This window comes from Hibiscus syriacus, unplaced genomic scaffold (genome assembly GCF_006381635.1).
Source record: "Hibiscus syriacus cultivar Baekdansim isolate YM2019G1 unplaced genomic scaffold, ASM638163v2 tig00112491_pilon, whole genome shotgun sequence".
NCBI classification, from domain to species: Eukaryota; Viridiplantae; Streptophyta; class Magnoliopsida; order Malvales; family Malvaceae; genus Hibiscus; species Hibiscus syriacus.
In genome coordinates, this window is record NW_024063344.1 from 1,867,271 (window position 1) to 2,011,449 (window position 144,179).

General features: G+C 34.4%; 4 protein-coding genes, 1 non-coding gene and 6 pseudogenes across 7 annotated transcripts in view; 4 read left to right on the forward strand and 7 right to left on the reverse strand.

The window, feature by feature from the left end:
• Positions 1-14,720: 14,720 nt before the first annotated feature.
• Positions 14,721-16,284, forward strand: LOC120180197 (7-deoxyloganetin glucosyltransferase-like). The gene is made up of 2 exons (XM_039185576.1): positions 14,721-15,255; positions 15,333-16,284. The coding sequence occupies exons 1-2, from the start codon at positions 14,739-14,741 to the stop codon at positions 16,268-16,270; spliced, it is 1,455 nt and encodes a 484-aa protein (XP_039041507.1). The 5' UTR covers positions 14,721-14,738; the 3' UTR covers positions 16,271-16,284.
• Positions 16,285-21,038: 4,754 nt separating this feature from the next.
• TRNAM-CAU lies at positions 21,039-21,124 on the forward strand. The gene is given in 2 exon segments: positions 21,039-21,076; positions 21,089-21,124. It is a non-coding gene; the product is annotated as a tRNA-Met (tRNA).
• A 21,055-nt stretch (positions 21,125-42,179) lies between these two features.
• On the forward strand, positions 42,180-47,682 carry LOC120180127 (annotated as a pseudogene).
• A 343-nt stretch (positions 47,683-48,025) lies between these two features.
• On the reverse strand, positions 48,026-50,441 carry LOC120180129 (annotated as a pseudogene).
• Positions 50,442-55,450: 5,009 nt separating this feature from the next.
• Positions 55,451-58,627, forward strand: LOC120180295 (annotated as a pseudogene).
• An 84-nt stretch (positions 58,628-58,711) lies between these two features.
• Positions 58,712-60,378, reverse strand: LOC120180308 (2-hydroxy-6-oxononadienedioate/2-hydroxy-6-oxononatrienedioate hydrolase). Its single transcript, XM_039185661.1, has 5 exons — positions 59,681-60,378; positions 59,467-59,551; positions 59,409-59,416; positions 59,305-59,372; positions 58,712-59,217 (listed from the first exon to the last, which is right to left on the reverse strand). The coding sequence occupies exons 1-5, from the start codon at positions 60,308-60,310 to the stop codon at positions 59,010-59,012; spliced, it is 999 nt and encodes a 332-aa protein (XP_039041592.1). The 5' UTR covers positions 60,311-60,378; the 3' UTR covers positions 58,712-59,009.
• A 3,675-nt stretch (positions 60,379-64,053) lies between these two features.
• On the reverse strand, positions 64,054-67,048 carry LOC120180313 (annotated as a pseudogene).
• Positions 67,049-92,646: 25,598 nt separating this feature from the next.
• Positions 92,647-113,084, reverse strand: LOC120180150 (annotated as a pseudogene).
• A 13,326-nt stretch (positions 113,085-126,410) lies between these two features.
• Positions 126,411-128,198, reverse strand: LOC120180296 (annotated as a pseudogene).
• Positions 128,199-130,482: 2,284 nt separating this feature from the next.
• On the reverse strand, positions 130,483-131,220 carry LOC120180153. Of its 2 annotated transcripts, none has more exons than XM_039185539.1 (2): positions 130,876-131,220; positions 130,483-130,789 (listed from the first exon to the last, which is right to left on the reverse strand). In XM_039185539.1, exons 1-2 carry the CDS (start codon positions 131,017-131,019, stop codon positions 130,592-130,594), a joined length of 342 nt encoding a protein of 113 aa, XP_039041470.1. In that variant the 5' UTR covers positions 131,020-131,220; the 3' UTR covers positions 130,483-130,591. The 2 variants fall into 2 exon arrangements, with proteins under 2 accessions (XP_039041470.1, XP_039041469.1); XM_039185538.1 differs by having other exon boundaries at positions 130,483-130,795; positions 130,876-131,214.
• Positions 131,221-136,227: 5,007 nt separating this feature from the next.
• The window catches only part of LOC120180151, a 15,246-nt gene continuing 7,294 nt past the window's right edge, over positions 136,228-144,179 (reverse strand). The window contains exons 2-3 of one of the 2 annotated variants that reach the window (XM_039185537.1): positions 137,019-137,280; positions 136,228-136,874 (exon numbers count right to left, since the gene is read on the reverse strand). In XM_039185537.1, the coding sequence (XP_039041468.1) occupies positions 136,440-136,874; positions 137,019-137,243 (660 nt within the window). In that variant the 5' untranslated portion in view covers positions 137,244-137,280 and the 3' untranslated portion in view covers positions 136,228-136,439. Of the gene's footprint in view, positions 136,875-137,018; positions 137,374-144,179 lie in introns of those variants that run through there. The other variant, XM_039185536.1, reaches the window with a different exon arrangement.

Consider the following 144,179-nt stretch of genomic DNA (forward strand, 5'->3'; position numbering starts at 1 on the left):
GAATATTTTAATTCATATGTGCTTAAGCATCGCACTTAGACACCTCGAATGCCGCCAAAGCAGTAGCATCCGATGAGCTCGTGCAGAGCATCCAGGCTGTCTGAGACCGGATGAGCTTGCTTTTGTTCCCATACTTGCAAACATGGTCACCCCGAAAGCTTTGAATTCCTCAACACCTGCACGAGTGATGCTTTGAAACTCTAATAAATTAATTAACACTCAATCGTTGATGCTCATCCATTACGTAGACAGGCGAAAAAGTAACATCAAAGCCATGGCCCAACAATCAAGCGATTATGGCATTCAATGAGAAATAAATGTGGAATTATTTGGAGCGTGAGGCCTTTCCATCTATCTATTTGATGATTTTGATAAATTGTCTAGTGAAGTGAATAGGAGGCGCATGGGATGGGGAAGGCTCTGCTCTATTTCTTATATGTATAGTTCACTTTGACCAACTAAATATTCCGGGATATTCCTATGATGTGACAATACAGCAGTTTTGTCTGTGGATAATGGATTTAAAAGATGAATCTACCTCACTCACATCTCCACTCCATACATGGGTTTAAATATTCTTTCTGCCCAAACTTGTTAAAAAAATATGACCATGTTCAATCTATTTAATAACATCAAATCTATAATTATTAACTATTATTGTGGTTTTGTCTTCATCTCCATCAAAACAAACCATTGTTTTACCAAGCCGCCAGTTTTCCTTAAGCTAGGTAAATAATGTCAAGTTTTTCTACAAATCAACATAGCATGAAAAACAGAAATTATTTTAAATCAAGTTTGAGCTAAAGTACTTAGTAATTCGAGTATCCAGACAGATACAGTCATTGAGAGCTGTTAACCCTAGCTTTCAAGTATATCAAACATCATGAACTGTAATGAATCACATGCTCAACTGTATTAGCTAGGCAGTTTTAATTCACCAAGAAAGCAGATTTCTAACTAAATAACCTATGAGGCAGGTATTTAAAAACTCCATTATGAAGAAACTATATTATTTTCATATTATTTTGGTTATAGGAACACATATTTCCCGTCACTTGATAATTATTTGACAAAAACTATTATGGGAAGATTTTAAATTTGACTTGTAACGCGGTTTATTCGATACAAAAGCTTATTACGGTTAATAATGTTATGTTTGAATTCTAAAATAGTTTGAATATTAAAATTGATTTGAATTCCGACTTAACAAATTCATTATAAACACCCTTACACGTGAGCAAATCATAATACACATCATTTAGACATACATTCATCAATTAAACATTCAAAAACTAAATCATAATTGATCAACAACACGTGACATCAATCAAAACTCAAACAAAATATGTATAACATAAGATTTATAACAAACTATCAATGTAACTAAATTGGTCACATGAATATAATGCAAATTTGAATTTATTAGCCTTCAGTTTAAATCCAAATTCACTTAGCAACTAAATATATATATACGAATTAGCTCTTAGATACTTTAAAAGCTTCGTGCCAACAGCCAAAACTCGAATAACACATACAATAATTATACTTCGATGGAACATATTTAATAGTTTACATATTAACGGAACATGTTCGATAGTTTGCAATTCAACAAACACATTCACATTCAATAGTTTAGGTACTAATGGAACATAATCCAATAATTCAGATACCGATGAAACACAATTTCATAGTTTGAGTACCAATAAAACATAATCTAATTGTCCAAGTACCAATAGAACACTCCCGGTAGTTTCTACTTCAACGGCAAGTAACCAACTATATACTCGACCACATTATCAGGACAATTTAACTCGATAAACAATTACAGTCACATAAATATAATTCATTAAACACATAACATATTTAGTCATGGTTTTCACTGTTTAGACATTTCAAATAACGTGTCAAATAATAATTTTGGTATTTTCATACATGCCTCGGTTTTACATCTAATGATATAGACATTTTTCAATTCACATACATTAATTTTAATAATTAGCGGATCAATAACATATTAATTGTCCGTTTTGATGCTAATTATACATATCACGAACATAAAAACGGGTTAATTTATTAGTCGAAGCCAATGAGAATTATGTCTCATGATTTTACAATATATTTCTAATTAATTTTAATTTCAATGAAAAAATTTCGGATGACTAAATAGGTTTATTTATTAGTCGAAACCAATGAGATTTAAGTCTCAAGTATTTAATAAATAAAATAATCAAAATAATTGAACATCAATTTCAGACAGATTTGAGTATCAAAATGTTTGATAGTCAAACAGGCCCCCGAATGTATGGCACAACACAAATAGGCTGCTCTAGAAAACCATCAAGATTAAGACCAGACATTAGTACTTCCTACACTTTATCACTTTCTTCTCTACTCAAGAGAATCAATCTCTTTATATTTGTTGTTTACAGAAAAAGAAAGTTTCAGATAATAAATTCTCTGTTAAAAAGACTAAACCATGTTTAGTTTATTTAATAAAATAAAATCTAAAATTATTAATAACCATTATGGCTAAACACTGATCAAATCAGATCTAGCTTTATATGTCTAACCACCAGTTATTTTTTCTCAAGCCAAGACATGAATTTATCAAGTTCTTTTATACAATAATCAACACAACACCAAATGTGAAAAACAAAAGGAATTTATTTTAAATAAAATACTCTGTCAGAAATAAATCAAAGGTAAAAGTTTTAGAAATTTAAGCATCAAGACAGATGCTGCACTACCTACAACTTCAAAGTCTGTTGTGAGTTATCGAATATTAAAAACAATGATGAAACTCTTGCACAACTTCACTCGGTGGCCACTTCTAATTCGCCAAGAAACAGGAACGGACCAAGATCAAATAAGAACTTACTATATATTTAATCTAAAAAATTAAAGGGAATAAAAGTCTAATTTTGTTTAAATTAAGAACCTAAAATCTATTAAACCAATAATTTTGAAAGGGACAAGATGTTGAAAGTCCAAGATGACAACATTGAAAGTCCAAGATGGCAGCATAGATTGATGAAAATTTTCGGTGCCTAACTTAGCCAAAATTTCAACAATAAGTTGGCAGTATGAAAATGTTGATTTTTGGAAATGATACAATCTCACATTTAGTCATTGTACTTTAGGGTATTTTTAAGATTAGTTATTTAGCTTCAACTATAATATTCTAGCTCATTTAGCTTCAAAATCATCCCAAACATTCTAGTTTTCTTTCAATACTAGAGAGAATTTAGAGAGTTTCTTGAGAGTTGTTTTCTCCTTTTTATCAAGAGATAATTATCATTGTTTTCTCCTTGGTCGATCGAGAGAAGTTGTAATTCTTATTTTTCTCATAGTGAAATTCTTCTACCGTTGCCTGTGGTTTTTACCCTATATTATTTAGGGGTTTTCCACGTAAATTTTGTGTCTCTTTTATTTTCATTTTTATTTTATCAAATTATCAGTTGCGATTTTGCTCTATATGATAGCCGTCTTCCGCAACAATTGGTATCCGAGCCAGATTAGAGTGTGTAATATATGCTTATTGTCTTTGTGGTTGCCACCAAAAGGTGGATCCTCCAACATAAGAAAGTAAGAAGTTATTACCCATTCTTTGAAGGTTCCAGAGGATTATTCACGATAGTGAAATAGTGTGAGCTATCTGTAAAAGAAGTTATGGCAACGAAATTTGATATTGAAAAATTCAATGGGAGAAATTTCTCATTGTGGAAATTGAAGATGAAGGCCATCCTGAGGAAAGACGGTTGTCTAGCAGCTATCAGTGAAATGCCAGTGGATTTTATAAATGACAACAAATGGATCGAAATGGATGGGAATGCTATGACAAACTTTCATCTAGCATTAGCAGATGAAGTATTGTCAAACATCGAGGAGAAGAAGACAGCTAAGGAGATATAAGACCATCTCACCAAATTGTATGAGGCTACATCGCTGCACAATAAAATTTTCCTTAAGAGCAAATTGTACACTCTTCGTATGTCAGAATCTACTTCAGTGACGGAGCACTTAAACACACTGAACACGTTATTTTCTCATCTTACATCCTTAAGATGTACAATAGGAGAACAAGAACGTGTTGAACTTCTACTTCAAAGTCTACCTGATTCGTATGATCAACTCATCATCAACTTGACAAACAGTAATGTCACCAGTCTAGTCTTCGATGACGTTACAGCTGTTGTTCTCCAAGAAGAAAATCGGTGCAAGAACAAGGAAGACAGACAAGTAAATCTGCAACAAGCAGAAGCGTTGACAATGATGAGAGGGAGATCAACAGAACGTGGCCAAAGCAGCAATCACAAACATGATAGATCGAAGTCGAGGAGCAAGAAGAATTTAAAGTGCTATAACTGTGGAAAGAAGGGTCACTTGAAGAAGGATTGTTGGAGTCTAAATAAAAACTCCAATCCACAAGGTAATATCGCAAACACTTCAGATGATGGAGATGCTCTATGTTGTGAAGCGTCAACCACCGTGGAAGGCAGAAAAAGATTTGCAGATATATGGCTCATTGATTCAAGAGCAACGTATCACATGACCTCAAGAAGAGAATGGTTCCATCAGTATGAATCTGTCTCAGGATGATCTGTGTATAGTTGCAATGATCATGCCTTAGAGATCATTGGCGTGAGAACCATCAAATTGAAGATGTATGATGGAACAATTAAAGTTGTTCGAGATGTACGGCACGTGAAAGGCCTGAAGAAAAATTTATTATCCTACGAATTGTTGGATAATAATGCAAGCAATATTGAAACACGAAAAGGAATCATGAAGGTGTTCCGTGGAGCGTTTGTGGTGCTGAAAGGCGAAAAGATAGCTGCAAACTTGTACATGCTGAAGGGAGAGACTTTGCTAGAAGCAGAAGCCTCTGTTGCCTCATGTAGTTCAAATTCTGCAATGCTATGGCATCAAAACTTGGACACATGTCAGAACAAGGAATGAAAGTCCTTGTGGAGCAAAACCTACTTCTAGGCTTAACAAAGGTAACACTTCTTTTGTGTGACCATTGCATAACAAGTAAGCAGCACCAGTTGAAATTTAACAAAACAAATTCTAGAGGTAAAAGTGTTCTAGAATTGGTTCACTCTGACGTATGGCAAGCACCAGTTACATCCCTAGGTGGAACAAAATACTTTGTCTCATTTATTGATGACTACTCTAGGAGATGTTGGGTGTACCCTATCAAGAAGAAGTCATATGTGTTTTCAACTTTCAAAAACTTCAAGACGCGGGTGGAACTTGATTATGGAAATAAGATCAAGTGTTTCAGAAACAAATAATGGAGGAAAATACACAAGCGAAGAATTTGATGACTTTTGCAGGAAAGAAGACATCAAAAGACAGTTCACAGTGGCGAACACTCCTCAACAAAATAGAGTGACAGAGCGGATGAACAGAACCTTGTTAGAAAGAACAAGAGCAATGTTAAGGGATGCAGGCCTAGAAAAATCATTCTGGGCAGAAGCAGTCAATATCGCATGTTATTTGGTAAATCGAGCTCCATCAACTACAATAGAGCTGAAGACACAAATGGAGATGTAGACTGGAAAACCAGCTGATTATTCAAACCTTCATGTATTTGGAAGTATTGTGTATGTGATGTACAACTCCCAAGAAATCTCAAAGCTGGATCCAAAATCCAGGAAATGCAAATTCTTGGGGTATGTTGATGGAGTCAAGGGGTATCGCTTTTGGGATCCCACTGCCCGCAAAGTGATCATCAACAGGGATGTTATCTTAGTAGAAGATAAAATACAAAGAAAAAAAGGCGATGATAGCACTGAAAAGTCAGAGACTACACAGATACATGTGGAAAATGAGTTTGAACAAGGAGATTCTTCAGAAGCAGAACCAACACATGATGAACAAGAACCAGAGAGTTCTGAAACTACAATAACTCGTCAATCAAATCATGTGAGAAGACGTCCCAATTGGCACTCAGATTATGTTATAGAAGGTAATATTGCATACTGCCTTTTAACAGATGACGGTGAGCCATCAACATTTCAGGAGGCAATAAATAGCTCAGATGTTTCACTGTAGATGATGGCGATGCAAGAAGAAATTGAAGCCCTTCATAAAAATAATACATGAGACCTTGTGCCACTACCACAAGGAAGGAAGCCAATTAGTAACAAATGGGTCTACAAATCAAGCGAAATGGTGACGATCAAGTGGAGAGGTATCGTGCAAGATTGGTGGTCAAAGGATATGCTCAAAAAGAAGGTATTGATTTCAATGAAATATTTTCTCCTGTCGTTCGACTAACAACAGTTCGAGTAGTTTTGGCAATGTGTGCTACATTGAATTTACATCTAGAGCAGCTAGATGTTAAAACAACTTTTCTTCATGGAAATCTTGAAGAAAAGATTTACATGCTCCAGCCTGAAGGTTTTGAAGAAGAAGAAAAGAAGAACTTGGTTTGTAGGTTGAACAAATCTCTGTATAGTCTGAAGCAGGCGCCGAGGTGTTGGTATAAGAGATTTGATTCCTTCATTATGTGTCTTGGATACAACAGACTTAATGCAGACCCTTGTGCTTATTTCAAGAGGTCTAATGATAACGATTTTGTTATATTGCTGTTGTATGTGGATGACATATTGGTTGCAGGACCTAACAAAGATCATATTGAAGAATTAAAGGCACATCTGGCTAGGGAATTTGAAATGAAGGACTTGGGATCAGCAAACAAGATTTTAGGGATGCAAATTCACCGAGACAGAAGTAATAGGAAGATTTGGCTTTCACAAAAGAATTACTTAAAGAAGATTTTGTCACGATTCAACATGCAAGATTGTAAGCCAATTTCTACCTCTCTTCCTATTAACTTCAAATTATCCTCCAGTATGAGTCCTAGCTGTGAAGAAGAGAGGATGGAGATGTCTCAAGTACCGTATGCATCGGCAGTGGGAAGTTTAATGTTCGTTATGATATGCACAAGACCAGACATTGCACAAGCAGTGGGAGTGGTTAGTCGGTACATGGCGAATCCAGGCAAAGAGCATTGAAATAAAGTAAAGAGGATCCTGAGATACATCAAAGGGACCTCAAATGTTGCATTATGTTACGGAGGATCAAACGTACTAATCAAAAGGTATGTAGATTATGACTATGCAGGGGATTTGGATAAAAGCAAATCTACTACAAGATATGTGTTTAAAGTTGCTGGTGGAGCTGTAAGCTGGGTTTCAAAATTGTAGTCAGTTGTGGCTACATCCACAACAGAGGCAGAATATGTAGCAGCTACACAAGCCAGTAAAGAAGCAATTTGGTTGAAGATGCTATTGGAAGAGCTTGGGCACAATCAAGATTATGTCTCTCTATTTTGTGACAGTCAAAGCGCCTTGCATCTAGCAAAGAATCCAACATTTCATTCAAGGACAAAGCACATACGAGTTCAGTATTATTTCATTCGTGAAAAGGTGGAAGAATGGACGGTAGATATGCAGAAGATCTATACCAAAGACAACATAGCAGATTTCATGACGAAGGCAATCAATGCTGATAAATTTACATGGTGTCGATCCTCTTGTGGCCTGTCAGAGACATAAGCAATATGAAGGTACAAGGTAGAAAAATGGTGTGAAGATATGTTTGTTCGAATCAAATCTTCAAGTGGGAGATTGTTGAAAGTCCAAGATGACAGCATTGAAAGTCCAAGATGGCAACATAGATTGATGAAAACTTTCGGTGCCTAACTTAGCCAAAATTTCAACAATAAGTTGGCAGCATGAAAATGTTGATTTTTTGGAAATGGTACAATCTCATATTTAGTCATTTTACTTTAGGGTATTTTCAAGATTAGTCCTTTAGTTTCAACTATAAATACCCTAGCTCATTTAGCTTCAAAATCATCCCAAAGCATTTTAGCTTTCTTCCAATACTAGAGAGAATTTAGAGAGTTTCTTGAGAGTTGTTTTCTCCTTTTTATCAAGAGAGAATTATTATTGTTTTCTCCTTGGTCGATCGAGAGAAGTTGTAATTCTTATTTTCTCATAGTGAAATTCTTCTACCGTTGCCCGTGGTTTTTACCCTATATTATTTAGGGGTTTTCCACGTAAATTTTGTGTCTCTTTTATCTTCATTTTTATTTTCTCAAATTATCAGTTGCGATTTTACTCTATCCGATAGCCGTCTTCCGCAACACAAGAGCCCCTCCCACTCTCTCTCTATATATTTGTCCCCGCCAAGAAAGACTCTCTCAAAGGTGCGTTCTAACTAGTAAACTTTGTTAATAATTTTTGACAAAAATAATTGAATCAAGTAATAATTTATTTAATTTGATAACATAAAATTAATATTAAGTGTAATTTAATATTATAATTTTACTACTTTACACATTATTTTTTATATTTTTTTATTAAAACTTAATTACTAAAATATATTTAAAAAATTATAATCATTTTGAGACGGATTATCCCTAAACCTAAAATTGATCCAACCCAATCAGTGTTAAAAATTAGACCTACCAACTTGAAATTGAAATTTCAAACGAAATAAAAATAGATCCTACCGGATCGGATGAAAACTCATCATGTACAGTTTTTTTCCTTCCAGATAACAACAAATCTAAAATCATTAACAACCATTGTGGCTTTGTCTTCACATTAATCGAAGTAAATCATTGCTTTATCAAGCGACCAATTTTCCTTAAGCTAGGGCAAAAGTTTGTCAAGTTCTTGTACAAAGCACAAAAAAACAAAAAGGCGAAAATTATTTAAAATCAAATATTCAAGCACGAACAAACCTGAGCAAAAGTTTTAACAATCTAAGTATCAAGACAGATTCAATTATTGAGAGCTATGAACTCTGCAACTTTCAAGTATTCCATGAACTATAAAACATTATGAACTACAATGAACCTCAAGCTCAACTATACTAGCTAGGCAGTTCTAATTCACCAAGAAAGGAGATTAACAACTAAATAACCTATGATATAGGTGTTCAAAAGCTCCATTCCTAAGAAACCATGTTATTTTGGTTCTAGAAACACATCTTATCACTTGATAATCATTTTGTAAAAATAATTTGAGGAGATATTTTAAATAGGAGTTATAAGAATACAAGATGAATCAGAATCTGGGTTTATACTTGTAATCTTTTAACGAAGTTGCCTGCACTGCCTTATCCATTTACTTGGCCGTAGAGGGTGATGAGTGTTCTGTGAGAAGAAAATGGAAACGGTGTTTAGAAAAACCATGTGATGAGTGAAACCTGTCCAATGGTCCCAATCTGACACAGCTCCTCCGCCCCCTTCCTCTCTCTCAATCAATTCAATATCTGCCATAGCTTTACTCGGTTACTGGTTACTGTTTCTTTTGTGTACTACATCAAATTTTGACTAGTGACTAAAATATAAATTTTGAAAGTTTAAGGATTAAAGTATAAATTTTGTAAAAGTTTAGAGACCAAAAGGTAATTTCAAAAGTTATAGATTTTAACTCGTAAATGAACTGTTTGGCCTAAAACAAAGATTTTTGTGGGAATCATATTTTCGGTACGTGATTTATGTTAAAAGCTATAAAGCGATAAAGTTTGGTATTGAAATCGGATAATCGGATCGAACCAGAATTTTATGAAAATTTGAATAATGTTAGAAAATGGTTGGAAATATTATTTACATATTTTAGATAAGAGAATTTGGCTCAAAACAATGTAATTTTTCAGATTTGACCAAACAGTGGAATTTAGTTACTAAAATACAATTTTTGAAAATTACCTGACTAGAAAATTGAAAAAAATCAGGGACCTAAGTGAAAATTTTTGCAAAAATAATTTTTATTTCATAAATGGATAGTTTACTCTTGAAAGTGAGGCTTTATTGAAATCGGATTCTTGATCTAGAAATTGTGTTAAAAACTACAAAGTGTTAAAGTTCGGTAAAAATTTGGTAAATCGGATCGAATAAAAAATTTTAGAAATTTGAAATATGATAAATTAGGATTAAAAATATTACTTCCACATTTTATAATGATGGAAATAATATGGATCTTTGGATTTGAGAATTTATTTTCATGTTCAATTTGGACCGTTAGATGAAAAATAACAATATTGAAATTTTTGGAAAATGGCATTGGCAAAGTTGTAAAGGGTCAAATATTTGTCCATCTTTGACTTTGGAAGTGATAAGGTTTGTGTGGTTTGGTATTAAGGTATATATCATTAAGGGTAAAATGAATATTTCTCATTAAACGAATATTGTATTCATTTAAGCTTAAATAAAGTCTAAATTAACATGAAATTAACCAAAATTTCATGAAACCAAGCCATTTTTCAGCCAACATTTCGTGCTCCTTCATACCAAGGTAAGAGAAATTTTATTTTCCATTTTTGAGCAATTTTCTTTGGTTTTTGGATCATGCCATGAAATAGAAAATTGTTCTATTCGAAAAAAGCTATCATTTGGTACCATTATTGCTTGCTAATTTGATTTGTGTTCAAAGATCCCAAGTTCTAGGGTTTATGCTCATATTAGGGTTTATGGAATTGATGAATGATTTTGACGTTTTGGAGGTTGTAGAATCATTTCCAAGCATGATTGATGATTAAAATCACTTGTACATGGTTATATGAACAAATAAAGTTTCGACCAAATCCTACATTTAGGGGAAAGATGTGTTTTGATGAAATTAAGTTGGGGCTTTGATTGTAGAGATTTTATAAGGTTGAATCGAAGTTGATTTCATGTTTCAATCGAATAAAAATCGAGTAAAATCATGAAAACCCTAATTTTAAACATACAAAGCATTCAACCTTGATTATAGAGTATGAAAAAAATTATAGAAAATTATGTAGGGATTGGAAATGATTTAGGAAGTATTCTACAAGCCTTAGAAAAAATTGGGGATCATTTTGTAATTTTTGAAAAGTTAGGGGACCAAATTAGAAATTTTGGAAATGTTTTGGATTGTTATGTAATTGATCAATAGTTGATATACTATTCTTTAAATTAATGTTTGAGTGTTGGAATTGAAGTTAGGATGTGAAATTGGATTATTTTGGAAAGCTTGTAAAAGTTGAAGTTTAAATCACAAATATGGAAAGGTTGTGAGCTTAAGTGAAAATGTTATGTGAAGTTGGGATAAAAAGGAATTTGAGTGTTCAATTAGAAGTATTAATGTAAATATTTATGTTGTGACATGGAAATTATATAGAATGAGGATCTAAAATTTTGTTAGGAATTTATTTTTCAAAGTATGTCTATGTTAGTAAGATTATAACATTTGGTTGGAATTTGTATATGTTAGGTAATGATGTTCGTTTTGATTGAGTGTTTGAAATCAATATCAAATATTATTAAAGCTAAGGAAAAGCTTAAGGATGAAATGAGTAATTCTAAGGAAGATTGAAAGCTAAGGAGATCAGGTGAGTGCATTTAACTTGTATTTATGTTATCGAAACAAACATTGGCTTGAGATGAGCCAATGTCGGAGTTAATTTAAGAAGTGACTCCTAGTGCATGAGAGGTGTACTTCAAGCCTATATGTTTGATTGTTAAGCTTATAGATTTAGTGAATAAGTTAAGGATGCAAGTTGGTAAAATCTGCTTAGACATTATGTTTTGAACATAAAGTTTAGAAAATCACCAGAAATTCTAAACAAATAATTGAAGAATTAATCTTATATAATTGGATTTGTATATCAGTCTAGTTTCTTTTAGAACAAACGGAAACTGATTTTTATAGGTATACAAAAATATATGAATTTTTAATAAGTGATAGGTCAGAAAATAGGGCAGTAGATTCTGCCCGAAACAGCTTATGTCAGTTAACTTTGAAAATTCACTATAAATTGTACAGGTGGAACTAGACAGAGTGTTTTATATGGTTAGATTTTTATTTGAGTCTAGTTTTCATTGGTGCAAACAGAATAATTTTTCAGTATATAAATTAATACAGAATAATATTTGTTTGAAGGTAGTGCAAACTGCTAGAATATGAAATTTTGATAAATTGTGTATTGAAAGTAGTGGAAGGCAAAGGATTTAAATCTAAAGTTTATTTAGGCTTATATTTTGATTAAAAATATATATAAATAAAGTGTTAAAGTGAGTACAATTTTTTATTTGATTATTATAGTCGATGGCGATTTGCGATAAGTTAACATCATTTTATTTTTCAATATGATTTATAAATTTTTAGTATGAAATATTGTTATAAAATTTTTCATCAAGTTCTATGAATGATTTTGGGTATGAAATGCCCAAGTATGTTATTTATGATGATGAATTCTAAATGTTTACAGTTATCAGATGATTTTAAGTTATCAGATATTTACAGATATCAAATATTTTATAGTTATCAGAGACATATTAATAAATGATTCTATGATGATATATATAAGCCCATTGTATGTTGCATTGAGAGTCATAGGTATATTTGGCATGTCATTTAGTGAGTACTTTTCAGTTATCACTTATCAGTTTTCGAAACAAATATTGGCTTGCGATGAGCCAGTGTCAGAGTTACGTTAAGAAGTGACTCCTAGTGCATGAGAGGTGTACTTCAAGCCTATATGTTTAATTGTTAAGCTTATAGATTTAGTGAATAAGCTAAGGATGCAAGTTGGTGAAATATGCTTAGACATTATGTTTTGAACAGAAAGTTTAGAAAATCACCATAAATTCTAAAAAATTAATTGAAGAATGAATCTTATATCATTGGATTTTTATATCAGTCTAGTTTCATTTAGAACAAACAGAAATTGATTTCGATGTGTATACAAAAATAAATGAATTTTTAATAGGTGATAGGTCAAAAAACAGGGCAGCAGATTCTGCTCGAAGTAACTTCTGTCAGTTAACTTTGAAAATTCACTATAAATTGTACAGGTGGAACTATATGGAGTTCTTTATATGTTTAGATTTTTATTTGAGTCTAGTTTTCATTGGTACAAACATAATAATTTTTCATTACATAAATTAATATATAATAATATTTGTTTGAATATAGTGCAAACTGCTAGAATATGAAATTTTGATAAATTGTGTATTGAAAGTAGTGGAAGACAAATGATTTAAATCTAAAGCTTATTGAGGCTTATATTTTGATTAAAATATATATAAATAAAGTGTTAAACTATGTGCAGTTTGTTTATTTGATTATTATAGTCGATGATGACTTGCGATAAATTAACCTCATTTTATTTTTCAGTATGATTTATAAATTTTTAGTATGGAATATTGCTATAAATTTTTTCATCAAGTTCTATGAATGATTTTGGGTATGAAATGTCCAAGTATGATATTTATGATGATGAATTCTAAATGTTTACAGTTATCAGATGATTTTCAATTATCAGATATTTACAGATATCAAATATTTTACAATTATCAGACACATATTAATAAATGATTCTATGATGATACATATAAGCCAATTGTATGTTGCATTGAGAGGTATAGGTACATTTGGCATGCCATTTAGTGAGTACTTTTCAGTTTTCAGTTATCACTTATCAGTTATTAGTTCAGCTTTGGTACATTCGTGTCCCAATGTTCAGCACCGTTGGTGCTCAGGTTATGATTGCACTAAAGGGCATCATGTTGCAGTTTCATTTATGATTAGGTACTGTGTTGTGCGTAGTGTGCACCTTATATTCTCTTACATATACATTGAGCTATGACAGTAAGTGTTAAAGTTATGACAATATATAAAAGACAAGAACATAGAATAGAAAAGAAAGTTAGGAAATACATTTGAATTGAAAGAACAAAAGTTATTTATGATATTTGATGATGACTTACATGATTTTTGATAAAATAAATCATGAGATGATGATTTTCAGGTTTTCAGAAGGAAAAATAGTTTGACTAACATGGGTGGAAGTTTAATGTTTTATTTAAATTATAGTTTATTTACTATATTTTATGAAATTTATGGTTTTGTATCACTTTAGTTATATTGCTGCCTCATTAAGTTTTACTTAGTGTGTGATGATTTTTATGCATAGGTTCGAATAATATATAGGTCGTGAAGTGAGGTGCTTGCCAGCATCTTATGCAAAATCAAACCTACTGACAGTATCAGTAAGACATCCTAACTTTGACTTATTAGAGGCATGTACATTATATTTGTTGGGTTGCTTTATCAAATTTATTTTAAAAGGGTTTATAATAGTAATTAGGGTTATTTTCTTTAGTTTTGTCTAACTTTAGTATTAATCGTATTTATGGGTGAATAATATAAATGTTATATTTTAAGTGGTTTAACACCAAGTAATATTAGGCAGTTGTATTTGTATATTAAAAACATTGAACTGCCTAATTACTGATTGAAATCAAATTAGTTTTCAATGATTAAATAATATTTTATAAATTTATATGATTAAGAGAAAAAAAGTAAAGTTAAAAAGAAAATTATTAAATGAAACAAAAATTTTAAACAATTAAGTTGAACAAATATTACGAAACATATATGACTATGGTGTTACATTTTGGTGGCGGGGTTTATATTTCAAATGTCGGTGTGTTAGTTGTATCATGTTTTCTTTCAGTGTGTTCTTATTCATTTGACATATCTCCGCTGAAATTGAAATTTATTTTACCAATTTAATGTTCACAGGCAGGCTAGGCTAGTTGCATTAGAAACAAAATGCTTTTTCCATTCCCACACTCAGCTTCAATAAGGCTATAAAAGGGATCCTGAATCTCTCCCCGGCCAGAAAAAGCATATCATTCTCATATCCGCCTGTTTCCTAAATTCTAAGTTGAAATATCGAAAATGGATTCTTTGGGTTTAACGGATAAGCCCCATGTGGTTTGTGTTCCTCACCCCACTCAAGGCCATATCAATCCCATGATGCAGCTAGCTATGATTCTTCACCACAGGGGCTTCCATGTCACCTTTGTCAACACTGAGTTTAACCACAAACGACTACTTAAGTCCCGAGGACCGCATGCTCTTGACGGTCTCCCTTCTTTTCATTTCCATACCATTCCCGACGGCCTTCCGCCGACGGATGCCGATGCCACCCAAGACATTCCTTCCCTCTGCGAGTCCACCGGTAAAACATGCTTACCCTACTTTAAACAACTCCTCCACAAGCTAAACGACTCCACCACATCCGACGTCCCCTCTGTTTCTTGCATTGTTTCGGATGGCGTTATGAGCTTCACTCTTGATGCAGCTGAAGAACTTGGCGTCCCTAACGTTCTGTTTTGGACCCCGAGCGCTTGCGGCTTCCTTGGTTATGTTTATTATCGCCAACTAATGGAAAAGGGTTATACGCCTCTCAAAGGTAATTGTAAAGATTTCTTTTAGCTTAAAAAAATTTCCATTGACGTTTATTAATTATTGTTAATCTTGATTTTGCAGATGAAAGCTATTTAACGAACGGATATTTGGATACCGTCATAGATTGGATACTAGCAATGGAAGGCATCCGGTTAAGGGATATACCTTCTTTCATAAGAACAACTGACCCGGATTCCATTATGCTTCATTTCTTAGCCGTTGAAACTGAAAGAACTCGGAAGGCCTCAGCTATAATAATTAATACATTTGATGATTTGGAGCACGATGTCTTGGACGCGCTCAACTCAATGCTACCACCCGTTTACTCCGTGGGGCCTCTGCATCTTGTTTTGAACCATCATGTGCATGACAATGAATTGAAACAGATAGGATCCAATCTTTGGAAGGAAGAACCCCAGTGTCTCCAATGGCTAGACTCGAAAGAGCCCAACTCTGTTGTTTACGTGAATTTTGGGAGCATCACCGTTATGACAGCTGATCACTTGACTGAATTTGCTTGGGGGCTAGCAAACAGCAAACGACCCTTTTTTTGGGTCATCAGACCCGACCTTGTGGGTGGTGAGTCGGCAATTGTGCCGGCAAAGTTCGTAGAGGAGACCAAAGATAGAGGACTATTGGCCACATGGTGCCCTCAAGAACAAGTTCTAGGCCACCCTTCTATTGGAGGATTCTTAACACATAGCGGATGGAATTCCACGATTGAAAGTATATCCGCCGGCGTTCCGATGATATGTTGGCCGTTTTTCGCTGAGCAACCGACAAATTGTTGGTGTTCATGCAGTAAATGGGGAGTGGGCATGGAAATCGACAGTGATGTTAAGAGGGATGAAGTTGAGAGCCTTGTTAGAGAGTTAATCAAAGGAGGAAAGGGCAAAGAAATGAAGAAGAAAGCTCTGGAATGGAAAACAAAAGCAAAGGAGTCCATAGCCAATCCCGATGGGTCATCTTACAGGAACCTAGACAAAATGATCCAGGTTCTACTGTCACCCAGAGTTTAAGACTCCAAGGCCACTGCCACTTTAGTTTTTACTTTTATATAAATTATGCAGCGTTTTCCTAAGAATTAGTTTAAGCTCTACAAGTGTTTAGTTCAATATTTATTTAAAATATTAAGCATTACATTTTGTTTAATTTAAGAATGTCCATTGTAATCTTGATGGTGTTACATTGTTTTTGTTAGAACGAACCAATATAATATTATTGAGGGTGATAAATTTACTATAAAAAAAACGATTATGTCTAATATTGAGCAAAATCGACCATGAGGTGATTTTTTTTTTGAAATAGTGTCGGTTGGAGATCATTTTCTATAGTAGCGTTTTATCTATTTTACATCGGAGAAGATGTTAGAACTACAGTGTATTTTTTTATATTTTTTTTATAAAAAACGTCGTGTCATTCAATCATCTTCTAAAAAAATATTATTTCATCCAATCATTTTTCGGTTGTATTGTAACTTTCTCACTTGAAAAAAAAATCACTGCCGTACCTAAACAATTTTATCTGTAATATTTTTATTCACGTAATTTATTTTATTTAAGAAATTTAAATAAAATGTAAGAAAATAGAGATTTTTATGATACATATTTAAAAAGATATATATGATGACATGGAATATTGTTGTCCTCGTGAATAATTTTATTAATTTTTAAAAATAAAAATAAGGTAAAAGATAGAGTTTTTAAATAATAATGTTATATTTGTTAAAATACACAATGACGTGGAATATTATTATCCACATTAATAATTTTATTAATTTTTTTAAATAAAATGTAAGGGAAAATATGGATTTTAATCTTTAGTGGTATCAGTTTCGATAGAGTTTTTTTTTTATACGCCATGCCAATTTTGCACGTGCCGAATTTTTCTTGTGTTGTCAAGATCAACGATTTCAACGGCTGATATTCATTTCTTTGTCGGAGGTAATCATAGCAAGACGACTCAATAGCGCGGCACTGTCCATGTCAACACCGAAGCTTAGATTTGTCGTTATCACAGCAGTTGTCAGTGGCAACCCCTCGTTTGTTCCTTCAAAAATTTAGTACTTTAATTTAATTACTTTATTTTTCTTTTCATTCAATTGAAATTTTATATTTTTGACCCTTCTCACGTATTCATAATTTAATTTAAGAAATTTAAACACAAAATTTTTTAACTTTGATATGACCTTTAATTTTTATTTCTACATTTTTGACTTGGTACAATTGATCAGCACTGTTTCAAGTTTATGATGAGAATAACGCTGAGTTTTGAGAACCGATAGTGTAAAGTGCATTTGAATATGCATATCTACAGTCAGAATTTCATTGTTGGTTAATGATTTTTAGATAGAAATCTATATTAAGAGAGGGATGCCCCCCTCCTCCCCCACTTTTCATTAATTTGGTGGAATCTTTTGAGTGTTATTTTATAAAAGGTTGTGGAGATAGGGCTGTCCAAAAGCATTGGAACCATTGTGAAAATTTCTTGGTATTCCCATTTTCAATATACAAATGAGTACATTTTTTTGTTTGGGGGGGGGGGGGCAGAAGGGAGATGCAACTATGTGACGTTCAAAGAGTTTTGAATGCTTGAGCCCATTTGTGGTCGAAAGATTGAATTATGATAATATGAGAGTGAAATAAGGCTATGAGAAGAACATAAAAACTAATCAAAGATTGTACAGTTTAAACATTTTGGCAGGCATAATGAGTTATTCTTCCCTTTCGGGTTGTTATACTTTCAGAAATTATGGCCCCAGCTTCTGTTTCTGTGGAGGGAGGCTGATGAGTCTGAGAATCTGAGACCAAAATCAGTAACAAAATTTATGACGAGCATACATATTTACAAGTGAAAACAGAAACAGGTACATTCTTTTTCTCAAAAGAAATGAATTTGAAACCCCAATATAACTCAGTTCCATCATATATGTGAAGCCTAAACAATGCTGGTAGTAAAAAAATTGAAGGGATAGAGTGTGACAAGAATTATTTACCTGCAAAAGAGGGAAAGGGGTGCCAAGTGAGATGGAAGGGTGGGGGAGGATAGTTGGAGAAGGACCCCTCCATTTGGTAGGATAGTAAAGATATGACCGTCCTACGATACATTGAGCCTAGGATGCAGAAAATGTTCCCCTGGATGCTTGCAAAGAGTAGCCAAAATAGTATGGTGACCCCATTATGGTAGATGCTGATCCATACAGTTGATGATAGTATTGTGCCTGTTGGATTTGTGGATTATACAGAGTTTGCATTGCTTTATACTTGTATATTAATGCTAATTTTCAGTTGAATTATGATACGAAATCGGCAGAGAAATAGGTTTCCTCGATTACTAGGTGTACTCGTATTCAGGAATGTAAGTGGGAAACCTGGAAATATGGAATTCATCAAAAAGAATTAGTAGCAATATGAGCAAATGACTGAACTTAAAGATCAACAAAGAACCAAAAAAAAAATGGTTTCCCTTGGAAGCAAATTGCAAGAAGCAGCATTCATATATAATAAGGAATTAGTGATAGCTAGCGTATAAAATCCAAGGGACTACTTGCAACACTACCTTAAGGTTCCGCCATGGTAGAGGTAGAAAGAATTTTCGGTGGAGTGGTGAAATGTATAGAGATCGAAAAGAATATCAATGCTGAAAGCACTTTGTTGGACTTACAATGGCACTGAGAGGCGAAAGCTCGACTGATGTAGAAGATATGATCGTAGTACATGAGGTAAATGTAACAAAAATATAAAACAGAGGGAACAAGAGTTGGATTTCATCATTACAACAAATCTCTATGTTTATTTGTACCCTTGATTTCCATGCTTTAACCCTTTTATTTTTGAAGTTAATGTTTTTTACCTTTGCCTTTAACATCTGCTAGCAAAACTCAAACTTAAAGCTCAGAGAGCGAATGAAGTCGCTGATAAAATGGTAATGAAAACCCTATATTACTTTCTTTTTTGAACACTCGGTGTCAAGCCAGTATGTGACACGTACATTGTATCATACTATCATTGACTGCATTGGTATTGTATGGTTCCCATTCTTTTTACCTTATTAGTTTTATCCTAGTGACGACAATTTTCTAGTCAAATGCATGATCATTTTACTATGTACAGTGATATGCCAACTGCATCGAGAAAACAAAAACTAGGCATGATGTAAGTATGTTAACACTAAAAATCAAGATTAAATTTTTTAAAGGTATGCATGTATGATGTACCACATCTTCTAACTAGAGCATGGAACAACCAATGGCTTGATTTGATCGAAAACAACATGGAGTGCTTGTTATGTGTTTGGCATGTAATATTACAAGCCTACAATTTGGTAAGTCTAAATGTTGGTCAAAATTAATAAGTATCAGAGTTCAATTTTACCATTAAAGATTAAAAGATGACAATTATTTTAGTCAAAGATGGATATAAAATTAAATGCACAAAAGAATTCAAGTTGACAAGTGACTACGATGGACACCAAGTGTTATAAGTTAATTCAGGTTGACAAGTCGGTAAGTGGTCAATTTTTACACATGAAAAAAATTATCTTTAGTCCTTTAACTATTAGGTTATTTGTAAGTTGGACATACCAATATTTTTATCAGTGATGATAACAGTTTCAAGAATCTCTCCCAACTGCTCAAAATACCTTCGCATTTCCTTGGTCGGAGCCTCTCAAGCTAGTCCCCCAACAAACACTTTAGTAAATGTTGTGTCACCAAAAAGTGATTGATAATGTGGGTAAGCCATTGCATCTAAACAAACAAAGCAACAAATGGGTAGCTTTCCTTTGGAGAAAACTCTCTTTTTGGATTCATCACATATTATGGTTGACAATAATGGATCAGAAAACCGAATCCTCTACGATTCCACCTCATTTCCCTTACTTTTTGTTCGACTGTGTTTGTCTCTATATCCATTCCCCAGTCCCCCCCCAAACCACTTGCTTCTTTTGATTTTGGGTAAACTACATGTTAGTACCTAGACTATTAATTTTGTTTCATTTTAGTATCTAAACTTTCACTTGTTTCAAAATTATACATAATATTTACTTTTTGATTCATTTCAGTATCCTGACGTTAAAAACTTAACGAACTGCACGTGGCATTTTTTATGGGTAAATTATATCATTCATCACTTAACTATCTTCTCACTCCTATTTTGTCACTAAAGTTTAAAAATTTTCAATTTAACTATTCAACTTTCAAATTGCTCATGTTTTAATTACTCCAATTTATTTTATTAATAACTTTTGTGACATGAAATTTTTATTATTATTTTATTAATATATAATTAAAAAAATAAAAGTTAGAGTGATTAAATTAGGAATAATTTGAAAGTTAAATAATTAAATTTAGAAAAAAAATGAACTTCAACAATCAAAATTAGAGTGAGAAAATATTTGAGTGATAAATTATGTAATTTACCCATAAAACAGTCTACAATTTTTTTATTTTATAGAAGTGGTAAAATGTTTAAACGTTTATTTCGATAACCATGAATGAGATCAAAACATTCAAAGGAACTGCGGTTTGCCTTCGATTTTCACTGAAAACAAATATGATAACTTTACACTTTCCAACATCTGGTGTGGTGGCGCATTGGTTACCGCGTAGATCTCATAGCTTCTGTAATCCTGAGGTCCAGCTTCTCTCACCCCTGTTTTTCCCCCCCAAATGTAGGCACAATGCTTGCGCTATTCGTTGTCATGCATGCCTTTAAGTTTATTTGGCTGAATTGGAATCAGACACCATGCAATTAGTCCAAATAATTTTCTTTGTCTTAATCAACATCTGGGGTGGTGGCGCAGTTGGCTAGCGCGTAGGTCTCATAGCTTTCTGAGTGATCCTGAGGTCGAGAGTTCGAGCCTCTCTCACCCCAACTCAAACTTTTTACCAAAAATTTGACAATGCTTACGCCACTCGGCGTCATGAATGCGGCATGCCTGTACTTTTCTCCCAAGTTGGATTGGATGGGCTTATTCTTTATGTTTCTTCGGCTGAATTGGGATCAGACACCGTGCAATATGCTCTGCAATATAATTTTTTTGGTCTGTTTCAATGTCCAAACGTGGACCCATCTAAGTTGCCATGTGAATGTGAGCGACAAATTTCATCCATTGGTTTTCTTTCTTGTGCTCAACCGACTTCAATCTTGACTTTCACAAAAAAAAATATTCCCCAACTTCACTGAATCAATGTTTTGACTTCAATCTTGGTGTACAATACACAAATGTTGGTGTTTTAATGTTATTCAATATTTTTTTATTCATTACATTTTTATTAAAATAGTATCAAAGACCTTTGATACTTGTTTTCCTTCGCTGTCATCACCTGGCCGTCCTCGTGTCACATAAGATTGGGTCCGATGCATGTCCAAATTTATGTGGTTGTGCAATGTTATAACAATCATTACTTGATTTCATAGTCATTCTTATGATCACCTCACCTCAACTTTAATAGAACAACATTCAATTTCCTTTAGACCCTGTAGTACTAAAAACATTTATGCGACATTTGTCTTAACAAAATATTTAACTCAATTATTTAAAATTTAAATCAATTAATCATGTTTAATATAAATTTATAAAACTATATATTTAAAATGTTAATTTACCTCCTTATTTTTTGAAATCTGACATGTAACATTTTTAAATAAAATCATGTCGGCTCTCAAGATTTTGCGGCCATGAACTGGCAATGTGTTAAATTCATAAGTTTTGGCAAGTTGATGTTTGTCCAAATGGAAATGTCGTGATCATGATGGAAGCCGCAAAGCTCTGAGTGGGGCTGATTCAATAAATACAATGAATCGGGTTAATTCAAATCCAAAGAAGTTTATGGAATTCATCTGATTGGTTAATTTCTTCTGCGAGGATGACAAGGGTAATTTCTTAACAACGGTGGTCAGCCTGTCAGGGGAATTAACCATTTTCATATGTACATCTCACATGCGGAAATTTCAATGATTATAAGAAACAGGAGACGCGTGAAAATTACGACTTAATGCTAATCATAGATATAGGTTGCCCATTTTTTAGACATAATATATATAGTGAGCGGTTTCCAGTATGGTTTTCAGAACCGGACCGGTTAGCGAACCGGTCATATTACCGGTTTACTGGTTCAGTCGGTCGAATCGGTTCGACCGGTCGGAAGAACCGGACGACGTCATAATTATTTAAAAAATTAAATAAAAATACCAAAAATATTTAATAAAAAATAATTTTTTATATCACAAGTCATATTCAAAGCAAGTCATAACATAACCATAAAATCAAGTGAAACAAAATGATTCAAATTAACTACAACATAATATTTAAGGTAAAACATATTAAATAATAAATAAAATTATATAACTATAATTAAAAAATAAATTTGGGGTTAAAAAATCATAACAAAATGATATTGTTTGGTTTAATATTTTTTTTAAAAAACAATCTCACATGGCTAAGAAACATAAAAGAGCATCCCAAAAGTCTAAAGAGTACAAATATGAGAACAAAACAATCTCACATTGCTAAGAAACATAGAAGAGCATCCCAAAAATCTAAAGAGTAAAAATATGAGAACAAAACAATCTTACATTGCTAAGAAACATAGAAGAGCATCCCAAAAGTCTAAAGAGTAAAAATATGAGAACAAAACAATCTCATATTGCTAAGAAACATAGATGCGCATCACAACTAACTTCTATAAATAATAGAGGTAATTTGGCATTCAAAATCATGGAGTATTTTGGTGAGCATTGAGTGAACTATTCTTTCACTTCAATCAAGCTCGAATTTTAGGCTTCAATCGAGCTTCTAAATTTTTTTTGAGTTCAAGCCTTTTTGAGTTCAAGTTTCAATATTATATTTCGAGTTTGAGTTGAACTTGATAATTTTTAGCTTGTGAGTTTGAGTTGAGCTTACTTTTAAAGTTTTCAAGTTCGAGTCGAGCTCAGCAATATTCGAGTTCGACATGGCTCGTTTAACAAACGACATTGTTTGGTTTAATTTTTTTTAAAAAAAATAAAAATCCCAGTTTTTCTCGGTTTTCAGCCAGTCCGGTTCGAACAGTTCAACGGTTCTGGCCGGTTCACTAATAGTGATTTAACCGGTTTAGATTGAACTGGACTAAACAACGATTCTCGATTGAACCGCCGGTCCAATCCGATTTTTAAAACAGAGGTTTCCAGTTTTCAAAAATTATTATCAATATTAGATCATGATATTTACTTTTTTATTACTTATGAAAACTGCTGATCTAATTATAAAACTTTTATTTAAATAATTTAGTTAATAACATCTTCAAAATTTGATTAATTTACACAACCTTAAAATTTCAATCATTGTGACGCATGACTTCAAATGTCAAATTCAGTGAGCATGCATGGCTCTGCAGGCATACCCAAATACGGCAGTAGCAGCCAACAACCACGTGGCTGCAGCAGTAGTCCATTACTTATACTAAAGGTTGCGCGTGACGTTCAGCACCTGGGTCCAGCCCATCTGCCATTGCAGGTCGAAATTACTAATGTTCGAAGGTGGAGACGTAAAAAATAAACATCACAATGCAAGCTTATAAGTGAAGTTTAGCAATTAAACAATCCCGGAAAGGAAAGAGAACCCCTACACCATTATTATATTAATTATTAATTAAAACATTAAATGATCCTTAAACTTGATTCGATATGTCCGTGAAAACGTGTCAACGTAATTTTTTACGATTCCCTACTATAAAATCAACCGTGTAAAAAGGAAGGGAATATTTAATTGTTTTATAGGTGTAAAGGCTTTGAATTCGCGTCCAGAGACTTGGAAAGTAGTTATTGGTAAACACGGTGGTCCTGATTTCATTCAACGCTAATTTCGGCCTCTAATTGTGGGGAAGGAATAATTAGCTTTTGAATAAGAAAAAATATTATTATTTTAGGGTCAACACAGTGGTTTTGCCATTTAATGTGAGAAGGATCACCGACGTCGTTTTTATGGGAAATGTATTTGACTTAGTTTGACCTTTTAGATTACTACCGTCAAGAGGGGATCATATTTTATCCTCCAAGTAGTAAATTATTTAAAGTTAGAAATATAATAAGAACAAATTTGCATATTCAATTATTCATATAGTAGGCGCGTTAATTGTAATCATATTAATGTAGTTAAATTATCAAAGAATGTTAATTTACATATATTTTTAACAATCACATTGAGCAATTTATTTATTTTTTAAATACCTCCAGCTTTCTAGTTGTGAATATGAATTTGAATATATATAGAATTAATTTTGAGTATGATTAATTTCGAATTTTTAGATTCTTAATTAATGTTAAGCTTAAAATTTAAACACTTCTTATTTCTTTTAGATAATGCAATATGATTACGTATTTAATTCTTTTAATAATTAAATGATAAAGTGTACGTATAGGGATGACAAACGGGTATTATTTTGTGGATTTCGCTCCGCATCCGTTCCAATTGAAGCGGGGATGGGTATAATTTTAGCGGGTAGTAGGCGGGTGTGGATTTATAAAGTGGTACCCGTCGTGGGTGGTGGACGGGTAATGGGTTTGAGACATAACCCGCCCCGCATCCGCCCGCCCAGTTAAATATCTATTAAATTTTGGACCATTATGAATTTAGGTGTAATTTTAGAGACTAATTTATAAATTTTAATATTGTATAATATATAACATATAATTTAACCAAATATTAAGGATATTTGGTCTTTAATCTGGTCTTTAATTAGGAAAATATTCGGCTCTTTGATTAAACCCATAATCCCACTAACCATGTCACTTTCCATGTTCTTTAGCCCATGATGCCCATCCAAACACAAATTAGTCGTACTATAAGCATTAACATCAAAAGCAACAGTTTTCATGTTCTTTAGCCCCTCAAAACCCATATTAGGCGCACTATGAGCATTAACATCGAAAGCAACACAACAATCCAGCTCTGCGACTACATGCTCCCTACAATCTGTCTCCATAACATTCATAGAGCCACTCCTCTGACAAATTGAAGCATGCACTGCTACCCCATCACGAACTGTCTGGGAACCAACTCCAACATCCCATTAGTTTGCTGTCAGGCGGGTTTAGATGGGTATGTCGCTAGTGGGTAGTGGGTGTGGGGATGAATTTGAAAATGTACCCGCGTGGGCGGGTGTGGATTTGAAAATTTGTACCCATCATAGGTGGTAGACTGAAAAATATTAGGTGGGTATGGGGATGGGGTATGGGGGTATCCGCACCCGACCCCCCGTTTGTCATCCCTATGTACGTATATTTAGATATTTTGTTATATTATTGTTTCTAAAAATATTATGATTAATAGTGTTTAATCAGTACATTTATAGATTTAAAATATAAATTATATTTATTTATTTTGTGAATACTTTGTTATGTATAAATTAAAATACGGCTATATATTTTTATTAAAATATATAATAAAATAATTAAAACATTTTATAATAAATTTTATAAACGAAGTCAAAGGTGCATAACTGTTCATATAACTAAAATTGTATGATAATAAATATCTATTAAATAATTATATACGTGTAACATTTTTTATCAACTTTTCTTTATTTATCTTCATCTCGTGTACGATTGTTAAAAGCTATACATTTAATATAACGAATAATTATATTCTAATTTTATTATAAAATAATGTAAATTATCTTTCTTTAATGTATTTGTTCTTAAATAATTTTAAAAATGATTAAATCCAAATTTTCCAAGTTATTTTGCTTTAAAGAATCACAAATCTCTGTACGGAAAATATAACAAAAAAGTATGTAAGATCTTTGGCCTCGCATGTGACCGTAGCGGCGCCTTCATAACTGACACGTCAATATTTTATCTCACCGACAGAAAAACGCGGCAGTCCGGGCCCCACCGTTTGTTCTCCGACCTTTTATTTCTTAATGAAAAAAATGTCTAAATTGTAATTGCTCAAAATCTACTGTATTTTCTCTTGATACACAAAATCTATTGTGCTCGGGGAACATAACTGTCTCGAACATTTTTAGACTTCTAGCAAAAATTCAAATATAGGTCCTATGAAATTGAAGTATATTCTATTATTTAAATAAATAATTTAATAATATATTAATTAATTATAGGAAATTCATTAAATTTTGTTAAATATATTATTTTTATTATTTTACTAAGAAAACACATTAAATACAATTAAGTGAGAAAAAAATATATGCAAGTACGATAAGGAACTTTATTTTGAACAAAAAATAAAGAATAGTTAACTAGAGAGATAGAGAGAAGGATGCAAAAATTGAAAATTTTATAGAATAGAAAAAAATATGAGTCCTCAGATATAAAGGTGGAAAATGAGGTCATTTTATAAAATTTTAAAAAATAGGGTTCTCAATTATAAAATCAGAAAGTATGGACTATTTTATAAAATTGAAAAAATAGAGGGCTTTAATAATTAAGGTAGAAGGCAGAGACAATTTTATAAAAATTGAAAAAAAGATTAAGAGCCCATAGTAATTAACGTAGAAAGTAGAGACAATTTTATAAAATTAAAAATAAAACATGGCCCTTAATTATTAAGATAGAAAATGGACCCGTAAGCTATTGCTCAAGGTGCTCTCCCCAATAGGGGATTGTAAGGCAGGTTAATATACGGTTAATATACAGTGTTACCGGATACATTAAAAGATATTTAATAAATTCGGTTTAGCGTTACCGGAAATGTTGACTAATAATAATGTAGTAGGTCTAAGTCATGAAGAAATATTTAAAAATTATGCAACTGACAAACTTAACTTGTCGGTTCGTGTCGATCCAAATTAAAAATGTGTCGATCCAAAACGATATAACAGGTAAAACTATGACAAAATCGGTATTGAAATGATAAAACCGGTAAAGCGCTACCAGATACATTTAAAGTGTTGGTACTTTAATATAAGGATCGACACTTCGTGAATTTAAAAGAGAAGCAGTTATAAATCCTATAAAGTGTCGATACTTTTAAAAAATGTATCGATCCAAAACGATATACCATGTAAAAATATGATAAAACCGGTATCAAAATGATAAAACCGGTAAAACGTTACCGGATATATTGAAAGTGTCGATACTTTATATAAGGATCGACACTTTGTGAATTTAAAAGAGAATCAGTTTTAGCGCCTATAATGTGTCGATACTTTAAAAAAAATATCGATCCACAACGATATAACAGGTAAAAATATGATAAAACCGGTATCAAAATGATAAAACCGGTAAAACGATACCGGATATATTGAAAGTGTCGATACTTTCGTAAGTACGTGTAATAAATTATCGACACTTTCAAAGAAATAGGTAAATATCCTTTCGAAAGTATCGACACCTGACATAAAAGTATCGACACTTTTGTATTTATATCGATTAAATATAAATACCATATCCAATGAAAATATAAAGGCCATATCTAAAAATCATCTGAAAATAGATAGAACGGACTAGTTTTTGAAATCGAAGCGTAATTGTTGCTGCATATCAGAAGGCGTTTCTAAAGCAAAGTTTGTTTGTTTGTTGCTGCAGTCGAATCGAAAAGTATGTTGTCGAAACCCTAGTTTTTAATTATTACAGTAATAGGAAATAGGGTTTTTATGTGTTGTTTGGGGTTTTAGAGTAAAGAAGCATTTGAGAAAGATTACAGGTAGAAAGTGATATTCAAGGTAAAATATAAATGTCGATACTTTTATTAAATATTATAGGTAAAAAATGATATTATAGGTTGTATAAATGTGCCGACACATTTTGTAGTGGCCATTCAAATTCTTTTGAAGAAAACCGTTTTACCACAAGAGTAGTTATCTATATTTGTATATTGAATAAAGTGTACGTAACAAGTATTTGATTTGATTTGCGTAAACTGATATATGAAGGAAAAATGGAGTCAATGAGTTGGAAAATTGTTGGTGGCGCAGATGACTTCGAAATTGAGGCCGAGACTCGAAAGCAACCAAAGGGTGGATATATGTACTTCTAGTAAGTATCAATGTCTTTCTGTTATTATTGTTGAAATGGTAATTGGATTAAAGTATCGATAAACTTTAAATTGATTACAAATTTTAAATGTTGACAGTATGGCCGAATGCAAAAGGATGAAGGAAGATGGCACACAGAGCGATTCGGTATGTAAAATGAAATTGACATTGAGTAGTATTTAGTGTTAATGTATTGATTAAGAAACGTTTATGTTTAATATTATGTGACAAAAGATGTGAGGTCCAAATGGAATTCAATGAGTGATGCTGAAAAGGAACCTTACATCACACAGTCAAGGAATCATAGTAAAGAATACAAAGAACGGAGGAAAACACATGAAAATAAGGTATTCATTAAACTTGTAAATACGTTGATACAAAATATATAAGAACTATAACATTATATATTGTTAAAAAAATGTAGGAAGTGTCGACAAGATGCAGCATTAAAAGGGTGAATTCATTAATTAAACACCTTAAGGAGAAGGGTCAGTTGAATGTGCTGGGAGAAATAGGTTTTGGATCGTTGGTAGGAGTAAGGGATCGACCTATTCGGAGGGAATTATGTCGATCCTTGATGGCGCAATTTGATGTTAGACAATGTATTGCTAAGTATGGTGATTTTTCATTTCTCTCGGGATCCATGTGCTGCAGCGTATTGGGGTAGAAAATGAAGGCAAAAGTGTTGTAGAAGTCTGTAAGAGTAAGGACTGGAAAGCACTTGCCTCCAAATATGGTTTGAAGCAGAAGGTGACATATGCTGAAATTGAAGAGGAAATAAAAAGTGGATCTTACGTTGGGGATGAGCTGAAGGCCAGAGTTCTATTATACCTTATCGGTATCTTTCTTTGTCCAACGGGTCATACGTCAACGAACAAGGAACATATGAAGCTCATTTGTGATGAAGGCTTGAAGGGTGAATTCAATTGGGCTGAATATATCCATTCGAGATTGATTGAATCAATAATCACCTTTAAAAAGGGCAGCCAATGATACCTCAAAGGGTGCATAGCAATCTTAGAGGTAAATGAGTTGAAGAACTTTTTTGTGTTTTTATATAAAAATATAAATTTTATTATAAATGCATGTTGCACTGTTCGATTTTTTGTCGGGCTGTGAGGCAGTGCCGGCTTATGAAAGAACCGGAGTGGCACGCATCCGTGCATGGGGGAAGAAAGAGGTGGTTAGAGTGATGGTGAAGTTGAAGTTGGATAGAGCGAAGAAGCAAGAAAGGGTAATAAATGTAATTAAATAATATTAAGAATATAATTAATGTCTTAATATTGTAATTTAATTTTGAAGGTTATTGGCAAGGATGTAGAGGAGGCAGAGGAGAAGAAAAGAGAGATGGTTGTATTGGGGGATGACGGTGAGTGGGACGACGGTGAGGGAAAACATAGTAACTTCGACATTTTGATGTATGAATTAGCTGATATAAAAAAAATCTAATTTGATATCATGCAAAGACAATCAAGAGTCGAAGAGAAACTTGATATAGTCGAAGATAAACTTGAGAGAGTCGAAGATACACTTGAGAGGTATAAGGGGGTAATGGAAGGAAAAATAGATGGAGTGGTGAAAGAAGTAGAGCTGTTGAGGGGTGAAGTGGTGAAAGAAGTTGGGGGTGTTAAGGGGTGATATTAAGATGGTGACGGGTGAAAAATTTGAGGGAGTGGTGAAGGAGGTTGTGGAATTGAGGAGTGAACTTACGGGGGTGAAGGGGGTGGTTGATAAATACTTGGATGAAGGAGATCAATTGAAGGGTGAAATAAAAGAGATGAAGAGCTATGTAGAAAAAAATACGATGAACTGAAAAAATATGAAGAAGAAAAAGAGGAGGAGAAGAAGAAATGGAAGAAATGAGGAGGAAGGAAGTCGATGTCGTTATACACCGGAGAGTGTTATAGCAGCAGATTTGGATTTGGAATGTCCTGCACCCCAGAAGAAGAAGCAGAAGGTAAGTTGAATAAAAGAAAACTTAATTTGATTTTTATTTTGTTGTTGTGACAAAAATTTGTATGCAAAATTGTAGGTTGAAAAAACGGATATTCCAAGCGGAATTGATGACATCGAAGCTGCAATTTGTGATTATTTATGGAATAGTGAGTTAGAATCGGAGTAAGTGAAATATATTGCTTTGTGAGTTATATTTAAATATTTCATGACAACATATTAATCCTAATGATTCATACATATATTCTATAATCTCAATGGGAAATCAATTCGCTAGTGTATACGACGTTGCAACGTTGAAGCCTACGGAATGGGTTGGCGGTGTGGTAAGTAGAAAGTATAAAATATTAAAACTTATTGAATATGTTCTGATTGTGTAATTAATTTTGTTAGGTTATTGATTTGCTCGCCTGGACAGTATGCTACGATTCTCAGAAGTCACTCCGGAGGATTGGCTACCTTCCACACCACTTAGCGGTGAGTTAAATTAATAAATGGAGATAAGTAGTGTTATAGACGGTAAATTAATAATGTTTGTTGCGTAATTGCAGCAGCAGGCGTTGGATGCCAACAGCAAAGAAAGTGTTGAGAGTATTGCTACCTTCTGGGGTCCATATTGAATAACTATGTGAAATTCACCGACTGTGAGAAGGTAAGACACCATACCAATTGCAAATGATGTTTTCAGATATAGAATGTTGAATTTTGTCAAATTGGGTGTGAAATTTGTTGCAGATCATGATCACAATAAACTACCATAATTCACATTGGTATCTGTTGGTGTTGGATATGGTAGATCGTGTTGCAACAATATATGATAGTATGTTTACAACTGAAGCAGCTAAACAGAGAGTGAAGGATGCTAAGAGATTGGTATGTATGTATGAAAGGACATTATGTAAATTATAATGCATAATTTTTTTGGATCATAACTTCTTCTATTTTAATGCAGATTAAAATATTAGATGTTTATAATAAGAAACGTATTTGGGTTGAATCCTGTGGATCTCTAGGAAAGTATCCATTGAAAAATTTCAAATTTGTAGAGCATAAGAAGAATAAGTAATTGAATGGGTATGAGATGTTATCACAAATAGAAAGCTTAATTTATGCAGTATTCATCATAATTGACATGTGTGGTTTTCAAATTTTGTAACAGACATGATTGCGGCATATATGTGATGATGTGGATGGAATCGATCGGTTCTACAGGGGCAACTGGTGATTTTGTAAGTGGAAAGAAAAATTCGTTTGTGGTAAAATTATTAAAAGTCGTAGATTGAATGCTGTAGTTTACAAAACTTAATGTTCTGACAATTTGAATATAGGTTGTTGGAGAGTGGGATCGATCGCGAATATTAAACGATCTCGTAAGCCACAATCAAAATCAACGAAGACAGGAGATAACAAAAGCTGCCATGATACATAAGAATAACAAAAGGATGCAATGATGTAAATGTAGGGTTAATTTTGTATAAGATTTATAATTTTGTATACGATTTATAATTTTGTATGTGAATATAATTATGAATGAGATGAGAAAAGTTAGCAGTATGTTGTTGTACATGTTTCTTATACACAATAAGGGTCATGTTGATACTTACGATATATGGAGATTGTTGTCTGTATTATACCAAATAACATCATAATTGTCTTCATGTGCGAGAATGAATGGCCATTCCATATATATTGAGGGTATGTACAATAACTACAAAATTCACTTTAAAGTAAAAGGCAAATTTACAATATGGCAAACAGGGTGCAACCATAAAGTGTCGATCCATATATAAAGAGTGTCGATCCCATAAACATCGAAACCCAAAAGTATAATGTAATAGGTAATTTTTCAATCTAATCGGTACAAGTATACCGGTTTTATGAGAGAATATGTCTAAATAATGTATCGACACTTTTGTAGTTTGTGTCGATATTTTTGGTCCAGAATGAATGGCAAACAGGATGCAACAATAAAGTGTCGATCCATATATAAAAAGTGTCGATCCGATAAACATCGAAACCCATAAGTATAATGTAATAGGTAATTTTTCAATCAAACCGGTACAAGTATATCGGTTTTATGAGAGAATAGGTCTAAATAATGTATCGACACTTTTGTAGTTTGTGTCGATATTTTTGGTCCAGAATAAATGGCAAACAGGGTGCAACAATAAAGTGTCGATCCATGTATAAAAAGTGTCGATCCGATAAACATCGAAACCCATAAGTATAATGTAATAGGTAATTTTTCAATCTAACCGGTACAAGTATATTGGTTTTATGAGAGAATAGGTCTAAATAATGTTTCGACACTTTTTTAGTCTGTGTCGATATTTTTGGTCCAGAATGAATGGCAAATAGGGTGCAACAATAAAGTATCGATCCATATATAAAAAGTGTTGATCCCATAAACATCGAAACCCATAAGTATAATGTAATAGGTACTTTTTCAATCTAACCGGTACAAGTATACCGGTTTTATGAGAGAATAGGTCTAAATAATGTGTCGACACTTTTGTAGTTTGTGTCGATATTTTTGGTCCAGATTTAAATATCAAGTGTTTTTCCACCGTTCATTATATATAGTACTCTAAAATCGAAAAACCCTAAACATAAAGGCAAGCAGGCAGAAGATAACTCTTCCTCTCCAAAGAATACTAGCGTTATCATAACAGTGACGATCAGATATTCATGTAAATTTATCGATATTTTATGGGTTTCTATATTGGAGTTTTTTTCCTGAATGTGTTTGTGTTCCATTGTAATAACATCCAACCAAAATGGCTCCAAAACGTCAGCGTCAGAAGCGCGGTCTTTCTCAAAGCTCTTCTCAACCCAGTTCTTCTCAACCATAACCTCCTTCTGAAACAAACGATTCTTCTGAGGAAATCAGGTCCTTCGAAACTCTGAACTTTAGATCCGATATGGAGAAACAAAGATGGCAGACGAGTTTTAAAGTAAGGAAGATTCGTCCCGAACGTGTCATTGACCTGGGTTTCTTGTTTGATGATAAATATGCATTTAGTTTTAAATCCACATTTACATCTTGGGGTTGGCTTGAAATCCTTGGTGTAGAACCAAGATATTATCCCAACCTAGTTAGAGTCTTCTACAACAATGTTTCCTTAAAGCACGAGCCTAATAAGACTAATATAATAGGAATTAATACACATGTCATGGGGAAGGATATATATATATCTCCGGAAACTATTGCGGAGGGTTTAGGTGTAGCGAATAAAGGGGATTAAGATGAAAATGGTGTAGATTGGTCTACAATTAAACGGGTTGCTAGAAATAGCCCAATTCACCTCGATGTAGAGTCGAGAGTGTTTCACAAAATGCTCACATAGTTTATCCGGCCTAGTGGGGGAAAACATTCAATGCTTCGAGACAACGATTATTGGTGGATAGCAAGTATAAATCCAAATCCAAAACGGCTCCAAACATTACAAAACTCATATTTAATACAATTGTATATATGGTCACAAAGGGAGCAACAATTTCAACTACACTACCATATGGATGTGTCATCACCCATCTGTTGAAAAAGAAGGAAGTTGATTTTTCGCATGATGCCCCTATTCGATTAACCCGCAAGATTGACATGGTATTTATTAAAAAAGCGGGATATGATTTTGTTGAAAAACTCGGTTGGAAGCGTGTCAAGGAGGTCGGATTAGATCAAGAGAGGGAGGAAATGGACCCCGTTGGCCATGAAGAAGAGCAACCAAGTGGAGACGCAATAATGAAAGAAGCTCCAGTTGCAAAGGATGTCACAATTAAGACCGTGATGGAATACATGGTCAATTTTCGGGAGCATATTGATTCCCTTGTGAGTGGAATGCGATCCGATATTTCATCATTGCAACATGAAGTCAGCATTTTGCATGACGAATTACGTCAACGACATCAAACGAGTTAGGTAATTCATTATTTATGTTTCTAAACATTTACACGTTCTGAACTGTATTTTATTTTCTTTTAACAGATGTGGACAACCAAGCAGTCAATGAAGATGAAGCTGACGATGAAGATGACGATGAAGAAGATGATGATGATAATGATGATGATGATGATCCAAACAAGTATATCGTGTCTGCAACGCCGCCTTCAAGAAAACTTTTAATTTTTGATCTCAATGGTGTCCTTGCCTACATCCCAAGACGGCCTGCAGGTTTTAATTCTATTCTTTTGTATCCATTATTTTAACATATAAGCATAGAACTTTAATATCATTTTCTTCATGTTGTAGATGTTGTCCTCAGAACATGATTATTTGAATTTATGCAATTTTGTGTCGACAATTTTGTTGTTGCCCTTTGGTCTTCAAAGTTGAGGTTAGAACATGTTTGGAGTAATTGAATTACTGTAGTCAAAATCGTTAATATATATTTGAATGTTAACATTCAAACTTGATTACAATCTCAGGCATAACGTCGACCGTGTACTTGAGAAACTACCTTTATTTTCTGAGCATTTTCTATTCGTGTGGGTAAGATGAATGTCATTACAGTTTGCTGACTTTTCGTTGTCTATGATTCCTACATATTTATGTTTGACTGTTTGTGAACAGGATCAAGCAAAATGCAAAACATACGATACTGTTACCTACTGTAAAGATCTCAATGATGTTTGGAACGCGTGTCCAGATTTTAACGAGCTAAATACACTTTTGGTCGATGATTTAGTGGAAAAAATGATTTATAATCCGGTAAGTTGCATTTATGCAATATGTTTTTCCAGTTGAACAGGTGTTCAGACATTGATTATTTTAACAACTTATGTGTTTATATAGAAATACAATTACATATGTCCACATACCTTTGACGCGCTTCCCATTCGAACACAATGCTCTAGGTATACACAAATTTATTCATGCTTATGCGAATTTAGTTTATTGTTAGTAAAATTGCACCTCATTAGTTTGATAATTGAAATTATTTATGTATGTCCTCAGAAAAAGGCGGAAACATACGAGAGTATTTGGAAAATTTGTTGAAGGCCTCTAATGTTCCGGACTTCGTTAGAAATAACCATTTTTCATCGGATTAATTTCATTTGTCGGTACATAATTTGAACATTCTTGTGTATGTATATTTTGGTGTGATTATATTGTGTGTATATTTTCATTAATTATTCTATATTTGCTTCTCTGTATACATATACATTTGAGGATTGTTGAAATATCAATACTAGTTATTAATGTATTTTACATCTACTTGCAAATGTATCGAAACACATTACTATATCATTGTTTTCCATGATATCCACAACAAAGTTTTCACACTTTTTAGTATTGTGTCCAGAATGGAAGAAAAATGTGTCGATACCTTGTCAAAAAGTATCGACATTTACACATCGGAACCCATAATTATAATGTAATAGATAATTTTGTAATGTAACCGGTATAAATATACCGGTTTTATGAGCGAATAGGTCTACAACCTATATCGACACTTTTTAATTTTGTGTCGGTACTTTATGTACAGAATTATAATGTACTAGATAATTTTGTAATATAACCGGTATAAGTATACCGATTTTATTAGCGAATAAGTCTACAACCTATGTCGACACTTTTTAATATTGTGTCGGTACTTTATGTCCAGAATGGAAGAAAAATGTATCGATACCTTGTCAAAAAGTGTCGACATTTACACATCGGAACCCAGATTAAATGTAATAGATAATTTTGTAATATAACGGTATAAGTATACCGGTTTTATGAGCGAATAGGTCTACAACCTATATTAACACTTTTAATTTTGTGTCGGTACTTTATATCCAGAATTATAATGTACTAGATAATTTGTAATATAACCGGTATAAGTATACCGGTTTTATTAGCGAATAGGTCTACAACCTATGTCGACACTTTTTAATATTTTGTCGGTACTTTATGTCCAAATGGAAGAAAAATGTGTCGATACCTTGTCAAAAAGTGTCGACATTTACACATCGGAACCCAGAATTATAATGTAATAGATAATTTTGTAATATAACCGGTATAAGTATACCGATTTTATGAGCGAATAGGTCTACAACCTATATCGACACTTTTTAATTTTGTGTCGGTACTTTATGTCCAGAATTATAATGTACTAGATAATTTTGTAATATAACCGGTATAAGTATACCAGTTTTATTAGCGAATAGGTCTACAACCTATGTCGATACTTTTTAATATTGTGTCGGTACTTTATGTCCAGAATGGAAGAAAAATGTGTCGATACCTTGTAAAAGTGTCGACATTTACACATCGGAACCCAGAATTATAATGTAATAGATATTTTGTAATATAACCGGTATAATATACCGGTTTTATGAGCGAATAGGTCTACAACCTATATTGACACTTTTTAATATTGTGTCGCTAATTTTAAGTAACGCGGTTTTTCTTCCTTCATTTAAAATATTTATATGTACATGTTTCTTATACACAATAGGAGTCATGTTGATACTTACGATATATGGAGATCGTTTTCATTCCATTCCGTCTTCGAAAAAATCAGTTGATGTAGGCTGTGTGCTTGTACTCAAACTGAGCTTGACTTGAGGACATGTTAGTTTGTTATGTCCCTCACCGTTGCAGTACCCACATCGCCTAATTTTCTTCTCGACCTTGTTCTTCGGCACTTCTTTTCGCTTGCGTTGTTTTCGTTGAGGTCACGAACGTTGTTTACTACAATGCTCTGGTTGACTGAATCATTCAAACCAAACGAGTTTTTCTAATTCTTCTATTAGTTTTTTCATCTCATCTCTTGCGGTTTTGAAAGACTCGTCTATCTTTGATGCAATGTAGCATAACCTACTTGACGTTGAACGTAGAGCAGCGAACTTTGCCATTTGCATCACTTCTGGAGACACATTCAAATCAACATAACTGGGTGCAGAAGCCTTCGCATCATTAGTCCACCTACTTTGAATCAAAGTCCCGGAAAAATATGTAGTCCAAGTGCTTCAAAATGTGAAGTTGATGGCACACGAAGTCAACGGTCTCGAATTTTTTGCAGGAGCAAATTAGAGTTTTCGTACGAGAATCAAAACTAATTTCAAATTTCCTATTTTTTTCTGCGTACTTTGACAAAATATAATGTTGACATTCATCTGATAAGGACTTAATCTCTGCCTCAATCCGGTACAATGTCTCTCGTATAAGTTTATCTTGGAACACACGAAAAGATTCGCAGGTAAAAATCGCAGCGGCATGGCTTTCAAGGTCGACCAGTTTGGTGATCTGGAAGGGCTTCGTATGGGAACTTAAGTAATCCGCTTTCAACTCGTTCATACGCATTCTACTAATTCCATCTTCAACTGCACGAACAACATCTAAATATGTCTTCTTGTGTTTCAGTGCAATAGCTAGTAAAGCATTCATAGACTCGCACCTTTGTGTTGAGCGAATATTGGCAAAGAAATGACCGGTTAGATATGCTTGTGCCCATAAGTGTCGTGTATTTTCCTTCTCAATCACCCATGGATGCTTTTGGACGTTGAATTCTGAAACAACCGAACGCCATTGAATATCAAATTCCTTGGTTGTCCACCAGGAAGCCATGCATTTTGAGAATGCTGCTGTAAACTTTGGGTCACCAATGTTAGCTTGTGCATTACGAGAAAGATGCCAAGAACATAATCTGTGCTTAGCATAAGGGATAACAGATTTGATAGCCCTCTACATTGCCCTATCCCCATCGGTGACAACTGAAATAGGTGATTTATTCATCATGGCTTCTAAAAAATTCTGTAGCACCCACTCGAAAGATTGAGACGTCTCGTAAGCGATTATGGCAGTGGCAAACACAATTGTGTTATGGTGATGATTGACACCAACAATAGGCATAATTGGTCGACCATACAAATTATCTTTGTACGTTGTGTCGAACGCAATTACATCACCGAAGCATGTGTAATCCGATCTCGATGTAGAATCCGACCAAATAAGATTATACAATGCCCCCGATTCGTCTACCGAGTATGTCATAAAAACCCGGGATCATCATGTTTCTTATAATCAAAGTAGGCAATAAGCGCATTCACATCCCCATCGACGATTTCCTTTGCTTTACCTCTTTGAAGTGCATTGTAGAGGTCTTTATGTGTAAATCCAACATTATGATAGCCCCCTGCCTGCTGCGTTAAATAGTTCATTACTTGTGACGTGCCAACACCGACCTCTTTCAATGTTGTTGCCTCATCGATATCAGCCTTACTTACAGCTCTATTAGAACGCATAAATGGTGTCATAACAGGTGTACACAATGCATGATTATGTTTCTGATCAGACTTACTTATAACCCACTGATCGTTTGTATTTGTTGTTGTAACTACGACTCTAGCCTTACATCCTGTTCTTGTGACTGGCGTATGAGCACGTTGACGATCAACAGTATTGACTTTTGATACTCGAAACCCTTCTTTGGAACAACAAAATTCTTGTGTCTTCACATTCCCTTCCACGTCAAGCCGTGTTGTTCCCTTACGTGCACTAAACCCATGTTCCCGTGTGAATCCCTTGTAAAAGTACCAAGCTTGATCACGTGAACATAAGAGCTGACCAACCAATCTGTCAGATTCATCAACATTATGTACTTCATGGCATTCCTCGGTTGGCTTAACATTGTCTACATCAGTATTATCCATGGCAAAAATTTTGTTGTGCAAGTTCAGTAGTCCAGGAGTTTGATGGAGATGTAAGTAAAGGTTCATTTTGAACATGTTTCAGTCGTGCTGCTTTCAATAAGATGTGGTATTGGTAGTGGTAGTTAAAGGGTGGGTACAACATTAAATTCGCAGTACATATTTAGGTATGTACAATAACTACAAGTATCGACCCAAAAAACATCAAAACCAATAATTATAATGTAATAGGTAAATTAACAATGTAACAAGTATCGACCCAAATTAATATTATTTTATAAAATATCAAAACAATCAAATAATTTTTTGTGTAAATGAAATTATTAAATTAATATTGTAGGTGGAAAACATGAAACACTATTAAAAAAAATTGAAACATAAAGTTTAACTTTGAAAAAAGTATCGATCCTTTTATAAAAAGTATGGACACTTTCAATATAATAGGTAAAAATATGATGTAATAGGTAGCGCTTATATAATAATAGGTAGCGTTTATATAATGTAATAGTAGTGCTTATATTGTAAAATATTATCTTTTTTTTATAAAAGTGTCCATACTTATTTCACTGTGGAAAACATTAATTTAAGGTTATCTTTTGAGTGAGTTTTAAGATATCAATTTAGTAATTATATGTATCTAATGATTTATTTTTTATGTTACGGTATATATTATCATTAAATTAAAAACAATAAACATATATTTACATATTTATTATTATCTTTGGTTAATATTGTTAAATTTAAATTTTAAATATTATTTTATAAAATATCAAAACAATCAAATATTTTTTTGTGCAAATGAAATTATTAAATTAATATTGTAGATGGAAAACATGAAACACTATTAAAAAATTGAAACATAAATTACATAACTTTAAAAAAAGTATCGAACCTTTTTATAAAAAAGTATGGACACTTTCAACATATTATAATGTAATAGGTAAATTTGCAATGTTATCGGTATAAATATACCGGTTTACTTATAAAATAGGTCAATATAAGCGCTACCTATTACATTATATAAGCGCTACCTAATATGTTATTGTACTTTATAATATTTCCGGTTAAATAATATAACATAACCGGTCTAAATTTTAACCGGTTACTTGTTTAACCGGTCACGTCGTATATTAGCCGTTTTTTAGGCGCCGCACTACAGAACTACCCCCAATAACCGACTCCATTAGGGATAAACATAATCTTTAATGTTAGAGAGATAAATTTGTAAAATTGTATGAATGAGCAAATTTATAAATTTTTAGAAAGAATAAAATTAAATTATTAATTAAAAATATATATATTAATTTTAAATTTTCAATGAACGACTATTTACCTGATTTTCTTGGATCCATCCCTAATTTTGTTGATTGTTTGCAATTACAACCAAAAACTCTCCAAAATCCAAAGTTTCACATTATACAAATAGATTTAAACTCTATTACAACTAAGAACTCTCCAAACTCTAATGCATCTCACAGTACCCTATTACATTACGATTGAATTTCTATTTATAGCTTTAAACCTTAAAATTATACATGATTAGAAAAAATAAACTAAAATGAGCTCATAGAATAGTTTAAGTGACGAAAGTAAGTGCTGTTATATTTCAAAATTTTAAGTCCAAACAATTATATATATACTTTGTATCTTTGAAAATGAACTCATGGAGTGGTTCAAACAATGGATTTAGCTTAACTTTAATATAATCAATATTTTTGAAAAATATTTGTAGGTTATTTTACTGCATGTATTAAAAGTTGTGATTATATTTTTAATAATTAGATATAATAATTATCTTGACCAACTCATTCTTATTCATAAATCGAAAGATGTCGGATAATTAAATATGTATGATCTCACATTTTCCTATTTATTATATAACATGTTAAATGAAATAAATTCAATCAAAAATTTTAATAATATTTAATGTAAAAAATAAAATAAAAATCATCAATAGTGTGATCTTATTAAAATAAATTATACATGAATTAAAATATTTTTAAAATTAAGATAAGAAAATAATTTCAAGCCTGAGATGACTATCCAGCTCAATTGGTAGAGCACAAGGTTCTTAACCTTGAGGTTGTGAGATCGAGTTCTACGGAGGACATTTCATAATTCGGAGGTCTTCTACGGAAGCTGCTCTCAATCTGGTGTTGGGCAGCCTACTATCTTACCTCCCCCTTACCCCATTACATATGGGAACAAGGGACAACCATTTTTAAAATAATTTCAACCCTATAAAATAATGAATAATCTTATTGTCATTTTAATATTCTTAATATGAAGATTTTAATATTCTAGCTTATTACCATTTTAATTTGAAATAATTTTAAAAATTAATATTTTTATTTTTACTTCCTCTAAATTTTACTTTCCTTATCTAATAAACTTATAAATTATTTTTATTTTATTCATTGTTTTACCATTTAAAATAGTTCAGTTTTTTCCCCAAATTTATTACACTCCCGGTAAGCTAATTATTTTTCACACATTAGTAAAAGAATAAAATATTTTTCTACTACCATGCTTTTAATCTTATAAATTTAAACATATTTGATAAACTGAAAAAATAAGTATTAAAAGATTAAGTATTGAATTTAAATTTAAAATTTATTTATTTATTGTTTAAAATTAAATATTAGATATAATTAGATTTTTTTATAAATATAAATTTATATTTATATTTTTATATTTATCATAAAATATAATTTTAATTTTAAAATGTTAAACATACTCAAATATTAAATTATTAAAATTTGATTATTTTTCAATAATATATTAAACAAGCCCAAAATCTCCATTTTCCAATATACTGACGGTGTCTATAATTAGCAATATTTGGGTATTAAATAAGTTCTTTTTTCTTGTTTCATTTTGCAACTCATTTGAGCCTAAATTTAACGTCATAAGTTAAAAAAAAAGCGTGGACAGTAACAATAACTCGGTAAATTTTACTACAAATAGATTAGATTTCAATAAAGTTGTTTGTAGATTTTGTTTTCAGAATAAAATAGGGAGTCCTGGAGATCCCAGTTGAACTTTTTATTGTTACTGAAGTATTATAAGGTTCATAATTTGCCAGTAAATATTTGAAGTTGATCGGTGAAACAAGTTTTACTGCAAAGTTATCGGGGCGAGAGTCTCTTACAACAAAATGTTTTTAATTACTGGACCAAAGAAATGTTTAATTAAATCATGCAATTAATTTTAATTTATATAACGAGACCTTGTGAAATTATCCATCTAGAATAGTTGATTTTTATTTAATCAGTTTTGAAATTTAAATAAAATTTTAGGAATTTCGATTAAAAAATTCCATCTTAATCCTCTTTCCTTTGCCTATTTGAATGATCACTACGATAATATAAGAGAGGATCAGTTTTTTTTTCTCTCCAGCTTTTTCATGAGCTCTGTCTCGATTGGATCCTTGCCAAAAATTGCTTACATTTCTTACAGTATCAAAGGGAGCTGCAAATCGCCTTAAAGAAAACAAGGGAAAGAAAGGGTTTTCTACATTAAACAAAGGGAACATTTCTTCTAAAATCTCCAGTTGATGAAATTTCGCTAATTTTGAGGCTGATTTTGAGCTCTTTCCCCATTTCTAATTCTGCTCCCGCAAACAAGGTACCTGCCCCATTGTGTGTGTTTTCCAACAGTTCAAATTTGTTTGATCACTATGATTTCTGATTTCCAAATATTTGATCCCGCATGGGTTTTGCTCATTTTATTCTGGGGTTGCATTAGATTTTACTTTTTTTTTATAATTCGATTTTATTACTAAATATCAATATAAAACAGTTTGTTCAAAAATACAAACAATATCTATTTACAGCAGAACAAAATTCAACTATTTAATACCTCAATGATTACAAAATAGTATTAACACTATCATTCTTATTAATACTTCTACCCCTTAATTAGATAGCAACAATATATTTTACAGCATAGAGTAATGCTTCAAAATTATGGGAGCATCCTGAAATAACCTCAGTTTTTTTTTTTTCTTTGTATGGAAATTATTTCACTTCCCTTAATTTTCTTCCTTTTCTAGCTTCACTCTTAGAATCATTCAAGAAGCGACTTCTCCTTCTTGTTCTTCCTTTCGAGGTTTAAATTTTGATTTTCTAAGAATTTCAGTTTCAGAATGGATTATGGATTTAGTATCTTAAAATCGGGAAAAGTCTCATTTTTTATCTTATTTAAGTGCAGAATGTCATTGGTTAATCTAAAACCGTTTCGCGGTTGTCCTTTCAAGACTCAACGTTGGTTTAGAAGAATATTACTGGTTAACTTGATTCGGAGAGTGATCTGAGTGCGATATTTTTTTCTTTTTGGTTTCAACCTTAACTTCACCGAGTTATTTCTTGAAACTCTGCCTTATTTTCCCTCATCTGGCTTACTGTTGGGATTTCAGGTTAGTAAAATGCCACGGCCTCTGCATCGAGGTGTATCTGGTATTCGGGTCTCAGGCAACAGCAATGATTTTTGGGATGCCCAAGTGAAGGATAAAACAGAAAAGGTTCTTGTCACCGAGAGTGGTTTAGCATCTGATCCCTTAAGTGTTGGGTCTCCTAGAAGCCGGCATAGGTTAACAATGCTGTGTTTGAAGTTAAGTTTAGTTGTTATTGTGATTCTTGCTCTTACCGAATCATTTTGGTGGGCGATCTCCATTTCAACATCATCTAGAGGTCATATATTTCGTGGTTATAGGCGACTTCAAGAGCAGCTTGTTTCTGATTTGTGGGATATAGGGGAGCTTTCTCTTTGTCCTTCAAGGTTGAAAGAGATAGATTTCTGTCCTGAAGAGTCTGAAAATTATATCCCTTGCTTTAATGTTTCAGAGATCTTGCTTTGGGTTATTCTGATGGTAACGAGTACGAACGACTGTGTGGGCATGGGTCAAGGCAAAGTTGTTTAGTTCTTCCACCTGTGAACTATAAAATTCCTCTCAAGTGGCCAACTGGGAGAGATGTCATTTGGGTTGCAAATGTTAAAATTACTGGTCAAGAGGTATTTTCCTCTGGTAGTTTCACCAAGAGGTGAGTGGATATTTCTCTTGTCAATTAACTTTTGTGTCTAATTGATTTCATCTACCTCCCTTTTCCCCTTACCCATATTTTTCCCCTTTATAAATGTGTTTCTACAACTCTTCGCTTTGTGCTATTGCAGAATGATGATGCTGGAGGAAGACCAGATTTCTTTCCGTTCAGCATCACTCATGTTTGATGGTGTGGAAGATTATTCTCATCAGATTGCTGAAATGATTGGACTGAGAAATGAATCTAACTTCATACAAGCTGGGGTAAGCTGAAATTTTCCATGGAACATACATGTTGAGCTCCCAATTGATTTATTGTTAATGATACTTTTTGCTTGCTCATTGCAACTAGAGTACCATCATTCCATTTACATTCTTTTGCATAGCAAAAGCAGTTAATGTTTCTTCTCCCAATACCTGAACTGAATTTAAGGCTACCGCTGTTGCAGATAAGAACCATCTTGGATATAGGATGTGGTTATGGTAGCTTTGGAGCTCATCTCTTTTCCAAACAGCTCTTAACCATGTGTATTGCGAACTACGAGTCATCAGGCAGCCAAGTTCAACTCACTCTCGAAAGGGGCCTTCCTGCAATGATTGGTTCTTTTAATTCAAAACAATTGCCATATCCATCTCTTTCATTTGATATGCTGCATTGTGCACGCTGCGGTATTGAATGGGATGAAAAAGGTATCAACTAACAGTTTCAACTTTGCTGGTGTAGAATTTGTTTCTTTCCTCATCAATTCATCCTCCAACCATCCTGATTTGTTATAATTTCTCATGTAAATAGAATCATTTTGTGTTGAGACGTCGACATAGGGCTAGAATCATCATTAGTGTCGGACAGAAAAAGGTTCGGCTATATATTCTGTAACAAAAGTTCCCAAATGATTGTTTTAGATGCATTTCTTAGCAGTTAGTACCCGCTAGTTGATGGATAATTTAACAGAATACACGAATTTCTGGGTCAATTTCCATTTTACTGCTTAAAGTTATATTTATTTGTCGCACATTCACCAAACCTCATATTTGCTAATTCGAATTTCTTATCATACATTGGCTCCTGAAAGTGAATTCTGTCAATATTTTTTGAGTTTAAGCTGGTTATAATTTGACATTTATGCCAAAATGTTTGCTACAGATGGTATTTTCTTGATTGAAGCTGATAGAGTTCTAAAGCCCGGTGGATATTTTGCATGGACTTCACCTCTTACGAACGTTCATGGTTTTCATCGTAACAAAGAGATGCGGAAAAGGTGGAACTCTGTTCGTTATTTCGCAGAAAATATCTGCTGGGAGTTGATATCACAACAAGATGAAACTGTTGTCTGGAAAAAGACCACTAAAAAGAGTTGTTACAATTCCCGGTAAGACAATTTTCTCAAAAATTGTGAATCCAGAAATCCTTATTACTCGACTGTACTACATGGTCTTGATATTTTTATTATTCATGCATGTGTCCAGGAAGCCTGGTTCTGGTCCTTCTATATGTAGCAAAGGAGAAGATGTGGAATCTCCATATTATCGACCTCTTCAAAATTGTATAAGTGGAACAAATAGCCGCCGATGGATTCCTATTGAGGAGAGGGTAACATGGCCTTCTAGATTTAATTTGAACAAGAATGAACTAGCACTATACGGTAATTAGATGTTGCAAGGTTATGTTAGAAGTCGATTCCAAAGAGCAACGATGACAGAAATTTCTGACTGCCAATTTGATTTATATGTTTTATCAGGTATACACCCACAAGAACTCAATGAGGACACTGCACACTATAAAACAGCTATTCGTAGTTATTTGTCTCTTCTGTCACCCCTCATATTCTCAGATCATCCAAAGAGACCTGGTGAAGAGGATCCTTCTCCACCTTATAACATGCTCAGGAATGTGCTAGACATGAATGCTCGCTATGGTGGTTTTAGTGCCGCATTACTTGAAGCAGGGAAGTCTGCCTGGGTCATGAACGTAATTCCAACAAGTGGACCCAACTACCTTCCCCTGATTCTTGATAGGGGCTATATTGGCGTATTACACAATTGGTGATTCTCTCCTCTAGCTATAACTTTTTCTTTGTTGTGATGTTGTTCAATATGTTATTTATATGAAGCTGGAATATGAGCCACCATCTTATGGAAGTATCTTTATATGAAGCATGCTAAGAGCCGTCTTATAGTCTGGTCTCCTCTGTAATCAGCTTTAGCTCAGAGTAAACTAAAAAAATCAACAAATGAAGAATGTATTTTCATATTCAGACTTGAAGCAAACTTGCTAAACGATAACTATTTTGTTAAAGTCTGATGTCTTTACCGAAACTCGAGTTTGAGCTAGGACATCATATTAATCAATTAGGTTCATAGTTGATTAACCCACACATCTTATAATACTTTTTTGTGCGACCTATGCCTTTCCTTTTCTGTTTCATGTTTTATACGTCTTATAACCCATCTGTATCATTTTTAGGTGTGAAGCATTTCCAACATATCCTAGAACTTATGATATGGTGCATGCGGAAGGACTTCTATCCCTTGAGACTAGTCAACATCGCAGGTGCACCATGCTTGATCTTTTCACTGAGATAGACAGGTTGCTTCGTCCAGAGGTACTGAACCAAAGCTATCATTTATTTAATCACGCTACATTTTAGTTCCCTTTGTGGTTACCTCATACCATTTGTCTATTCCTGATCAGTGGATTAAGTTCTGCTTGATGTGTTATTACTAGCCACACTTTTCTCTTGATTATAGCCTATAATCAACACAAAGTAAAGGAAGAAAAAAAAAACAAGCAAGCAGTTATTTATTTGGTTTTCTCCGTAACTGTAGATAATTTGAGAACTTTTGTTGTTACTTTTCTCTTGTAGAGAGATTTGAATGCATGTAGGAACATTTGTGTCTGTGACAATAATTGCATGGCAGGTTAAGATTTGATTGAAATTAAGAGATCAAATGACCAGAGAATCGCTTGTTCTATCAATAGGACTCAAAGAAGCATTTGTATAAAGTCGTATGCATTCAGCAGTCTCATGTTACTTTTCTACAATGTTCTGATATTTAATTAATTGTACTGCAGCAGATGATCTCATCATAGTTAGGGATACATTTTGGTCTTTTATTTAATAAAAACTAGTGCTTGACGTGTTCTAGAAACATGATCCACACTTTTGTACCATGCAAACAGCTATGTATATGTTAAATTTATCAACTCTGAGTGGACCTTCTGAATGCTACCGATGTTTTCTGCTATGTTTTAACGCATTCAGTGGTTGATGCAGGGTTGGGTAATAATTCATGATACCGCTCCTCTTATTGAAAAGCTAGAGCTCTAACCGTGCAGTTGAAGTGGATGCGAGAGTCATAGAACTCGAAAGCAACAGTGATGAGACTCCTTATCTGTCAGAAACCATTCTTTAAGAGACAAGCGACAAGCTAAGAGCAATTTCTAGAGAAACCCAAAGTTTTCCGAGTCTTGGTTATTCAAATTCATTTTGTGCATTTTGAACAGAAAGAAAGAAGAAAGCAGGAAAAGATAGTAGATGAAAACGAAACCGAAAGCCGTAAGGCATGCATATGGTACCAAAATTGGAGGCGCCATTGCAAGTGAGAGTATAGATCAGGTAATTATGCCTTTGTCTCATTATTACTCTACAAACACATGATTTAAGGTTGGGGAAAAAGGTTTACAGATTAAGCTTCTAGCTGTGCAGCATAGAGTAAAAGAGAAAAAAGAGAGAGAATTGCTTGTAAGTGCATTTATGATGAAAATTTATAATTCATCTTAAGTTTGTCTACCGGATCAATATAGTGCATGGTGTTATTGATCAGAATTGAATTGAGAATTGGTTGAGAATCGTTTTTTCATTTTGGATTTGATCTTATATTATCAGTTGAATATCCTGAATTGAGTTCAGTGTTCTTATTGCCCCCAACTTATGTTAAAAATTTAGCAACAGTGAAAGAGTTTAATTATCTAATCCATAGAAACAGATTCCGTGCATCAACACTTGGTTATACCTCACAATAACTTAAATCAATTACCGATAAACAACTCCAACATAACAATAGAAATGTCTGCATAGAAAACGCCAAACTTTCTAAATGGTCACACACTCACAAAGCAAAATGAAGGGAAAACAAATAAAAAGTTCACATAACTTTCCGGGGAAATTACGGGTAAAATATCTAACGGGATGAAGAAGCCTCTGCAGGTGACTTCAGAGATGATTGATAACGACTTCGGCTGTTTGATTTATTCTTCTTCTTCTTCTGCCCAATTCCCATATTGCCTCTATGCACACTGGAGGATGTCGAACCACTTTGTGTTGCTCTTTTTGATGCTTTTCTTCTAGAGCTCCAACTGCCACTTCCTAGTGCAGCTTTGGCGACACTATCACTGAGCAGTTCCCTTGCCCTTTGTGGTTTAATGGGTTGCTTGTTCAGGTATACAAGCTTAGGGAGTAAGCTACAAACTGCCTTTCGCAGTTGGTCATTGCTAATGTTGCTCTGAATTGGGTTTCCCAACAGATTCAGTGCTTGCAATGAGTTGTAGTTTGCAACAAGCTGGCCCAGTGCCTTCGTTGTTGTTATTTTGTTGAAGCTCAGATCTAAGACTGTTAACTTCAAGAACCTATGTAGCCCCTCCACATCACTCATCTTGTTCCCAGCAAGGTACAGTTCTTTGATCAGCGTGCAGTTTGACAACCCTGGCATCATTAAACACACACGAAATGAACTTCTAGAACTGCATGCAAGTTGTTCAGGAAAAGGATTTCATAAAACAGGTTCGTTAACGAATTAGTTACCATGTCCAATCCGAGCAATGCGGTTACAACTAAGGTCAACAACTCGCAATCGAGTTAATTCTCTAAGTCCTTCAATGGTGCTGATCTTGTTTCTTGACAAGTTGAGTATGTGAATACCCTTTGGCAGTGATCCAGGAGTAATATGGGCTGCCGAAAAAGCAAGAGACATAATCATGCACCAGAGTGCAAACTGTGAACTAGATATCGTCTTAAATGAAGATCAAGTTCCATCAAGAACTTACTTATAAAATTGTTTGACAAATTGACGACCGAAGGCTGGAGAAACCTGAGATGATTGGAATGGCTTTCAAACCTATTCCTGATATGTGTGCAACAGTTGAGGAAGAATTGAGAGTCTGAATAACACTGTTGGCATGTAATATCTCCTCAGACGAATTGATATTCGAACGGTGAGGTAAGTGGGCTGTGCTTCTTGCTGGTGATTTACCAGTGTCTGGAGAAGGTGGAAATGAGATGCACTCTTCATCATTTACATCATCAGCAGGCTGAGCAACTTGGGTTTCGAGATCTCTCACCCACTCATCTACTCTTGTGTATGATGACAATGGAGTAGGGAATGCAACCCATTGGTTCTGAGGCCATAAACTTGAAATTCCACTATGAAAACCATTCCAGCTCTGATTGTCATGGCAGTTTCCAGTGAAGTCTTTGTTCAAGGACTCTCCTGTAAACGATCCCGGTGATTCCATCTTGCTTGATTTCATTGCTTGATGTAGCTCAATTGTATCTGAAGAGTACCCACCTAGCTGGTTCGAAGTAGCAGCAATAGGAACATGTTGCGGTCTGGTCATCCAATTGTGAGAGTTCCGGTGGCTCCACAGCAACAATTTCCACCACAGCCTTCTGCTTCTGGAAGGAAGAACTTGACTGGAAGAATGTTTTTCCAACATCACTCGGTCTGCACTGTAATGAGTCATCACAGAAGCAGGGCTATTGGGATTACAATTTTCTATCACTCGTGCAGACAACTGCAATTCTTCAAATGACTTGGATGAAGGCAACTGATCAGATACCATTCTTAGCACATCCCTTGCCCCCAAATCTGAACATGAGCGCTTAAGCTTCGGTGAAGCCCAGAACTCAACCCTCCTCATCCCAGGATCACTAATATGTCCACTTTGGACCATGTCAACATCATTCGCTGCTGAGTACATAAAGTCCTTTGCTTCAGTTTCAAATGAATCTGAAGAAGCCACCCTTTTGGTCCCGAAATCAAATTCTTCACTTGAGTTAGTCACATGGGCTTGGAGATCAAAGTCAGAAAACTCTCTCTTAATTGAGGTATTCTCTTCATGTTCATCTTCCCCTTCATATGCGTTCTCTACTGCTTCACATCCAAAAGGACTCTCATGGTTGATCACATTGACATTGCAATCCTCCTTGAAGCCAACAGGCACAGGGACTGTAAAAGTTGTTGATTTCAATTCGCCGCTCTCGAAAGGCTGCACCTGTTGTTCGAGCTTAATCTGAAGTGTGCTACCTTTCTTTTGTTCATCATCTTTTGATGATGCATCATCCCCCTACAAGTAAACAGATCCAAGAAGATCAGATGAAGAAGGAAGTCGTTACATACACAAATTTGAAGCATCATGTAAATTTTTTAAAGCCCTATCTCACCTGATCTTTCTTTATCTTCGCAATCAGTGCTTTGAAACAATTGAATATCACCATTTTACGAAGTACCTGGTCAAAATCTCAAAGAAGCCTGAATGTATATGCACCGTTTATTTAGTTCTTCCTCTTGAACTTATATCAGTATACGCTCACATCTCTAACCGATCCTAATGAAGCTTTAATAATTAAACTCGAGTTTGCAAAGATCACATCGGAGAGTAATTGTTCAAATGTTAGCCATAATCAACAGGAAGGCACCACACCAACGACCGAGTGCAACCGGATGGTGAATGAACATTGGAAATGAAAGGGCCGATGCCTTCTCCGGCTCGAGAAGGTCTCACTAGATTGTCGGCCAGAGTTGAAAGCCCAGCTTCTCTTCAGAAGCTTCACTGAATCCGTCTTTTAAATCTCTCCTGTTTAAGAACATAGCAACCGGTTGGCTAAGAAAACTCCAAAACTCCTTTAACGAAAGATGAAATGTCAGATTGCCTTATTAATATAACATAATCCCAAAACCCCATTAATGAAAGAATATCGAGGAAGACCTTTTCTTCTTCTTTTCCAAATTCTCTCTCTTAAGAAACAAAGTCAAATCAAATGAACCCCATTGCAAACAAATGAATTAAAACATTGTCAGGACTCAGATTCTTAATAGAAAACTTGGATCTAGAATGCACATAAAGTTTCTGGCACGGATAATTTACAACTTAGAAGGAACAAAAGAAGAAACGAAAGTAGAAAGTAACCTGTTGAAGCTAAACTCCGCCAGATTGTTGATCAAGACAAAGTAATCTTTAAAAACGTTTCTCTTGATATCAACGAAGAAGATTCCCAGCTTTAGATCTTCTTATAAAGGAACAGCAGACCATTTGAGAACAAGGTGGTGGCGGAGGGCGTAAATAGCTGAACGGAAAATAATAGAGAAGAGACTGGAAATACTCAGCGTGTTGACAGCTAAAGTAATATAGTATAGGGTAAATTATAAATCTGAATTTTACTCTCTCTCATATTTTATTTATTATCTTTAAATTTTTTTAAATTTTTTACTAAACTTAATATATTGAATTTTTATGTCATTCAGTCGTTTTCTCACTAACGACGTTATACATGTGTTGTTATACAGATGTAAAACGATATTATTTTGATGAAAATTTTAATTTTTTTAAAACGACGTCATTTTAACACTTTTAACTATTTAATGGGATAAAAAACTTAAGATAATAAATTTAATGGTAAAAATAAAAAAAAATAAAAATTTAATGAGCAAAATGAGAGAGAATAAAATTCAGTGATAAAATTTGTAATTTACCCTATAATATTACACTACGCGCATGGTTTAATGGTTATGGCTACCCTTTTAAAAAATATTTATAACTCGACACTTCTCGCTAGTGTACGGACATTCTCATCATTCTTTTTGACTGAATGGAAAAGGATTTATGGAAATTATGTCCACGTTGGATGGGTTGTTAGCATGCGGTGTTCCCCAGTAGTGGAAAATTAAAGATAATGATGGAGTTATAACAAATCAAGCAGCAGTTTCGTACGAGATTTGACGTTACGGACATACGGTTTAAGAGTTTCGTAGGACTCTCTGCCTTTGCGGTGCTGAATTTGGTTCGGTGATCGCTGCTTTTGACTAAAAGAAGCTTACGTACATTTCCCCAACTCAATTAGAAGAAACATTTTTGTGGCAATTGTATTGGGTTTTTTTTTACTCGGAATTTCATGTAAAATCTACTTTGATTATTGGGTTTTCACTCTTGGGATAACTTGTGGAGAAAATGGAGAATTGATGAAACGACAATGCTACCGTAGACTGCACTTATCAGAGTACTGACCCTATTGCCAGGTTGCCATCATCATTTCTCTCTCTCAGATAGATGATTGGGACAGCCAATTTGGTTTGTCCTAGACATTGCCGTGCAATTTCACCCCATCTTTCAACCGTTCTTTTATTTTTCTCTGATTCCCACTTTGTTTTGGTTTTATCGTAAAAAAAAAGTGTTTAAATTATGTTTTATTTTAAATATTTTTTATTAAAATATACGTAATGTTTTATCATTATTTAAGATTCATTTAATTATTTGTTAAAAATATTATTTTATTCGTTAAAAATTATTTATTATTGATAAGTTTTTCAGTTATATAATTATTCTATTATTATATTTTCAAATTGAAATAATAAAATGAAAAATAGTTTTTAAAATTGCATGAATGCTTTTATGTCCAAATAGATGCATTTTTAAGATCAAAGTAATTTACAATGATTTTCAAACTTAAAATTTTCATGTATAAAAAAATAAAAAAATATATATCAAAGTTAAAGTATTTGAAATTAATTTTGGAATTAATAGTTTATATTAATATTCAAAATAATTTCTCATTTTTCATCTTCTTATAATTTCATTTTTATTTATTTATTAAATTAAATTTTAAAAATAAGTTATGATAAAGATGAACCTATGCCATGTTATATTTGATATATTGAACAATAAATATTTCAATAAACCTAATATATAAATTTTAAAATCTCGAATAAAATGTAATATTATTTTAATTGAAAAAATATCTTAATATCTAAAACAAAACTAATACATTAATACTTAAAGAAAATTCTCTCTGATGTGATATCTCAAAATAATTACCTGGATTTTATGAACCGCGAAATCAGCATAAAGGTAAGATCAACAATTCAATTATCGTCTCTATCAACACTGCCCTCGCACGATCAACCATGATTCTTCTCAATCTTCACAAAACCAAACGGATCAGAATATATAAATATATATAATCTATTTTCAAATATTAGTTAATCATTGAGGGTTTAGGTAATGTTTTTAGTTTAATGCATATATACCTAGCATACATGTAGATACTCAAATTTAATTTTTTTTAGAGAAAAACATTTTTTACTCTAATCATTTGATGGGTTTAGGTAATGATTTTTTTTAGTTAATTTTTATTGATTTAATCTATACTTGTAATTATTATTTGTGGGTACTAATTTAATTAATATTACTATCTAATTATGATAATTATGAGAACGTACAAAGTAATATTACTTATCGTTATTATATATTTGGCTCCATATAATATTAAAGTATTTGCTTGGAATAATATAATAAAACAAATTTGGTTAAGATGTCATTGTGATGTAAGCATGTATGGGGTTAATATAGCTCTTATATTCCTTGCACCTTTTTTTTCAAATTAAAATCAACCAATATGAGCGTTGGCTCTATAACTATTAACTAGTAACTCAACTGAACTAACTCCATAAAACTAATTAACTTGCGCATGAATTACAATGATAATGTTTGAACTTGAAAGTGCATTGTAGGATTAAACTTGAAAACATCAAAGATGTAGGGCCTTAAATTTTACAAACTCTGTGAAAAATTAAAAGTTTATTCTACGAATAACATATAAAAATTTATAATATTATCGAATACTTCATAAGATCATATAAACATGAAAAAATTGTGTTTATAAATATTAGTGAATATTGTATAAGGATTTGATTTATTAATCATTTTTTAAATGAATTGATATCAACTTAATTTATTATATTAATTCACTCAATTATTTAAATTTTTTATAAATCTAAACACAATACAAGATAGTATTTATTCAAAAAATCTCAATCTTTGATTAATAATGGCTCATATCCCTATATATATATATATATCTATATATATATATATATGCGGACGCTCAAGGGATATAAATCATTTAAAAAATAACCTCAGTGACCGAAAATGCCTTATAATATACGATTTTGACCAATTTTTTTTTGGATTTGCCAAAATGACCAACCAAATCGCAACGCGAACTCTAATTTTTCAACACAGTTTCCAAATTCGCAACGCGATTTTGAAAAATGTGTTGCGATAGTTAAAATGTGTTACGAGAGTTTGAAAAACGTGTTGTTGCGATAGTGAAAAAGTGTTGCGATAGTGAAAAATCCAAAATAAGTTTACATTTTAACTATTCCAAATTCACGTGGAGTTTGAAAAAATAAAGAATGTGTTGCGATAGTGTAAAAGATTTCCAAGCCATTTGTAAGATCTTAGTTTGAAACAATAAATAATGTGTTAAGATAGTGTAAAAGATTTCCAAGTGTTTACAATGCTCAATCCCATATAGTATTGGAAATACTATTGGGAATGGGTATTTAAGGCTTGAATTTCCCACTTCCTTGTTGAGTGGAAGAGAACAAGGGGGACTTTCGCGCACCGCCGCCGCCGCCGTCCCGTCTCGGGTCGTAGTCGTGGTCGTGGTAATATGTGTTCGACACGTCCGCACAGATACTATCTTTTTAGAGAAAATTCTTAACGAATTTGGAAAATCGCAATGCGATAGTCAAAATCGCGTTGCGAATCTGGAAACTGATTTGCGATACTGGAGATCGCGTTGCGATTTTGTTGGTCATTTTGGCAAATCGAAAAAAATTGATCAAAATCTTATATTATAAGGCATTTTCGGTCACTGTGGTTATTTTCTCTAAATCATTCGATTTTCTTTCTTTGATTTGCATATGAAGAAAATTTAAGTTAGAACCCTTGATTAAGCCCAAAAGAAAATAATTGATTAACAATTTAGCCGGTCCAAGTTAAAGAGGGCCATATCTGGATTCAAATATTTCAGGTTTAACCATTTAGATCGGTGTTAGACCGTTTGTTTCCCCCTTTCTATTAACGTTGGTAACTTGCTCTACCCATCGGTTCAATTTTATCCCAAAGCTTTTAATTTTTTTAATAGAAGAAGTTTGTTTTATTAAAAATAGAAAATATTTAAATTATAATGAAGATTTATAACTGTAATCATAAATTAAACACATAATAAGGATATTTTCCTATAATTATTTATACAAAAATTATGCACTTAATATTATAAAAGGACCATAAAAGAAAAATATTAAAAATCTAATCAAATAAACTTGAACAAAATCAAGATACGAATAGATCTAATCACATCAACAAATAAATTATAAAAGGAGATCAAACTATTAAAAGATCACCAATAAATCATAAATCAGAGTCGAACGAAATAAAAACGATACACGAACGTAAATTACATATCCAAATCCGATGTGTGATCAAAAACAAAAATAATTAACATAATAATAAATAAGTGCATCTTCGTGGCTATGTCAAATTCATTCTACCTTTCATATCCTCAGCCTGTCCGTGTACGACTTCGTTTTGCTTCTCACCGTATATCTTTTTCCTTCGATCCAAATGATTCATTAACTGGAACGCATAAAAGCCTCCATCAGCAGCTGCATTCATGCAGATTGCCCAAAATCATTTTAAATATTTTATATTCAATTAATAATTAATTGTGTCGCTTTGCAAAATAAAAATAGAAGAGTAATTTTGTGGAAAGAACTACAGGATATCCAAGAATCTGACAAAGTCTTCGGAAAAAAAGTGTGGACCCCAGTGGACTCGCAATCAGTGGTGGTCCCTTCCAGTCAACATCACTACCTCCAATGTGATCATAGTTGTCGTCAATCCAACGATCAAATTTCTCAAATCCCTCACTTGCACCGCATTGGTTGAACCTCCACCCGCAACCAACATTTTAAAACTTTTTCCAAGGGTATTTTTGACTTTTCGTTCAAAAGTCCCCTCTCGTAGAACTCAATCCGGACTGTCGATTCATCTTTCCCCATCAAACCACATCCAACGGCCAGAGAGCAAAGTACGGCATTCCTTAAAAAGTTGTTTCCCTTCGTTTCCACCTGCTTTTCCGAACCGTAAAATTTAAAAGATCGAAGACTCGGAGACACGAAGGAAGCAATGGGAAGGAAAGAGAACAACAAGTTTACGTAGCAGACTCGCCGAGCAAGCTGAAAGATATGATGGTAAATATTTTGGTGGATTTCTCTGTTTATTCGTGAGTTTTAATTTTTGTTTAATTTTTAGTCCTTTATTTTTCTCTGATTTGATCGATAGTCTTATTTCGTTTCGTTTGTCTTGTTACTTGGTTTCTAGCTTGATCTGTAGTTTAGAGAACAGTAGAGGCTTTGGTTCAGATTTGATGATAATGTACTGAAATAGGTGACGAGGTTGAGACTTGAGAATGAAAGCAAAGTATTATGATTTTCATCTGTTACAATTTAAAAGAAAACATAGCAGTAGATGGATACTAGCTTATCTAGGCATTACGAAGTTCGATTTGATAAGGCAGCTGTTAGTATTGTTGACCAATTAAAGTTAAAAACCTGTCGAGAAATGAAATGCTTGATTTTTACTTTCATGCGAAATTATTATGTTTGGATTGTTTTTATTTTTTAAATTATTGTTCATATTTTAACGAACACGGGGTTTTCTTTTATATTTGCTATTAAATTACGCACTTTAACAACTTCTGAAGAAACAAAAGTCAAACTAGCATATTTTATATAAACATTTTCATAGAAGATATATTAAGTGTTTCCTTTTATAAAGAGAAAAAAATCTGTGGGACGCCTTTCTTGTTTGTTGAAACTTCTCATTTGGAATCTTCTTTTTTAAAATTTAACATCTTATTATTTTAGAGATGGTTGAGGCAATGAAGAGTGTCGCTAGGTTGGATGTTGAGCTGACTGTCGAGGAGAGGAATCTATTATCTGTGGGATATAAGAATGTGATTGGAGCAAGAAGAGCATCTTGGCGGATACTGTCTTCAATTGAACAGAAGAGGAGGCCAAGGGTAATGAACAAAATGTGAAGAGGATAAAGGACTACAGACAGAGGGTTGAAGATGAGCTTGCAAAGATATGCAATGATAGACTCTCAGTCATGGATAAGCACCTCATTCCATCTTCATCAACAGGGGAATCAACTGTTTTCTATTATAAGATGTGATCATCTTACTTGCCGTTTATGTTTTTATGGGAGGTGCAAGTGTGATCCTTATTTTTTCCCTTTCCTTTAACAGGAAAGGAGATTATTTTCGTTATTTGGCAGAATTTAAGGCAGGAGATGATCGTAATGACACTGCTGATCAGTCACTTAAGGCTTATGAGGTGTGTGAAACTCCCCCCAAAACATTGTTTTACTTTTTCTTTTGCCTTTCATCAGCCCTTTCACCTTATTTTGATTTTGCACCAGAATTTGGGGAGTATTTATTGTTATTTATATTGTAGGTTGCTACCTCCACTGCAAGCTCAGATTTACCTCCAACTCACCCAATTAGACTTGGCTTGGCTTTGAACTTCTCTGTTTTCTACTATGAGATATTAAATTCTCCCGAGAGGTTAGAAAATAGAATGCATCTTTCTCTGTTACTTGCATGCAAACACAGGTGGTGTTTTTCTAATGTGACAATATCTGGACAGAGCTTGTCATCTGGCTAAACAAGCATTTGACGAGGCTATTGCGGAGCTTGATAGCCTGAATGAAGAATCTTACAAGGATAGCACCCTTATTATGCAGCTTCTCAGGGACAATCTTACCTTATGGACCTCCGATCTGCCAGAGGAGGGAGGTAAATGCTTTTGTGTGCATGTGTCTATAATTAATAAGTGAATATATTGTTATGGGAACATTATGATTGTTGTGGTTTACTTATTGTCTGACTCAATTTTATGTATTTATGGTTAGTTTCATGAAGCATGATCTGCTAAATATCACCTTCTGATAGTACTAGCAATTTCTATTTGACAACTGCCTCTGATAATTTCCTTCTTGCAATTATTATTTGATATTCCAGGTGAGCAATCAAAAGCAGATGAACCTCAGGCAGAGGTAAGAAACTGTTAAATTGTGAGCAATTTTTAAGTTGGAATGACCAATGATCAACCGATGACTTCTAGCTCTGGCATTTTAGATGTCTATGGTGGTGCATATCTTTATTGCTTTCCCCGTCTTTTTCTTTCTTTCAACAAATAAACTTTTTTTTCCCTGTATTTTGGCAGAGTTAATTGGATGAAAGAGTATTCTTCTAAGACGGGGCTTGTTGAGGTAGGAAATGGTCTTGCTTCTAGAGTGACCGGTGTTCAGCTCGTGGTAGTAGTACTGGGATTTGTGAGCTATGGCATGGTTCGATTGTTCATCAAACTCGTTGTATGTTTTCTCTCCTGTTTAAACATAATTAATTCTGTTTATGTTATAGGCTTATGACCTATTTTCTCATGTTAATCAGTTTTTTGTTGTCTTATCATGTTTTTCCATCAATTTCTGTCTGAGCTGCGCACTTCACTCTCTTTCTTCAGTTTATTGCTTGAATTTGATCATAAACATGGCTTAAATGTCCATTTTGTTTGAGTTCTCGGAACTTGGGGACTGATATTTATGGAGCAGCAGGATTCGATTGTGTGCTTGAACGTTTTGCAAAATTAATGACCCAGTACATTAGTGCACCGACTTTGTAAGTTATAATCACAGGCCTTTTCGATTGAACCTGATCGAGAAATGGAAAATGCAACAGTAAAGATAATTCTCCCTATGGCCATTAAATTGTTTGGAAATGGTGACAGATTGATACCATATGCAGGAGAGATGATTGAAATTAATTTGTGGAAGATGAATTTTACTAAAGAATCAATTCCTGGCAAGAATTCGTACTATGGATTCCTCCAACAAAAATAAGCATCCGATGCTCAGAAGAATGAGGAACTCTCCTTTGAATAGCTTAATAGATTCTGCGTCTCTCTGTTAACTTTGATATTTCTGATAGGTGTAATAAAACACAAAACCTCGGCGGTCTGCTCTTCAATTTCAAGGTTGTATCTTCTCTGCTCCATTGCAAGATGAAATACGGTTTTCATGGTTTGGAATGGGACATGGAGTCGACGGAGGAGCCTGCAAATCCTGCAAATCAGCTAGAAATGTTTTCAAATACCTGTAAGATTCCTTGGGCTTCTCAAACTTGAAAGCATGTCCCGCGTCCTTGATGACAACGAGGTGAGCATTATCCCCCAGATGCCTACATAATTTTTTAACAATGCCTCGATCAGCGGGAAGCCAGAAGGAAAATCATTTTGATTTTAAACTCTTTGCAAAAGATGCTAACCTTTTGAACCTGTGACCCAATTCCAATGGGAATATTTGATCATGTTCTCCCCATAAGATCAACGTGGGCTGAAAAATAATAGAACCATAAAAGTTGAATCAAACTTTGTTTACTAAAGGCATTAGAAATGAACCGTTTAAAATTAAGATGAACCTGAGAGACTTTTGGGAATGTTTGAAAATTTCCGATCTTTGGGTATTGCTCGGATCAGCTCTTTCTTCTCTTCAATATGCTCCGTACACATAACCTGCCCGTACACAAAGATAAAGAAAACCCCAGACGAAATGCTGACATGTTGAGACACCCAATTGGCTATAAACAGAGATGAGAAATTTGTGGTGGTTCTAGAGACTGAAATGGTCGTTGGTTCACTTACGTCAATGAAGTCTGCTAGCAGACAAGAAGGCACCAAACTCAAAGGAGGCGGCTTGAACAGAGAAAAACCCAGGAGTTCCTTGAGCTTCTCAGGCGTTTGGGGTACCAAAATCCGAGCAGCTTCTTCCAAATCAGATACCCTGAAAACCCCTTCCTTCAAATCTTTCTCTTCCATGCAAACCCCGGCGCAGCATATCACCACTCGTTCAACAGCCTCACTGAACTGCGCTGCCAAACTGTACCCAACAAACCCACCATAGCTGAGGCCTACCAGGCTGAGTTTCCTCACCGAGTTGGCTTCCATAACTCGCATCACGCACTGAGCCTGGAATGCGTCGGAGCGTTCAGGCCGAGTCGTGTACGAGTCCCCGAAGAAGATGAGGTCGGGTATGAAGATGTTGAAGGAAGGGATAAACTTACGGACGATGTCACCCCATTGCCACATAGCGTTGGCACCCAGTCCGTGGATGAGGAGGAGGTTAGGCTTGGAGTCTTCGAGGGTCTTTGGAACCCAACAGTGCATGACGGTGCCATCTTGGAGGTCAGTGGTGGTGGATCGAAGCCCTGCTTTGATGAAAGATGATCTGTAACGCTGGTTTCTGGCTGTGGTTAAACTGAAACACCTTGTCATTTTTTTTTCAAGGAACTGTAGAATCAATTCAACACAAAACCATTCCCGAGGGAGTGAAACGATTGTTCTCTAATCACTTGATGTGATGGATTTTGCTTTAGTTTATTACTGGGAGGGATATAGCAGTATTGAACAAATAAAATTTGTGGGTATAAAAAAGAGTTGTAATTAGATCTTGGTCGTATTAGAGAGAGGTATTAAAACTCAAAAAAAAAAGTGCAGAAGAAAGGTAAGAGTTTAAGGCATGCAAATGTAATCTGACCAACCAAAGAGATTGAAGCCATTTTTCTTCTGGTAACTTCAATTATTTATTATTTTTCTTTTCTTTTCTTTTCTTTTCTGGACATTAACTGCTACAGCCAATTGGTGTGAGTATGGCCTATGGGCATTTTGGATCACATCACATGCTTGATCAGATTGCCCCCGGGGGGGGGGGTAAATGAAATTTTAGTGTGAAATAAATAAAGAAATGGTGGTGTCGGGACCATGCCTTTTCATCATTTCATAAAAAAAATTAATTTATTTGCTCAAATTTTAAAAATATTAATATTTTAATCAGTTAATTATTAAATTTTAATGATGGTTAAAACTTTAATTATCTAAATTTAGTTGTTAATGTTAAATTTATATATTATAAGATTATAAAATAATTTACCCATTTTACTCATAAATAAGTATTTTAAAATTTTAATGGAGCCATTTTTACAATATATGTATTTTAATAAATTTTATTGATTTAATTTCTTTTTCTCATATTGAGTGTGACTAAATTTTGTATTTTTAAAGTATTTGATTTAATTTAGTATCATTTAACACAATTGGAAAAGGGCAAATATGTAAAAATCAAATTACTAAATGAAATAAGTATAAATTCATAAGGTTATAATAACAATTCATTTAACTGATATACTAATAATTTAAAATAACTAATTTTTATAATAGAATTATTTTTTAATAAACTTCGTGTGTCAATTGAAGGAATTTTTTGGTGAACATTTAGATACATTTTTTCACTTTTAAAGAGTAAGAATCACATATTTTATATTGAAATAAAACTAAAAGAATAATATAAATATTTAATTGAAATAAAGTGATTGTTAAAAAGAAACGTGAATGATGGAAGAGTGTGGCTTTGTTTTCATTAAATCCAATCTAGTTTATTCAAAATAGTTAATGCGGATCCTAGCGATTTTGATGATAAATAAATTATTATTATTTTAAGATCTCATATCATAAAATTTAAGATACAAACGTTTAATGTAAAATATTAGAAGTATCATTAAAATTTTATTTTATATTTATCTTATATTAATAATAAAAAATAATAATAAAGGCGGTGGGGTTAAGTTGCATGTGAGATGAATTGAAAGATAATAAGATGTGGATGTAAGTGGTTGAACTACTGTGCTGTAAGCCTTTTTATTTTCTAACGCCAACTCTGTCTCAAAGCTCCCAGGAAAGTGGGGACAACAACCTCCACTACTGGACACTAAACCATACAGGGATGGACTTAGAGAACGTTGATAGAAGGCGTTGTTTAAAATTTTAAATTTATACTTTTTAAATATTTTATATTTTAAATTTTATAAATTCTTTTTTATTTAAAATTTTATAAATTTACCCATAACTAAAAGTCTAAATTCATTCGTAAATCATATACTACTTTCTTGCATTATTACTCACCCCATCCAAATATAGCTTTTATAAATTCCATAAAACTAAGAATTTGTACAAAATCTCATTCACTGGCTATGGAATCCTATATATGCGTTCATTTTCTATCTACACTGCATTATATATATAAAAATATAAATGTTCATTATCAAATAATTAAATATTTTTAAATAGATAATAATTTGTATTCACTTCAAATTATTAAAGAAAAAAATATTCTCGCAGGGAATGTTAAGTTTGCCACACAACTTTTCATTACCAAATTTTTACAGTAAAGTACATAAATGGTTATTAAATTATATCGAACTGGTTTTTTAAGATATTAAAGTTTTGAAAGTTAAAAATAGTAGTTTAACTTATCAAACAGTTATAGGAATATCACTATAAGTTACAAAATAATGATAAACTTATCAAGTTTAATGATCATTTTGTAATAGTTTAATAAAATTTAATGATTCTTTTGTAACCATTTGAGAAGTTTAATACCAATTTTATAACCTTTAGGTACTTTACCCGGGTGCGTTTGGTTCACGGAATGTAAGATTACCAGTGGGAATAAAAGATTACCAGGGAATAGGATTACTGAGAATGTTGTATTTTGTGTTTGGTTGGTTTAGCAGGAATGTAAGATTACCGTGTTTGGTTAAAGGAATAAAGATTATTGGAATGTATATTTGACCAAATTGTCCTTATTATATTTGTATAATATTACAAATTGTAAAATTTATATATTTTCTTTAAAAAATAAATTCATAATATTTATATATTTTTTACAAAATTAAAAATATAAAAAAGGTTTAATGAAAGGGTATTTTTTTTAACCCCTGAATTCATATAAAATTTTAATTATAGACTTTTTTTTTGTAAATCTAAAATAATTTAAGGATAAATTTGTAATTTAACCTTCGTAAAATTTTATTATTCAATGACAGAAGAAGGATATTTTTGAAAAAAAATACAAATTTTAAGGGCATTTTAGTCCAAAACGCCGGTAATGTTACATACCTAAGGGAAGGGAGGTAATGACATTCCGATAATATACAAAAAAATCTACTATTGGTAATAAAACATTACCATGAATAAGATTCTCGGCCAACCAAACATGGAATGGGATTCCCATCCCATGGGAATCCAATCCTTGAACCAAATACCCTTAATTATATCCTTTCATTTGTTTGAGATATTATCGCATTTGGTACCTTTGCTTTAAAAATATTCAATATAGAATCTATACTTTTAAAATGTCCAATTCAATATTCGTTCTTTGACGAAATCTCCAATATGGCACCTATACATTGATACATTTCCAACGTGAGTATTGTACTTTTAAAGTATTCAATATGATGTCTATTCTTTGTCAAATGTCCAATACGATACACATTATCACAATGTGTATTATTATGGTAACCTGAGTTAATATTGTTTGTAATTGTTGCAATTGAACTATTACTTCATGTATTATGATACACGAGTTAAACATTTTTAATAAGTACCAAACCGGTCAATAAAAATTCACATGTACTATAATAATACACAAAATGATAGTTCAAATACCAAATTGGATATTTTATCGAAGTATATGTATCGCATTGGATACTTTTTCAAAGCACAAGTACCACATAATACATTTTTACAAAGTCCAAGTATCACAGATATTTAAAAGTACATGTAACACATTAAACATTCTGTGTTAGTACATGTACTAAATGTGACTTTATCCCTTCTTTTAATCATTCAATCAAGAAGATCCTAAATTTAACGAGAGAGAGAGAGAGCCACTAAGATAAAAGCAAAATAGAACGTAGTTTATCTGTGACTGTAGTTATTAGTGTGAAGAAATTAGGAATTTAGGATAATTTTGTACCTAACGTAAACTATTTTCATCAATAAGAGTTATCCACTTTCTGAAATTAGTTGTTGAATTATAATGAAGTTAATGAAGCTTCAACGTGAGGTAAGGTTTAACAGAAGCCAAGTAACCTACGTAGCTGAAAAGGAAGCGTTGGATTCAAATAATTTAAGGGTTCAAACACAACAAAATGATCATCAGGGTCTGCTTTTCTGCTTTAAGAAGCAATCGATCCATTGATACAATGCACGCTGAACAGCCACACCATGTAAAACAAAAACAATATCATATACATTGAATACCTAATAATCTTCATAAAGAAATCAAACATCCAAACCTACTGGATAAACGAATTTACACGAGGCAATTCCTGTGTTTTGTTTTTGAATCCTAAACTTCTAGGGTTACCGCAGCAAGCATCTATTTTCATGTAGGCCTAATACCCAAATTGGCATCCTGTGTACAACAAACTCTTATTTCGGGTATATATGATCTTAAAAGTTCTATCCCTAAATCTGACGACGACACAAGATATGTCATCTTTGCTCTCTCAACTGCTTCGGCAGTCGGTTGCTTTGCGGCCTTCTGTGGGTCTTTGAACCTTCTTGCAATATCAACGGCCTCGTGATTAGTCATCACCTGAATTAAGCATATGCAAGGAAGAAGAATAACTCCTACAGGATGACTATTTCCAGTCATGCATCTTTGAGACAATTTTATATGTGCATAAGTGGATAATACGGATGAGAGAAGGCATTAAAACTGAATGATTTACCTTCCAAGACCATCACTCGCCAGGACTAAAACATCTGTGTTGCTATCTACATTGGCATTTTGAATGTCTGGATCTGATCGCAGATGCGATTTAAGGCTCTTGTCCCAAAAGCACGTGAAAACTGCCAGTTGGCCGTTAACTCTAGGAACATCTCCTGTTAAGCTTGCAAAACAAATTTAACCAATCTCAAAATGAAAAACTTATAAGAGCAAGAGCCGTATGTTTCACTCAATACTGAAATTTTCTATGGATCAGAATTAGCTGACTGATGTTTTCTGGCCTTCAATGATTCTTTTGCGGTATCTTTGCATGTATTTCAGGCTAACATACGACAAGGAAATAATAAACTAGATATAAAACATGGCAATTTGCAATTTCCTTTTCACTGGCTACATCAAGAAAAAATGCAAAGGAAGCCCATCAGGTAGATTTTCAGTAAGCGACTACAGCAGTAGATTTGATCATTCAAATGTCTTGCCAAAACATTAGTTATGAGTTATAACCATATTAGGTTGTATGTGCATGAGCTTAAAGAATGAACTTGTAAAAATTGGCTGCAGTACAAAGACTGGCATATTTGAGACAATCCTCCTCTGTTCTCAATGCTACCGTTCAGTGTCCGGTTCATGTAGTCATCTGTATAGCCTGACCCTTGCTGAAAGAACTGCACGTGAATCTCCAACATTCGACACCAATAGGTTTTTTCCATTTATCAATATTGCAGTTACAGCAGTGGATCCCCCACGGCCCAAATCAGAGCTACGTGAAAGAATTGCCTGGTCTGTTTGTCATAAGCTTTTGAAATGGCTCTGCGTGGATCAACCCAAAAATCTTCCTAGAAACGCGAGAAAACGAAAGTATAAGCTGATTTGAAATTAATAAGCCAAAACATATTATTTACCCTTTAAAAATGGTTATGGCACGTCTCACCTCCTTCAGGATATTAGAAAATAAATGCTTTTGTAGGTAGGCAGGTACACTATCTCCCAGATGACCATCATAGATAGCGAAAAGCCCTAACTTGTGTCCTTGAATCTGAACGAACTTAGCGACATGATAATCCTCCATGGGATGACTAGCTTTCCCTTTTACTAGGCTGAAACCAAACCTCGTCATACCCTCATGGCTTTTTCCCTTACCAGAAGTAGATGATGAACGCCCTCCTCCACACTAAAAGACAAAATAGTAATAGTAAGTCTCTTAGTAACCTCATATAGCCACATTTCTTAACATCAAACATGTTGATCAACAAATATTAGGAAAAAGACAACTCAACAAGGGTGCGAAACTCAATATAGAGAACCATATGATGAATGTCTTATAACAGATTGTTGAGCGAAGGGATAAAACGAAACAAACTTATTACTTAGCTGTGATATATGAACGACCGAGTGCAAAGTCTCACTACATTATGAAACTGTTGTATTAGAAGAAAAAATCTAAAATGGTTCACCAAGTTAGGAAAATCTTCTCTGTTTACTCCACTCACATGCTATCCAAAAGGGTTCAGCAAATATAGTCTTACAGTGTACAAAACATGTCAATAACTATGCCATAGAGCTCATGATGAGGACGTGTTCATGAAAAAACTCATGAAATCCCAATACACATCTAACATGAATGATCAAACCCGGTCAATAGGCAGAAGGTTTATTGGATTCTGGTCTCATAACCTGTCCTAAATAGCTTAAATAAGATACCTACTGAATCAAAGCAACATGGCATCAAAATTAATCAAATAACTAACTCATATAAAAATACCAAAGCTTCATCCCAATTAATTAAAGTTTTATTTACCCAATATCGAATTAATAAGAAAAGCTTAAAAGAGTACAGAGAATATGCTTTACCTTAGAGGAATTAAAGCAGCACAACTTATCCATGGAAATAAAGTTTCTGCAAAACCTCTAATTTGACTGACTAAATTCTCTTCAGCAAAAGTTCCTGGTGAGACCTTTGTTTTAAACAAATTGAAAGACATCATCAGAACCCCAACAAAAGTATCATTAAAGGAAACCCTTTAACCCACAATATTTAAAAGCTAAAACCTCTAAGACACACAAAAAAGAGAGAGCAAAAACACAATCTGGGTATGAAAAAATCACCAAGAAAAATAATCAATTCAAAGGCCAAATATGACTTGCTGCTGCGGCTGGGTGAAGTTGGTGTCTGCTAAAAGAGCTCCTTTTTGCTTATCAGTTTATTCCCCCTTTCTTCCTCCTTGCTGTCGGGGTTTTCTTCCTCTTCTTGTTATGGACTGGCTTTTATTCGTTTGCACAAGCAATTCAATAACCTTTGAAAGCTTTTCTCTAAAGAGTTAAAATAATATATATTTTAAAAGAACAATTTGGAGAGAAAGAATGGAGCTTTTGCCTGTATGATTATTTGTAACGTTCAAGGAAGAGTCTTTAGTTGCTATTTGATATGAACTATCATAATATTTATGTGAAAAAGGAATTGTTAGCACTAGAAAAAAAGGCTGCCACAAAGCAGACTTCTTTCTGTTGACTTTGCTGTTTCGGTCTCTTTTCCATTTTTGGGGCACTTTCTCTGTCCCCTACAAGTTTTATTACTTTTAAATCTTGTTAAATTACACAAAAGGCCACTTTTTATTTTCTTCTATTTTATTATTTAATCTTTAAAAGTTATATTATGATCATTTAGATTATCTATTAATTCATAATTATTTTTAATTTGCATTTAAATTTAAATTAGTATATGTATATATATACTTTTAGTATTTTTTTAAAAAATTTTAACTCTAATTTTAAAAAACTTTAATTTTTTTTGTAAAACTTTAATTTTTTAAAGTTCAAATAAATATAAAAATTAAAATATGTATAATTTATTAAACTTATAGAAATATAATTTTTATATAATATAAAATTATGTATAAAATATTTACAATATTTATTTCTTTCATCCAGAAAATCTATAATATTAAAAAAATTGTCTTCTCCCAACCCACTCAATTGCATCCTTCTTAAAATAGTCGCCAAAAGGCCAATTTTCTAACGTCTCTCAAATGGGGCTTCTATACCATCAAGACCGATATGCTTGGGAAAAGACACTTGCGACATATTTTATACCTAATTTCTATTATAGATTTTTTGGAAAAAAAATAAGAAATTAAAAAATTATTAATAATTATAGTATTGTATAAAATATTTATGTTTTTATAATCTATATAAATTTAAGACTTTTACACAATATTATATATATATATATATATATATATATATATATATATACTTTTTTATAAAATTAAACTTTTATACACATTTTTAATATACTTTTTATACATTTAGAATTTCTTTTTGAAGTTTTTAAGAATTGCAGTTAAACTTATAAAATAAATATTAAATTTATATTTCAATTAAAATTAAAATTATTTTTTATTAACATATCATGTCACAGATGCAACAAGAAAAAAAAAATTGAACTCTTCATGCAAAGATTTGGATTATGTTAATTGAATATATATATATTGTAAGTTATTAAAATAAGAGTTAGCTGCTTAAGTAAAACGTAAATTGATGACCTACTCCCTAACTGGCAACCCATCAAACCCTAGTTTTAAATTAAAGCTCTTTGTTCATTAAGCACGATGTTTTAAGATAATAGTCAATTCCTTGGTTCGATGTATGTTGAAATCTGTCAAGAGATGCAAAAGAAAGGTGTTATGACAGTAAATTAATCTAAAATCTTAAGTTATTGGAGATTTTAATAATTTAAAATTACATTTAACAAGGCTTTATTTATTCTTTTTCCAAATTTAATAGTATAGCAATACTAAAAGCATTTAAATATCAAACTTCAATATAAAAAATAATTATTTTTATACATATATTATAGATAATCATATTTGAAATATAAAATTTTGAGTCAACTTAAAATCTATTTTATGTTTTAAAAACACACCTCTCTCTCTCTCTCTCTCTCTCTATATATATATATATATATATATATATATATTTATCAAGCGTACTATCAATGATATTAAAATTTTTTAAACATATATTATCTTTATAATTATCCCATATATTAAAAAAACATCTATATGTAAGTTAAAGTTTTAATTAACTAAATATTTGTTTGATTAATACTATTACTATCGCAACAATAAAGAGATCGTCGAATTGTACACACTAAAAGAAAATTCTCTAATTTAAAATTTTAAGAAATAGCATAAAATTTAATCATTATAATTTAAAATAATATTTTTTTATTAAAAAAAATAAAATTTGCAACTTATTCAAATAAAATGATTGAATAACGCGTTTATAAAAACTTATAAAACAAAAGTCAATGATGAATGGAATCATCCTCTTTAATCATAATTGCACGATAGTACCTTTTTTTTTAAGAAAAAGAGCAATAGTATTAGTTTGAATCATATTAAGTAAAAAATTATTAATTATTAATAGTTGGTAACTTTGTATGCGAAAAGATCAATATTGTTGGGATTGCGATGAAACTCAAAGATCAATCGAATGATATGTAAGAGGGGTGAAATGATTTTTTAGATTATAGAGTAAGAAGATTAAAAATATAAACAATTGACCCAATGATTATACTAGTTCGACTTCTCAACCAAGCCTACATTCACTATCTTAGCTTCTCACTAATGATTTTATAACAGATTCACTAATTTGTTCTTTCTTTTTAAAGGATTAATAGATAACATTTACACTCCCTAACTTTTAAATGACAAAGATAAAACCAAACTCTTTTTCATAAAAAATTGTAAACAATAAAACGAGATAGAGTGTTTATAAGAAATTTAAGCTCACAAAAACAAAACCTAAGGATATACAATTAAGCTCAAACATATTATGTACAAGAGAAAAAATAAATAAAAGAGTGAAATTTTTTTTCTCTTGATTATGAATGCTTCGATAGATATTGGTAACCTTTTTCAAGTGTCTTTAACTTGTTTTTATAGGTTGAAATGTGTTTGTGGTCATTTCTAGCAGTTGGGGATGTTTTGGAGCTGTTGAGGAATATTTTTCTGCAAAATAAAACTGCCGAGGACAGGGAGTATCAATACTCATTTAATGGGTATCGATAATACCTTTGTAATATTTAAATAAACTAGATGTTACGAGCCGTTGGGTCTGACCAGTATTGATACTATGCTCATGGTTTCGATTCTACTGTGTAAAATAGTAACGGTACCCCTTTAGATATCGGTACTTATTTTTCATTCTAGAATTTGAGCTATTTGGAAAACTACTGGTAGTATCGATACTACTTAAAGAGTATTGATACTTCTCTTACCTTTGATATTGGTACCACATGAATAATATCGATATTGTTCATATAGTATCAATACTGTAAAAACAATATCAGTATTATGTACCCTGAAAATCATTTTTGTGCTCAAATTCTATTTTAATGGACTTTGAATTATTTTTGAAAACTTTGAACAAATTCAATTCAAGCCCAAAATCATTTTTCTTTAATTTGTTATATTAAAACATTATAAAACATGTTTAACAATCTCTTTTTTTATATAACAAAATATTTGAAAATTTATTTTTGGCAAAACTCTCCTTAATAAAACATTTAATGAAAAAGAGAAATATTTGGAAAATATTAAAGTTTCCCCTTTTTCATTCTTAAAATTGAATTTTTCAAACCCATACATCTCCCCCTTTTTGTTATTTAAAAAATAATTTAACTTTAAAGTTAAAAAATAACAATGGAGAGTAAGTAATAATTTTAGCATAAAAATCATTGAAAAAGCAAAAGCTCTCACTCAATAAACGCATTCAAAACAACAAATTTTACTTTAAAAGTTTGACACTTAAAAGACATTAAATTTAAACAAAGATGAACAAACATGTTAGTAGCACAAGAAATTCAATATATCTAAGTATAATAAACTTTATGCAATACTAATTGTTGTATTTAAGTGCATGTCCATAAAACTATCAAAAAATGTTATGCATTTGAAAAATTGATATCAATTGTTAAAGAGATATATTTTGCAATAAATCACATGCATAAACATTTAAATTAAGGTCAAAAATTAAAATTTGTAAAAACAAAACATTAAAATCAATTTTGACCAAAATACATTATGATGAACAAACACTTATGAAAAATCATTAAAACTTTTAGAAAATGTTCATCACAATTATTTTTAACATACATGAGATAGAAAACGTAAATCATTTAAAATCAAAACTCATGCATGCTTAAAGATTAATAGGCAACCAATATATACAATAAAAAAGCTTTAAGTTTAGAGGTTATCCATCCTTCTTTTGTGTGACAATAACAATTGAAATCATTTACCTTTATCACCATTGCTTCAACACACCTACAAGAGACATTCATTTGGATTTTGGTATCCAAATTGCTTTGGATCCTTGAATGTTAGTACCAATGTCTCTAGTTCCCAAAGGAACCCATACTTGTCTAATTTTAAAAGATTTTTTTTATTTATAGGACAAATATGTACATTGTGACCATGAAAATAACAATGTGAGCATTTTGACATTTTAACATAGATGAATTATTTTTAGAAATGATATCTTTTTCTTTTGTTAAGTATTCAAACTTAATTTTCAATTCAAGATTTTCTTTTTCCAAATCTTAAATTATGGTTTTTGAAAGCTTAAAATCATTTTTCAAAGTTTCATTTTGCTTTTCAAAAATCCAATTTAGCTTTCAAGAGAAAATCATTTTCAACTTTGAATTTTAAAATCAATTTCTTATATTTGGAATTAATGGTCTCAAATTCCAAATACAATTCATTATAGGCAACTTGTAACTTATTAAAAGACTAAGAATTTGATTCACTAGAGCTAGAAGTTACCATTGAATCTTCTTCGATGGCTATGAGGCACAAATTGGCTACTTCATCTTCATCATTGGATTCTTCTTCATCACTTCAAGCCACCACAAATTTCTTTTTCTTACTTTATCTATTCTTCTTTAGGATGGGACAATCATACTTGACATGCCCATTCTTTGACATTCGAAGTACACTGTGGGACCTTTATTTTTTCTTGATTCATGCTTCACTTCCTTAGAAGTCACAAATCTCTTGAATCTTTTGAAGAGCTTGGCCATCTCATCATCATCATCATCCACCTCTTCACTTGAGTCTTGATTACTCTCATTGGTGGATTTGAAGCAATGTCTACCTCATTCTTCTTGTTTTTCTTTTCTTCATCTTTATCTTCTTCCTTTACCATCAACTCATTAGTAAGAAGAGAACCAATAAGTTCATCAAGAGTGAGTGACTTTAGGTTCTTAGCTTCGATAATCACCGTCTTCTTCGATTGCCAAGACTTTGGAAGAGAGTAAATCATCTTTCTCACAATCTTCTCATCAGGGATCACTTCTCCAAATTCCTTGAGATTGTTGACAATCACGAAAAATCTATCCGTCATAGATTTGATGTCTTCATCCGATTTCATCTTGAAATTTTCATAGCTATAATTGAAAAGACAAAATTTGGTTTCCCTCACTTCATTGGTTCCTTCATGAGTGACTTGGAGCTTATCCCATATCTCATTGGCATTTGAACAAGAGGAGACTCTTCCATATTCATTCGGGCCTAATGCACAAAATAGAATGTGCATAGCATTTGCATTGAGGTGAAACTTCTTTTTCTCTCCAGCACTTCAATTATCCATCTCATCAGTTGGAATTGAGTATCCCTTCATGATTGAGTTCCAAGCTCCTAGATCGTTGGCTTGAATGAAAAACATCATTATATTCTTTCAATAGGTATAATTTGCTCTATTAAAATAAGGTGACTTGTTGACCAGTTGAGGGTCTTCAATGTAATAAGAGTCGCAGGTCGAAGCTATCTTCTCGGTTGCGTCGGGAATTGGTAGAGTTTCTTCAAGGATCGTCTCAATGTGGTTAAATCTTATATTGAGTTAAGCTCTGATACCAATTGTTAGGATTGCGATGAAGCTCAAAGATCAACCGAATGATTTGCCAATAGAGGTGAAATAGTTTTTGAGATTAGGGAGTAAGGAGATTAAAAAGATAGATAATTGGCACAATGATTTATAATGATTCGACTTCTCAACCAAGTCTACATCCACTACCTTAGCTCTTTACTGAGGATTTTCTAATAAATTCACTAATTTGTTATTTCTTTTTACAGGATCAAGAGATAACATTTACACTCCCTAGTTTTTAAATGACTAAGATATAACCAATCCCCTTTTCACAAAGAAAAAAAAATATAAACAAGAAAATCTCTCTAAGGTAGGGTGTTTACAAGAAATTTAAGCTCACAAAAACAAAACCTAAGGATATAAAATTAAGCTCAAACACACTATGTACAAGAGAAAAAAAAATAAAAGAGTGAAGAGTTTTTTTCTTGATGATGAATGTTTAGATAGGTGTTGGTAACCTTCTTCAAGTGTCCTCAACTTGTTTTTATAGGTTGGAATGTGTTTGTGGCCGTTTCTAGCCGTTGGGGAATATTTTGGAGCCGTTGGGGAATATTTTTCTACAAAATAAAACTGTCCAGGACAGGGAGTATCGATACTCCTTTAATGAGTATAGATACTACCATTGTAATATTTAAATAAACTAGTCGTTGGGCCTGACCAATATCAATACTATGCTCATGATATCAATTCTACTGTGTAAAGTAGTATATATACCTATTTTGCATTATGAAATTTGAGTTATTTGGAAAACTAATGGTAGTATCGGTATTACCTAGAGATTATCGATACTTCTCTTACCTTTGGTATCAGTACCACATGAACATTATAGATACTGTTCATATAGTATCGATACTATAAGAGCAATATCAATACGTACCCTGAAAATCAATTTTGTGCTCAAATTTTATTTTAATGGACTTTGAATTATTTTTGAAAACTTTGAACAAATTCAATTCAAGTCCAAAAACATTTTGCCTTAATTTATTTTATCAAAACATTATAAAATATGGTTCAACAAATATGCAACAAATATGCAACAAATTTGTTTATGAATTGTGCAAATAGTCCATCAACTATAGCATACCTTTTAATTCGATCACTCACCTAGAAAAAAATTACATAATTATCACTCAACAATAGAAAATTACAAAATGATATATTTCAAGGATGACATGATAATTAATAAAGTTTGTATAATTATAAAATTTAGCCTCAGTGTTTACAAATTATTTTAATTTTAACTTAATTTTAAAAAACAATCCTTAACATTTGAATACTATATCGATTTAATCTAGATATTAACCTGATTCAATTGTTATCCTTTCCCCCACTCAACCTACGTTCCGATTCATTGTATGTTCTTGATTCACCTTACTAACTCATTTTTTTTTAAAAAATATTGATAATATTATCTTTAATTTTTATTTTCCTGAGATCTTATCTTATCTATTTAAATATGAAATATTGAATTCACTTCGTAATCATGCAATAAAGGTCGGTTAATAACGATCGATACATTAAGAACTATCGTAATGATAATAACCTATCATCTAGAATATTGTGTACAAAAAATGAGCGATGATAAACTTTTTAAATTTTTCATGTTGTGTATGATATGATGAATTAAACTTAAATTTAATTTGAATGTGATTTACCAATTCAAGCAGCTGACTAAGCATTTAAACCTTTCATTTCCTTTCAATCCTTTATGCACTCACCTCCTAATTGTTCTATCTTTATTTAGTTTATTATTTTTAATATTCAAATATTAAGAGTATTTTAAAATTAAAATAATATTTAATTATTAAAGGTTATACAGATTCTATTAATTGTCGGGTCATTCCCCCTTAAAATTTTAACTGAAAAATATTATTTTGTAAATTTTGACAAGTCAAATGATCATTTTATAATAGTTTATAGTTGGATGATCCAAATGAAAATTATATTATATTTGAGGGGCTATCTTTCGTGGTTTACCGAAAAACATGATAAGTAAACAAGTAACATAATGATCGTAGCAGTTCGAAGATGACAAATTCGAGTCCCGGGGAGCCTTAGCTGAAACAATTTGTTGCTAAATGCAAAGGAAGGACGTCGGCCGCAGCCACCAACTAAGCATCTTCGTCTTTTTTCAAGTTTTGTGGGCTCTGCGTCAGTGGCGACTGCGTCGTCATAACACGCACATGTTAATTTACTTCGGCCTGGACAAATGGTAAAGCTGAGCCAAGGGTTTAATTAAGAGTTCTTAATTTGAGTAAAATATTTTCAACATTTTAATTAAGAATCTTGCTTTTTTTTCAACAAAAAAAAACATATGGAAATATCTGTATATATTTCAATTCGCTGATTCAGGCACATTTGACTACTTTTATTTATTTTACAATAAAAGAAGCTAGCCATACTTAGATTTGAATTTGTCCATGTACTTTGTTTTTTAAATTCAGTTTAACTCTCTGGCCGAAAAAATATTCATTTTAATTCGTTTTTTAATTAATCACTGATATCCGATCTATTGATCGACTAATTCAGATCGAGTACTGCAAAGACAAGGGCGACCCTCTCAGCCTAGTTTGCTCCATTCGCAATTGCCAAAGTTCGAACCCTTGACATTGCTTAAGAAATCTAGTGTCTCATCCCACTAGACCAACTGGTTCGATCAAAATAATTATTTTCATGTAAATATATTTTACAAAATGATTATCTTCTAAACAATCTCTCATTGATTCCAGCCCTCAACAAAAACATTATTTTTCAATCAAGCCGAACTAACATCCCATTTAACATTTGATATAATATGATTTTTTAAAATATGATTGTCAGAAAAATAATATTATAACATTTGATATACATGTACAAGTGTTAACTAAATTATGAAAAAAAATACATTAATACGTTTGATTCACTAAATATAAAAAAACGAATATAATGCCATTTCTTCAAATTATATAAAAAATACATTAATACGTTTGATTAACTAAATATTTAAAAAACGAATATAATTTTATTACTTGAAATTACATAAAAAATTCATTAATACGTTTGATTCACTAAACTTTATCGGCATTGTTTTAAAATTTAGAGTTAAAGTTAATTTAGACATTATAATTTATATAAAAAAATTCAAATGATATTTATTATTAATAAATATTTTATAGTTACTAACAAATATGTAATTAACAAAACACTGATGTTTTATGTCAAGTTTTACCGCAAACGTAGCAACTTATTAGATTGTTGATTTTGTTAATCTATTCATATTTATTGAAGTCGATAAGCTTTTTGTTTTTGAGGTTTAACTTTTCTCTTTGAATTACAATAAATTTAAACATGTTAGATCTAGAATAAGAGGAGGATTCTACAATATTAATTAATTTCGACGATAATTCATTAATGATAGTAGAAGTCTTATTTCTAGGACTTAATCCGTTTATCTATCAGTATATATTTACGAATAATCTTATTGTCATTCATTCAATAAAAATGCCGACATAGGGGCGCACGATAGTAGGATTCTCTGGGTGCACGATAGCGGGTCTATTGATCTCTGAGAATTCCGATCGTTTTTCCGACGATTCCCTTCAGTTTGTCTCAGTAGTCAACTCTTTTAATCAAATCCTCCCTTTCCACGAGTCCTCTGATGGACTGGAGGAAGTTATTCGGGGGAATACAAGGCCAAGATCTCGATTACTATCCTCCGAAGTCTCTCGAAGGTAAACTGACTGTCCTCCCTCCTCCTGAGATTTTAGAAGCCGGTATTTCCGAATGGAAACTATCGTTAGTGGGACAGTTTCTCGGGGTTTCTCCCAGCTTTGCCATAATCCAACGAATCTTAAACACTCTATGGAGCAAAGCACTTAAGGGTTCCCGACTACAGGTCAGTACAACAGGTAACAATCTGTTCATATTCTCATTCTCTTCTGAAAATGCTATGAACTGGGTGATTGAGAATGGCCCGTGGCATGTGCATAATAATCCCTTAATACTAAGGAAATGGGAACCAAATCTTAAAACCCTAAGCTTTAATCTATCAAAAATTTTGGTTTGGATTCATTTGTTCAATATCCCCCTCGAGCTTTTTACTAGAATTGGAATTAGCTATGTCGCCAGTGCTATAGGTGTCCCCATTTCCATGGACACTATAACTGCGTCTAAATCCATATTGGAATTTGCTAAAGTTTGTGTCGAAATTGGGGCTAATGAAAAAATTCCTAATTATGTTGATGTTATGCTTAAAGATGGACAAACCTCATCGGTTCTAGTTGAGGTTCCTTGGCTTCCTCAAGCTTGTAGAAAGTGTAATGTTTTCGGTCATAGTGATAAAGGGTGTGTGAAACCAATCCCTTCATCTACTGTTAGCCAAGTTTGGAAACGAAGAGAAACTTCTGTTTCTAACTCTAAAGCCCCTGTAGTGGAAGGCATTGAAGCTTTACATGATCCTAATATTACAAACAATGTCCCTGCTGTCTGTCCTGCCATAGTTGCTGAAATTCCCCTATTCATATAGGGGAATGTTCTGTTATTGCAGCAACAAATAAGGGTTCTGATCTCCCCTCTGCTGTTGCTTCTGACCTTAATGAAGTAACAACCCAAACAGAACCTTGCCCTGTTAACTCGTCTACTGCTAATTCCTCTAGTAATTTTCTGAACTCTGAAGTTAAAGTTTCAAATTCCTCTATAATTGATGGATTTAATTGTGATAAAAGTAGCACTAGCAATGAGACACAACCTGCTATTACTGAAAATAACTTTACTTCTAATATTTCCAATGTCTCTGCTGTTGAAAATCCTAAAACCATTTCTGAAAACATTGAAATGTTAGAAGTTGTTTCTGCTCAATCTGCTCCTTTTAAAAAGTGTAGAGGAAGACCTCCAAAGGCTAATTCTAAAGTCCCTCTCGCTGGTTCTAAAAATAGATTCGAGATATTAACCTCTGTTGATGACATCCCTACATCCTTAGATAACCAACAAAGAAAAGTAAGAACTGCTTCTTTGGGAGTAGCAAGTCTGGTAAATGAAATAAAATCAAAAAAGAAAGACCTAGTTGAAAAATCTAAAAGTCTAAATGTGGGGGGTGAAATGGGATCTTCTCATTCTCAATGAATTTAAGATTGGAACATAAGAGGACTTAATAATCCTCTCAAACAATAAAAAGTGATTCATAGAGCTATTTAGAATAAAGTTGACATTTTATGCTTATTGGAGACTAGAGTTAAAGCTGAAAATTCTAAGAAAATTTTAACTTTTAAATTCCCTAATTGGAATGTTTGTTCTAACTACGACTATGCTATTAATGGTAGAATTTGGCTGCTTTGGGAAAAAAAGGTCTTGATTTCAATGTTATTTTTGTTTATGACCAAATTATCACTGTTAAGGGCTCCTACAATAGTTCCACTTTTTTCTTATCTGCTATTTATGGTAGCAACGATGGAATTGTTAGGAGGCAATTATGGCACCATTTAAAGCATGTAAATTCCTCTGTTTGTCATTTCCCCTGGATAATGGTGGTGATTTAATACTTTCTTACATTCTTATGAAAGTTCTGATCATGAATTTCTTGGTCACTATATTACTGTTGATATGAAAGATCTCCAAGAGTTAGATCTTCTTGATCACCCTTTCTTTGGACCTACTTTCACTTGGAGTAACAAGCAGAAAGATTTTTTCCTTGCTAGGAAGCTTGATAGGGTTCTTATTAATTCTTAATGGGCTTGTTCCTTTTCTCTCTCTTTTGTGGAATTCCTAGCTCCTGGTATCTCTGACCACTGTATGGCTATTGTCAACCTTGCCAAAGAGTCTCCTTTTAATAAACCTAAACCGTTCAATTTTTTTAATTTCTGGTCTGTTCACCCTTGCTTCTTGAATGTTGTGAGGAACTCCTGGCTCCCTAATGCTCCTGGTAATGCTATACGTGTCCTCTTTACTAAGCTTAAAAGACTCAAAGATGCCCTTAAAGAGTTTAACAATGAAAACTTCAATAACCTCCCTAATCAAGTGAAAGCTAAAAGAGCGGAGCTGGAATTGCAACAACTCCGCTCCTTAAAAGGTGAGAATGATATTGAAAAGGTGATTATCATTCAAGATGAGCTGAAGACTCTTGAAGAAGCTGGAAATTTGTTCCTTAAACAAAAGGCAAAAATTCAGTGGATTAAAAATGGTGATAAGAACACTAAATTCTTCCATTCTATTCTTGCTTTTAAAAATAAGAGAGACACCATTCGGGTTCTTATTAATGATAACGGCAATCGTTTGGAATCTTACGATGATATGGATAAGGAAGTTACTTCATCATTTTCTAACTTGCTTGGATCTGTTGACAACAGAGTTAAAAGCATTGATCCTTCTTCCCTTAAAGAGCTGTTGAATTTTTCTCTCCCTTCCGATGCTGCTTCTGCTCTTGTTAAGGATATTACTAATCAAGAAATTCAAGATGCTTTTTTCAGCCAAGGGAACGATAAAGCCCCTGGTCCTGATGGTTATTCTCCCTGTTTCTTCAAGAAGGCTTGGTCTATTGTGGGAGACGACGTTTTGGCTGCTGTTAAGTATTTTTCCATAACAACTTCATGTACTATGGATTTAATTCCACTGTCATTGCCTTTGTTCCCAAAGTTCCAAATCCTCGAGTTGTTAAAGATTACAGACCTATCTCCTGTTGCTCAGTTTTTTACAAAGCCATCACTAAAATTTTAGTTAAAAGATTGGCCCTGATATTATCTCTTTAAACCAGACTGCTTTCATCAAGGGTAGGAGCATTGTTGATAATACCCTTCTCACCCAAGAATTGGTCAAAGGTTATGGTAGGAAATCTATTTCTCCTAGATGTTCCATGAAGATTGACCTTCATAAGGCTTTTGACTCCCTCCATTGGGACTTTATTTCCTCTATTCTCAAAGCCCTCAATCTTTCTCCAAGATTTATTGCTTGGATTGAGACTTGTTTCACTCAAGCTAGGTATTCCATCTCTTTTAACAGCTCTCTTATTGGTTATTTTAAGGGAGCTAGGGGTTTAAGGCAGGGTGATCCTCTCTCCCCTACTCTTTTTGTCCTTGCCATGCATGTTTTATCTAAGATGCTTAATTTGGCTGCTGCCAAAGGAGTGTTTGATTACCACCCAAAATGCAAAAGGATTGGCCTTACCCATCTTTCTTTTGCTGATGACTTAATGATCTTCTGTAAGGGTAATGTTAACTCTATTATGGGTGTCTTAAGTGTTCTTGACCTTTTTTATGAAATCTCTGGGCTCCACCTAAATTCCTCCAAATGTGAAATATTTTCTGTTGGTTGTTCTCCTAGATCAGTGGACTTATTTCAACATATTTCTGGGTTAAAAAAGGCTACTAACATGTGAGATACTTAGGAATTCCCCTTGTTACTCGTAAACTTACAGAGAATGATTGTGTCATGCTTATCGAAAAAATTAAACAGAGGCTTCACCATTGGTCTGCTAGAAATCTGAGCTACGCTGGCATACTTGAACTTATCCGCTCTGTCCTTTTCAGCGTCTCGAATTATTGGTGCAAACAGCTTATCCTTCCTAATTCTATTCTTGCCAAAGTGGACCAACTCTGCTCCAGATTTTTTTGGAAAGGTGACGACAAGCCTGCCAAAGGTGCTCGAGTAAGCTGGGATTTTATCTGCTTCTCTAAAGCCGAAGGTGGACTTGGCCTAAAAAACACTAAAATCTGGAACAAAGCGTGTTCTATTGATCTTATTAGGAAAATCTTAGCGGGTCATGACTCGCTTTGGGTGGCTTGGTTAAAAACTTATGTTTTCAAAGATCAAGATTTTTGGAATTTTGTTACAGGTTCTAATGTGAGCTGGAGTATTAATAGACTTCTTAAATTGCGTCCTACTGCCCTCAACATCTTCTCCTCTTCAAGTTCTCTTGGACTAAGAGATATTTGGGAGGCTATCCATATCAAAAGGGAGAAAGTTCCTTGGCATAATCTTATTTGGTTCCCAATGCACATTCCTAAATTCAGTTTGATTGCTTGGATGTCTTTGTTAAACAGATTACCAACTAGATATCGGCTGCTCAAAATGAGAATTTCAACATATGGGACATGTGTTAACCGCAGAGAAGAACAAGAATCAAGAAACCATATTTTCTGCCAATGCACTCTTGTTGTTCGACTTTGGAGCTCTGTCCTATCTCTTAATGGTATGAAGAATACTTCCTCAACTTGGGAAGAAATGATTAATCGGGCTTCTTCAACTTGGAAAGGGAAATCCTTACTCACTATAATTCTAAAGCTTTCTTGGACAACCTATATTTACACATTGTGGGAGGAAAAGAATCACAAAATCTTCAAAGACCGTCACAGATCTACAAATGAATTGCTCAACGTTATTATTGAAGTTGTGCGAATCCAACTTAAGGGTAAAAATATTAATAAAGCTGATAGAATTAATTCTAACCTTTGTAATGCATGGGGTATTACTTAATCAATCTTTGCTATTGTAACAGCTGTGTATAATTCTTTTGTTGATTGATTGATTTTTTTGTAGCAGAACACTGTTCTTTAGATAATAAAATTTGATTTATCCAAAAAAAATGCCGACATAGTGTTATTCGACATTGATTATTATAATGATAATGAGATAGTTAACTATCGGTATGGTATTTATAATATTAACGTGAAAGTCCACATGTGAATGATGAAATAATAAAAGACTTATTAATTTTTTTTATGAAATTTAAATATTTATTTAAATAGTTAAAATTTTGAATTTTTAAAAATATTAAAAATACTAAAAAGATTGTACTAAAAATACTTTAAATTATAAAAAAAATAAAACAGAGAAGAGATATATTGAAATGTTAAAAAATAAATATCTTCACTAAACAAATATTTGACTGTTCCTCAACAACTTGAGATTGACATATTTTCTATTAATTTAGTCTTATACTACAGCAACAAAGATCGATGAAATTTCCTCAAATGATTTAAAATTGTTGAAGGTTAGTGTACATGAAATTGGTGTTCAATAATATTACTTTTATACTATAAATATTTTATAGAAACGATCAATATAACAAGATGACAACGATTTGAGTTTTTAAATGATCATTTAGTTATTTTTATTATTTTATGTGAATATATTAACAATAATTTTGATTTACAATAAAAATTTTAAATTCGTCTCATCTTATTGTATTGGTTATATTTAAGAATTTTAATAATTTCTTATTTGTTGTTTAAAAATTAAATAAATATTTAAACTTTTTTAAAACATAATAAATCCCTTAATTTTAAAAAAAATCAATTAAAGTCATTTAACACATCAACTCCATAGATTATTATGTCAGCACAATTAATTGTTAAGTCGATATCGTAATAATCAATGACATGTTTCATAGATCAAAGATAACATTAATGGGTATGAATGATAAATTGATAAAACTAAAAATAAAAAAAATAATATTGTTGATTCTAGTTTACTACGAGAAAAAATTGAGTATCAAGCCAATTTTTAAAAATATATTAATTAAAAAAATGAACTTAAAATAATCCATAAGATTATTATTGTTATTTACCGAATCAATTTTGTATAGTTGTATACATTAGGACATTTTGGTTAATTGAACTAAAAATTAGTGACCTGATTTATATAATTATACAAAATTAATTAAGTAAATAATAACAATAACCCTATGGATTAGTTTAAATTTATTATCAGTTCATGTTAGAAACTAGGATAAGAAGAATATAACACTATATCAGAATTTACAATGAAAGGTATCTTTTCATTGATACACAACACCGCTTTTATACAAGGTTTACACAACAAGCTAACTGAGGCTGTACCAATGCTTATAACAGATACATAACAACTTCCCAACTGCATAACTGCCTATAACATGTTAGCAACAGATTCAACACTCAACATTCTCTATACTTTTTCCTCCTCCCCAGGAAAAGACTGAACATTAACTTTAGTTCTAAAAACTTCAAACTGGGTTGCAGCCATAAGCTTTGTAAAGCCATCAACAACTTGATGACTTCCTGGCACATAATTCACCACCACTTGTTTCAATGCATCCTTCTCACGAACGAAATGAACATCAAGCTCTACATGTTTACTTTTTGCATGATAGACTTGATTGGCTGTCATGGCAATAACACTGTTGTTATCACACCATACAATTGGTATTTTTTTCCTTGCAACACCCAGATCAGTCAAAAGAGCACTCACCCACGTTGTTTTAATAGTAACGCCAGCAACACTCCTGTACTCAGCCTCCATAGTGGATCTGGAGACTAACTTTTGCTTCCTAGAAGTCCACATGATTAGATTATCACCTACAAACACATTTACTAGAAATGGACTTGCGATCATCAGTGTTTGTAGCCTAATCAACATCAACAAACGCTACAACATTGAAGCCTGCCACCGTAGGTGCTATTACCAAACCATGATTAAGTGTTCCTATCAAATACCTCAAAATTATCTTAACAGCAACAAGATGTCCTTGCCTTGGAGCATGCATATATTGCGCAACCTTATTAACGCTAAACGCAATGTTTGGCCTAGTTTGACATGCATATAGCAACGCTCCTACAATACTCCGATATTCATAGGCATTATTGTTGGTAATGCTCAATCCCACATAGTGTTGGAAACACTATTGGGAATGGTATTTAAGGCTTGACATTCCACTTCCTTGTTGAGTGATAGAGAACAAGGGGGGCTCTCGCGCACCGCCGCCGCCGTCCGTCCGTCTCGTCTCGGCTCGGCACGGCACGGCACGGCTCGGCTCGGCTCGGCTCGTGGTCGTGGTCGTGGTCGAGGTCGAGGTCGAGGTCGAGGTCGTGGTCGTGGTCGTGGTCGTGGTAATACGTGTCTCGACACGTCCGCGCGGATACTATCTTTTAGAGAAAATTCTGAGGAATTTCTCTTTGAAAGAAACAAATGGAAAATGTGAAAGATATCAACTGATATTTATAGGCTGCTGAGGACTGTTTGAATTTCAAATAATAACAGCTGAATTATTTTTTATCAGAAATTAAACAGTTTATTCCTAAATTAAATCAGAAACGTTAAGATGTACCTGGACTGATTTACAGCTTTGTACAGAGGAGACAAGCTGTTAATATCAGGAGTTACAGGAGTTATTTGATTTAATTCCAGGGGTTACATGATATAATTTCGGGAGTTATAACAGCTGAATAATGATACAATGAACCTGGACTATTTCTGAGTCAGGTTCATCTAGTCGTTTCAGCTGTTACAAATAAGAGGTTTAATCCTGAAATTTTATGGACGACTTTAACCCTATTTCTAGCCTATAAATAGAGAGCTATATTCAGCTTCTCAACTCACTCCAAAACATTCACAATTCACTTACCAAAGTGTTTTCTAAAGTTCTCTCTGTGAGTTCTCTCTGAGTGCTTTCCGATCAGAAGTGCAATACCACCAGCAGTCCACTCCGGTTTCGGGTGTACGGAATTCAGAGCGACCGTGTTAACCTCGGGGGACGGTCCGCCTACTGCAGCGATTACACACATCGAGGCGAATTCGTTTCTAAGGCAGTGGTTCTTACCACGACACGGTTTACGAATCTGTTCTTCTTAATTACTGTTATTTTCAGTCAGTGCTAACGGTGTAGTTTTGCAGTTCATATATCCAACAATTTAGAAACGAATTCCCATAAACTGCAATCATGTCGACACCTTTGAGCAAACTCATTCCCGATCTTTCCAAGCTCGATGCACTTGATGGAAAGAACTATAGAAGGTGGTCCCAAAGAATTCTTATATTCTTCGAGCAACTTGATCTTGATTACGTGTTGCTCAAGCCACCACCTACCATGCCGCCAACCCCAGCTGTTGGTAATGATGCTGATGCGGTCCTCAATGATGATGCCTTAGCAACTGCCGCCGCCGCTCTCGCTACTTACGAGAAATTCGAGAAGGATAACAAGACGGTACGAGGACATCTGCTCAGCCACATGTCAAATAAACTATTTGATATGTTCCTTAGAGAAAAGAGTGCCAAGGCAATATGGGACACTCTCGACAAGAAGTATGGTGCGGATGATGCAGGGATCAAGAAGTACGTTGTCGGCGAATGGCTCAAATTCCAGATGACAGACGACAAGCCAATAATGGATCAAGTCCATGACTATGAGAACTTAGTCGCTGACATCATCGCTGAAGGGATGCAAATGTGTGAGGTGCTGCAAGCCAATGTACTCATTGAGAAACTGCCCAAGTCCTGGTCCGATTACCGTAACTCTCTTAAGCATAAGAAGAGAGACATTTCGCTTGAAGAACTTGTGGGCCATATGAAGATTGAAGAAGCCAACCGTTTAAAAGATAAGCTTACTAATTCTATGAGTAATTTATCTTTTAGAGCTAACTTGGTTGAGTCCAAATTTAAGAAGATCATGAAACGTGGGAATCAAGACAAAAAGACGAAACCACAGAAGGCTACCAACTTCAAGAAGTCAGGAAAGGCCAAACCGGAAGGAAAGACGTTCAAGTGTTATGTCTGCGGTTTACCTGGCCACAAGGCTTACCAATGCCAACACCGCTCAGACCGCCAGAATGACAACAAGCCACAGATGCACGTTGTAGAAGAAGATGATGAGATCATTGCTGCGGTGGTCTCAGAAGTTAATCTGGTGGAGAACAGTTCAGAATGGGTAGTTGACACTGGCGCTTCGAAGCATTTCTGCGCAAGGAAGGAGTTTTTCACTGAGTTCGAGGATGGAAACACTGGTGAACGTGTGTACATGGGGAACTCTAGCAGCTCTGAAGTGCTAGGCAAAGGCAAGGTTTTACTCAAGCTGACTTCTGGTAAAACTCTGGCTTTAAATAATGTTCTGTATGTACCTGCCTTGCGTAGAAATTTGATAAGTGGTGGGCTTCTGAATAAGGCAGGCATTAAGTTAGTTTTTGAGGCAGATAAACTTGTACTTTCCCGAAATGGTGATTATGTGGGGAAAGGGTTTTTAAGCAATGGTTTATTTGTCATAGAAACTCAATTTAATGAAAATAAAGCTACCACTTCTGCTTATATTGTTGAATCCATTGATATGTGGCATGCTAGATTAGGACACGTGAATATTCATGCTTTAAAGAAATTAATGAATATGAATGTTCTGCCTAAACTAGACACAACTAGCTTTAACAAATGTGAGATTTGTGTAGAAGCTAAGCATACTAAACCTCACTTTAAGACTGTTTCTAATAGAAAGACTGAACTGTTAGAACTCATTCATACTGATCTAGCAGATTTTAGAAACACTGAAAGTAAAGGAGGAAAACACTACTACATAACTTTTGTAGATGATTATTCAAGATATACAAAAGTTTATCTCCTAAGAACTAAAGATGAAGCTGAAAACTTCTTTCTTATTTATAAGGCAGAAGTTGAAAATCAGTTAGATAGGAGAATCAAACGAGTTAGATCTGATAGAGGTGGTGAATATGGATCTAATTTCTTAAAAGATATTTGTGAAAAGAATGGCATAATTCATGAAACATCAGCCCCTATTTTCCTCAACAGAATGGTATAGCCGAAAGGAAAAATAGAACTTTAAAAGAGATGATGAATTCTTTACTAATAAGTTCTGGGTTATCTGATAACATGTGGGGGGAGGCCATTCTATCGGCAACTCATATCTTGAACCGAGTTCCTCATAAGAAATTAGATTCTACCCCATATGAATTGTGGAAAGGATACGCTCCTAATTTACAATACCTGAAAGTGTGGGGGTGTCTGGCTAAAGTGGGCTTGCCAGACTTTAAGAAGTTCACCATCGGACCTAAAACCGTTGATGCAGTGTTTATAGGGTATGCTACGAATAGTGCTGCATACAGATTCATGCTTTTACAAGATTATTCTATTGTGAATCAAGAGATGCTGTTTTCTTTGAAAATACTTTTCCTTTAAAGGAACCGAGAATAAATATTGAAACACAAATAGAATATATTCCATTAACTTCTTCTAGTAAACTGCTAGGTCTTCTGAACAAAATGATTTTGAGCCTAGAAGAAGTAAAAGGCAAAGAGTTGAAACCTCTTTTGGACCAGATTTTATTACTTCCTTTATTTCTGAGATAAATGATTTAGACTTCATTTCAGATCCTATAGCTCAAATTTTTCTATTAGATGAGGATCCTAAAACTTTTGAAGAAGCTATAAGATCTATCGATGCTAGTTTTTGGAAAAGCGCTGTTAATGATGAACTAGAATCGATAATGTCTAATCATACTTGAGAATTAGTTGACTTGCCTAAGGGATTCAAACCAATCTCCAACAAATGGGTCTTCCGGAAGAAACTAAGGCCAGATGGTTCGATTCAGCGATACAAGGCAAGGTTAGTCGTCAAAGGGTTCACTCAAAGGTTTGGTTTAGACTACTTTGATACATACTCTCCCGTTACAAAAATCTCAACGATTCGTGCATTATTTGCACTAGCCTCTATTCATAAGTTGCAGGTACATCAAATGGATGTTAAGACTGCTTTCTTGAATGGGGATCTAGATGAGGAGATTTACATGGAGCAGCCACTAGGTTTTGAGGCACCTGGTATGGAAGGCAAAGTTTGTAGACTCAAAAAGTCACTCTATGGACTTAAGCAGGCTCCTAAACAGTGGTATGAGAAATTTCATAAAACTATTCTTAGTTTGGTTTTGTTGTGAATGGTTCGGATGCTTGTGTGTATTCGAAGATGTTTGAAACTGAATGTGTTATCATAAGTCTTTATGTTGACGACATGTTGATTTTCAGTTCTAACATTGAGTCCATTAACAAAGTTAAAATTTCTTGTCCACTAAGTTTGAGATGACAGATTTGGGAGAAGTAGATGTAATCTTAGGAGTCAAAATTACCAAAACTGAGAAGGGATTTTCTTTATGTCAAGCACATTATATAGAGAAAGTGCTAAAGAAATTTGACAGTTTTGATGTCGTCCCTGTTCGAACTCCTTATGACCCTAGCATACATCTAGTTAAGAATAAAGGAAGTAGTGTTTCCCAAACTGAATATGCTAAATTAATCGGAAGTTTAATATTCTTAATGAACTATACTCGGCCTGATATTGCTTATGCTGTGAGTAGACTAAGTAGATATACTCATAATCCGAGTGGTGAGCACTGGATTGCGCTTAAACGCTTACTGAAGTATCTTAAGGGTACTGTGAATTGGAAACTTGAGTTGTTGGCTTTCCTGCGGTATTGGAAGGATATTGTGATGCCAACTGGGTTTCTGATAATGATTAGGTAAGCTCTACGAGCGGGTATGTTTTTACTTTGGGTGGAGCAGCGATCTCGTGGAAATCATCAAAGCAGACTTGTATTGCTCGTTCTACCATGGAGTCAGAGTTTATAGCTCTTGACCTAGCTGGGCAAGAAGCCGAGTGGCTCAGAAGCTTGTTAGCAGATATTCCGTTGTGGGGAAGACCGACTCCTCCAGTTTCATTGTTGTGTGATTCACAAGCTGCGATATGTGTGGCTAAGAACCAAGCTTACAATGGTAAGAAAAGACACATTCGCATAAGACATGAATCAGTTAGACACTTGATAAAGAATGGAGTGCTCTCTTTAGAGTATGTGAAGTCGGAAAGGAACCTAGCAGATCCACTTACCAAAGGGTTAAGTCGGAAGCTGGTCCTAGATTCGTCGAGGGGGATGGGTCTAAAGCCCATTGGTTGAGGAATTCATGGTGGATACCCAACTTAGTTATCTAAGTTCCATGTGGTCAAACGAAACCATGGAAAGACTCATAGTGCACATTCCTACTGCCTATCCCTATGATGAATAATGTGCATGCCCAGGATGAGCTTAATTGCTCTTAATAAATTCATAGCCTAGGCTTTGGGTGGTCTTAGTGAGAAAGACTTGATGAATTTACCGATTTTGGCTGAATATCTATTCTTAATAAGTTCATAACCCAGAGTGAGTGGGTAGGAAATGATGAACTTACCGACAGAAAGGTTGAGTTTGTTAAACTCTTAATAAATTCAAATCCAAGTATTTGGATGGTTCTAGTGAGAAGGACTTATTGAATTTACCGATAAATGAGGTTGAATATTTATTCTTAATGACTTCTTAGCCCAGAGTTTGGGTGGTTCATTTATAATGAACTTGAAAAAAGTCACCATATCCTTTGTGAGGTTGAGCTATTATAAAAGCTCTTAATTATTTCATATTCCTTTTTAAAGGGTGGTTTATGTTGAGATAAACTTGATGAAATAACCTATGTAAGTGAGAAGGGTTAGCCGCCTTCTATGAAAAATGTTGGGCTATTTTTCTAGCACACTTACTAGAATCCTGAGGTAAGATGGCCAAATATATACTTTTGTATATATATCTTACACATCGAGGACTCAGGTGGATGAAGGGGTTAGTTGTGTGTTATGAGTTTACCCTGATCTTAGAAAGTTCCAGACTAGTTTCACTTATCTAAGAGAAGGATTGCTCATCATCACTATGTACTAGTTCCAGATATGTTCACTAGTACTTAAGCAACTAATCTCGCTATTACTCTTCTGGAAAGCTTGTTTTCGAGTTTCAGAAGATTTCTTTCGCATTAGTGGGGGAATGTTGGTAATGCTCAATCCCACATAGTGTTGGAAACACTATTGGGAATGGTATTTAAGGCTTGACATTCCACTTCCTTGTTGAGTGATAGAGAACAAGGGGGGCTCTCGCGCACCGCCGCCGCCGTCCGTCCGTCTCGTCTCGGCTCGGCACGGCACGGCACGGCTCGGCTCGGCTCGGCTCGTGGTCGTGGTCGTGGTCGAGGTCGAGGTCGAGGTCGTGGTCGTGGTCGTGGTCGTGGTAATACGTGTCTTCGACACGTCCGCGCGGATACTATCTTTTTAGAGAAAATTCTTGAGGAATTTCTCTTTGAAAGAAACAAATGGAAAATGTGAAAGATATCAACTGATATTTATAGGCTGCTGAGGACTGTTTGAATTTCAAATAATAACAGCTGAATTATTTTTATCAGAAATTAAACAGTTTATTCCTAAATTAAATCAGAAACGTTAAGATGTACCTGGACTGATTTACAGCTTTGTACAGAGGAGACAAGCTGTTAATATCAGGAGTTACAGGAGTTATTTGATTAATTCCAGGGGTTACATGATATAATTTCGGGAGTTATAACAGCTGAATAATGATACAATGAACCTGGACTATTTCTGAGTCAGGTTCATCTAGTCGTTTCAGCTGTTACAAATAAGAGGTTTAATCCTGAAATTTTATGGACGACTTTAACCCTATTTCTAGCCTATAAATAGAGAGCTATATTCAGCTTCTCAACTCACTCCAAAACATTCACAATTCACTTACCAAAGTGTTTTCTAAAGTTCTCTCTGTGAGTTCTCTCTGAGTGCTTTCCGATCAGAAGTGCAATACCACCAGCAGTCCACTCCGGTTTCGGGTGTACGGAATTCGGAGCGACCGTGTTAACCTCGGGGGACGGTCCGCCTACTGCAGCGATTACACACATCGAGGCGAATTCGTTTCTAAGGCAGTGGTTCTTACCACGACACGGTTTACGAATCTGTTCTTCTTAATTACTGTTTATATTTTCAGTCAGTGCTAACGGTGTAGTTTTGCAGTTCATATATCCAACAATTATGAAGCAACGAACCTGCATCTTGACTCAACTTAGCAGACACAAACATAGGTGTAGAGGCAGAATTGGCAGTACTCATCTTAGTCTTCATTAGCAATTCTAAAATAAACTTTCGTTGGCTAAGAATCAACGACCCTCCACACTGCTTAACTTCTATGCCCAGAAAGTAATCAAGATCACCAAGATTTAAGGCAAACTATATCAGAATATAGCAACAATAACCCTAGGGATTAGTTTAAATTTATTATTAGTTCATGTTAGAAACTAGGATAAGAAGAATATAACACTATATCAAAATTTACAATGAGAGGTATCTTCTTCATTGATACACATCACCGTTTTTATACAAGGTTTACACAACAAGCTAACTAAGGCTCTATCAACTGCTCATAACAGCAACGCTAACAACTTCCTAACTGCATAACTGCCTATAACACGTCAGCAACAAATTCAACACTCAATAGTTCACATGATTGTTATGTTGCCTAATTTTACAATTAATTATTATTAAATTAATAATTCAATTAATCGAACCAGTTAAACTATTAATTAATGATTTGATGAATTCGATCATTAGTTCAATTCTTATAACATTCAGATTCTGGATAAAAGAAGTACAATGAACAGATGAAGAAGGGGAAAAAAACAGTTTTTGCAATCGTTGACTGGTCTCTTGTAGGATTGGTCCTATAACATAAAAAAAAAAAGAGTTTGTCCAAAATCATGAATGTACAATGGTGGTTGTTTATGGAGTATTTAAGAAACAAGCACACGTGATGTGACCAGCTCACCAGTTACGCGTTTTTTTTCTTCCTTCTTTTTATGTTTTCGTGAATGGGTAAGATTTAGAAGAGAAGAATCCGGGTTGAGTTTTGTTTATTATTTTTGATATACTGAATTATTATTATATAATATTCATGTATAATTTTATATATTCGAGGAAAATTATAAAAATAGTGAAAGTTTTCATTAAATATTTAATGTTATTATATTTTTAAAGATTGAAATATAATTTCATTATACACAAAATAAAAATTAAATATTTGATAATTAAATTTGATTTAGAATATCAAACCATAAAATTAAATATTTTTGTTCACGTGCAAAACACAATTACCGACCTTAAAAATTGTTCCTACTACACAGTGATGTTTGGCACTGGCCACACGGTTTCCCGTCACATTTTCCGGCACAATTTAAGAATCCTTCTGTATTAAGTTGGTGGTTCATGAATGCAGCAAAAGTGAGAAATAACAGGCCTACCAAAACCCCAAGTCTTTGACAGAATAAAGGTACATGGAAAAATCAACCAAGCCAACAACATTTAAGAACATTTTGACTAATTGATCCCAAATTATTAGGTAACTTTGGTCCAATAGGTAGAATAATATATCCATCACATTTGATTTTATATAATTATGTAATTTAAATTTTATTTATTTTTATAATTATATGTTTGAAATTTTAATTTTAAAAATAAACCCAAATTGAATTGGTCTCAATCGTAAAATGAAATATTCTTCTTCTTAATGGACTTGAACTGGATCTATTTGTATTGTGTATGACGTTGTCAATCGATTGAATTTTTTTTTGAATATATACTATTTTATAATCACCCCATATCGGAGCTCTCACTCTAACCTTGGCTGCTGCCTTCTAGAACAAATTTTCATGAAACTTGTAAGGAATGTTAGAAACACTTTTACTGTTTTACCGCAACATATTGAGTTAATATGTATCATGTAACTTGTAAGGAATGTTAGAAATACTTTTACTGTTTTACTGCAACATATTGAGTTAATATGTATCATGTAGCTGGTGTATCTATGTATAATGTGCGTACGTTGTTGATTAGACTTTTTGATGTGTGATTTTTCTTCAAATAACTTACAATATTACAAAAGGTACAAAAAAGAATCAGAAAAATGTAGTTTTTTCCTCGAATCTATAGCTATGACAAGTAAAAGAATGGAAAACAAAAAAGATAGCACAAAAATATGAATTACTACAATACAATCTATTATAATAAGTTAAAATTAAATACATAAACATAGTTTTATTTGAAGACTACACAATTCTAAATCCTATCATGACTCTTTTATTATCTTATAATAGAAACAAAATACTATACAGGAAGAGTATGTAATATGGTACATGGGAGAAATAAAGGACGTAGATCAGCTGCCGCATCAATCTCAAGTTTCATACACATAGGAGGTCAACTGCCGATCAAGTTAGACTGGTTATAACAGATGTGGTAGATGATGCTATGTTATCAACCCATCAGCTCACAAGATTGGCCATTCTGGAATTCTCCGACTACAAGATTCCCGTCTTTCAGGAGTAATCTGTTTACCTGTAAGAAAGGATTTAAATGACTCATATTCTAGTCATGGTTATGCTTCAATAATGCATATGTTCCACTAATGATCAGTTTGATAGACAGCAAAAAGTTCAATATGTGAGCAGCTGCTCTAATTAATAAGAAATTTTTTCAAATGAACCATCTTCATTTCTTACCCGGTTTGAGATAAACGCCTCCGATTTACAATTTGGTGGGAATGTGGATGCCTTGGTAAATAAGATGAGCTCGTACCAATACCGTTTTCATCACCAACAAACTACTCTGAATAACTTGAAGCTGGAGGAGACCAAACTGGAACAACTCCACCCCTTTCTCTCCTACTACTGCTAGTAGATGAATCTGCCGTGGAATCCTCAGCATTTCCCACCCCCATTGGGAGATTAAATTGTAGATAAGTGTTGTTCCGAAATGTCCGCTGATTTCCTTGGTTTAATGTGTATCTTTGTAGTTCTTGATGTATATTAATGTTTATTGGAACTTCCGCTCTGCTATCTTCTACTGAAGTTCTAAGATCCGAAGAAGTTTCTTCATGTGCGCCTCTCACGAAAGAAGTCATGCTAGGAACCATCTGATCTTCATATAGTCGGGTTATAGCTGGAGCATTGTTCCTTGCAGGTTCAACATTTTCCTCCATTTGTATGTCTGGAGGGAAGAGAAATGGCGCAGATTCAGTAGTCTCCAAGGCCTTCCTCAGTTCCATTCTCAATTGCAGCTCTTGAAGCTGCTTCTAGCTGCCACATCTCTGAAAGTGCTTCTTGCAACCTATCTTTTGCAGCATCTATTCCTACAATCGGCAGAGGATAATTTGATCCGAGCTCGATTCCAGCAGCTTGGAGTACACATTCAGGAGCATTCCATGGATGGTGAATCCAATCTGTTGGCAATCTTGCAAGTTCAGGAAGCCACCTTCGGACATATTCTCCATGTGGGTCAAATTTGTAACCCTCAAACTGTCAAAATTTTAATTGCATAAGAGAACTGGCTCTGTATATCATCCAAGAAAATTGGATAGATAACAATCCATGTAATAGACATGAAACACGCTTGCATTATATGACTGACTGGATAAAAAAGAACTAAAGGAGATTTAAAAATGGCTGAAATGAAAGCTTCAATTTCCTTCCGCAACATTTACAAATTTATGCATGCAAATGCAAGTATACTTGAGATTGAAAAAAAGGTTATTGTATTATATGTTGCTTCAATAGCCAGAAATTATGTGGTTTAGACGAGGGGTCAAACATCATAACTGAAAAGATCTCAACAACAATCTTTTCTACAATATGAAAAGTAATAACATGAACTTTGATGAACTTTACTGGTAATGACAATACTTTTTACAAATACGAATTAATGGTGGGATTAACATGTCAACTTAAAGCCCCTAGGAGAGTTTACATCTGGAATGAGGTTAGGGAATGGAAAAATAGTTATATCATTATGATTAGTTTAAATTTGTATGTATTTTAAGGTGCATCAGAAGTCAAGTAGCAAGGACAATCTGCAACACAGCTAACAAGAATTTCAGCCAAACCTGTGGATTATCTATGCTGTCAAGCTTGCGACTGTCTGGAAGAGTACCGGATATATACTGCCAACCAAGAGCGTCACTCTCTAAATCTGCATCTAAGAGGGTGTCCCAAAAATACTTCATACCCCATCTCCATGGAAGCTGCAAACTTTTACGAAGAAACTTGAAACTACGACTCTTATACGGTCATGTAGCCAGCCAGTGGCCCACAACTCTCTCATTCCAGCATCCACCAGTGGATAACCAGTTCTACCTTGTCTCCATGCCTTAAAATACCCCTCATCCACTACCCAAGGGAAAAACTTAAGATGCCGAAGAAGAGGCCTTTCATGGCTGTAAGGATGGTTAAAGCTGAAGTATCTTGAATATTCCCTCAGACCAATCGATTTGAGAAACAAGTTAACACTCTCCTCACCAGCTTCGTTCCCTTCATTGGCCCATAGAACCTGCTTGATGCGGATTAGATGGAAGACTTTTCTCACACTCACCTCCCCAAAGTGCAAGCGAGGAGAAAGACATGAGGTGGTGGCACTATCAGCCTTTCTTCTATTCTTAGAGTACTCAAGCAGAGGTCCATTTATGAATGTGGTCAAAGCCTTATCAGCATTGCTCCAACCAGGTGACCATGCTCGAGCTAAAAGCGCATTGCTTCCCTTCTCCGATTCATCTTCAAACACCAATTGATCCGGATGGCAACTTGTCACATCACCTAAAACAGAGAGACAAAATAAACATCTATTACTTGAACAAGGATAACAAGTAGTTTCACTATAATTTCAGGTCAATAAATCAAAAGGATAAAAGGCTTCAAACTGCGCCTGACATTCCAAATCTTATATTGTTGAAGTCCAATGAGGTTCAAAGAGGGGCAATAATTGATAATAGAGATTGATAAGTCAAGAACAGAATTGAATGGACAACAACCTGAAATGAATCTCTTAGGAGGAAGAAGTGGAGCCTCGGGGTCATAGGGCATGCTAAGACATTTTTCCCAGAAAGCAGCAAATGTAGTGAAAGGGCGTCCTTGAGCATCATTTACATCCCAGGGTTCATAAAGTAAATCTGCATTGAAAGATCGAACTGCTACACCATGGGCCGTTAATACCTCCTTTGCCCGATGATCCCTAACCAGTGATATAGGATCTGAAAAAGTAGTAAATCCTCACTTAAGTGTTAAACGTAGAGCCTTCTTTGCTTTCCTAATCCCTCCTCATGGGAAAATAAAGAACCTGACTAGACACATTTGTTTAATCAGTTAAAGATGTCAATACTTATGTCAACAAAACGAAGGGGCTATTAATATGCAAACTCAAGGAAGAAAAAATTTAACATTCCTGGGAAAGCAAAAATTGCAGAAGGCCTATTTTGTAAAAGCATCTGATCTCACAATTACAAGCAATTGGAGAACAGTTGATCACTCTATCAAGGAGGTAAAAAGAATAGGCAAAATCAATCTCAATTGATGCAGATCACATAAGACTCGGTTATTACATTAGAAACAAATTAAAATAGGCAAAATCCAACACACAAATAAATAAATGCTTAATATAAAAATAATTGTCAGAAAAACGTTTTAGTTAGTAAAGAAATTTTTACAGTAAATAGATACTTAACTTTTATCCGTTAGGCTTTTAGGTACACATTGTTATATATATTTTTTATTTTTTAAAAGAAAAAAAGTTTAATTTATTTATAAAAAACCCAAAGTTTTTTAAAATTACAAAATAACTCCAAAACCCCCAAAGTCTAAAATTCACTCCTTTTCAGTTGCCGCCGGCCGGAGATTTCCGACTACCACTCCATCGCCGCAACGCCATCTTCGTTGTGACTTCAAAAACGACGGCGGTGTGGCTCACGATCATCGGGATTGATCCTAATCGTAGAAAAAAGTGGCTGACCGTTGGGTTGGGTTTTCACGGAAGCTTCCTCCACGGCGAACGGCAGCGCTGCTCGACGAGGGGACAGATGGGTTTTTCTCGGCGCGAGATGGCACTCTCACTGATGGAAGCGATGACGGTCGCGGCTGGCGGGAGAAGGGTTCGGCGGTGAGCGAAAACGAACGGTTTCTTACTGTTTTGTGACGATCGGCGGTTGATTTGAGTGATTACTGGTCGGGGTTGGGGTCATGAGACGTCGGCGAAGCTGTTGGTGGTGGCGATGCATGCCAACGGCGAACCTCCATTGCCGTCGCCATTGCTCTGTTATGGGAAAGGGGAAATGGAGAAGGGGACGGGGAGGGGGAGGGTTTTTTCTTCTGATTTTTTGTTTTTTTTTAAATATCATTTTAATTTTTAAATAAAATTATCAAAATTAGCCGAACATGACACGTGTCCAGTCAAATTTAACTATAATTATGATCTAAACACCTAAAATGATTATAACTGTAACATTGGGCACATTTTTTTAACAAAAAAATTCAGATAAAATTTAAGCTTTGACATTAACACACAGCAACCAGTGACCGACGAAGCAAAATAAGATTAAAATAATATATACAATCAACCCTTTTTTTGTTAGTCCAAAGAAAGAGGGAGGATAGGAATGAAAAGAAAAGAAAAGAAAACTAACCATACAAGTGATTGAAGAAGAGCTGAGTAGCACCAGTAGATTTAACAACCTCTAGAAGAGAAGAAACACTATCAGAAGATCTCTTTGTGACGAGACAGGTGCCAAGGCTCCTCAAAGAAGAGTCAAGGTGAGCCAAACTGTGCTTAAGCCACCACCTCGAAACCCTTCCAGGTTGATAATGGCCTTCTTCTTCAGGTGCCCATACAAAAACTGCAACAACAGCACCAGCTCTGACACCAGCTGCAAGTGCTGGATTATCTTCAACCCTGAGATCCCTCCTAAACCAAACTATGCTACAAGCACCACCCGACATATCTCCCCAAAGCTCATCAAAAGCTAAAACTTGCAAAAACAAAGCCCACTTTTTTTTTTATCTTTCTTCAACTATATACCGTGGCCAGGAAAATCCTTCTTTTATACTTAAAAATCTTATCTTTCCAGCTTTTGCCAAAAGAATGAGACTTTTCGTATTATAATTATTAGTTGGAAAGAAAGAAAATGGATGGGATTGACTATCAGTGGTAGATAGAGCTTTGGCACTTATCTTTCAGTACTTCTCTAATTGCCCAATTTATTAAGTATTTTATGTTTTTGTTTCTCTTTCCCTGTTTATGGGTTTGATTTGTATACCTTACGGGACCAATCTGGTTCGACCAGTTGCAATCAAAAGGTCGTGGCTTGGCTCTGAGAGGGAAAGAGAGAAGAATTTGGAGTGCGAGTGAAGAGGATCAGTTAGTGGGAGAATGGGGATACAAAAAAATGAAAGACAACTGGCAGCCACAACTTTTAGTTATTTTTTTTTTCTTTAGATTTTTAATTTCATCTTCATCCTTTTCAACAAAACAAAAATCCACCCACCTCTCTAGTTCCTTATCTAACCCTCTTTCTTTGACCCCGGGGGGGGGGGTGGAGAAAACTGTGAAGATGAAAAGATATGCTATTTCCCCCCACGTATCCTTAATTCCTTATTATACAATAATATCAAGGTGCTGAAAAGTCGTTTCTGTAGATTTCACAACTGTAGTTTCATTTATATGGGTTATCTGGGAACATACAGTATGATTAATATTGCATCTGATTCTTAGGTACTTCAATCATCTTCAGATTGTGTGGGAGGGGACAGCAAGCATGGGGAAGACTGCTTGAATTTGGCCACTTCTCTTCAAGTAGGGGCGGGACTATCTCCTTCAATTGTTCTATCACAAAGCTCAGATTCCATTTATGTGTCATTGTTAAACTTAAAAGTATTTATGATGCCCCACACCCCCTTTTCTTCCCGTTTATAAATTATGATTTAATTTGATTATTTATTGTTAATTATGTGTCAGAAAAATTACACTCTGACAAAATGAGATATAACAAATTTTAGAACTTATAGTTTAATAGTTTAGAAAGACAAATCTGAATAGGCCCAGCTCCAACTTCTGAGTTTGGCGGCGCTTGGTTGAAGATTCTAAGCCCAAAGCCTAAATTAATTAAATGAATGTGCAGCGCAGAGGTGTCCCTCAGTTTTGGATGTTAATTTTATTCGTTTTAAATCCTAGGAATATTTGGGAATGATTTAGTATACGATCATGGCATATATAGTTGGTGGTTACAAACAATCCATCGACGGGCAACGTCAAGAAAGGCTGTGTATGATTACAGGATGAAAAACTAAAACCCTGGTTTCATCATCTGATTATTATCCCCAAATTATGCATACTGTCACGGGGCTAGACTTCTGCTAGACGATTCGTGCGGCACTTAGACGATTTCCAGGTTGAAATGGCGCCTAAGTCAGCCTTATCCACGTCCTTGTGAGTCTCTGGCTCACTAAGCGACGAACAAACCCTCAAGGGTTAAACAATAATGCGGAAATAACACTTAATCGGGGCTAATCCAAGCCACCTGGGTTGAAGCAGATCTCTGAAGCACGTGCGTTGTGGGAACTTTCTAAGTCACCAAGACTTGAATCACTTTGGCACTTTGAAAGAACTCGGAAAAGAACACTCCCGAGGCTATCTCAGCCCTCCCGGTCGGTAACACAAGCCACAAGGCTTAAGCACAAAGGAGATCAAGCCGACAAGGCTAGAAAGCTGCAAGCTGGAAAGCTAGAAAGAAAGAACTCAGATAGAGTAAGAGTAAATGCCTGAGTTTTATTACTCTGAAGAGAATGAATGAAGTGAATGATTACAAATGAGGGGAGAAGCTCTCTATTTATAGTTGAGGCCCTCAAGATCCAACGGTCTAGATTAAAGTACATCGACGGCTTACATTGAATCCTACCTTAACAGAACTCTATCTCTAAGGTATTTGAATTCAAATAAAACATTATCCATAACTAAATCCTTAATTATTGGATAATAATATTCTTTCTGGAATCTTCCAAGGAACGGGCCAGGTCTGATGGTTCTGGGCAAGCCCAACACTCTGTATTATTCTTCTACAGAAATTTGCTCACACATGTCTCGGTCCGAATCCACGAGCCTCGACAAAATTGCCCCCATCGAACATGTAACACCCTCGTCGCTTCTCTCGGACGCCTCGGACTTGATCCTTCACGAACTCGAGCCTTTACGGACCCGCAAGCATTCTCCAAGAACCAGGCCAACTCACCATGCCCAACAAGCCCAAAGTCTGCGTAATTGAACCCCTTCTGTGAACCTTTACGCCAATGCCCATGGACCCAAAAGTTTAGTCCGTGACAATCTCCCCCACTTGATCTAGCGACGCCCTCGTCGCTAGGTGAGAACACTTGGTCTTGATCACCTTGGACGCTTTAACAAACACCTTGGCTTCCTCGCCTTGGTTAACACCGTCATGTCTTATCACCATCTAGCACACCTTGGCATTCATCTCGAACGTAGGAAATCCATCCTACCCGTTTGCATTCACCCAAACAAGGATATTTTTTTTTATCCAGCGGTAAAGAATTGGATACTCCGGCAACATACAACACGACAACTCAGCTTCATCGGCAACACTCGCTTGTCCCTAAGAACTCTGAAAGTCTCAGATGTCCCTTCCAACCTTTGATAACTCCGTAAAAAGATGGTTAGGTCCTCGACCTATGCTCATCAACGATGGTGAATCAAACTCAACACTTGGAATGTATTTGAGATGTCCCTCGATTTCCCCCAGCACATTTACTCTACGTGTCAGCCCTTCTTACTCCGTGAAGTCTGGCACTCCACACACCAACACTTCTATCCGGAAGTCTGGTGTTTCTACTCGCATCGGCACTTCCTCCCTTGAAGTCCGGTGCGACTTCCACCCTCTTACATGGGTGGCAAGTTCTCGCCCATCATGTCTCTTAAAGGCTTAGACTCCATCAACCACTTCTCAGTTGTCTCTTCGATGGTAGTCCTTAAAACAACATTCCGCTCCATTGGAACTTCTTCAGAATTGCCAGTCTTGATTGCCTCCTTCGGTGGTTCGGCTTTTAAACCAATATTGTCGGCATCCTTCTTTGACATGAATGGATCAGTTGCCCCTGTGTCTACTAAGGCAACTCCCGATGGTTCGGCAACGTTGATGTTCGCACACATCAACTCATTCTGCTTTCGGCCTCTACTTGCCTTGGCAGAACTCAAGTTCATTGAGCCAAGTCTCGCAGCCTCGCTAACCTTATCTTTACCCATGTTCTTGGGTAACTCGATCCTGGGCTTCTCCATCCTCTCGGACCACTCGGCTTTATCCCGGCAAGCTTGCAACTCTTGTGGCCCCTTACTTCGGTGACCCTTCGTCTGCTCCTTTCTTGCCCTCGGTGTAAGGCACTTGTTCGCTTTACTTGTGCCAACAGCATCCATGTCTTTTCTTGACATGTGCTCACCACTTGAACGATCAATGCTCAAATGCTCACCATTCGAACAAACTTCACTCGAACAAGCTTCACTCGAAGAGCCTTGCTCCTCATCATTGTTGGACTGACCCTCATCTCGAATATTTTCGCCATTACCCTCGGCTTTCAACTTTGTCTTGGATGTCTTCTTGAATCCAAGTTCTATGATGGACTCGGCGGCTATCAAGGCTTTAGACAACTCCTTGATTCCCCTTCTCTCCATCGTCGCCTTTGCCCATGGCTTCAATCCATCTGTGAAGGTGAAGAATGCATCTTCTTCAGTCAACTCTGGGACTTGGAGCATGAGTTCCTCGAACTCTCTCACATACTCCTTCAACGTCCCATCATGTCTAAGATTCATCAACTTAGACCATGCCTCACTCTCGGCATGCACTGAGCTCGATTGCTCTTGAAAGGTCTCGGACTCTTTTGGTCCTTTGCCAACTCCAGCTTCAACAGCAACGGCTACCTCCTCGGTATCCTTGGAAAGCTCCTTGGCAAAATTGGGTTTGGGCAACCCGTTCTGCTTTTGGTTTTGACTAACCTTGGCAGTAGTAAACACCATTGAACCAAGCTTGGCAGGCTCGCTACTCTCGACCCTGTCCTTTCCCTTGGACTGCTTGATTCGGTTTGGGCATTCCCGCACTATGTGTGGACCTTTGCACCGGAAACACTCCAGTTGCTCTCGCTTATTTACCCTCGGCTCTTCAGCTTGGCCCTTGGCTTTCGCACCGAGCTTTACTTTGGTGGTGCAATCTCGCACCTTGTGTTGTCCACCGCATTGGAAACACTTCAATGGCTCTCGCTTCTTTATCCTCAGCTTAGTTGCTTCGCCACTCGCATTGGCACCGAGCTTTGCTTTGTTTGGGCAACTCTTGGCCCTATGTGCTCCTTGACATATGAAGCACTTCAGTGGATCTCGCTTGTTTACCCTCGGCTTTCCTGCACCACTAGCATTCGCGCCGAGCCTCGCTCCTGGTTTGACTGCTTCGACTCCCGCAGTCGCACCATCATCGGCTACTTCCCCTTTTGACTTGCCTTCTCCTTTGACAATGGAAGCAAGGCGATTCTTCTCGGGGCATCCTCTTATCAAGTGAGGACCATCACAGAAGTAGCATTTAAGAGGCTTGTTACTCACCTTCTTCTTTGACACGGACTTGGCCTTGCCATGATTCCCCGATGGCTTTATCCGACCACGATCAGTCGATGCCACTTCTTGGCTACTCGAAGAGTTTTCTCTGCCATCTATCCACTGTCCCTTGTCATGGTCTCCCCCATTTTCACCACTATCTTTGGGCATGGGTCTGGATGACTCATCTTCGGTTGGCTTGGCTCCTGCAAGCTCGCACCTTGACTCGGCTACAGCTCCGGCTTCCGAATAACTCTGGGTATCACCTTGCTCACTGGCAAGCATCACCCCTGGTCTAAATCCTTCGATGAAGGTATTGCACGCACCACTATAACTCATTACTGTTTTGCGCATGAGTATCTCACTCTTGAGCCCATCTATCTCTTCCCTCAAGGCCATCAACTCGACCCTGAGCGCATTACTCATCTCTATCAACGTCCAACCGTGGAGACTCTGTTGCGCCACATCCTTAAACCCATCCCTCATGGATTCTAACTGTTCAAGACGGGACTCCATAACTCCTTGGACCTCCTTGGCTTCTTCCGTGAAGCTCTCAAGGTTTTTGATCCTCACCTCCAGTGATCCTGGGGTAACTCCCACACTTTGTTTCTCTAGCTCAAACCCAACACCACGGCTCTCCGCGCCATCCTCTATGGGAACAACTCCTTTTTGTTGTGCCATCTCGTTTCCTTTCCACAACCTGTCTGGAACACTCGTTGAATCCACAACGGCTTCCATCACCTCGCTAAAATGCTTCTTGTCACAAGACAAGCTCGGATCACTGTTGAATCCACAACACCTACACTCCGACTTGCTTTGACTTGCTTCCCCAAACCACGTACAAAACGATCGTTGTTTGCCAGTAACGACTCGCTCTGTCACTGCTTGCCACTAAGTCAGACGGGTAAACTACTTACACCGACAACTCGTTCTGACACCACTTGTGTCGGGGCTACAGCTACAGCAACGCTCTGATACCACCTGTCACGGGGCTAGACTTCTGCTAGACGATTCGTGCGGCACTTAGACGATTTCCAGGTTGAAATGGCGCCTAAGTCAGCCTTATCCACGTCCTTGTGAGTCTCTGGCTCACTAAGCGACGAACAAACCCTCAAGGGTTAAACAATAATGCGGAAATAACACTTAATCGGGGCTAATCCAAGCCACCTGGGTTGAAGCAGATCTCTGAAGCACGTGCGTTGTGGGAACTTTCTAAGTCACCAAGACTTGAATCACTTTGGCACTTTGAAAGAACTCGGAAAAGAACACTCCCGAGGCTATCTCAGCCCTCCCGGTCGGTAACACAAGCCACAAGGCTTAAGCACAAAGGAGATCAAGCCGACAAGGCTAGAAAGCTGCAAGCTGGAAAGCTAGAAAGAAAGAACTCAGATAGAGTAAGAGTAAATGCCTGAGTTTTATTACTCTGAAGAGAATGAATGAAGTGAATGATTACAAATGAGGGGAGAAGCTCTCTATTTATAGTTGAGGCCCTCAAGATCCAACGGTCTAGATTAAAGTACATCGACGGCTTACATTGAATCCTACCTTAACAGAACTCTATCTCTAAGGTATTTGAATTCAAATAAAACATTATCCATAACTAAATCCTTAATTATTGGATAATAATATTCTTTCTGGAATCTTCCAAGGAACGGGCCAGGTCTGATGGTTCTGGGCAAGCCCAACACTCTGTATTATTCTTCTACAGAAATTTGCTCACACATGTCTCGGTCCGAATCCACGAGCCTCGACAAAATTGCCCCCATCGAACATGTAACACCCTCGTCGCTTCTCTCGGACGCCTCGGACTTGATCCTTCACGAACTCGAGCCTTTACGGACCCGCAAGCATTCTCCAAGAACCAGGCCAACTCACCATGCCCAACAAGCCCAAAGTCTGCGTAATTGAACCCCTTCTGTGAACCTTTACGCCAATGCCCATGGACCCAAAAGTTTAGTCCGTGACAATACATATAAAATAGGCTGTATACACAGATGTTTGGCGGTAACAGAGGGTAATTTATCCATGCAGTAAAGCATTAGATGGATGCGATAGTTATCTACATAAACAGATGCAAACTCCAAGACTAAGTAAGAAATCTCATGCATTACGGAGTCGTCGAAATAGAGTTCAGGGCAGTAGGAAGAAGCGGCTCCATTGTTGCTGGAATTACTGTTGGCATCTCGGTTGCTGTTGGAGGAATGTTAGGGGATGGAAGAAACCGAGATGGTGAGTTCTCGGTTTGGTTGTCTCCTTGCCTCAGCATCGTAAAGCTCCATCTGATCACTGTACACTGATGTTTGGGAACTGAAAGGGAATTGTGGGCGTAGTAGGTGGAGTTGTTGAGAAGTAGCAAGAAAAGTGGGTTGGACTTGGAAGAAACTTGTTTAAGTTGAGAGCTTCGACGTCTGCAAGTAATTGTAGGTTCTGAAGCTTAGCCAACTGAGCAGTTTCTTCCCGTAATCTTAAAGCTTGGTCGTGGAATAGATGAGGATTAATCTCCAAAATGTGTTCAAGGTTGGCGAGGGCTATTAGTTGATGCAAGCTTGCAAAGATGTCAATTCTTGGTTGATGGGTCATTGGATCCTTACCCATTTGAATAAGTTTTTACTTTAAATGTGAAGTACTTGATTTCATTATCAGTGCGGCCTGGAAGATGTTTTGCAATGGCTGACAACCTGAAAAGAAATAAAACATAGAGAAGACAAGTGATCACTTAAATTCACTAGTTCAGGAGTAGAGTTAAACTACTTGTTTCCAAGAATGGAATGCAAATGCAGAATTGTTTGCTCTTCGTCTTGAGAAAATTTTCCCCTTTCGATATCAGGCCTCAAGTAATTTGTCCACCTTAACCTACAGCTTTTGCGAATGAAAATTTTTCTTTTAACTTAACCAAAAAAAGAGAGATGAAGATAGGACTAAGATTAGGGGATAATTAACGTGCAAGCTTAGGGAGGGATCTCCAACTACCATGGACATGTCGTCTTATGTATTGAAGCAGCTTTTGGTCTTCCTGGGGGTCCAAGGTCCTTTCTTGAGGCCATTCTCGTCGCAACAAGCTGATCTCCCTATGATCCACGTTAATTGTGTTTCCCTTCCTCACCACCAAAACTCTCCTCAACCATGCTTTTATATATACACTCTTTCATCCTCTCCTTGGATTTGATGAGCTTTTTTAAAGCATTGCATGGACTGTTGCCACAGACAGGAATTTGTTGAAGCTAACCGGATAACAATTAATTAAACAATTTATTTAATACTTTCTTGAGATCAATATACGAGGACGCATTATTTGTGGCAAATATACGACTGAATACTATCGCTATGAACCACAATATCCGGAATTTATATTTTATTATTTAAATAGAATAAACAGACCTAAAATTATTGTTTCTATAATACTTTTATAATATTTAATTTAAATTAATCTATCAATGAACAAGATACAAATAATTATTAAAATTTTTGAATAGCCAAATTTAAGAGTTAATATATAAATTTATTTTTTTCACAACTTTGACTATTTTTTGGGTTAATATTTATATGTACCGGTAATAATTAATGTATTAGTCAAGGGTAGATTGATGTGTAAATTTGAATTTAGAAAATCTTTGTAAAAAGTTTGATAGTTTGGAAAACAAAAATTAAATATACTTGAACCCACTTGACAATCAAATCTCACTGGTATTAGTTATTGTTGTGAATTGTTTAGATTAGAATTAAATTGATTTCATAACTTTTTGTTGTTGATAAATTTGAGGTGAATATAAGGTAGTATATTCAAACACTTTCAATTATTTGACAATGAAAACTCACACCCTTATATATGCGATACTCAAACTATAGACCTCAAAGAATAACAACAAATTCTTTAACCACTGAAATAGTTTGATTCGTACTGATTCAATAACCTTTGAAATAGCTTGATTCGTACTGATTCAATAACCTTTTACTTGTGCAAGGTTGGGAACTTACCTTATTTCATAAGCTAAGCTCTTTCTAACTTGACTCTTTGTTAATTAGTTGTCAACGTCCATTGTCTAAGGGCAAAAGTGAGAGATTCGGCCAAACATTTATTTCTTTCTACACAAACCTTACACTCAAAGCAAACCCTAAGTTCAAATAAAAAGAGTAAACCCCAAAATTTTCCATTACACATTCGTTCTTGAAAAATGCATTTTGGTGGCTCTAAATTTCCCATTCCTTCATTCCAAATTACAAACCAAAAGAGACTTCTCATACACAAAAACCAAGATTCCGTGTGGGCTGACCCAGGGGATGGATTGAATAAATAAAGTTTTGATACTTAAAAAAAGTTGATCAGTTCTCAACCTTTAACCATTGAAATATAATTTACACCAAGTTTTCAAGTGTCAGCTAAACTAAACAAACTGATTTGCTTGCTTCACCCAATGCATCTAAACCCCGATGGCTGCCGGCCCTTGCCATGGGCTTCTTCTCCTTAATAGCCACATTCATCATCTTGTAATTTCTATCATTGTTAGTTCTTTTGTTTTTGAAGAAATCATTCATTTCTTTGCATTATAATTCCATTAAATACCTGAGTGTGGCTATTAATATTATTTGTAAAATTATTATTTTTTTTCGCTGACAATATATTAAATAATAATTCCTTTTTAAACATATAAATATTGATACTTGTTTTACAGCTAAGTAAATTTTTGCATATTTAAAAAATCAAAAGAAAGAAGAAAGAAAAGCATGATATTGATCGTTTTACAAGAAAATGTTAAGGTGTATATATTACCTTAACATATATTTACAAAAAAAAGAAAAATAACAGAAACAAATTGATCTCAATATAAAAAAATGTAATGTTAAAAAGTTGAAAGGAATTAGGAAAGATCAAATTATAATAGAAGGATTATATCGGTTAAAATATATAATACATGGATCTACGTTAAATTTAACCTTTAAATTACCGAATATTATGCAAAAGATCTGCAGAGCCTACTCTATATATTTTTTTATTAATTTTTCCAAAGTCAATTTTTCTCTGTCGAGTTAATTCAACTAATTTCTCAACTCCCACAATAGTTTATGTTTTCCTTTCTTCTTTCAAAATTTTATATTGTCAAATTGGCCTCCCTGTAGGCTGTAACTCAAAACATGGTAAAAAAAGACGAGCTTGATGATGGATGGATGGATGGCTTGTGGATTAAGCTACTCTCCTGAGAAAATATTGAAACCATTTTAAAAAAACGAGTGGTTTAAATCCCAAACGGGTAACCTAATTCAGTGCAAACAAGAAATGTCGACAATAGGTGGCGTCTTCTACAGTTTCTAAACCTCCATTTTCTCGTAAGCTTTTATTCTATCCCTTGAAATCTGTTAGTCTTAATAAGTATATACAGATTTCAGTATACCATGTTTGCATCGCCATCACGGTTCTGTCTCCATAGTCCAGGCTTTTAAGGGAAAACGGATTTTGGTGATCGGGATTTCAAAGGTTTTCAGTGGAGATTCATGCAAGTAATAAGTTGCGGTGTTTGTCAGTCACATGAGACAAAGCCAATACTTTCAACTTTTGGCCTAACCAAACTACGAGAGATTTTAAATATGTTATGGATGAGTCATTGGAATTGTATATCATCTGAATCAGGCTTGTTTCTCTATTGCTAAGCTGTGATTCTTAAATTTTTAAGCCATTTACGATTTGACAGACAGAGCTAGGGTTAGGAAGGGAGAGTGAAAGAGATGGTTAATCAAGCAGTTACGCTCAACATCTGTGAAGTTAGGCAATTATAAGTTCATTAAAACAGATTGTTTGATACAATGCAACCTCCCAGAATGATCCTCAAACACTGAATTTTATTTTTAGTTTCAATTATATCAATGAAACATTATATTGATGATATAAACCGATAATAGCACGATGATGTGATTGGTCATTGTTGACGTTAATACAGCAAAAACTCGTATAGGCCAAACAAAGGCCCCCCCGGAAATAAATCTCTCATTGGACATATGCTAGCAAAAACTCATTAATCATAACAAGTGATGCTGCACCTAAGCGTATTTCTACAAAATTCTATAGAGAATGAATAGCCAGGGAGCCTTACATACTCGGACACTTGAAACGTTAATAATAAAGTCAAAATCAATTTATGGGTAGATCTACGGAAAAAATAAAGATCTAACCCAGCAAAAACACTTTAAGACAAGGTACACGATTTTGTTCTTCATTCCTAGAAAAATCTTTCACTCATTTGAACATTAAAAAACGTTTGGCAACAAAGCCTCTCACGCTTTTAAATTTTGTATCGTTTTGGAGGTCCAACTTATCTTACCAAACCCGCAGGATTTCAGCCTCTCCCTTTTTTTAAACTATCAATTAGAAGCCTACTTGATCTTGATCGTAGTGGAACTGTCAAGGCACTCATCCTTACACCTGCATTCTCATAGCTAGCCACCAAGCTTGTTGAAAACAGGAATAAATGGAACCTCCTTTAAATCAGCTGAATACACCATTATTATATTGTCACCAGATTGCAAGCAACACATCATTTTGAAGCCCCTTTCAATCAGCTGAACACAATTGGACAACTATAATTGGATTTCCATACCAGCTAATGCCAAAGGTTCCAAATAATTTGGACAGCACCTAAAAATGTTTATATGCATTTAACCATGAGTGTGATAGAAAAAGTTATAAATAAAATCAAGATTCTAAATTCAATCAGAAACCGGATGCTGGTTCTATAATCAAGAAAAGAATTTAAGATGTCAATGAAGGTTTCCATTGGTTTCTTGTCAGGTACAAAAATTTGTGGAGAACATCAATGATAAGTTGATAACTGTAGTGGAAATGACTAGTTCTGACCACTCTGAATCTTTGTGCTCCGATCATTTTATGGTCAATGTACAAAATCCTACCAGTCCTTTTACTGAGAGGACACTGTCTCTTCAATCCACTTTGAGAACAATTTTCATAAACTCGTATACAAAATAACTGATCGAAGCAGAAGGACCCGAAGACGAAAGATATAATAATTAAAAGATCAGTTTAAAAAATGGCATCAAACATATTATTTTATTATGGTGAAAAGCATATGAACCACAAATACTGTGCTTGTCTCTTCTTTTTCTTTTCTTTTTTTTTTTGTGGGGGAGGGGGTTGAAATATCCAATTTGAACAATTAGAAGTGTCAAAACGATTTTTTCTTAAAAGGTGAAAAAATGTGAGATTTAAAAGCCACATTAATTTTTAATTTACCTCTTTCAATTGAGTTTTAATTTAAAAACAAATGTGATTTGAAAACCTCTCGTTTCGAAAAATTTTGGATTTCCTTTATGATCAAAAAAATACAGTTTAAAGAGTCGCCACCAATCTTTGATTAGGGTGTGATTGGACACCCAAAAATGCTTGTTATTTTAAATAAAAATTAATTTTAATTAAAACAACAAATTAAGGTCTGCGTTACAAAAAAATGAGTTCGGGAGTCAATTACGTGTGGGGAAGGATTAGCACCCCAACAACGCCCTAAATCGATACCTAATCGATTAATTAACGTCTTTGCAATGAACTTTATAAATTCGAATTTAATTTTTGATCCCATAAAACAATGACGTAAATTTAAAAACATTCAAAAACACTCAAACAAATTAAATTAAAATTACCAAGTCGTTTTAGAAAGATAAAGAATGTTTGATTATTTACAAATATCGAGACCAGGTCTTAAAGATATAACAACCTTTTCTCGATATATTTAAATAAACGAACATTTCCTTTTCTCTCGTTCCCAAATTTTAGGTGACGAATTTTTTTTTTGTTTCACTTTCGGGATACACTTTTATTTTAAAATCATTAAAAGCGGACCTCAAATCAGTTATGACTGCCCACTTAAAACAATTTTAAATTAAAAGGGTATTACTCTTAGTCCGATTATGTAATATGTCGAGTTATGCAAATGAGGTTACCATGCGAATCGTGCAAAAAAAAATGTCATGTCAAAATTAATTAAACAAAATTAAAAATATCATACAACGTGACTACAAAAAAATTATATTTATATTTTAATTAAAAATCATAAACCATGCATATTAACATATTATGTACAAGTGTGACTCAAATATAAAATAAAAATGATATGTCAAACTACGAATTTTTTAGAAAAAACATGTATATACGTATTAAAAATGTGACTAAATTTAAATAAATGTAAAATCCAATCTATAAAATCAAAAGTAATCCAATGACCTAATTATAAAAATGCGCACAAACAAGGGACTACACATGAATAACTAAAATTAAAACTGGAAAAACAGCAAATTAGGACAAACATATGAGGTTAAATTCTAAAGTAGTCCTAAAGGTGACTAAGGTGTAAAACAAGCTTAAATTTGAGGACTGGAAACCTGATTTCACCAAGAAATACAATGGCTAAAAATTAATTAATCCAAATGATATTATACAAAACCTAACTAAACCTAAACTAAAGTTTAATTTACCCTTTGGCCGCACAACTCTTGTTCTCTCACATCACGCAGCCATGGATTTCAAACATTGCCTCCCAACGCCATCATCTCTGACATATCACTTTTGCTTTCTATTTTCTAATCCAATATTGCATTATCATCTATAATAGGGATTGGAACTGTCGGTAGCTGAGCTATAGCCTATAGTCAAACTCCTCTGCTACTCTTAATTGAAACCCTCAATACCCATGAGCCTTCAAACTTCTTTGGCCACCGCTCAACAATGGCCCCTTTCTCCGATCACCCAAACTTCTGTGACACCTAAACTACTTCCCTACTCCGGTGAAGACTCAATATAACAAGGTAAATGGATTTCTCTATTTTCTATTTTATTTCGAAATCATTCGACTCATTAAGACTAAACCCAAATTTTTTACGACAATGGAATCCTAACAGCGACGAGGAGTCAACTAAACTCCACCGGATTTCCTATAACCCAAGTAATTCAACCCCAAACCCTTTCTTCTTTACTAATATTTCATCCTTAAACGCACACAAAGGCACTGGAAAACAAAAATTGAAACAAAAAAAAATACCTCAATAAATTTGTATTGCTTCGAGAATAGTAGGGAAAATCTTTGTTACACTGCTCGCCCTTTCGAATACGGGAAAAGTGTTTACACTGCTTATGTTTGCCTTGTTGTTCTTTGACTGTTGAAGACGTTCCCTCCTTCCAACGAAAGCACGAAAGCTGCTACTGCTAAGACAAGTGAGGTTTCCTCCGAATTCTTCTTTTCCGTTTGAATCTCCTTCTAAATTCTTCTCTTTTTATTCGGAACCTTGCTATTACTGTCTGGGATTGTTTATGTTCGTTGATGATTTCTATTGGGATAATAGGTTTTTCATTTTTTCATTTTGAATGGATGTAAAAACGAAAAAAACATACTTATGGAAGCATTGGGAAAAACAACTTAAAACTTCGAATTCTAGCCTTGTATTTTCCGTGTCCAAATGAGAACGATTACACTGTTTTTTGTTACAATGAATCCCCTAAAAAAATGCAGTGCTCTCCCCTGTTCTGTGCTCTTCCTCCCTCTGGTTCCTCCCTGGTAGCCCCCCTAATGCTCTCGTTTTTAGTGGTTAAATGTCCCACGTTTCTGGTAGTTATTTCCCCACTATCTTTTTTTTTCTGGTTTTTAACTCCCAAAAACTACTTTCATTTGCCCATGATATAGGCCCAGACAAATTAAGCATCTACAGCTGCCCCTCTTTGCTCATTGTTGTGCAACGAGAATAGAGCAAAGATCAATAGATGATCAAGTTTGTCCGGCCATTAGAACTTCAGAAGATTAATCCGCTTCTCTGCTATTTCAGGATAAGCGAGACTTGAAAAAATCTTCAAATGGCGGGTCTACTCCCTATTCTTTCATGGAGTATAAGACTCGAACAATCTTCAGTAAACGCTCCCTATTCATTCAGGGAGTATAAGACTCGAATAATCTTCAGTAAACGTGTCTGCTCCCTATTTGTTCAGGGAGTATAAGACTCGAACAATCTTCAAAAAACGGGTCCGCTCCCTATTCCTTCAGAGAGTATAAGACTCGATCTTCAATAAACGTGTCCGCTCCCTATTCCTTCAGAGAGTATAGGACTCAATCTTCAACGAACTTGTCCGCTCCCTATTCCTTCAGAGAGTATAGGACTCAATCTTCAACGAACTTGTCCGCTCCCTATTCCTTCAGAGAGTATAGGACTCAATCTTCAACAAACGAGTTTGCTTCACTACTCTTTCGTGAAGGCTTAAATTTACTTATTTTGAAGGTCAAACCTGAAAATCAAACATTATCAATTATGAACATATGCTTAGAAATATTATATTCAAAAATTTAGAATTTGAGAAAATTTCTAAAATTCATCTCTATCATAAAAATTTGTCTGAAAGCCATTGGATATTTGAATCTGCTTTGACTCAATTTTCGCTTTGACTCAATTTTCGTCTGAACAACATTCTTGTCAAAATCTCAAGACCAGTTATCTTTATCTCGATGCTTCAAACTCTTCAATCTTCAACTATCATTGGGAAACCTGCAAATGCTTAAGTCATCATGCAATTATGAGTGTCATGATCTTATTCATGCCTAAATGTATGCAAATATGCAATTTGATACATTTTCTTCTTTGAAGGAACTCTATCTCCTTTGATCTCGATGGAACTCGGCTTCATCTTGGGCACAGAACGTTTGACCAGTTCACCCCAGTTGACAATCTCAATTCCATATCTCTCGGCTTAACATGACCTTGACTCCTTTCTTTCTTGAAACCCGCCAGTATCCATGACCAACTTCTTGATTAATGGTAACCTCATTGGGTCATCTTTTAATGGCTAAGATTTTCTTTGAATTTGAGGATTTTAGTTTCCCATGGCCACACAAGCTTACATGTTTAAACCATTGTCAACTTCAGAATACCTGCATTTTCCAAAACCTTTTGCACAATAATACAAAATGATCTCATGTACTTCAAGTTAAGCCATATGTTTTAACCTTTCAAAATAAGATGTTTGCAAAAGGGAAATTATCAAGAAAAGACATCTCTTTATTTATATAAATACAGAGAATTTTAGGCAACTAAATGGCAAACTTTTAACTGGAAACAGTAAAAGAACAAAAGAGTAGGCGTCTTCAAATATCAATAATGCAAATGCTTTTGAACTGGCACGCCGTTAGAATGTCTCGAATGTAGCTTCTGTCAAAAAGATCTCCAAAATTATGATGCTTAAGAGTATGAAACTACTTCTAAACTCCCAAATCTCTATCATTGGATGCCCTAAACCAGTATTGAATCTCATGTGCATTCAATATCTCTCCTGGTTATTTCAACCGAGACTCATTAATCTTTAGTCTCATCCCTGATCACCAACTGTCATTATTACTATCCATATCAGGAGCTCTTTCCACTTCCAAAATTAATTCAGAACCTTCCACTATGCACAAATTCTGAATTTCAAATTCAACTCAAGTCGTCCTTTACGGGTTTTCAACTTGAGACCTCCTTTGGTTCCAAGACGCCCTTTTCGGGTTTTCATCTTGAACCCTCCTTTTATTTCTTTTTTTTTTTTCATTTTTCTCTTTTTTCATTTTTCATTTTTTCTTCCCTTTTCCCTTTTTTCTTCTTTTTCTTTCTTTTTGTTTTTTCCATCATTTTTGTTTTTTCTCATTTTTTCTCTTTTATTTCTTCTTCAAGCAAAATATCTCTTAACAGCGTCGGAATTCACTGGATATGGTAATTCTGATCCGTCCATTTCAGTTAGGACTAGAGCTCCCCCAGAAAAGGCCTTCTTGACAACATAAGGTCCTTCCCAATTGGGCATCCATTTTTCTCTGTAATCTTTCTGAATAGACAAAATCCTTTTAAGCACCAAATCTCCCTCATGGAATTCTCGAAGACGAACTTTCTTACCATGTGCCCGTATCATACGTTTTTGGTACATCTGACCATGACAAATAGCTTTCAATCTCTTTTCTTCAATCAAATTCAATTGGTCATACCTAGCTTGGACCCATTCTGCCTCATCAAGCTTTACCTCTGACAAAATCCGAAGTGAGGGAATTTCCACCTCAATAGGTAAGACAGCTTACATCCCATAAACCAAAGAAAATGGTGTTGCCCCAGTTGAAGTCCGTACTGAAGTTCGATAAGCAAACAGAGCAAAGGGCAACTTCTCATGCCAATCCTTATAGGTCTCAGTCATTTTCTCTATGAGACTTTTGATGTTCTTATTGGCCGCCTCTACTGCCCCATTCATCTTTGGACGATAAGTGGTGGAATTATGATGCTTTATTTTGAACTGTTTACAGACCGAGTCCATCATCTTATTATTTAAATTCAACGCATTATCGGAGATAATCCTCTCTGGTAAACCATATCTACAAATGATCTCCTTCTTCAAAAATTTGCATATTGTAGACTGGGTAATTTGCGTAAGAAGCCGCTTCTACCCACTTGGTGAAATAATCTATGGCTACCAGAATGAAGCGATGACCATTTGAAGCTTTGGGCGAAATTTTTCCAATAACATCCATGCCCCACATTGAGAATGGCCACGGAGCTGTCATTACATGCAACGGATGAGGAGGAGTATGTATCCTATCTCCATAAATCTGACACTTGTGACATTTTCGGGCATAATTGATACAGTCTGTTTCCATAGTTGACCAATAATACCCAAATCTCATAATCTGCCTAGCCATAGCATGCCCATTAGCATGGGTACCACATATTCCCTCATGCACTTCTTCAAGAATCAATTTGGCCTCTTTCGCGTCCACACATCTTAACAAGACCTGATCCAGAATTTTCTTGTATAGAGTCTCACCATCAAGCACATACCTTGATGCCATTCTTCTAATGGTTCTCTTATCATTCTCAGTGGCATGTTCTGGATAACTCTGATACCTTATATATTGCAAGATATCATAATACCAAGGGTTTCCATCTTCTTCCTCTTCGATATTAAAACAATGGGCTGGATACTCATAAGCTTTCATTTCAATGGGCATCATATTTGAATGCTCGTTCATCTTAAACGCTGCTGCCAGTGTGGCTAAGGCATCTGCCATCGGATTCTCTTCTCTGGGGAGGTAATTGAAAGTTATTTCTTCAAATTCTTCAACAAGCTCCATAACCAACTTACGGTATTCTACAAGCTTGGGATCTTTTGTCTCCCATTCTCCTCTGTGCTGGTATATTACCAAAGCTGAATCACCATACACTTTGAGTATTTTTACTTTGCAATCAACGGCAGCTCTAAAACCCAGAACACAAGCTTCATACTCGGCCATATTGTTTGTACAATCAAAATTAAGCCGAGTGGTGAAAGGATAATGCTCTCCCTCTGGTGAGACCAAAAATGCCCCGATTCCATGTCCCAAGGCATTTGAAGCACCATCGAAGTTCAACTTCCAATATTTGCTAATGGATGCCACTGCTTCTTCTACCGAAATAGCCATTAAATCTTCATCTGGGAAATCAAAGCTCAACGACTCATATTCTTCCGAAGCCCTGCTTGCAATGAATTCCGCTATAGCACTTCCTTTAATTGCCGTCTGGTTTACATACTGGATGTCAAATTCGGACAATAAGATCTGCCAACGAGCTAATCTTCCAGATAATACAGACACACCCATTAGATATTTCAAGGGATCAAGCTTGGATATAAGCCAAGTAGTATGATACAACATATATTGTCTAAGCCTTCGGGTAGCCCATACTAAAGCGCAGCACAACTTTTCAACGGGTGAGTATCTTGTCTCACATTCAGTGAACTTCTTGTTGAGATAATAGATAGCCCTTTCTTTCTTCTCAGTTTGGTCACGTTGCCCCAGTACACACCCCATTGAACTTTCATAAACTGACAAATAAAGAATCAAGGGTTTGCCTGAGATAGGTGGCGCTAAGATTGGAGTGCTCGACAAATATCTTTTCACTGCTTTAAAAGCTCTTTGACAATCCTCACTCCATTCCCCTGAGTTATTCTTGCGAAGAAGGTGGAATATGGGATCACACTTTTCCGTCAACTGTGAAATAAACCGAGCTATATAATTCAATCTCCCCAAAAATCCTCTGACTTCTTTTTGTGTTCGTGGGGCTGGCAAGTCTTGAATAGCCTTTACTTTATCTGGGTCTATTTCAATTCCTTTTTGGCTTACTACAAATCCCAACAGCTTCCCAGATGTCACCCCAAAAGTACATTTATTTGGGTTGAGTTTTAACTGGCATCTTCTTAGTCTTTTAAAAAGCTTTCTCAAATTCCCGATATGTTCTTCCTCTGTCTTAGCTTTAACAATCATATCATCGACATAAACTTCTATCTCTTTATGCATCATGTCGTGAAATAACGTCACCATGGCCCTTTGATATGTTGCCCCGGCGTTCTTCAATCCAAATGGCATTACTTTATAACAAAACGTTCCCCACATGGTAACAAATGTCGTTTTTTCCATATCTTCAGGGTTCATCTTAATTTGATTATAGCCAGAGAAACCATCCATAAAAGAGAACAAAGAATTTCCAGCAGTATTATCCACTAGCGTGTCTATATGTGGCAAGGGAAAATTATCCTTTGGACTAGCTCGGTTGAGATCTCTGTAGTCAACACACATTTGAACTTTCCCATCCTTCTTTGGTACTGGGACAATATTAGCCACCCATTCAGGATATTTGGCCACTTTAAGAAACCTGGCATCAAATTGTTTCTTCACTTCCTCTTTAATCTTGAGCAGCATCTCAGGTCTCATTCTTCTCAGTTTTTGCTGTACCGGTTTACATTCAGGCTTTATTGGCAGTTTGTGAACAACCAACTCTGTATCTAAACCCAGCATATCTTCGTATGACCAAGCAAACACATTCTTGTATTCTTGAAGCAATTCTATCAAATCATATCGACCTCCAACTGACAGAGTGGTACCAATCTTTACTTCTCTCTTATCCTCATCTGTCCCCAAATTCAAAATCTCAGTAGGCTCTTTATGAGGCAGAATATGCTTATCTTCATTCTCCACCATTTTCAGCAATTCAGAAGGTAGTTCACATCTCTCATCATCATCACAATCTTCGATTTCCCCTTGACATATAGGCTTCTCGAAATCAATCTCCGGGTCAGAGTCATTGGTATTCATATTATTGATATCTGAGCTCCTGAAAAAATAATGAAAGAGAAGATATATACATATACATATGGGAGGATCTTTTCCCATATAAATAAATAAAAAGAAATAAATACATACATATATACAACAAAGAATGAATGAATGAAATGCATGGGAGAATGTTTGCCATTTGGAACTAACAGAATGCATCCTTTATTGAAAGCAAGAAAAAACAAACAGCTTAACCCTTTACATAAAATCACCTATTGCCCCAGGGTATGAACAACAGGGAGAAAGTTCCAGTGCATTACTCTGTAACAGATTTGTAAACTACAGGCAGTTCTTCCGCGGTCCAATTGTTCAACACGAAGCCCAGTGGTGCAGGATAAATGCCCATAGCTCTCATTTCCTCGGATTCATCATCAGTTATAACATTAATGCCTAAATCTCCCAAGGCATTCTCAACCATCGTCTCAGTGTTCCTTGAATTCCCTTGAAACATATGCCCCCCAGACATGAAAATGCTACTCAACGGCGGGAAGGTCATGGGTTCCCAGCTAAGGTCTTCACCAGCCAATCTGGCCTTTCTGATTTCTTGGCCTTTCTTAATTCCCCTCATCTTATCCCTCGAAGTTGGCTGATATCCCAAACCAAATCAATCTTTTTTAGTAATAGGGCATATGGGATTCACCGGTCCTTGCAACTGTCGGCCTAAACCCTTTCCAACTTTTGCTCCTCTTCCAAGAGTCAATTTAAGCCCCATCTTGGTACAGTTTGACAATCGAGGCTTTGGTATCTTCTTGCCTTCGGCCACAAACGTAGCATTGACAAACTCCAACGATCTGAAAGAACACTCGACGGCTTGCTCATCAACTTCAATATACGGAGCAGTAGTAGAAACAGAAGCAATAATGTCCTCTTCAGCATGAATACATACCAACCTTCCATCAATCACAAATTTCAGTCTCTGGTGTAATGTGGACGGAACTGCACCGGCCTGATGAAACCAAGGCCTTCCCAACAAACAATTGTACGTAGGCATAATGTCCATGACGAGAAATTCTACTTCATAAGTTGCTGGACCAATATTCAGAGGAACATCAATCTTGCCCAACAATTCTCTTTTAGTCCCATCGAAAGCTCGAACCACACTTTGACAGGTTCTCATAAGTGTACTATCTAATGGAAGCTTCTTTAGAGAAACTAAAGGCATCACATTCAAAGCTGAACCATTATCAACTAAGACCCGGGACAACACATGCCCTTTACATTTAACTGTAATGTGCAAAGCCTTCTGACTACCTATCATCCCAGAAGGGATTTCATCCTCAGAAAAAGATAAAAAATTATCAGCTTGTACATTGGAAACTAAACGATCCAACTTTTCAATGGGCAACTCTTTCAGAACAAAAGTCTGGTTCAAAACCTTTAACAGAGCATTCCTATGGGCCTCTGAACTCAAAAGTAATTATAAAACAGAAATACGGGCAGTCAACTTGTGTAACTGTTCCACAACACTGTATTCACTGTGTTTCAGAAACTTCAAAAATTCTACCGCTTCACTCTCAGTTACTGGTTCATTGATAACAGGCTTATCCTCTTCTATCTGCACATCAAATTTTTTCTCCTTATCAACTACAACCTTCTTCTCAGACTCTTTAGGTGGATTAAGAGAATAACACCTACCACTTCTAGTAAAGCGTCCCACCTCATTTATTTCCTCATTCTCTTATGTTACATCTCCCATCTGGCAATCATATCTCCAAGGCACTTGTTTATTATCCCGATATGGGAATGGAGATGGATGTGTAATAACCACTTTCGGGGCTACCTTCTCAGCAACTCGATTTTTGGGAGTAATAATTAGGGGACAACTGGCATTGTATACCCCTTTAGACGATCATTTTGAAGCGCAAAATTCCGCTTCCTCTTCTTCAACAATCTCTCTAAAGAACTCAATTTCTTTATTGTCCATCATGTCTTGTACCAAAGATAGGAAATCAGGACATTGCTGAATACTGTGTCCTTCACTGTTATGATACTGACACACCTCTCCACTGTTAAACTGTTCACCCATCAAACTGGGCTTCAACAATCCTACCTTGACCATCTGGCACCACACCCAACTCATGGGTGATACCACCTCACTAACATTTTTTGCAATTCTCTTTCCTTTCTCTTCAGTAATCGCGTTAACTCCTACCCCTGCATGGCTTGGCAACGGATTCTGAGCTATATTTGGCTGCCCACTGTCATCAAAGTTGATGACATTCCTCGTTCTCAAAGCTTGGACAACCTTCTTAAAAGCAGTACAATTCTCAATGGAATGCCCAGGGTTCCCTGTATGGTACTCACACTGAGCACTAGCATCATACCATTTGGGAAAAAGAGGTTGCATTGGTGTCACGTGATATGGTGAAACCACATGCCGATCATACAAAATCTGAAACAATTCCTTATAAGTCATCGGGATGGGGTCAAATTGAGGCCTTTCTCTCCTCTGGTCCCTTGCCCCTTGTCTATTGTCATTTTGTGTTGATGACCCTGCTCCTTGAGGACGGGAAACAGTAATGTTATTAGAATCATACTGCCTCACATTACTGACTTCGTTTTCCTTTTTCCTCATTGGTGGTCTCTTACTAGACTCTCCTCCCTCGAGCTTCCCACTCTTAACAACCATTTCAATCATTTCTCCCGCCGTAACTACATCAGCAAAACTTCGATAAGGATTACCGATAAGATGCGAGAAAAAAGGAGCCTTTAAGGTGTTGACAAAAAGCATATTTGTTTCTTCCTCTTCCAATGGCGGGTGGACTTGCACTGCTACATCTCTCCATCTTTGAGCATATTGTCTAAAACTCTCGTTAGACTTCTTTTCCATTCCTTGCAACATCATCCTGTTGGGCCTAACATCCTTCACATGTTTGTATTGCTCAAGAAAGGACTTAGCCAAGTCTTTCCACGATTTAATATTAGCTCTACTCAGCTGGTTATACCATCGGATTGCCGAGCCAGTTAAGCTTTCCTGAAAGCAGTGTATCAACAATTGATCGTCCCCTATGTATCCGGTCATCTTCCTACAAAACATTGTGATATGTGCAGAGAGGCACCTGGTACCATCAAACTTTTCAAAGTCAGGAACTTTAAACTTTGGAGGCAAGACCAGATCAGGAACTAGACTTAACTCCTTTGCGTCGAATCCATAGACACTGGTATCTTCCTTCATGGCTCTGACCTCTCTTTCTAACTGCTTCCATTTCTCTTCCAACAGATTGTTTTGGTCCTTCTTGGCTTCTTCATCAAGGTCCGGAACTTGATGATATTGATGTTCTTCCTGATACGAACTAGATCCAGGCTGTACGTTAACAGAAGCACCGACTGGATTAATGTGCACCTTCCCGACATGAACATGGGTCACTTGAACATTCTGAGATTGTTCTGGGGTTAACCCTGGATGATGAAGTGGGTCTTCAGTTACACCTTCTGGCATAGGGCTTTTCCCATGTTCTGGATTTCTTCCTTCCAACATACTCGCAAACTTGGCAAACATCTCCTTTTGGGCATTCATCATATCTTCTTGCATTTTCTTGATATTATCTTGTAACTCCGACTGAGCTTTCTCAATTTGGGCAAGTTTTTCTTCCATAACTTTCTTCCTGGTTCTGTAGATATGCTTGGGATTTTCCAGTATTACTCTGTCACAGAGTCATTTTGTTATCACTGATATTTATTATTGAATATGAGATATATGATTATGAATGAATAAAATGCGATGCAAAAATTAAATGCATTAAAAAATGCATATGCAAAATGCAGGGTGTTGATCCTGGAACGACTCCTTAGAACAACTCTTTATATTAGAACGACGTTCAATTACAAAGTTGAAACATATCACAAATAAATCTGTACCATCTCTCCTATTTCTTGTACGTGTGCTAGCAACTCCACGATCTTCTGGTTTTCTTCAGCCTCGGGATCCAGTTCTTCAGTCACATCAGCAGCTTCCTCAGATAGAATGACCAAATATTGAGCTATTCCCTGCGCGTGGTCTAGGTAACAAGCAATAAAGTCCTCTATTTTCTTAACTCTCGCCTGAGCTCGCTCCCATCGAAAACGCCACTGTATATCCCCCTCATAAGGAACTATCAATAGCTCACTTGCTTGCCTCTGAAAATCTTGAACCATGGCTTCAAACTCGCTCACTTGTCTCTTCAAACTTTCAACCTCCCCACGGCTCGAGCTACCTTCCCCGCTTCGATATCGTCGTAATGCAGTCTCTAAACTTGAAATTTTCCCCTTCAACTTCTCATTCTGGGCTTGACTCTCTTGTAACCGCTGCTCTAAAGAATCATTTTCCTTCGATAAAATCTTAACTTGGTGCATGCTTTGCTTAAGCTCTTCTTGACTCTCTCCGGCTATTCTTTTGAGGCTCGCCACCTCTTGCCTCAATTCGACAGACTTACTCGAGCTAGAACCTACTTGAGCTTTTACCATTCGCTGATAAGTTGACCGAAGATCGTCAAAATCCAGCCGAAGTTGCTTCTCTACTTTTTCAATTCGATCTGCTCTACTCTTCTGAATGTCAATCTCCAATCCTTTTTGATACACTTCATCTTCTAGCTTCTGCAAAGTCATTCTCCATTGTCTCCGTTCTGCTTCGAAATCGTGCTTGGCTAACTCTAATGGAGATGGCACCACTCTCAACTGTTCCTCCACCGGCTGAATATTTTCAGGATTCACCATCGCGATATTATCATTTACTCGACCGCTTCTCCACTGCTCGTACTCTTAAGACAACTCGAGATCATAGGTAAACAAATTCACGCGACGAGTTTGCTTCCAGGCCTCAGCAACCCCTTTAACTTTACCCTTATACTGATCTCCTTTGAATGCAAAATCCGACCCTACCAAGTCCCATGTGGCTGGAATGAACTGCCTTGACCCATACTGTCTGGAAACTAGTAGCGGTGCATACCCAACAGAACCCCATATACCTGGCAAAGGAACCCAATCTCGCTCTCCACATCGGTAAAGTATATCCGAAGAGGTATTCCACGAAGCTCGCCACAAAATATCTCCATCTCTGATATCCTTGAAGATGACCATCCATTTTTCTTCAGTAAAACCCCCAGGCCACTCTTTAGAAAAAATCTTTCAAAGGCGAAAACCCCTCTAGAAACACTCGTCCTGGAACTCTTTCAACATGTTTAAAATGATTCAGAATCCACACTAGCAGCAAAGGCGCACATCCTATAAAGCGTCCTTCTCCCTCGCGCCTACAAGAACTCAAAGACCGGAACGTCTCAGCTAGAATAGCTGGAACAGGATCTACGTGCTTGTCTAATCTTTCAAACATGTCAACAACTGATACGTCTACATATCCTAGCACTTTTGGAAAAATAACAAGCCCATAAATCCCTAAAGCAAACAAGTCAAACTTCTTTCTCTTATCAGGATGATGAGCAATTACTTCTTTCAGAGAAGCCCAAGAGATGCACTCACTGTCTCCCTTCTTCTTAATGTTTCTGACTACCCAATCTTCACTCATTCCGGTCATCAATAGTAATTTTTTCTTAAATGAAGGAGTGACTGGCAACTTGGTATATATTCTATCTATCTGGGACCTCGGACAACGGACCAATGCTTGATACTCCTCTATTGTTGGTGTCAGATCTACTCTACCAAATGTGAAACAGCTATAAGCCGGGTTCCAGAACTGTGCCAATGCTCTAAACAGATTTCGGTCAATAGAAACATCCAGAAGACAAGGAATATCGCCGTACAACTGATAAAACATCTCCTTATCGGCTACTATCCATCTTCCCCATATCTCCTTTAGCTCACTTAGATCATTCTGACGCACGTTAATGTGAGTGTAACCAAATAACTCTGACACATATCCAGGCATCACGCTGTCTCCATTGGTCAATTGGGACTGTTCCGACCACCTCAGAACATCTGCATTGTCCTCAACCTCTTTCTGAACCGTTCGTTACATATTACTGGCCTTCTATATGGACATCGACCCCAAATCAACACCATGTAATGGACAATGCAATGCAAAACAGAAAAGAAACAAGGCAAAAACAACAAAAGATCGGTTAGTAAACATGAAGCAATTAATTCAAGATATAAAATCCTACCCACATATGCTGACTACCCCATTATGCTTTATCAGATCCTACCCAACATGATATCTACCCCCAGGCTTTGTTATCCACAAAAATAAATCCTAACCGTATGATATCTAATTCGCATGCTTGTTCAAAAAATACACCTAACCGCATGATATCTAGTTCGCATGCATTTATTCGAAAAAACGAAAATAAATGACTCAAAAAAGCTTTTCCTTGTGTACCCTCCTCACGGGATTCTTAAGGTTCGGGTTTGGTTCAACCTAAGTTCAGGCTCTATGTTCACTATATGCCGGGTTAGGTTCTAAAGTAATAGGTTCTCGAATTGTCCTTGTCGGTGCCCCATTGGGCTGCCGAACCCTCAATCCTGGCCCATCACAGGCTTTAGGGGATCGAGTTCAATTTCGAGGGAACACACTTCCTTATGTCCATGCGGAGGTGATTACCATCACGAGGACCATAAGGCGTGAGCTCCAGGAGCGATCCACTATCCCATGCGGAGGTAAAAACCACACGAGGGCATAGTCTCTCACTCCTACTTAAATAGGACGGAGCGGGGTTTTAGCTCATGTTATGAAAATGCAGCTGTGCAGTGTGTGAGGAAAAGCGAAAAAACAAACAATAAAAACACTCAAAATCAATTCCCAAAACACACAATTATTCTAAAATCATTAGCAAACAGATCAGTACAACTATTTAATTATCAATCAAATTAAATTAAAAAAATCAAAATACAAACAAAACTTATTAAAAACCAAACAAGGGATCAAAAATCAAATTAAAACGAATTTGTAATTTTCAATTGCAAAGACAATTAATTAATCGACTATCGGCTTGACTCTCTAAAAAAAAAGGTCCCCAGCAGAGTCGCCAAGCTGTCAAAACGATTTTTTCTTAAAAGGTGAAAAAAGGTGAGATTTAAAAGCCACATTAATTTTTAATTTACCTCTTTCAATTGAGTTTTAATTTAAAAACAAATGTGATTTGAAAACCTCTCGTTTCGAAAAATTTTGGATTTCCTTTATGATAAAAAAAAATACAGTTTAAAGAGTCGCCACCAATCTTTGATTAGGGTGTGATTGGGCACCCAAAAATGCTTGTTATTTTAAATAAAAATTAATTTTAATTAAAACAACAAATTAAGGTCTGCGTTACAAAAAAATGAGTTCGGGAGTCGATTACGTGTGGGGAAGGATTAGCACCCCCACAACGCCCTAAATCGGTACCTAATCGATTAATTAACGTCTTTGCAATGAACTTTATAAATTCGAATTTAATTTAATTTTTGATCCCATAAAACAATGACGTAAATTTAAAAACATTCAAAAACACTCAAACAAATTAAATTAAAATTACCAAGTCGTTTTAGAAAGATAAAGAATGTTCGATTATTTACAAATATCGAGACCAGGTCTTAAAGATATAACAACCTTTTCTCGATATATTTAAATAAACGAACATTTCCTTTTCTCTCGTTCCCAAATTTTAGGTGACGAATTTTTTTTTGTTTCACTTTCGGGAAACACTTTTATTTTAAAATCATTAAAAGCGGACCTCAAATCAGTTATGACTGCCCACTTAAAACAATTTTAAATTAAAAGAGTATTACCCTTAGTCCGATTATGTAATATGTCAAGTTATGCAAATGAGGTTACCATGCGAATCGTGCAAAAAAAATGTCATGTCAAAATTAATTAAACAAAATTAAAAATATCATACAACGTGACATACAAAAAAAATTATATTTATATTTTAATTAAAAATCATAAACCATGCATATTAACATATTATGTACAAGTGTGACTCAAATATAAAAATAAAAACATGATATGTCAAACTACGAATTTTTTAGAAAAAACATGTATATACGTATTAAAAATGTGACTAAATTTAAATAAATGTAAAATCCAATCTATAAAATCAAAAGTAATCCAATGACCTAATTATAAAAATGCGCACAAACAAGGGACCTACACATGAATAACTAAAATTAAAACTGGAAAAACAGCAAAATTAGGACAAACATATGAGGTTAAATTCTAAAGTAGTCCTAAAGGTGACTAAGGTGTAAAACAAGCTTAAAATTTGAGGACTGGAAACCTGATTTCACCAAGAAATACAATGGCTAAAAATTAATTAATCCAAATGATATTATACAAAACCTAACTAAACCTAAACTAAAGTTTAATTTACCCTTTGGCCGCACAACTCTTGTTCTCTCACATCACGCAGCCATGGATTTCAAACATTGCCTCCCAACGCCATCATCTCTGACATATCACTTTTGCTTTCTATTTTCTAATCCAATATTGCATTATCATCTATAATAGGGATTGGAACTGTCGGTAGCTGAGCTATAGCCTATAGTCAAACTCCTCTGCTACTCTTAATTGAAACCCTCAATACCCATGAGCCTTCAAAACTTCTTTGGCCACCGCTCAACAATGGCCCCTTTCTCCGATCACCCAAAACTTCTGTGACACCTAAACTACTTCCCTACTCCGGTGAAGACTCAATATAACAAGGTAAATGGATTTCTCTATTTTCTATTTTATTTCGAAATCATTCGACTCATTAAGACTAAACCCAAATTTTTTACGACAATGGAATCCTAACAGCGACGATGAGTCAACTAAACTCCACCGGATTTCCTATAACCCAAGTAATTCAACCCCAAACCCTTTCTTCTTTACTAATATTTCATCCTTAAACGCACACAAAGGCACTGGAAAACAAAAATTGAAACAAATAAAAAATACCTCAATAAATTTGTATTGCTTCGAGAATAGTAGGGAAAATCTTTGTTACACTGCTCGCCCTTTCGAATACGGGAAAAGTGTTTACACTGCTTATGTTTGCCTTGTTGTTCTTTGACTGTTGAAGACGTTCCCTCCTTCCAACGAAAGCACGAAAGCTGCTACTGCTAAGACAGGTGAGGTTTCCTCCGAATTCTTCTTTTCCGTTTGAATCTCCTTCTAAATTCTTCTCTTTTCATTCGGAACCTTGCTATTACTGTCTGGGATTGTTTATGTTCGTTGATGATTTCTATTGGGATAATAGGTTTTTCATTTTTTCATTTTGAATGGATGTAAAAACGAAAAAAAAACATACTTATGGAAGCATTGGGAAAAACAACTTAAAACTTCGAATTCTAGCCTTGTATTTTCCGTGTCCAAATGAGAACGATTACACTGTTTTTTGTTACAATGAATCCCCTAAAAAAATGCAGTGCTCTCCCCTGTTCTGTGCTCTTCCTCCCTCTGGTTCCTCCCTGGTAGCCCCCCTAATGCTCTCGTTTTTTAGTGGTTAAATGTCCCACGTTTCTGGTAGTTATTTCCCCACTATCTTTTTTTTTCTGGTTTTTAACTCCCAAAAACTACTTTCATTTGCCCATGATATAGGCCCAGACAAATTAAGCATCTACAAGAAGATCAAATGTTATGACTATATAAATAATAATGTAGAAAATAATCAAATTCAAAGAACTTCAGACAGCAGCACAGAAATATATTTGTGAGATGAACTGTCATGTTCTAGTGTTATATTGTTTGTTTGACCTCATGTCTGCACTTATAGAGGGATAATTAGCATAAAGCATTTGCGAAAAAAATAGTGAGATTTTATTAAAAAGCTTATCCACTTACTTATAGCAAGCTGGGAATTAGCCCAGCATAGAGAGCAGAAATTCCTCGTTCAACGATCCTGACACCAATTGCCAGTGCACCCATTTTGCTTGCCTGGACTTGAAATTGCAACTGTCTTCTCACAACTTCAAATGGGTAAGTAGCAACTTCGGCACAAGCACCATCCATAGCCCCATATAATAACGTCCTCATTGGTCCCAACTCTACCTGATCCAAAGCTTTCAGCTCCTGTCCTATTTGACTCGTTCTGAATTATTTTCCTACCCTCTGAGGAACGCAGATAAGCTGATTTCAACATATCATACACACTATAGAATACTGCGGCTGAAGGTGCCATGCTTACAATAGAGGGCACTAGACCTTTGTAGAGAGAAAAGAACCCTTCAGTTTGGATCATGTGGCGAAAAACACCAATTACACCACCTAAGGCTTCTCCACCCGGTGCCACTATCTTGGTTCAGATCTGCACCGCAACAATAAACAAATAATAAAAAACTACCCTCCTAGAAAAAGAAGAATAAATCTACAGAAGGACATGAACAAAATGAAACTATTCATAGTCAGCAAAATTGACCTCCTGAGTATAGCTAGTCACAATGACGAAAGCAATGACACGTCTAAATAGCAATCCTCAATTGGTGAACATATCATATTTCAATCTAGTTTGAGTACATGTAACACATTTTTAATATATCTTTAAGCGTTAAAAACTCTCCAGCTAGAATCAAACTTCGTTATTCTGTAGAAATCTCAAATAACACTTTGCTACCATATAGGATTATAGTAATTAACAAAGTACGAAGTCCCTGGAGCCACTATCCTTAACCTTGGTTGGTTAGAAAATATAATGTTAGACATGACAGTGCTATGACAATAGCGGAAATTATCTTGATCTTTAGGTCCAGCAACTGTACTCCCAAGACTTAAGACTAGAAGAGAACATTAAAATTGGTCTCTTACAACTTTGTTAAGCCTCCAATAAAACAAAGGATTAGCAGCTACCCATGTGCTATTTATAACAGTTGCCCATAATTTAAAATATAGAAGTGCATACAGGCAAGAACTGAACATGGCTACACGACTAAGAATAAATTGAAGATACAACAATGTCAAGAACAAAATATTAGGTTTCAACATACAGTATCAAGCGGTAAGCAGAGAACAGTAGCAGTGATGCCGGCTGCAGCACCAGCAATGAATCTCTCAGAATTTATGGTCTCCTCATTTCCAGACAGTCTAAGCAATTTCTTCCTATACGTATCTTAAGCATAAAAAATCACAACTTTGAATGGAGCCGTGCGAAGAACATTAATAAAGTTCCCTTTCCAAAATCCAAACAATCCTTGCGTCAAAGCAATCTTCTTAACAAGCTCAAATATATTGCTTTGTTCACCACGCACTATATATTCCAGCTTTAATCTCTCTAACGGAGCAACAAACGTTCTATGATATTTCAAACAATAATTAGAAATGCATGGGAAATCTAGGCAAATATGAAAAGGCGCGTAGCTAAATTACGAACGAAATTCGTTATGGTTACCTGGAAACCATGGCCGCGATGGTTCCAGCCCACAAATGCTTTGTAGTATTGACTGCGCTACGTCACGTTAACCTAACATTCCGTTTGGCTTCAGCCCCCACCCCGTTGTTGTTCTTCTTCACTTCATTTTGTAGCTGAAATTCCTTGTGTTCTGAAATAAGCCCATCGTTGCTGAAACTAACAGACAAAAAAAATACATCTTTAACAGCAACCGCCTCACGCTTTTGCCTACGAGCAACGCGAGCCATTTTACTGGAAGAAGAAAAATCTCTAAAAGGGGAAACGAAGTATAGAAAGGAAGAGGGAAAACAAGGGTCGATGAACAGACCACCAGGGACGATTAATTTAGAGTTAGAGGGAAAATGGAGGTGAACTTGGCAGTCGGGGAGGGAGTTGTTGAATTGGAGATGGAGTTTGGGCATTGTTAAAAACGGAGGTGGAAATGGCGGGGGCCTGGTGATTTGGGGAAAGTTTATTATGTTTGGAAATGAAGAGGAGAAGAGTTAAATGGGGCGGTGATGAAGAAGGGAGTGAAGTAAACGATGGGAGGAATTCAGCTACGGCTTTGCATCCGTCGCCGAACTACCTATAACTGCCTCTTTACCTTGTCTTGTATGAGTAACCCGAGTCAGTTTTATTGCCCTGCCCCACCCCCCCCAACAAAAAAAATATAGAAAACTGTAAAAAAAAGTAAAATTAGATTATGTGACGCTTATTATTATGGGATAAAACAAAAAGGGTTAATGATATTTTTGACCTCTTAATTTTAGGGTAAAGTAGATAAATGGTCACTGAACTTTTTAGATGCATACATTTAGATCCACCAGCTTTTAAAACTTGCAATACAATCACAAAATATTTAGTTCGTTTGCAATATGGTCCCGACGTAACGGCAATTTCAGTGTTGTTAGGGTAAATTATATAAATGGTCACTAAACTTTTCAGACGCTTGCTTTTAGGTCCCTTAACTTTTAAAACTTACAACAGAACCATCAATTACATTATAAACCCAAAAATCTAAAATACTTCAATTACATTCTAAACCTCAAATTCTAAAATACTTCAATTACATGCCAAACCCCAAATTCATAATCCATTCTCAAAATCTGACATAAGAAACTAAACTTGAAGCAGCAACCCTAAACCCTTAAAACATAATCGGTTCAAAATAATTTAACCAACTATAAGTGAATAATAAGTGATAATGTTAGGTTTAGGGTTATATTGGACCTAAATACTCAATTCAGTTTATAAAATAGTTGACTCGAAATTTTTTCGATTTGAGTTTATAAAATTTAAATCAAGTCGAATTGAATTTTCGAGTTTCTGTTTAAATTTAATTATAAATATTTATCATATTATAATATTATTTTATTATAATCCAGGTCAATTTGTAAAATAATTGACTCGAAATTTTTTCAATTTGAGTTTATAAAATTTAAATCAAGTCGAATTGAATTGAATTTTCGAGTTTCTGTTTAAATTTAATTATAAATATTTATAATACTATAATATTATTTGATTCTAATTTAAATAGTTTTTTTAACCATATACAATACATATATTTCTTCATATTTTTTTCATATGTGATATACATATATCATATAGAGTCAAGGGACTTGACTCAAACTTAAAAATTAATCCACTAATTGCTAAAAATTTTGAGATATTCGAGTTGTATTTTACAACTCGATTTTAACTTGAAATTTTTTTAAGTTGAGTTTATGAAATTACAACTCAATGTCAATTTGTATCAAATTTTTTGAATCAATTCAACTAAAAAAATAATTTTTTCGAATCGAACTAAGTATTGTTCACTTATAGTTGGTTAAATCAAACATTTTAATCCTAAACCCAATATAATCACTTATTGTTATTGGACCCAAAATGAACTAAATGTTGTTGATTATGTTGGGTTAGTTGGTGGGGAAATTTAGCATTTAGGGTTATGTTTTGAGGTTTTAGGGTTGTTGCTTCAAGTTCAAGTTGTTATGAGATATTTTGAGAATGGATTATGAATTTGGGGTTGGGCATGTAATTAAAGTATTTTGGAATTTGAGGTTTAGAATATAATTACTGATTGTGTTGTAAGTTTTAAAAGTTGGGGGACCTAAATGCAAGCACTTGAAAAGTACAGTGACCATTTATATAATTTACCCTAACGGTAGTGAAATGGCCGTTACGTCGGGGACCATATTGCAAACAAACTAAATGTTTGGTGATTGTATTGCAAGTTTTAAGAGTTGGGAGACCTAAATGCAAGTATCTAAAAAGTTCAATGACCATTTATATACTTTACCCTTAATTTTATTAAAAAGTTATTTAAAAAAATAAAAAAAAATTTACAAAAGTATATCACATCAATCAAGCTTTTTTTTAAGATATTACATTTTTAAAAAAAATTAATATTGTCTTATCAATATAGATTTGATCAAAGTGGATGTATAATCAAACATAGCTATTTATGCGGATAAACTTGACGAAGACATTGGAAAATTTATTGTAGCATAAAATTGAGCGATATAATACTGATGAGTACATTTGTTTGGCATATTGATATCACAGAAACAAATAAATTTTCTCGATTCATAAGTTTGGTCTCCTAAATGACTGAAAATATTTGAAAAGCTTTTAGCTACAGCTAGGTTGCAGAGTAATTACAGAAGGGAAAGTCATCGTCAAGTGCTAGCTTCATAAAGAAACTGGAAATCATCATAACCAAGATGGCTTGAAGAATCAGCTCCATCACTCCACAAAATTTGATTTTCTTAATCTTCAATCGCTCCCTCACTAACTCCACCTTCAGGCTGTTAATCTCTCTTCTCATCTTTTCCTTTACCAGCGTCTAGGGAGAGAAAAAAAAAGGGGGAGATGAAGGGGGATCTGAACAGTACTAAACATCAAATCCGATCAAAAAGCACGAACCTCAGTTTCGTCGTTGATTGCTGCTTCGAAGACGCGATCCACTGATGATTTCAGTGAAGAAAGCAGAAGCGCAGCTTTTGCACTGCGAACTGCGATCTGTAATTTTCGATCCTCATCTCTTGCTTCCACTTCAGTTCCTTCCATTCCCTCTTCTTCTTTCTCTGTATAAAACAGAAAGCTGCTTTTGAAATTTGAACCCTGATCATTATATAGTCCTAAAAAACGAAGGAAACCAAATCCGAATGTTCGAAATTTGTTTTTCCAGGAGTTCCTTGGTGGCCCATCAAGCCCGTGGACTAGCTCAGCCTATGTAGACTTTTGGTCGTAAGTTTGCCTTCAAGCTTATTTTTGCCCTCGAATGGACTCGTTTCCAATTTACTTTTTCCTACTTTAATATTAAAACTATTATTCTATCAACCAAATCAGTCCAATATGTCACAACGTTAACAAATATAGAGATGGTAATCTAGTTATCCAGATTGAATATAGATCGAGTCATTTTGAGTTAGGTTTATATTCGATTTAAATCAAATCTAGTTCAAATTTAATTTAGATCTATAGTAAATTAGATCGAGTCAATATCGAATCGATCAATTTTTTTAATCAAGTTAGTATTAGATAAGTCAATTTTTGTTCGAGTCACTATCAAATCAACCAATTCGAGTCACTATTAAATTTAAGTCGATTTTTTTTATTGAATCAATATTAGATTAATACATTTTCAAGGCGGGTCACTTTTTGATCTTCTAGTCAATTCATGTTGAATTGATATAAATTCAATTGGGTATATATAGAATTATTGATATATTCTTAAAAAAAATATGTCTTTTTAATTACCAACCTTATCCTTTAGGCTCAATTTCAACTCCTAATTGTTCAATACTTCAAATTCAACCATCTTTGAAGTATGTAAATTTAACACGAATTAAACGATATAAGACGTGTTAGAGTATATGATATGTATTTCGCACTTATCTGGCTCAAAAATTTACAATATAACATATTTGGTGAATAAATTAAATTATACATATAATATTTTTATTGAATTTTAAAAAGTAATAATTATATTTGAATAAATATTAATTTGAATATTTTTATAAATGATATTATATCTTCGGTAATATTTTAATTTTTTTTTTTGAATTAATCACTTATATCTTATCTATTGATAGATTAATCCAATTCGGGTACTGCAGAGGCGAGGGCGACCCTCCCCAGTTTGCTCCATTCGCAAACGCCGGGATTCGAACCTCTGACCTTGCTTAAGGGACCTAGTGCCTCATCCTATTAGATCAACTGGTTGTTGATGGTAATATTTTAATTTTAAATCATAAATAAAAGTGAATATTAATATATCGTAAAAATAACCTATTTATTCATTTTTGTTTTTTAAATGAAGATTTTGATTCTTAAATAAAGTTGATACACTATGTACGAATCGAGCTATCTTATAGTGGTTAAAGAGATTAGTGTTATCTATAGAGGTCCCGAGTTTGAGTACGACGTCTGCAGGGTGTTTAAGTGTTCATTGTCAAATAGTTGGTAGTCTTTCGAACATATATTACTTTGTAATCATCTCAGATTAATAAAAAAATATGTTGATACACTATAATAAAACATGGAATAAAATTAATCTCCTTCCCTCCCCTTAGGTTATAATCATCTCAGATTTTGATTCTTAGTTGACACATTTTCCTTCGGGGATGTTTGGTTCAAGTTATATAAGATTACCGGGGGAATGTAACCCACATTCCCCCGTTTGGTTGGCCAGTAATTTCATTCCCGGTAATGTTTTATTACTAACAGTGGATTTTTTTAGGTATATTACCGGGAATGTCATTATCTCCATTCCCTTAGGTATTGTTGGATTACCGACATTTTGGACTAAAATGCCCTTAAATTTTTTTCTCAAAAATATCATTCTTCTGTCATTGAATAATAAAAATTCTACGAAGGTTAAATTACAAATTTATCCTTAAACTATTTTAGATTTACAAAAAAAAGTCTATAATTAAAATTTTATATAAAGTTTAGGGGCTAAAATAAAATTTTACCCTTTCAATAAATCTTTTTATATTTTTAATTTTATAAAAAATTATATAAATTTTATGAATTTAATTTTTTTAAAGAAAATATATAAATATCTTATAGTAATATTATAGTAGAATTCAACTTGTTAAAAAACAAATATATAATAAGGACAGTTTGGTCAAATATATATTCCAATAATCTTTTATTCCTTTAATCAAACGCGGTAATCTTACATTCATACTAAACAAACCAAACACAAAATACAACATTCCCAGTAATCCTATTCCCTAGTAATCTTTTATTCCCATTGGTAATTATATATTCTGTGAACCAAACGCACCCTTAGGTTGTGGGTTCAATACCCATTAGGAACAAAGTTCTCCTTCCCTCCCCTTGGTACGAATTGTTAAAAATAAAAAAATCTAAGTGGTAAAAGAAAATGTTATTCTCTCACCTAAAGGACTTAGGATTGAACAGTTACGTCTAAAGTGACATATATATTATCTTATAATCACATCTCATTCTATTAATAATAAATAAATCTACATGTATATTGTATCCATGGTTTTCAGAATCGGACTGGTTAGCGAACCGGCCATGCTACCGGTTCACTGGTTCAACCGGTCGAACTGGTCCGACCGGTCGGAAGAATCGGACGACGTCATAATTATTTAAAAAATTAAATAAAAATACCAAAAATATTTAATAAAAATATTTTTTTATATCACAAGTCATATTCAAAGCACACATATATAAGTTAAAAACCATAAAATCAAGTGAAACAAAATGATTCAAATTAACTACAATATAATATTTAAGGTAAAACATATTAAATAATAAATATAATTATATAACTATAATTAAAAAATAAATTTGGGGCTAAAAAATCATAACAAAATGATATTGTTTGGTTTAATTTTTTTTAAACAATCACACATAGCTAAGAAACATAGAAGAGCATCCCAAAAGTCTAAAGAGCAAAAATATGAGAACAAAATAATCCCACATGGCTAAGAAACATAGAAGAGCATCCCAACTAACTTCTATAAATAATAGAGGTAATTGGACATTCAAAATCATGGAGCCTTTTGGTGAGCATTGAGTGAACTATTCTTTCACTTCAATCAAGCTAGAATTTTAGGCTTCAATCAAGCTTCTAATTTTTTTTTTAGTTCAAGCCTTTTCGAGTTCAAGTTTCAATATTATATTTCGAGTTCAAGTGAACTTGATAATTTTTAGCTCGTGAGTTTGAGTCGAGTTGAGCTTACTTTTAAAGTTTTCAAGTTCGAGTAGAGCTCAGCAATATTCGAGTTCGACTTGGCTCATTTAACAAACGACGTCGTTTGGTTTAATTTAAAAAATAAAAATAAAATTGGTGGCTTTTCTAGTTTTTTCTGATTTTCAGTCAGTCCGGTTCATACGGTTCAACCGTTCCGGCCGGTTCACTAGTAGCAGTTCAACCGGTGTAGATTGAACCGGACTAGTAGCGCTTTGTACCCACAGGGTAAAATGCATTGAAAACTCACCATGTATATGTTAAGAGTTAGTTGAATATTTTTAATCTCGTTTGACTCCCAGAAGCTTTAGGTTTGATTTGGTGGATCGATTTCTATGTTCAATGTTGGAATTGTTGCCACGGATATCTTGTTCTTGGTCTTTGCCACTTCCCATATTGGTCAGGGTTCGTTAATTCAGATCTTGTGTTTTGCACGCTGGACATGTTCAAAACTGGAGTACGGGTCTTTCATCTCCTTCATTGGAATAACTTTCCCTGTGCTTTTAAGCCGCTTGGAGGATCTTAAGTTGAATTGAGAGACAACTGGATACCTCTAAACAGTATGTTGCTTCAAATCCGAACAGAATCATGTCATTTCCACGTGTTATAGAAGACACTTGCAAATTAAGTTTATCGTCGTCAGAGGCGGGATTAGGACAGCGTAATGTGCGCGATGGAACAGGGCTCCAGAATAGCAAGGGCCCAAAAAATTAGATTTATTATTATTGTTACAATAAAAAAGCAAATAAAGTATTATGGATCAGTGGTAAATTTTTTGGGCTCAAAATCACAGAACCTACGGTTGAATCTTGTTGAAGTCATATGGGAAATATCAATAATTAGTACTGTGTTACAGCTGTAAAGATTACCTGATTTTTTTAGTTAATAAAGTCATCTTTAAAAAAAGTTAAGATTTCTTTCTAAGAATTTACACAGGACCTCCAACGTTCTAACCTCGGTCCTGCTCGTCGTGGAAAGTGACCTTGTCCCCCTTGAGAATGATGGTAACTCTTTTCTGAATTTTAAGAGACCTTTATGAGTATGATGGTTGGCCATTATGTTATGTTAGATATATATAAGTAGAAAAATATGCTGAATTCTCCCATCACTCTACTGTGACATTGGTACAGTACTCCACCTCTCCTTTTCCTTCTGTGGGAAAATCCTCTCAGGCTTCAGCTTGTAAAGTTATTTCTTAAGTTCATGTTTACATTGTTATAGATGAATGATATGATTATTCATGCATTTCTTCAGTCTGTAAGCTTGGGTTTGGCTTTCCATCACCTTTACGGTTTCAGAATGGAACCAGCGTTCATATCTGAATCATCTCCAGCACTTTCTCAGAACTGATAGCAACAAGGGATCTTGTAGTAGTAATTTACATTTATATAGCAAACATATAAAGCTATACCATCAAGAATTTTGCACACACAGTTATAAAGTCCATCTCAAACCATAATATTTGTTTACAAGCATACCCTTTCGGATACCTTCAGGTTCTAATTTCATAACCCTGTAAGCTGATGACAACATTTGAACTCCATGCTTTATGATATAAACGCGTGTGCGCGCGCACCCCGTCTGCATTGTAGTTGGTGTTTGTAGGAAATAATATAAGAGTTCTATATGTTACTGCAAATTTCTCAAGATATTATAGAAAAAAAATAGAGTTAAAACATTGTATAGCTTGATCTCGCACTTGAATTCAATTCTACACCCACTACAACTTTTCACCCACAATGAAACCAATAAATGCTGCTCAACAGTCTTAAGGTTATGTTAGTTACACTATAGTTTCTGATTAATCTCCATAAACCCATGTAGGTTTCTCCTGTGTAAATATTGAAGACACCTGACAATGAGTTTTGGGGCCGTATATGAGGGATAGATATTGAACCACCATTTTCTTACCCATTATAATAGCCTTTTGCTTAAACAATATTAGAATATAAAGCATTACCATATATGTTTATATTAGAATATAAAGCATTACCATATATATTTATATCTACAGTCATGAAAGTCAGTACTATGTAAGTTAGACCTAATTCTCTCTATATTTCTCTCTCTCTCAGTAGACAATTTTCATTGGGGATAAGATGCTTGTATATAAATTATATGTATACATATAAATCAGCTTAAGAAATCTAGAAAAGACTATTTAAGTTTTTCAATACGAATCAAGAGATACAGATTTAATTAACACACGTTGGAGTGGATTTGTAATCCCAAGCATAAAAGAACTTGATTGACCTTACTAGCACAGGAGGCTAAGTCTTTGCTTGAATAGCTTTGGAGGGCCTTGATCTGGTGGGTGCGTGAATTTGCAGTTGGGGCATGAAGGTGATGACTTACAAAGCATCACCAAGATGTGGCATCGCATGCACACCGTTGCTACCATCTCTTGCTCTTGCTGATCGTCCTCCACAGCCAACCATGAAAGGTTGCGAGTTAGTCCCCCCGATGAGTTGGTCTTCTTATCGACCGAACCGGCCCTCGTGGGGCTGACAGAGTTTTGCTTGTTGATTAATCTGTGATCTGTTGTATTAGCTTTCCTTACTGATGAATCGCACGGTAGATTTAACTCAAGGTCTAAGCTCATGTGACCAGGGCTTGGGGGTTCAGGGCTTATCCTCGGATCCTTACAAGTTCTCGTATGGGTCTTTGTATTATAGAAGTGTATCTGCCCTGACTAAACACAAAAGAAAGCAAAGCAACTATATGGTTATAGGGGTTGTTTATGTAACAGTATACAACTGCTGAAGCATATTCTTCATCTAATTATACATATAACATTTGTGTGTATGTATGTATGTATGTATGCATGCATGTAAACCTGAATATCAAGACATCTTTGCCACTCCAAAGGTAATGGAGTCTCGAGCTGTAGCTCCATATTGAACATCGATTTCATGCTTTCAGGTTTTGATCGCTTGTCTGAAGTTTTTTCATGATCATTTTGTGAATCTTCCAACTTTCTCTTCTTTGATGAATTCTCAAACTCCGGGATCGTATTTCTGATCATGTCTGGAGGCGAGAGGGGGGATTGAAAGGAAATCATATAGAAATTAAGAACTACTCCAAAGCTAGCTATACAGCTTAAGCTTTCTCAGTTTTGTGTGTTTTCAGAGAGAGGGTGATCAAATGGGTGAAATGGTTTAGGTGGTTATATAGGCTGAAATTTGGTGTGTAAGGGCAAAGTTATTGATGGAGGAGAATTTTTTTTTGAAAGCTATTGATGGAGGAGAATTAACCAAAAGGAAGGGCCTACCTATGCATGACGTGCATTCCAAGTTGGCCTTCAATTAACCCAAGCATCTGCTATTCAAAGCTTAGATGTGAAGATCTAACCAACCTATCTTTTTGGTCATTTATATATAAATTTCACCTAATCCTGATGCCTCTTATAACCCCTGCCGATTCAAAACTAAATCATGACCGTAAATGTGTTACAGTCGTTTTTTAACTCCCGGAAAACCTAAGCTTAACTTTGCCGACGTGGTAGGGTGTGGGGTTACTGACTTTTGAAGCCATGCTTGACAGTGAGGTGAGCCAAGGCAAAAGTTATATTTAGTTTTGGATACTTAAGAAAGGCGGTGAGAGGTGTGGAAAGGGGGAGCTATGGATATTAAATGAGAAGAGTCTGTAAACAGTTGAAGGGGGGGAACTTAGCCTTGAATACCGATGGATCTTTAATAACTTCAACTTCCACAATTGAGTCACTCAAAGAACTATAACTTTTAAAGCTTTCAACACCCTCCTTTTTCTATTTCAACAAATCCCCATATCAATTAATCAATCCATGGACTCGAGCTTTTAAAGCTCTCAACACCCCCAAGCTATATCAAACTAAAAAGGTAAATTTTCCCATCGGCTAAAAGCGCCATTCCATGCCTATCAATAATCTTAAGGTCCCAAATTTGCACTTTTTCCCCCATGAAAACTGTTTAATCTTCTTGGACCAGCAACAGACGAGCCTTCTAAGATTTCAGTTGTCCCTGCAAACTTTCTTAAATATATAACCAATAAAATCCTTCAATTACTTATACTTTTATATTCGCCTTTCAATATCCATCTCTGTCACTATACTCATGTATATATTGAACTCGCCCGTGATATGAGGAAAAGAAAACCTTGTGATCACTTGGAAGCAGGGAGAAAAGATAGGTTAAATAGTTTTTGAATGTATACATGGGATTGTGGATGGCGGTTTACACGTTAAGGCGATCGAAGTTTTCACCAACCAAATATAAATTGGTGAGGGACCCTAAACAGAGACTAGACAGCAGATGACATAAATACCCAACCCATTCGATGTCGCCCTTGTAGTTTTTCTAAAATAAGGCTGTTTTCCTAACCTAGTCGACCTTCCAAAGATTGGAGGTTATTATTAATCTTTAGCAAAAACAAAAAGAAAGGGTCCGAATCCAACTCCAAGAGCCATTAAAAGCAGGCATTGAGAGAGAGAGAGAGAGAGAGAGAGAGAGAGGAGTGTCTACCTGCCTTCATTAACTGCCCCATCTTGAATTCACTTGAATGCATAATTCAAGGGGGATGACCATTGAAAACCCACCTCGCTTTCTTCAACATCTTTCGATTTCATCGTCATCGGTTACCCCCTTCTGTTTATGTTCGTCTCTCTCTCTCTTTCATTGTTAATTTCAAAGGGGGTTTTAATATCAGTTCCTACTTGTGAGAATAACTGTCAGAATCCACCACTCTCACTAATAAATTACATGTGAATCGGTTAGATCCCCAAAAACATACACAGGCTTTTTTAACCCATTTCCTTCAAGTCCCACTATTTAATGACTAATTAATTGGATTTACCACCCTCAATCCCCTTATCTACATTACTAGATCCCCTAACGAATTATTCACATAATTAGTTACAATATCAAATCTCGAATCTTTAAATATTTAAGTTTAATTCTCATCATATATATATTATTCAATTTTGTTTTAATATAAATATCATAGACAAATTCATATTATTAATTATAAACGATAAAAAGATTTTAATTTTACAAACAGATCTCATATGTGAAGTTAAAAACTTTATCGTTATTATATTAAATGATAATCTAACACTTAATATAAATTGCTTGAAAAAATTAATTTGACATAAATAAAATTATATATTATGAATTTATTAAATATAAACTTGTTTTTAAAACCTTTGATATAGAATTTGTTGCATTTCCTTTAAATAAATTGTAAAGGAAAGAATATGAAAACTTTGTAAACCCTAATCTAAATTAGGAAACAAAATGATATCATTGCTTCTTCCATAAAAAAGGTTATTAATGCTGTTGGTTGTGCCTTACTACTAGCTAGCTAATAGTCACTTGTCACTTGTATTAATTGTAATAATGATAAGCGGTGACGTCGATTTTTCGTTCCTTGTAACTAATGTTTACAAAGTTTTATTGTTAGAATATTTTTAAAGTTTTTATATAACTATCAATAAGTTGATAAAAAATATTTTTGAATTTAATCCTATATTAATTTTGAGATAAAATTATATTTTATTAAAACTAAATATATTAAATCACGTTTTCATTAATGGGAAACTAAATTTTATTAGAATAAATATAATTTAAATTTTTTAAATTATATTTTATTTGATGAGGATAATTTTTTATGTGTTCCAAAATGTTGTAATGTTAATATTCTTATTAATCACATTCTAAAAAGTCACATTTCATTGGAATGTTAACATATGCAATTGTCAAATGCCATATAATGGTGTGTTTAGAAATGATAAAATAGTGTAATTATTGAGATATTAATCACATTCATTTGTAATTACAATGAATTACAATATATGGTTTATGTTTGTTTGGTAAAATATAGTAAGATGCAATATAATGAGAAGAACAAGTCTAATCGAATTCGAACTTGAGTATAAAAATCGATAAACAAGTTTAATTGAGTTTGAGTTGATCTTGAACTTCAAAATTAATGTTTGATAAAGTTCGAATCGAATATCAAATTTTGAATCAAACTTAAGACCAAAGTTTGCTACTATTCAAATTCAGCTTGATTACACTCATTGTGTGAATATCTCGTTTATAAAATTCAAACCTTTTTTCAAGAAAATTAATGAGAAAAAAAAACTAAAACAAGACTGAAGAAAGAAGGACAGTGATATATATAAGGTCCGATATTCACATTTAAGGCAGCCATGGAAATAAAATTAAACATTTTTCTTTAGTTTCGTTATCGGAAGTCAAAAGAAATTAGAAAATTATAAAGCCGTGAAAAAGGCATCTTTCGATGATATATGGATCATGTGTGAATACCGAGAAGTGTTCGCTTCCAATTGCATTTCTACTTTGACTATTAGTTTCACGTGTTTTTTTCCTCGTGTTTGTATTAATTATATCACTGTATAATTTAATTTGATTCATTAATAATATTAAGATTCAAATTAATGATCTTACCATAAATTTAATATTTTATCTCATTAAATTCATGGATTATTGATAAACCATTCGTCGAACTTGTTATATCATAATAATATTAGTTCAATAATCAAACTAATAAAAAGAATAAATCTCTCACGAAATACACTTATTCATTAATGCAAGATTATATAAATTAACACAATAATTATTGTTTAATTATTTATGAAAATTTTTAAATTTGAATTAACATAACTAAAATTATTATAAATTTATGTCGTGAGATGTAAACTTAAAAAATTATATTAAAAATTTATAGGACATAGAATTATAAAATCACGTAAGTGTAAAATTAAATAATCTGTATAAAATTAAAAAATTAAAATATAAAGAAATTTAATTTTTTTATAAGGTACTAACGTCCGGTCCATCCCTAATTAAGGAAGTAAAAGAAGTTAAGGAAGCAGACGATCAAAACTGATGAAGGGTGTGAAGACAAGAGCACTGAAGCTGAAGAATAAGTACAGCATTTATCTGTGGGGGAAACCCGAAATGGGGACCACAGTTTTTCTCAGAAAAATAAAATAGAAAACTGATGAAAAATTAATGCATATTGGATGTTCATCAGTACGGATGAACTACTGCAGATATAATGATGCATTTATTTTAGGGTAAAGTATAGTAATGGTCATTGAATATTTCTGAAGTTTGCATTTAGGTCCCCAACCTTTTAAAACTTTCAATACAGTCCCCTAACATTTATTCCGTTTGCAATATGGTCCCCAACTTAAACCACCGTTAGAAATTAGGGTAAATTATATAAAAGGTTATTAAACTTTTCAGACACTTGAATTTAGGTCCCCCAACTTTTAAAACTTGCAAAATAGTCCTCAATTTCATTCTAAACCCCAATTTCCAAAGTAATTCAATTTCATTCTAAACCCTAAATTCCAAAAGAATTCAATTAAATTCAATTATGTCAGATTTATTATTATTTAATTTCATCTTATTTCATGTGATACGTATTTTTTATATAAATATAATAGTATAATTCTTATCTGTTGAAGAAATTTTTTAATTAAAAAAAGTAGTTAGGATATAGAAGAGGTTGAAAATAATTCGAAATTTAAATTTATAAAATGTTATTTTGACGTATAAATAAAAGTGTAAACTACTAGGTTGACAACTTAACTATCTAGCCCTTTTTACTTTTGTCATCAATCTTTTAAATTTATCAATCATACAACATAATTATTTAACTGTTTCAACTAAGCCACTAGTCGTTACCAATTGATAAAAATGATGATGTGGCAGTTAAAAGGAATTGACATTATTATACATTCAGTCTTTATTATTTATATAATCAATTTGGTCCTAAATTAAATAGAATTTAATAAATTAATTATTTAAATAGGATCTGACATGTGTTAGAACATGATCATGACACGTGTCATTGTGACACATGTCACCACCTAATTATTTATATATGCTATCAATTTGGTCCTAAATTAAATAAAATTTAATAAATTAATCATTTAACCAGGATCTGACATGTGTTAACACATGATCATGATATGTGTTAATGGTGACACATGTCACCACCTAATTAGAAGAAAATTAAGTTACAAAGAAGTAAAATTTGGGTCTTGGGCAAACTCAAACCTGAGTCACGCAAATGAAAGATACAAGGTGGAGCCACTAAGCTAACACCATCGTTTGTGTTAAGAGATATACAATAATACATATACTAATAGTATGACCAATGCCAGAAAAAAAAGAATATACTGGAAAATGAAAATAATGAGATTTGAATTTTGACAAAAAATTTGAAAGCAAGAAATGATGGAAAAATATTATATTTTTTTTACAATAAAAAATATTATATTTTATAAATTGTTTGATAGATTTAATATATTTTTTAAATATTAGTTGATACAATATTTTAAAAGAATAAATTTAAGATTTATATATTTTTAAACTAAATTTAATAATTATATTTTTCATATTTATAATTCATGATTATATATATAATCTTAAGTTGAGTATTTCTAATATAATTAATAATTTTAATTTCTTATTAAAAATAAAATATTCAAAAAATATAAATGATTCATACATTAATATATGAATATATTTTTTTATTTATACATCTAAATATAAATATACATTTATATAAATATATTTTTATTCGTATATTAAAATATTTTGATTAAAATATAAACATATTTTAAATACTAGTTTATACAAGAAAAATAAAATATATCAAAAATATAAATGATTCATACATTTAAATATAAATTGAATCATTTATATTTTCTATACATCTATATTTAATAAGAAAATAAAATTATTGGGGGACTGTTTTGCAAGTTTTAAAAGTTGGGGACCTAAATTCAAGTGCCTAAAAAGTTCAATGACCGTTTATATAACTTACCCTAATTTTCTAACAGTGATTTAAGTTGGGGACCATATTGCAAATGGAATAAATGTTGGGGGACTGTATTGCAAGTTTTAAAAGTTGGGGGACCTAAATGCAAGCTTCAGAAATGTTCAGTGACCATTACTATACTTTACCCTTTATTTTATGATCTATATATATTTATATGTTGTATTGCGATCCCTATATATATATATATATATATTGTTATATGCATAGAGATGGTAAAAGGACGGGTCGGATGTGGATACCTCATTCTCATACTCACCTAATATTTTTCAATCCATCACCCACCCCACCACTTATGATGGGTAAAAAATTTCAAACCCACACCCGCCCACACGGGTAAATTCTCAAATCTATCCCACACCTACTACCCAACTGGAGACGTACCAGTAGGGATGGCAAACGGGCGGGTCGGGTGCGGATACCCCCTCCCCATCCCCATACCCACCTAATAGTTTTCAATCCACCACCCGCCCACCACCCATGATGGGTACAAATTTTCAAATCCACACCCGCCCACGCGGGTACATTCTCAAATCCATCCCCACACCCACTACCCACTAGCGACGTATCCGTCTAGACCCGCCTGACAGCAAACTTAAGTTATACATAAGCAACAAACATAAAAAAAAACATGTCCATTAAGAAACATAATAAAATAATCCAATGATTATCTAAGTTAAGTGTTAATATAGATCTTAAAATACATAAAATACCATAATAAAGGACATAATTAAAGTCTAGAAACATAAATGACAAACACATAATGTTTTTGTTCTTTGGCATAACATTCTAAAATTTCAGGCAATATTTGTGACATATAATACTCCAGTATTACAATCATCATTCTCTATTTCCTCCAACTGAGAGCGCTCCAATTTAAATTCACTACTACCTACATATATAATAGAAAGTAAAACTAATATAAGTTAGCAACTAAACTTTAATAAGATAATTAAGCACAATTTGATAACTAATATAAACTAAATAATAATATTACCTTTAATATCGGCCTAAAGCCAATTTTGAGCATACATTAATGCTTCAATCGTCTCCGAAAGTAGTCGACTACGATAAGGACCAATTACTCTTCCACCTATACTGAATGCAGATTTTGATGGGACAGTGGAGACAGGAATGCCCAAAA

Coding starts and splice junctions, on each gene's coding strand:
- LOC120180308 (XM_039185661.1), bottom strand. CDS start 60,310: ATGACAAGGTGTTTCAGTTTAACCACAGCCAGAAACCAGCGTTACAGA. Junction 59,552..59,680: donor TGCTAGCAGACTTCATTGAC/GTAAGTGAACCA, acceptor GTGTACGGGCAG/GTTATGTGTACGGAGCATAT. Junction 59,218..59,304: donor TTGGGTCACAGGTTCAAAAG/GTTAGCATCTTT, acceptor AAAATTATGTAG/GCATCTGGGGGATAATGCTC.
- LOC120180197 (XM_039185576.1), top strand. CDS start 14,739: ATGGATTCTTTGGGTTTAACGGATAAGCCCCATGTGGTTTGTGTTCCT. Junction 15,256..15,332: donor GGGTTATACGCCTCTCAAAG/GTAATTGTAAAG, acceptor TTGATTTTGCAG/ATGAAAGCTATTTAACGAAC.
- LOC120180153 (XM_039185538.1), bottom strand. CDS start 131,019: ATGGAAGGAACTGAAGTGGAAGCAAGAGATGAGGATCGAAAATTACAG. Junction 130,796..130,875: donor CAATCAACGACGAAACTGAG/GTTCGTGCTTTT, acceptor TTCTCTCCCTAG/ACGCTGGTAAAGGAAAAGAT.